Below are 144,179 nucleotides of genomic sequence, written 5' to 3'. Positions count from 1 at the left end.
AATATGGGAGACTAATAAAACAATTGATAACGACATAGTGTAAATATATGTGGATCAAACATCCGGGCTTCCAATTTCATTAAACAAATACTAATAAACAATAAAAGTCAAATAAGCCCAGGCACAGAGATAGTGGGTTATTCTAATATCCTGCTCCCATCAAGAGATAGGTTGTCCAAACTAAAAAATCATCAAGAAATACCAGAGTTAAGCTACAAAATAGATGCAGTGGACTTGATATAATAAAAATAATATCCAACGTGTTTAAGATACACATTCCTCTCAGCAGCCTCTGGAACATTCTCTCAAAGAGAACACTTCCTGAGCCATCAAATAAGTCTTATCAGATGCAAATGTAATGAAATATTCTCCTGTACTTTATTAGACCATGGAGGGGGGGGTTGTCAAAATCAGTTGCAAGGAAAACTACACAAATACACAGACTGAATGACCAGTGGGTGATTGAATAAATCATGGGGGAGATGTAAAATGTCCTAGAGTGAAAGGAAAATAAAAACACAACTTATCAGAACATTTGGGATACAGCAAGGACAATTCTAAAAAACCATGAATAGGGCTGGAGACATGGCTCCGTGGTTAAGAACACTGACTGCTCTTACAGAGGTCCAGCGTTCAATTCCCAGCAACCACATGGTGGCTCACAACCATCTGTAATGGGATCCGATGCCCTCTTCTGGTGTGTCTGAAGACAGCTACAGTGTACTTATATAAATAAAAATATAAAAAAATTTTAAAAACCATGAATATGTTTACATTACAAATCAAAGATCTCAAGCAAATAACTTAATGATACACCTCAGCCTCTTACAAAGTCAAGAATGCCACAAACCCCCAAGCAACAGGTGGCAAGACAAAACAAAGCAAAACAAAAATTAAGAAAATTTTAACCAAGTGGATTTTTTAAAATAAATACATAAAGTCAATTAAACGAAGACTTCCACAAGAAAATGTAAACAATATGTAGATAATTGCAATTTCCACTGCAACCGAGAATCGCAGTCTGCCCCCTTTCTACTATAGCTATCATGGCCTCTATGCCTTTGTGGCTGAATCCAGGACCCACGTCACACGGTTGACGTTCTTGTAGGGAACTTCTTCAGCTGCATTTCCAAGTCTTTCTGACCTCTCAACTGAATCACCATTTAGGAGCTGGAACCTTTGGTGGGTGGGGCCTTAATTCTAAGGCATCGTTCTGACTGTGCCAGGACAATGTTCGAGACTTTTCTTAGTTGCACTGGTCTCTTTAACAGCTCCAGGTCCTTAGTGTCTGCACCTGCACTGTCTGCAACGTTAAACTCATTCCTGCTCTTTTCTTCCTCCCGCTGGATACTTTTCATGCACTTGTCCTTTCGATTGTGGTTATATACCTCAGTAAGGACTCCAAGTGCTAACTGTGCCGCAACGTAAACTTTCCTCTGTTGGACAACGTTTTGTTACTTTTGAATTTACCCTCATTCAGACTATCGGGACATGGAAAGGAAACTGCCTGAATGTTTGCCAGACTGTAACACAAATGGCCTCTAATCCGATTGGCTATGGTACTCTCCACCGAAGCCTCCCTCATAGGCACTTCCTTTTGCCCTTATTTCTGTAACATTCTGGACTTCCGAATGGTCTTCCACCAGAATGACTCATTAGGGTTCCTGTAGCTTGTGGCTCCAAACGCTTCGACATTCTTCCTACCATCCAGTTCCGGAGACCCACAGATCACGTGGTCGAGTTAATTACTGCAACAGCCCCACTGACTCAGTATCTGTTTTCTGTCTTCGTTGCTTTTCTCATTGACAAAATACTGAACACAAGCAATGTAAAACGAGAGGCTTGTTTTCTCGGGATTTGCCCGTATACATAGCCCATAATAATTGGGAAAGTGTGGTGGTGAGAAAAGACCTGGTGTTGCCGGAGCGTTCGGCAGTTAGGAAGCAAACACGACCGCTCCCTTTGTTTTGTGCTTTGTATTCATTCTCGGACCCCAACCTGTGGAATGGCACTGCTCGCTTTTGGGGTGGATTTTCTTCAGTTAAACCTCTCTTAGAATGCCCTCCTAAACAGGCCTGGAATTGTGACTCCTACACATCTCTAAATTCCATTGACGAATAAGATTTACCATCACGGTGTGTGCGTGCATCAGTGTGTGCGTATGCATGTGTCTGTGTGTTGTGCGTTCATGCACACGTGTTTAGGAAGTGAATGCAGAAAAGGGACCATGGACAGAGAAGAAACAATCTTTAATAAATGGAAGAAGGAGAGAAAGATGAATAACACATATATGTGAATACATAAGAAATGAAAGGAATAGGCCATTCCTTTTAGAGGGAGGAAAAGACCCAGCAAGAGGGTAAAAGGGTAAAAAATAAAATAGCAACGAATAAAGGAGTGTGTGTGTGTGTGTGTGTGTGTGTGTGTGTGTGTGTGTGAGAGAGAGAGAGAGAGAGAGAGAGAGAGAGTATATGTTAATATATCTATATCCAGAGTCATATGAAATGTCATAATGAAACTCATTACTCTGTGTACTGACTTTAAATATTATTTTTTTTTTCTGAAAGAAAGCTGGTGGTGTAGCTTAGATGGAGAGAGTTCATTCATGAAGCCCTGGGTTAGGCCCCAGCACCATGTTCACTCGATGTAGTGTTGTCCACCAGTAACAGTGCAGGCGGGAGCAGAAGGAACAATAGTTCCAGCTCATTTTCGGCTTCACGGTGACTTTGAGATGACCTGGAGAAAGACCCTGTCTTGAAACCATATCAAAAAGAAGAGCAGGATGAGCCACTGTCCAGACAGCCCATCCGACAGAATCACTGAAAGAAATAGTTCAAAAGAGCCAGCCTTAGGCTGCAGAGGTGGCCTGCTGGTTAGGAGTACTTATTGCTCTCCCAGAAAACAAGGGTTCAGTTTCCAGGACCCACACAGAGCAGCCCACCAGGGCCTGATACCGCAGCTCCAGGGGCTCCAAGGTGCTCTTCTGCCCTTCTCTGCCAGCTGCACTCACATGTACATATTCCCGCCCAGACACAGACGCACACACAACTAAAAATAAACACAAAAATGAAGCTCCAGCCTGACCTCAGCACAAATCCCGGAGACTATCTACAAAAGCCACCTCTGCCCAGATTTAATTCCACCAGATAAATAAAATAAATATGATTATAAAAGCATTAAAGTACATTTAATTTGCTTTTTATTTTGTTAAAATGCAATTTGATGAAACACAATGTTACGATGTACTCTCAGGCCAGAACCAGTAAGAATGTAAGATACTAAAGGAAGCAGTGTAAAGAAGGAAGATAGGAACAAGGCTATATTGAGCTTAGAGAAACGATAGAGACGCTGACTTAATTCCATACCACATGTGTAGAGCTCCCCAAATTAATAAGTTTAACACAACAAACTGCAAATATGCAATTATTCTTTCTTCTCATTTTGTTTGGTAGACTTCAAACTAAAATATAATAGTTATAATGGCCTATTATTGTCTTAGTAACATATCTAGAAGCCAGATGTGTAAGTATACTATATAAAAACAATGTTTCTGTGTCTTACTATAATTAAGTTTATATAAGTTTGAAGGAGATTCTAGGAAGATATATGGGATATGTCACTAAGCAACCATTAAGAAAATAAATTTTTAAATAGCAAAAAGGCAGTGTACATGTCTGCATGTTGGTATGTGCAAGGGAGTGCAGGTCTCGGGGAGGCCAGTAACTGTAATTCCCCTGGAGGTGGCGTCACAAATGATTGTGAGCCAACCAGTGTGGGTGCAGGGAGCTGAACTCAGGTCCTCTGAAAGAACAGCAAGCGCTTTTAGCCACGGAGCCTTCCCTCCATCACCTGGTACATTTGCTGAGATTGACTATATTCTAACCGATGAAAGCAAGCCTCAATAAATTTAAAGAGACAAGATTTGTAGAAAATCTTTCTCTAATCACAGGGAATAGAAATTAATAACAAAAATAGAATATTCACAAATGTGTGGATTAAACAATAATTAAACACCCATGTGTGAAAATTAAACAATATCATAAAATCGGTGAGTCAGTGGAGAAATAAAAAAAGCACAGTGCTTTAGGACAAATCAAAAATGAAGGCACACTATATAAAAATTTATTGTTTTATCTAGCTAAGACAGTAGTTGGTGGGAAATGTCTTTTTAAAAAGGAAAAAAAAGAAAAACCTTCTCAGACAATGACATAACAGTACCTTTAAGACATCGCAAAAGAAGAACAAATTAAGCTAAAAGCGAATATAAAGAGGAAATAAATATTTTGGCAGAGAGTAGTGAAGTTAGAAAGAAAAGATGTTGCAGTCAGGATGACCAAGCAGTCTAGACTCCACGTTCACAGTGAAAGATGATAAGAATAAAAAGTCAACAAAATGGAAAGTTGGTTAAGCACAAATTACTAATATAAGGCACAAGAAAACAAGACATGGCCATCAGTCATATTGATACAGGGAGGCTAATAATGAATGCTACTGTGGATTGCTGTGTCCCAGAAAACGCACACCAGTTGGATGAGAAGTCAGGTCTCTGAAGACATGAGCTGCTTGAACTGACTCTGAAGTAGAGAATCTGAATAGATTTATAAGGGAGAGTGAGCTGTTAATATTTCAGAAACCTCCTGAGGAAGACAAGCCAACTGCCGATGATTTCACCAGCGAATTTCTCACTTACAGCATGATTAGTTCCAGATCCCAAACTTTTTCAAGAACCCGAGGAGGAAGAGAACATATTGTGACTCACTCACTGATGCCAGTGTTTCTTTAATAACAGAACCTGACGGCGCCAAGCTGCAAGAATAGGAAACCAGGGAGCAGGATCATGTATGATTGCAACTGTAACATCCTTCCTCCAAACTAAACCTAATCAAGCCCAGAGACAAGCAAGAGGGACTGTAACCCGTGACTATGCAGGATTCACATCTAGGAATACAAAGCTACTTAAATTGAAAAGAATCAACTGTTCCGATACAAATTACCAATGGAAATAAAACAAACATGGAAACAAAATATGGTCATGCCATCTGATGTGGAAGAGTATTTAATGATTAACCATCCACTCTCAGAAAATCAGCCTACCCAATATAAATGAAAGAAGTTCCCATCCTGATTAAGAGTACCAGAAACAAAACTAATATCCAAATGCCACACCTACCATGACATTTAATGCCAGAAGATATGATTTCCTTTTAAGGCATTACTTTGATGATGCATAGGGAAAAATATGCTTCAGCCTTAAATGCTCCTGAAATGAAAAGTTATATTTTGTATTTCTTCTGATTTCTTTTACAGAATAAAAAAATCATGTTATCAGAGGATAGAGCTGGAAGAATAGTTCTTCCTTCCTAGTCTGATTGCCTCGTTTTCTTTCCTAATTGTCTTAGGTGGCGTGCCCCATACAATCTTGAAAAGAGCTAGGTATTTACTATCATGTGAAACCACTCTGTCTTTAAGCATTAAATGTCATGTTACCTGTAGAGGTAACCACTGCTGCTATTTCTGTTTTTGTATCAGTCAATTTAATAGAATTTCATTGACACACCCTTCCCATTTTATATCCAGTTGGCTATTGATAATTTGTTGAGATCATTCAATAGGAAAAGAATAGTACTTTCATTTACAAGTGCTGTGGTGATTATATTGTGTGTGTGTGTATACACATATATAATATATAATATATAATATATAGACTGTATATAATATTATTTTTATATATGAATGTATGTGTATATGTATATATATATATATATATATATGAGACAGGACAGAAGGAGAGAATAGAAGATGAAAAGAAAGGAAAAAGGGAAAAGAAAGAGAAAGAAAAAAGAAAATTGGACACCCTTATTCCACGCATACAAAAATCCTGTTAACGCCAATAGATCCTACTACGCTGAAGTATAAGCTACGCTTGGGAAAAAACAGAGCTAAATCTTTATGATCCTGGGTTATGACAAACATTTGTCGACACAGTATTGAAAATATAAGCAACAATAAAATATGTCCATTGCATTTTATTGAAACTAAAACTTGTTTACACTTCACTGATTGCTAGAGCAATGATAAGATGATCATTTTAATGGGGAAAGGAAAAATCAGCATTTTTCAGAAAGGATGTATTCGTGGTTTATAACTAAAGGTAAAAATGCCACGCCATGAGCTATTAGACAGAAACCACATGAGATGACACCTTACCCCATCTAAGTGGGTCGTGATAAAAATATCAGGTGACAAGTACTGGTGAGGAGGGGGGGACATGACTTAATCTATCGCTGGCGGGAGCATTAAATGATGTTGCCACCTGGGAAAACAATTAGCCTCTAAAAATGTTAAATATAAGTTGAAAAAATGCATTGACAGGTAAGAAAATGGGGGGGAAAAGACATGCACACAAAAGTTGTAAGCCATTGTTGATAGTAGTGTTATCAATAGTAATCAAAAAGTACAAATAACATCCAAATGTCCATCAAGTCCAGATGAACAAGTACAGTCTGTGTATAATGCTATTGCACCCGTCAGCTCTTAGCCCCTGTAACCAGAAAGCAATAAGCAATACATAAAGAGAAAAAGTCTGCTTTGTCTCAGGATTGGACGTTTCAGCCCATGCCCACTGGCCTCACTGCCTCTGGCCTGTGTTGAGACAGCACATCATGGCGGCACACATATATAGTAAAACAAGACTGTTCACCTCCTAGTGAGCAGGAAGAAAATAGAGAGAGAAAGAACAGGGCTTTCTCCAGTGATTTAGAAGACCCCCAGCACATCTGTCTTCTCAAATTTCTACTGTCCCAATAGTATACTGAGCACTAAACCTTTAACACATGGGTCTTTGAGCAGCATCCAGGCTATCACACACATATTACGTGACAAAATAAAAAGATGGAAAAGTACTAATAAGCGTGATAACCTGAATGAATCTTGAAAAAAAAAAGCACATTACATGAAGTATGCCAATCAGAATGCCAAGTATTGCATGATTTTGCGTGTTAAGAATTCTCATAAAGAGGCAATTCTAGGACAATGCTCCGTCGTGGGTGCTTGCGAGGCACGCACAAACCTTGGACTTTATTACCAGTGCAAATTGGTGGTTCTCAGGCATCTAACTAGTATAGGGGACGTGAGGTGTGTCTGCTAAGGGTATAGATTAACTTGGGGGCTGATGAAATCTTTTAAATTGATCGACTCTGAAAAGTCTAAAGAGCCACTGAGGCTCACCCTTGAAATGAGTGGAGGATAGAGTATGTGACAACTTCAGTAAAACTATTACAATAATAACAAAATAACAAGGAATGAATTGGACAAGTGAGCTGTAAGAACTAATTGGAATATAGTTACGATCATGTATTCAGAACATCCCAGGCCTGCAGTCTGGAGCTACTAGACTTTATACCCATAGATTGAAAAGTTCATTGTGAGAAAATTCTGTTGTTACGTTTAGATGTCAACAGGGTACAGTGGGTGCCAGCTAGGAAGGAGATCTGTGGCAGTGTACGTAAGAGGGCTCCATGTTACTACACTGGCGGTGCTCACAGCCCATTCACAGAGATGAGGAAACAGTGGGAAAGTAGGAAATGTGGTTTTGTTTCCTTGTTTGCTTTTAGTCTTTGACACAGGGTCTCACCATGTGACCCAGGCTGGTTTCACACTCATAATCCCTCTGCCTCACCTCCCAAGTCCTGAGATTCCAGGTCTGGTCCACCATGCAGGGGTTACAGAACAGAAATGGTGAATGGCACCCTGTGATCTCAGCAAATGAAAATTGAAACATCCATCTTATATCTACTTTGATACAGCTTCAAAAGTGATATTGACTGCAACTGACAATGAAATTTGGCTTGCTTCCTCAGCAACTTGATGGTTGGAACAGTTCTGAAATTAAACAGAAATTTACCAAACTCCACAGAGAAGAAAAAAAAACGAAGACAGTAATTCAAAGTATGTGTTTACAATACATTTTAAATTTATCATCTACATGCCTTTGATCCAAGCACTTGGGAGGCAGAGGCAGGCAGAGGTCTGAGTTCAGAGACCAGCCTGGTCTGCAAAGCAAGTTTCAGGATAGCCAGGGTTACACATAGAAACCTTGTTTTGAGAACACCAAAAAAGAAAGAGAGTTATTATTATTGTGTGTGTGATGTGGGCTTAGCGGGGAGCACACTCACGCCATGGTGTGCCTGGGAGGACAGCTTTTTGGAGTCTGTTCTTTTCCTTCCACCTTCTCACATCTACTGAGCCTTCTCACTGAGCAGCCTTGCCAACCCTAGAAGTATATTGTAACATAACTGTCTAGTGTGTATTATGTGTATATGAAGTCATAGGTCAATGTGGCAAACACATTTGTTGAAACAGTTAATAGAAAAAATTGCCTTTGGTCAGAGTTAAAAATTCATTGCTTAGATTACAAATTGTACCCAATATGAAAAGCACATAGTACCTCAAATTTAAATGTGAAATAGAACTGATTATAACTTCCAATAAATTTGCTAATCTTGATTCTCTATCATCCTTTGCTATAAATTCTTCCATATATGATCTTATAAATTTATTTTCAGTTAAGAAACAAAAAGTACAAAACACTTTAATATAACAAAAGGCACATGGCTTAGATCCTAAGACCTTGGGGGGAGTATTCTGTTTTATTTCTTGAGGTCTTTTCAGAAGCTATAGTGCTTCTCACTCAAGCAAAAATCTGCCTGGAGACTTTATTATTTTAAAGTTGAAATTTGCTTAGCATTAAACTCCAGTGTAGTTGGATTCTAAATTGGTGAGGCTCAGAAAAGTTCCAAGATGCAGTTCATCGGTAGAGTGATTGCCTAATGCAAGGCTGTGGGTTTGATCCAGAGAGAGGGGTGTGATGAAGAGATTGATTTCATTGTATGGAACTTAGACTGCCCATGACAAGCTGGCAACAGCGCCCATTGTTTTTAATAACTACAGGCTACACATACCGATACTCTCTACCCCAGTGTTTAGTGCCATCTTCCTACATAAGGCTCCTAATTCAACCTGCCTCATTAGACTACATAGCGTATTGATAAGAAGCATTGAACCGACCAACTTTTGTAGCCAAGCAAGGTGCATTTAGTCCAGTTGTTGTCTTAGGAGGTCCCATGGAGATCCCTAAACAACCCAGGTTGATGCTAAGACAGAGAGGATCACTCTCTGAAAACTGACAGTGGGCCCCATTGCCGAGGACAACATCCACACAGCTCATTGAATATAAAGAGGTAGAGCTGATTCCTGCATGAACTTATGTCTTAGACCCTTTGATACAGGAAGGTGACTGCAGGCTACAGAAAGAGAAACCTGGACAGCAGTCTAACCACAAATCCTTGACCTACAGTCTCTCCTACTTGTCAGATGTGCTGGTTCAGTGGTGGTATAGAACTTTTATAAGAGTGATCTACCAATGTCTCATTTAGCTTGAGGCCTTATCTTAAGATGGAGCCCATGCCCTACACTGACTGAATAGTCACTGAATGGCCCAGAAACCTAGGGTAGAGCCAAACAGCTCTGTCCCCACAAAGTCAATGAAATGAGTCCTGATAATATTCTGTTATCCTCATAGATTGGTTGCCTTGTTCAGTCACCATCAGAGAGGCTTCTTCTGGTGGCAGATGGGGACAGATGCTGACAAACCCATAACCATACATTATGCAGAGACTCTAAATTGGAGGTCTCTATCAGAGCCCTTCCCTTGGAGAGCAGAAGAGGGGAAGGAAAGAAAACAGGAGTCAGAGAGAATAGAAGACATGAGGAGAATATGGTCCACTAAATCAACTAAGCAGGGCTCATACGGGCTCACAGATACTGCAGCAGCAAGCAGGGGCCTGCAAGGATCTACGCCAGGTCCTCTGAGTCAATGTTATGGCTGTCAGCTTGGCGTGTTTGTGGGATCCTAACAGTTGGACTCTTAGTGTTCTTGGGAGTCTTTTCCTCTGATTAGGTTGCCTTGTCCAGTCTCAAAATGAGGGCTTTTGTCTTGTCTTAGTGTCTCCTGTTTTGCCATGTTTGGTTGTTACCTCTTGGAGCCTGCTCTTCTGAAGGAAAATGGAGAGGGAGTGGGTCTGGGAGAGAAGGGTGGAAGAGGAGACTGGGAGGAGTGGAGGGAGGAGAAATTTATTATGAGGGAAGACTCTACTTTCAATAAGTAAACATACATACATACATACATACATACATACATACATACATACACCCTGAACAAATTTTTCACTCAATAAATATGTTGTCATGAGAAAGAAAATTGTTATAGGAAATTGAGGATAACGTGGTAGATTAGGAGAGATAAACATCTCTTGGGAAGATGGCTCAGTAAAATATAAGAATCTGAGCTCAATCCACTGCATCTACATAAAAGCCAGCTGTAGTGGCATATGCCTACAATCTGAATGCTGGGAGGATCTCTTTATCCAATCCTCCACAAGTCTCATGTCCCAGTGAAAGACTATGTCTCAAAAAACTGGGAATGTGCCCAATGAGGTGGCACACCCCTTTAATCTCAACATATACCTACTGGCTGGTTTTGTCTATCAACATGACACAAACCAGAGTTACCACAGAGAACAGAACCTCCCTTGAGGAAATGCCTCCATGAGACCCAGCTGTGAGGCATTTTCTCAATTAGTGATCAAAGGTGGGAGGGCCCATTGTGGGTGGTGCCATCACTGGACTTGTAATCCTGGGTTCTATAAGAAAGAAAACAGGCTGAGCAAGCCAGGGGAAGCAAGGCAGTAAGTAACATCCTTCTATGGCCTCTGCATCAGCTCCTGCTTCCTGACCTGCTTGAGTTCCAGTCCTGACTTCCTTGTGTACTGAATGTGGAAGTGTAAGCTGAATAAATCCTTTACTCCCCAACTTGCTTCTTGGTCATGATGTTTATGCAAGAATAGAAACCCCATCTAAAACAACATATAAGGCAGATGGAGATAAATCTCTGTGAGTTTGAGGCCAGCCTGGTGTACCTTTACGTTCCAGGCCAGACAAGACTACATAGTGATATCCTGTCTAAAAGGAAAACAGCGAACAAACAAAGCAAACAGACACACACAAGACCCCAGGCAGATGGCTGCTGAGAAGTCCTGAGGAGTGAGACCTGAGGTTGACCTCTGGCTTACACACACACACACACACACACACACACACAGCACTCTTTAAGGAATGGAAGGAAAGACATAAAGCTTTTGCTTTGTAGGAATCGACATTCAAAGAGAATTTTTCCTTCTTTCCTAATCCCCCAGAACATAGAAAGACTTCAATATGTTTTTAGGCAGAAGCAAAGGACTCAGTAATTGAATAAAAATAATACTATTATATGAAGTGGAAACTTCTTTATTTAGAGAAGATTTTCTCATAAAGGATAAATTTCACAGAGAGATAATATGACAAGTTCAATAAATCAATAACAGAAAGTAATATGTAGATTGAAACATCTCTAGGTGAATCTAATTTACAAAACCACGTACAATTTGTTGGAAAGTGAGTGTTTCCTCCACGGGCTACTTTCAATTCTCAGTTCTTTCCTCCTTCTGAAATGAATGAGAATTCTTGAAAGAACTGAGCAGGGGCTTGGGCAGGTTAAGGAGAGACAGACAGATTAAGAGACAGAGAGAAGCCCAGGGAAAGACAAGTCAGATAGTTCAGTCTCCAGTTGCTCTCAGGCAACAGTGAGGTACTGCAGAAAAGCCAGATTACCTTGTAAGTTAACATTAAAAAATCCTCTTCTAAAATGGGTGGAGCTAAGTGGCCACACAGACGTCAAAGAAACAGGGAAGCCAGGGAGTAGAAGATGTCTTCCTCTTCAGAGTTTACTCAGAGCCCAGCCACTCCCAGTCCTAACAGTGTTTAAATGAATAGTTAGAAAATTCTGATGTCAGATATGAACTTGGCCAGCCTTTCTTCTACTTCTAAGCTACCTTCTTGTGATTTCCACCACAGCTCGTTCGCAGGCAAGTGAAGAACGACTGTTTGGCTGGTTCTGTGGTGTCTCGTATGCTACAGCTTGCTTTCTCAGAGGAACTCTGGACCTCAGGTTTGAGAAAGTTAGAAGCAGCTGAGGGAAATGTGGCCAATGTGGAGGCTGAGAACAGTTATACCTCAGTGAAGACTTCTCTGTTGAATTCTCACATTCTTCTTGGTCAACTATACCAGGAAAGAATCCTATAGGTCAATCCCCACTGTTTGGCTAATGACTGGTAAAGGGCTCTGGAGATAGCCCTTCAGGCTATTTACATTTGAGGTAGAGAATTCACTCAAGCCTGGACTCTGACACTAAGGATTTTAAGTACCTTGGAATGTTCTAGAAGAAATGTGCAAAACCTCAGAATTCCTCTGAACACCTAACCAGTTACAGTATATAAGCAGCAGCCTACACTAGCGTTGACAATCCTTGGCAGGGTCCAAAGCTGAGGATACTACTAATAATAATCATGCGACCATAGTCCCAATCCTAAACTGTGCATCATGGGAAAGTCTTCATGACCCTGGGAAAGCAGATGATATTGGCTCCTTCTTTGGGTGGCCCCTGGCATGAATTACCTTTGCCAACTAAATGCATCATGTATGGGCTCCTTTGATACCCATTAGCTAAAGTTACCTACCCATCAAATGGGTTTGACATGAGGAAGCAAGAAAGATGACGAGATTGGGAATACATTGTACTCTAGGAAGGTAAGTCCTCAGGCTGCCTTCAGAAAATAAAGAATTTCATTGGTGAGAAATTTAAACAAATATGGGTATGTCGAGTGTTACTCTCACTATTCTCACTACTGTGAGATAAGACAAAAGAGAAATAACAATTACCAGTGAAATCACACAGGAGAAATACACACGTGATCCAGCATCATTGTGTGTGTCAGGAGTAAGATGTGGACAGAGGCCGTGACTGTCATACCTTGCTATAAGGCAAAAGCCCTTGCCCTTGTCTGTGGATAGCCCAATTGCCTGCACCGACATGGCAAGGTTTTTGTTGGTTTTCATTTGCTTCGTGCCTCATCGCATGGCATTAAGAATTTCAGAGTAGCAGGGCTTCAGAGAAGAGAGACTCAAAGGTTATGCAGCAGATGGACGCTTAGGATGAGGGAGGAGAAGAGCCAGGACACCATCCATGTTGGCAGCCCAATTGGCTTGAGAAAAATTCCATGACACCCTCTGTTTGTGGATACTCAGGTCATCCAAGTCACAGTAACTTCTTACTTTTCTTTGTGTGAAAAGCGTCTTCTACTTGAGTGCTCACCACCCCTATCTCACACGTGTGAAAATGACGCATTGGGTGTTATTAATTTCTGTGTTATTCTTAGTGACAAAAGATTGAAAAACAAATGTCCTCCAGAGAAGATGGAGTAAGCAGTCTGTGCCCCAGCTTTACAATAGAATGCCCTGCAGAGGATCGGGGGAGCTCCTGTCTGCTGATGTGGGCGGATCTGTGCATACATGTCCTAAGACTCCACAAACAAAGACTCACAAACTGTGTGCCTGAGAAGAACATGAATTCGCCATCAGTTTTAAAAGGCAAGCAGTCAAAAATCAAGATGTTGGCAGGGCTATGCTCTCACGGAAACCTGGAGCAGAGAATCCTTTCTCATCTCGTCCCTGCTTCCAGTAGTTTGTCAGCGAGCCTCAGAGTTTGTGTGCCTCTGTCATGTCATCGATCCCCAAGCGTCCTTCTCCCTGTGGGTCTCTGTATCCACTGCTTACAAGGACACCATTACCATCAGACAGGAAAAACCCATTTTTCAGTATAGATTAATACTAACTAATTATATTCACAGCTGACAGATTTCCACATGATGCCACTTTCTGAAATCCTAGAAGTTAGGACTGCCTTGCACCTTTAAGGAGATATAATTTAACCTATAAAGATCGCTAAGCTAAAGTAATTGAAGAAACAAACCCATAGGGCAGAAAATGTAAAACTTTTATGTACAAAAAGAAGAAATGCATACAGACAAATCAGACACATGTAGAAGCCCATTAACGCATTTCTTCTGAAGTATTATCGGAGTGTCAGTGGCTTCCAAGCAAGGAAACTGCACGGCGGTCAGAGAACACATAGAAGACTCAAGCTCGTCCAGTTACTGCTTTCCTGTGCTATTGGAATTCTGTGTGTAAATTTATTTTTCAAGACACCCCTTGTGCAGCTATTCTTTTGTTAAATCTATTACGTATGCAGTTCTATCAAATATTGGGAGAAGATTTTCAGATCCCTTTTTTTCTTCTGATCTGTTCTGACAAGATGAATGGGGGAGTTTACCCAGTTGAGTGGTGTACCAAAAGGCCAGGCGGAAAGAATGAGGATGAGGCTGGGCTCAGGTATTGCAGCTCAGCTCCTGAAACTAAGCACAGACAGGAGACAATTCGGAGTTAGGGTTTTCCTGCAAAACTAACATCAGGCCAAGTGGAGGTCAGGGTCAGGTGGGCAGCAAGCCTGCAGCTGTGGCTCAAACACGGCGTTTCCTTAAGCTGCCAGTCCTGAGAATGAACCATCTGTTCAGCAACAGGTATCTAGGCCCTGGGATTCAGGCTCAGTAAGCACTATCTCTTGTCTGCTTCTTTAATATGTTCAAAGAGATTTTGGTAAGCATCGGAGATTAGAAGAACCCCAGGAGAGGAGAGGACACTTAATGTTTGCCTTTGGAATTGTCACTTCTCTATGGGAATCTTCTTACAGCTGCCCTCATCCTAAGGTGTGGGCAGCTAAGAGTGTCCGGGTGGTCCCAAGGCCAAGCTGTCCCATGGGAATTCTGTCCACATTCCTGCTTCTCTCGAATAACTCTGAAACAAAAACTTGTCTGATACAGGATTTTACTTTTTTTGCCCTGCATCATTTAGATCATGTTGGAAGATGGTCAATTTGCTATTCTGAAGGGTTTTTAAAAATAATCCTCAAATACTAGGTCTAGAATGGAATTTTCAATGGAAAAAAATTCTGCAGAATTAGGAAACATGTTGCTGATAACAAAAATCCCAAGCTGTATTTTAATGTACTTTTTTATGACTCATTACAAATATGTTATCTAAATAGAATTGGTAATGAAAAATGAATGTATAAAATATTAATAATTATTTTCTTCTTAAGTGTTTGAAATTTGTCATAGTTAAGGCTCTAAGAACTTTTTCATTTTCAAATATAATTTTTTCAACATAATATTTTTATTAATACTTTTGGGAATTTTACATCACATATTTCTATTAAACTCATTTCTGAGCCCTTCTATGTCTGCCCCCAACCAAGAACTCTTGATATGAAGAGATTTACTTAGTTCATACATGCCACAGTTCATAAAATACATTTTACTTCATTTTATATTTCAATTATCAAAGTATTCTTACATAGCTGGGGTTCCAAGGAACTTTGGTATGTCTTTCTCACAAGAAAAAGCCATTTCTAGATTCATTTATTTATTTAACAAACATTTTTTGAGCACTCAGTGGCAGAACATATTTGACAATTTTTTTCCAAAAAGTGTAACATAAAGGAAATTCATTTAATCACAAAGTTTTTTGACACTAAACATAGTGTCAAAAGTTATAAAGCAAGAAATTATTAAGAAAATAGTATGGGCAGGTTTTTCAGCTGTGAAAATCCAAGTTTCTAAATTGAAATAAATACCCACTATAATGAGTAATCTGTAACATGTAATGATATTATTATGTATAATAATAGTAATTGTTAGTGTATTTACAGTAGCATAGTTCGTATTAATGGAGGGTTTGCTTTGTGTCGGGCACTGGCTGCCACACCCGATGACCTGTGTTTTATCGCTAGTACCCAAATAGCTGAAGAGAACTGACTTCCACTAATTTTCTTCTGATCTCCATATATGTGCCATAGCACATAAGTACCTATACACATACATACACATGCACATATATACATGTAAATAAATGTAATAAAATGTTTATCAGTTAATGACGTCACACGCATGCATATAAAGTGCTCAATAAATATTTGTTAGGTTGACTTGACCTAACAAATTCACAGTTGTGCTTGTGCATAGTAATTTAATTACTTATTTTCAAGAGAAGTTACCTTTCCCAGAATAAGACATAAAGTTCAATCAATCGTTCTCAACTGTGGTGACACATTAGAAATATGGGGGAATTTTTTTAAAATTCTGATGTCAGATACAACAAAGTATTTAAGAGCTCAGCCTGAATTTTAAAAAAAAATCCGTCTTGATTCCAACATGTACAACACAATAACAGCCAATACTTTAGAACATGATAGCTTTCCTTCCTAAAGCTCCTCGGAGACTGGAAGCAGCTTGGAGCTCCCTAACACTGTCTTCCTTCCAATCCCAAACTGAATGAAGATTCGGGAGTTTTAACAAGATGGAACCTATCACCTGAGGATTCGAACTGATTAGTACTCCTGAAATGCCCGAGGGAATGCTACCGTTGCCGAAGCTTGTGTTGTTCCCCAACCACAAATAGTTAATGCTAAAAGGGAGCTCGAACCAGTACTTTAAACACTGTTTTTACCACAAATCAGCATATCAGTTACTAAATAGAATTCTAAGCTCTTGGAAGCTTTGCTGGCAGTGTTTCAGATTGGGGTATAATTCCGATTTCACACATCAGCAAATAGAAGTTAAAACTTGTTCAGAGCAGTCAACAAAGGGCCTCTGTCACCTGATTTCTATACCTGTGCCTTTCAAACTCGAATGTGTCAAATTCTTTACGGAGACATTCTTTTTTTCACGTCAATAAAAATAAATCTTTTTTAAGAGATCATATTTATATAATAGTTATATATATAACTAATTATAACTTTTCCAGAATGTCTTAGGGTTTGCATTGCTGTGAAGAGACACCATGACCAAGGCAACTCGTAAAAGGACAATATTTAATTGGGGCTGGCTTACAGGTTTAGAGGTTCAGTCCATTATTATCATCAAGGTGGGAGCATGGGAGTATCTAGGCATGGGGCAGGGAGGAGCTGAAAGTTCTACATCTTCATCTGAAGGCTGCTAGGAGAAGACTGACTTCTAGGCAGCTAGGACTAGGGTATTAAAACTCACTCCCACAATGACAACAAGGCCACACCTACTCCAACAAGGCCACACCTCTTAATAGTGCCACTCCCTGGGCCAAGCATATTCAAACCACCACCCAGAACTTTTTGAAAGCAAAATTTAGACATGTGAAAGAAGTTGACATCTGTGTCTACAGCCTTTTATGTCATGCCTTTTGCAAAAGAAAAAAAAAGAAATATGTAATAAATAAATAAATACATCTCCTATTTTAATGGTTCTATTTCATTTTGAAGAAAATACCAGACTTCACATTCTAAATGTGCAATTTATTTTCCAATGAATATTTCTCTTGCAGAACAAGAACATCTGGAGTAGCGGTTATTCTAAGAAATCAGGCCAGTATAATTTATGTAATAATTCTATGTGTTACTCTTGTTTGTAATTTTTCCACATAGAAATAAACGGCCATGTTTAAAATCTATAAATTTCCCACAAAACTGCCAGCAGTTCAACTTTGAAACAGTTACTTCCTAGTCTTATAAAAGTGCAGAGGAGTTGTGCAGAGGAAGCAGCCAGAGCTCATACTCCATTATGGGCATTTACCATATGCATCTGAAGACCGTGAACATGGTGTTGCCATTCATGGTACACAACCCTTGCTCATCACGATGGCACGATAAGATCCAATAGAACCCTGCTGGACAGAAAGGAAAGGTTCTGTGCAGATTATCAAAAAGACCAGGGTGGTTCTATTAAGGTCTAATTGCAGGTATTTATAAGTGATTCTCAACCTGTGGGTCATGACCCCTGGAGGTAGGGGTTGGGGGAGATTTAGTGACCCTTTCACAGCAGCTACATATTGGATATTTATATTAAAACTCACAACAGTAGCAGAATTTCCATTATGCTTGTTCGTAGCAATGAAAATGATTTTTTGGTTGGCAATCACCACACACGAGGAGCTGTATTAAAGAGTCACAGCATTAGGAAGGTTGGGAACCAATGGTCTTACACTCTGCAAGAAAAAAAAAACTTACCTTTCTCCAGCACTGTGTTCTACATTTTCTTCTGTCCTTTGTTGCATTTAAATAGATGGGAGCAACATTTCGAGGAACAATTAGAAACTCCAGTGCTCTACAAAAGGAAAAAAAAAAAGCACATAAAAAGTTGTCTAATCAAGACTTAAGACCTTATTTCTAATCCTTTCTTCACCAGAACTTTATATAACCTTGGGGTCACTTCTCAGAGCCTATATTTCCTCATCTGTGAAATGAAGGCATTAGACTAGAATGATCTTTCCTTTCAGTCTGAACGCTCCGCAACATGTTTCTGTTTCTCAAATGTAATATACATTTAACATGGGCTATATCAGAAATCTAAATCTCTATGTAGGCCTTTGAAAAATTATTTTGCTGCCAGGATCAGAGGATATTTTTCAATTTGAAGTCATCAAAATGTTTTATAGCACAAATATATAGGATGTATACTTAAAAGGCTGAAGGTAGAACCTTGTTTGTAGTGGTTTGAACAGGTGTGGCCCCCATAGACTCATGTTTGAATGCTTAGCTCATAGAGTGTCACTTTTAGGAGGTGTGGCCTTGTTGGGAAAAGTGTGAAGTTTGAAGGAAGTGTGTCACTGTAGGGGCGGGCTTTGAGGTCACCTATGCTCAAGCTACTCCTGTGTGGCACCCAGTCTCCTGCTGCCTGCAAATCAAGATGTAAAACTCTCAGCTCCTTTTCCAGCTTCTCCAGAGACCATGTTTGCGTGGACACTGCCGTGCTTCCCACCATGATGATAAAGCACCAAATCTCTGAAACTCTAAGTCAGCACCAGTTAAATGTCTTCCTTTAAAAGAGTTGCCTTGGTTTTGGTGTCTCTTCATGGAGATAAACCCTAAGATAGAAGTTGGTCCTAGACACTGGGCTATTGCTGTGATAGCTCTGACCATGTTTTTGTTTGAAGGAACATAGGCCCATAAGTGGGACTTAATGGGCCGTTCTAGGAGGACGTGGAAGATAACCGTGCTGAGGGTGATTTGAATTACGGGGGCCTGGCTCAAGAGGTTTCAGAAGAAACCATGTTAGAATGTAGCCTAGAGACCATTCTTGTGATATTTTGGCAAGAAAAAAAAAAGTGGCTGCTTTTTGCCCTTTGTTGGAAAAGTTTGCCTGAGGCTAAAGTGAAGTTTTTGGATTAATTGCATTGGGTAAAGGAAATCTCAAAATAGCCGAGCATAGACTCTGCCATGTGGTGACTAATGCTAACTCTTATGAAGAGTGTTTTAATGAAATGGATCAAGCTGAGCAAGGAAAAAAAAAGTGTGTGGTTCAAGGATTAAAAGGGAACCAGGAAGTGGAATGGAGCTAAACAGATAAACAGTGAGATAAACAGATTAAAGATATTAATTTAATATCTTTAAATAAAGATAGAATTTAGGGAGTGGTGGCCTCAGGGCAAGATCCCACCTTGTGACAAGAAATTATTAGAGAAAATCTTAGGCTCAAATGTTACGGTACATTACATGCCTTTAATCCCAACACTCAGGAGACAGAGGTATGCAGATCTCTGAGTTCAAGGCCAGCCTGGTCTACAGAGCAAGTTTCAGAACAGTCAATCTTAGGCAGTGAAGGAAACCGTGGAAAATAGACAACTGGCAAAGAAGTAATTGCACAACAGGGCCATCTTCCAGCCCAAGCAAGCAGCAGAACTTGGCAGTTTTGGGCATATGGTTCTGGCTTTGATGACAAAGGAAAGTCACTGAAGCTAGGTGTGTGGCAGGAATATCCTTGCATGGACTCCTGGAAAGGTCACTGTGTACTATGAAGGTGAATCCTAATTTGCCTTGGAGACCCCAAAATGTTCAAGATGCCAAAACAGTGGGATACCTTCCAGGAAAAGCTGCCAACAGGGAGTGGAACCAGCCCAAGAGAAAGAGGTGTATTGTAGTCAACAAATTGACTGGAAGGATGTGGAGTCTAAAGAATATTTTGATATCAGATAGGGAGATGCAGGGTTTGGAATTTGCGCAGCTGGTTTTCAGTCTCGCTTTGGTCCAATATCTCTTCAGTATGCCCCTTTCCTACCTTTTGGAACAATAATGTATAGCCCTTGCCACTGTATGTTGGAACTATGTGATCTGGTTTTGATTTTGATATTATAGGGAATTAAAATTAGGAGGTTGCCTTTGAACTTTAAATGTTTAAACATTGTTGAGACTGTTATAGAATATGGGGAGCTTTGAAGCTGAACTAAATGCATTTTTGCATTATGTTATAGCTACAAGCCTATGGGAATCAGGGAGTGGAATGTTTTGATTTGAATAGGTGTGACCCCCATAGACTCATGTGTCTAATTACTTGGCCCATAAGGAGTGACACTCTTCGGAGGTGTGGCCTTGTTGGAGGAAGTGTGTCACTGTAGGGGTGGGTTTTGAGGTCTCCTGTGATCAAGCTATACCCAGTGTGATACCTGGTCTCCTTCTGCTATCTACAGATCATGATGTAGAGCTCTCAACTCCTTCTCCAGAACTGTGTCTTCCTGGACACTGCCATGCTTTCCACCATGATGATAATGGACTGAACCTCTGAACCTGTAAGCCAGCCCCAATTAAATGTTGTCCTTTATAAGAGTTGCATTGGTCATGGTGTCTCTTCATAGCAATAAAACCCTAATTAAGACACTCTCCAACCTGAGACTGTCATTCTTGATAAGAAGCAGGGTGACACAGTGGTTAAGACACTGCTCATCCTACTACATCAAAAGGTCGAATAAAGATTCTAGAATGTGTGTAGGCCAGGACATTTCTAGGAAAGCATATATGTGATCAAAGGATATCTGGAAGAATGCTCAGAGAGACATGGACAGTAAGACTGCAATGAAAAACCACCTCACACTTCTTAGATTGACTACTATCAAAGAAAAGAGACTGGAGAGGTGAGTAGGGTTTAAAACAGTTGCTATGTAAGCCTGAAGACCTGAGTTCAAATCCCAAGCACCTATATAAAACACCATGGCTGTACATGTTTGTCACCCAGCACCATGGAAAGCATAGACAAGAGTACTGTGGAAACTTGCTGGCTGCTGGCCTAGCTCCAAGTTCAGTGAGAAACTCTCTCTGAAGAGAATTAAACAGCAAGCAGCACAGCTGGATACCTGAAATCTGGCTGCCACATAAAAATGAATATATACGCTCATACCCGCACATGAACATATGCTACGTCTCTCTCACCGTCTCTCTGTCTCTGTCTCTGTCTCTCTCTCTCCACACACCCCACACACATACACAATGAAAGGTTAAGTGTTGGCAAGAAGTGGGAAACAGGAAAGTCTTATACACTGGTGATGCTATTGAAAATTAATTCAGCCACTTTAAAAAAACGGTATTGAGGTTCTCCCCCGACACCCACACACAAAATTTAAAATAGAACTACCATGTCCCCCAGCAATTCTACTTCTGGGTGTGTATTTAAAGGATCTGAAATCAGCATATCAAAGAGAAGACATCTCACATTGCACTGCAGCCCTGTTCACAATAGCCAGAATATGGAGACCTCCTGGAGGTGCATCAGCAAACGTGTTGACTTTTTAAAATGAGGTATGCACTGTGGATTACATTCATGCTTTGAAAGACAGGGAATTTTGCCATCTGTAGCAATGTGGATTAACTCAGAGAACACTGTGCTAACAGGGACGAGTCAGGTGTAGAGAAACAAACACTGACGAACTCACCTAAAGATGGAATCAAAAGCTTTCTACCAGAGTCTGGAGGGGAGAGGATGGATGGAGAAAAGAGAGATGTTGGTCAAAGGGCACAAAGCTTCCGTGAGAAATGAGGGGTAAGCTATGGTGTTTTATTACACAGCAGTGTGATTACAGTTACAATAGCTAAATGATAGATTCTGGTTCATCTCACACAGAGATGACAAGTGACGAATGACAGGTGTGGCTACATTAAATGACTTGGTTTGATCATTGCAGAGAGTGCGTATACATCAAGATATCACAACATACCCCATAATTACACATAATTTTACATTTTAATAAAGGATGTGAGGTGTGTGTCTGTGAGGTGTGTGTGTGTGTGTGTGTGTGTGTGTGTGTGTGTGTGTGTGTGTGGTGGGGGCGGGGCAGTGAATTTCCTAGTGATACCTACTTCCTCTGATGTTTGAAAACAACTGAGAATCTGAAGTCTTTGAAGAGGGAAGGAGATAGAGTGGGATAGTTGAATAATTCTGGTTTCTTCTCTGTTGATGTGGTAAAAATCCTCTGATCAAAAGCAACTAAGGGGAGGAAAGGACTTATTTCAGCTTGCCGGTCTCAGTCCATCACTGAAGGAAAGGCAGGGCAGGGCCTTACAAAGGGACCAGAAGGCTTGCCATTCCACACAACACGTCCTTCTACCAAGGAACTCATAGCCACAGAAGTACAACGGAACTATTGAGAAACACTGCTTACTGGCTCACTCACAGATCCATGCTTAAGTAGCTTTGACCACCTACCTGGAAGTGGGGCTGCCCACAGTAGGCTGGGCTGTCCCCCGTCTATCAGCAATCAAGATAAATCCATACAGATAAGCCCACCAAGTCTCCCTTCTCAGGGACTCTAAGCTGTGCTGTTGACTGGTAAAGCTAACCAGAGCCCCAGCCCCTCATATCAAATGAGAAAGCAGCAAGTGGCTGGAAACTTAGATCAGAAAGGGAAAAGCTCCTGGAGAATGTCCTTCAGCAGCAGCATCTGCCACCGGGGCTGCACGGTCCTTACAGACTCTACTCTCTATGGTCTCCATGGCAATGAGGACCACTTAAGCAAACATCCCTTGCAGTCACTGCATTGCCAGATAAGCTGTTTCTCTAGCTTGGGTTTTCTGTGATGTTCAGTACAGAAAAGAAGTTGATGTATGTCTCATGAATGAGAAAACAGAATTCCTAGAGAGGCAGAGAAGAAAACTGAAGAGCATGAGGTAAATTTAAGATTTCTGAAGATATTTGGAAGCATAGACATAAATGCACAGGTGAATTCAAATACGTTCCTGCTATGGTTGGTGTTTTGCTCAAATTTACTTTGTTTTGCTTTGCCTGCATCTACTCTCCTGGGATATTTAGGCCTGATCACTCTCTGAGAAAAACACATTCTTTGTCACCATAACAGTATGGGCAATTTGTGTCTTATGGTGATGATCTTGGAAACTTCATGCGGCATCATTGTCCTTTCTACTCAACCATACATACAAGATAGAGAAGAGTAAAATTCCTCATCATTTGCTATCTTAATGTGGCAGCTTTGTGATCAACCATCAGATCCAGTCTGCATTTATTTCAAAGGATTTTGGAAGCAACCGTTACAAAAAGTGTTGGCATTTACACAATCAAGTAATTCTGTATAAGTTTTTAGAATGGGACCAAGCATCAAATAATTATGTACACATGGTGCTTTACTGTCCAAACAGAAGTCTCCATTAATACCTCACTTCTCGGAATGGGGAGGTGGCTCAGTGAGCACACCCCTTTTATGGCCTGAGTTCGGATTCTCAGTATCCACGTAAGAAGTCAGCCATGGTGGCTGTGATTAACCCCAGCACTTGGGAGAGGGAGACAGGCAGAGCCCGAGGGCTCATACCCATGAGCCTGCCCTGCTGAGCTGGGTTCAGTGAGCCCTTCCCTCTCAAAAGGTGGAAATGGTAGTGGAGAATATTGGGTGTTGATTCTGTACCCCATTCACATAGGCGAGTGAACCCCCACATATACACAGACAAGTATACAACATGTATACATATATATAAACGCTACACACAAACAAATCCACACACACACATCCATGCACACTAACTTCTTAATAAAGTCATGCAGTTTTGGTAGGATGGATGGAAAGATAGATTTTCTTTCTGGATTGTTTGAGGTGGTCTCAGTGGTAGGTCATGGTGAAGCTTAAAACAAGGCTTTAATATAAACCCTTTTAGTTTTTAAAACCATACTACATTCTGGGTTGCAATAACACTATAAAAATGATTTGATAAAGGTTTTTGAAGGAAAAAGGAAAATCGCAAGTGAAAACAAAAACAGAACTCCTCTCTCCCAGGAGGAATCGCTTTTGTGTAGGGACAAGGCCCCTGACAGGTTGCTTATCCAGTCCCAAACATTCAGCTACAAATGGAGGCACACACAGGCAACACCATCATCTTTATTGCCTCGTGTCTCCCAGGCCTGTGGTCCTTATAATTAAATTTAGGCTATTGTAGACTCTTTCTTTTATCACATCTATCTATCCTAACAGTCAGATTTAGGATAAAATAAAGGAGTATTTTTTTATTTGTCCTATAAGACAGCTCAGTGGTGAAAGGCTTTCCAACAACGGTGATGACCTGAGTTCAGTCCTTAGGGTAGGAGAGAATTGACTCCAGGAAGTTGTCTGTTGTTCTCTCCACAAGCACCATGATGTGTGTCCACCTTCCTCAGAATAAATGATAAATCAATGTACCATATAACACACACACACACACAGGCATACACACACATACACACACACACACACACACACACACACACACACACACATATATATATGATTCTGTCCTTCATAAACATAGGTGAGTGAAGCCTCCAAAATACACATACATGTATACAAATATATACATATACACAGTACACAGGAATACACAAATACCACATACATATCCATGCATACACTAACTTCGTAATAGATAAAGTCATGCAATTTGGTAGGATTTATATATGGGTCGGATATGTTCGTATGTATGTATGTATGTATGTATGTATGTATGTATGTATGACATCCTTGAATATACCTGCTTTCCAAGTCTTCGCTTCACATTCTTGGTGTCCAGAAACACCTGTAGAAGAAATATTGAAAGGGTTTATGAACCATATTTATCTAGATCCTAAAAATCCATTAAGGACTGAGCTAAATGCCTTACCTGAATCATCTCAAAACTAATCTAATGATGTGAACCACAGTGACCCCACTTTACAGAGAAGATGTGTCTGGAGGACAGCATAGCTTAGAATGACACAGCCTGTACTTGGCAGAGTTACTGGTACCAGTCAGTCCTGTCTGACGCCAAAGCCTTTGCTCCTAACAACCACCTTTGCCTGAGAAAGTATGAGGGGGTGTCAGACTGAGGGCAGAGACAGGGTAGATCGTATGGATCCTGAAATGCGTTCCCATCATTAGGAACTCATATATCACAAGAGATTTAACTAGGCAGGAATGTTAAACAGTAGCAAAAACTCACCTTAAACTAGGTTAAGCCAGGCAATTTTTATTTAGTATAAAAATTGGTAGCTTCCAGAAGGGAACCAGTCTGGTTTGGTGTTTTATTATATAGGCTGACTGTGTCCATGATGAAGATGATAATTCCTGACGTCTTACAGTTAGGATTATGGTCTCTGTAGCTCATGACTTCAACTAAATAACCTTCTTCACACCAGTATGTTTTATTTTTGTGTGTTTGTTCTTTTCTTTTTTTTCTTTAAGAAAAATTACTTGTTTCTCTACAGCAGAAATAAGGAAGTAGAATACGTCTGTGCAAAGCACATGTCTGCAAAGTGGGTCTCAGATCACATCCTTTCTAAAGCAGGCTTCTTGTTGCAACCTTATGCCTGGCTTTTCCAAATCCAGCACAAATACATCTAGTCCGCTTTGGTCTTCATAGCTGCCTCCTCTCTCAGACGGGCTTTCCTTTCTAGGTTCAAGCTTGTTAAAGACTCATGTCTTTTCGCAGCCTTCTTGCCCTCAATAACCATATAGATGCATCCTGCCACTGTCAGGGCAATCATTAAATAGCTGACCTTCACCCGGATCTTGTTCTTTGCAGCGTCAAGCATCTCAAATGAGATTGTCTCTGGGATCTCTTCCTCCTTCTTGAAGCGGCCTGACTATAGCAGAATCTTCCTCTTGAAGTCTGTGGACTTGTGCAGCGGCATCCTGTGTCTCTAAGACTGGGTTGGAGCTTTGGGACTTTCCTGTGGCTTGGTGCAGAATCCATTGATCCTCTTCAAGTCAGTGTTTCTAACCTTAGAGACGAGGAAGCATTTCTTTCATATAACCTAAAACAATGTCCAGCCGCCAGCTGCAGGCCGCGGAGGCTCCACATGGCCGCCTGCTCTGCGCACAGCACCCCACGGCGGCCGCTGCGCTGGCGCTCCTCTTTTCTTTTTTTAAGGATCTCTCTGTGTAGTGTGTAGCATTGGCTGTTCTGGAACTCACTCTGTAGACCAGGCTGGCCTTGAACTCAGAAAGATCTACCTACCTCTGCCTCCCCAGCACTGAGATTAAAGCACACCACCGCCCAACATCACAACAATTCTTAAAAGAGAGCTTGGTTGATCTTGGATCACGTGCTCATTTTTTGATTAGTTACTATTGAGGGAAAGTGCAGTCCTCATGTTGGCTAGCCCAAGAAAAGCAATATGTTATTAACAATAACCCTTTCTAGAGGGTCACACTACTTGGACAAAGAAATATCTAGCTTATTCTTAAACCGTAGATCAACAATACTGGAATAATAACCTCTTCCCCTAAAGCTTATTTTTCTTCTTTTTAGCAAAGAAATCATGAAATGTACAGAACTGTTGCTTCACTCTGAAAATAAAAAAAAAAAAATTACCTAAGGTAAGAGCCATTCTTATAAGGAGAAAGTGGAGATGAACCATTTTTATCTGAAATAAGTCTGATGGATTGAAAGCAATCTTTAACTTGGAATCTCTCGTGACACATTATCCGCTAACTTGCCTACCTTTGTTCTCCTCACCCAGCGTCCTCTTCTCTCCAGCCTCCTCCCCATCACTAATGGTGAGCAGGTGACTTATATTGAGAACTTGATGGTAGGGCTATTGACAAACTAGCCCGGGGGTGGGGGTGGGAGGGTGTTCTTTTCTGTTCTCCTTCCCTTCTTCCTCTAATTGCCTAGAAAACCAAGCTTTTAATTCTCTCCAGAAGACTTCTTTACACTTTTTTTTTCTAGTGGAGAACTCTTCTCATATTGTATCAAAGGTATTGAGTGTGTTCCCTCATTTTCTCCCGTCCTTCTACCAGAAGCAATGTGCTTAAGCTCCCATTTACAATATTTGTGCCTTAATCAGAGCTATTATCTGTTTAACATATAGTGGTGATCAATAAATATTGACTAAGTGAATGAAAACATATTATTGTTGTTGTTGTTGCTGCTGCTGCTGCTGTTGTTGTTATTATTATTATTATTATTATTATTATATTTGTAAGATGCTGATTCTCTGATTTGGTAAGATTCAAGACAATGGAATCCAGAAAATCATTTGTAAAACTCAAATCACCACAGACATGTCTAAATTGATATCTCAATGTATAATCATATACCCAAATGATTCTCATACTAGACTTTTGATATGAAGTAACAGAATCGAATGCTTAAGGAGGCATAAAATGTGTACATTTCGGTGAGTTTTGGAGTCCAGCAGAACCAGGTTCTATTGCTAGCTCTTCCGGTTGTTTTTAACTATGCACGGAGTGCCTGTAACACTGGGTGTTGTGACACAGCAACCAGGTAGCACTCACAGAAGTCCTTCATGCACTTGTTGTGCACAGAGAAATCAAGCTGGAACTGGACTGGAAGTTTCCTCCGATGAGAGCTTTCAAAGTGCTTCGGAAACTGCTGAAGGAGAAAATTCACCCAGCATAGCAATGTAACAGGCCAGACTTGCCTGCTAGTGCAACAATGACAGCTTATGTGGAAGGAGCCAGCCACTTTCAGATTAGATTTGAGGCCCACTACACAGAATGGATGAATACCTGGTACTGTAAACCTAGTCAAAGACCCTGGCTTTGAATGCCAGAGACCCACAGGGCCAACCTACGACTATTATTTTGTTAACTGGAATGATGTCAGATTTGCCTCTAAGTGTTTATATTCATATACACAGATGAGTGCTATTCTCAGCCCTGATCAGAGAAATTTGTTTCCCACAGGCAATTGTTGGTGCATTGACCCAAAAACTGATCGATGTGCTAAGAGTAAGTGACCTTTAATTGCTCGTCCCTTAATAGGGCTCTGAAGCTCCTTCCCTCACAACAAGGCTCATGAAAGATCACAAAAGAGAGAACAGGAAGAGTGTAAGATATGGAGGATGGAAACATTCGATCTGAACAACGGTGGACACACGGACCAGCTGGCTGCACCAGGTCACCAGGAGCCCCGAAGGCCTGCTGCCCCTACTACCCTGGCAGCCCTAGCGAACAGCTGACTGAAAGAGGAGCTGCTTGGGCCTCAATTTTGCATCCTTGATTACCATAAAAGTCAGCCCCAACGCTGGCTGCACTTGTGAGCCAAATCTTCCCGGGTTCTGGCAGGGAGACCTTTCTTTGATGCCATATTCACTCAACTGCCTAATGTCCTGGTGACTCTGAGAGGGAGGAACCTGTAGTCACCGTGGCGGAGGTCAGGGGACCTGCCCACCACATGCTGCTGGGGAAACGGATGGCCCTTAACACCTTGGCCTGCCGCAGCGGAATTGCCAGCACACGGCAGTGACAGCTGTAAATGTGGCCAGGAGCACCGGCTGGACTGGACGCATGGCGGGCACAAGGAAGACCATACCGGGGTTCCGCCTGGTAGAGAAGTGTGGGCTCCTATTAAGCAGGGCTGCATGTCACCACTATAACCAGGAATGGTTGGTGACGGTGAAAGACAACCAGGTGGTGGCAGCCGGCAGCAGGAAAAAGACAGGGCAGCGCTGAAGGCCCCTCGGGCAGCCCATATCTCCCTGAAGGTAAGAGGCGGAATGTAGCAGCCTGAAGGAGGCCTTGCAGGCAGCAGAGGCTGGGGCTGACCTGGTAATGCTTGGCAACCTCAAGCCTGAGAAGCTGCATCCCACAGTAGCTGCACTTAAAGCCAAATTCCCCAGGGTGGCTGTGGAAGCCAGTACGGGCATCACACTGGGCAACCTCAACCAGTTCTGTGGAGGGCACACTGACATCATCTCATTCGGGATGCTGACCCAGGCTGTGCCTCATGCCCGCCAGTCCTAAACCCGAAGAAGATGCCACCAGAATAGATCACTGCGGCTTGTTGGGCCTCTCAGGATCACACATCTTTAGGTTCAGAGGCCAACAGGAATACCTGGCATTAACCTAGGCTTCCCGCTAGCTCTGCCATCTCCAGCTTCTGTGTCTTTCTGGGGCTGACTTTGGTTTTTCTCGCTTCAGTTTTTTCATCTGTTAAATGGGTCTAATAAATGTTCAGCCTTACTGGGCTGTAGATGACAACTAAATATAAAAAAAAAAAGATTTGCAGGATGTGAAAATGCCATAAAACTGCCATTCTTAACATGTAAGGCAGCAAAGTCTACTGGACAACACTGGTCCTATTGACATTTCATCATAGATAATAGGGGCGGGGCTTAAAAGGCCCCACCCTCCCTGAGGCGGCATAGGCACCTAATGATGGCTGATAGAGGGGAAGTTACATTCCTCAGTTGTGTATCCACTGGTACATTGCCCTTATTTATGTAAATAATCCCTGACTCAGGCTTAAATACTGTGAGCTATACATACACACACAAAACAGATGTGGAAGCAAGACGTGGATTGAGAAGGAAGAAGGGATAAAAAACAGTGTGTGTGTGTGTGTGTGTGTGTGTGTGTGTGTGTGTGTGTGTGTGTGTGTGTGTGTGTGATGATGAGAATAACTTTTTACAAAAGGATAAAATATCAAAAACGAAAGTCTCTCATGTCACTGTAATCAGACACGGGGCTACAGCCCCTGATGGCGCCATAGCGTTAGACGTAACCGCCTCACTCACGTAATGGATCACTGAAGCTGAACTCTTGACCAGTGTGCCTACATGCGGCTTCCCTTGAATAAAGGTCTAAAGTAGATACGATTTATCGTAAGTCCATTGGTTTCTACGAGGAAAAGCACCACAAAGAGCAAGGTAGAAACTGCATGACCTTTTCTGACCAGGTTTCAGGAGTCACTCCCAGTGGGTTCTGTTAGCCACAGGTGAGTCACTCAGGTCAGCTCAGTTCCAGGGGAAAGGGGAATGTTTTAAATTCACCACACGGGCTCTACCACCTAGCATTTTAGTAGGCAGAGGGAAATTATTCTTTTGAATTTTTCAATCTATAAAATGTGATCCTTTGAGGATTAAAAGAGATGCTGACTGCATTTATCTCAGCAAGCTTTCAAATATCCTTCTGCTATTGAGAAAAGATACATGGGAAAACCCTTACAGTCCCCCGCAAAAGCCGCCATGAATTCTATCACCCTGACTATTAGAGAAGAACATTACTCTCTTATATTTTCCTCCAATTATCCCTTGCTAACCTACTGTGTTCTGCAGTAATACATTTGTAAAAAACAAATTCTAAAATATTTTTTAGACATATTCGTTCCGAGTGCCAATCAGTTAGCCCAAATATGAGTTTGTTGAGCCCCATTTGTGTGTTTATCACTGTCAAGTTCTCTCCCATATCTTTGCATATAGTTCTGTTTACTTATTATTAGCCATAATTACTTGCAACATTGTAATTCTCTCGGGAATGAAAGAAAATATCTTACCAGAAAAAATATCTGTTACTTATTAAATGATAAGATGCTTTATGAGGCTAAAAGAGAACAGGAGAGAGTGAGAGCTGATCTTCATTTAATACAAAAGCAAAGACTTTAGAGATTATCAGGTCCTGGGCTAAAATGTCACACTGAATCTATAACCAGTCACACAATTCGTGAAGAACGGGAAAAAAGTCAGTAACACGAGTGGGATAATCATCCTTATTATCAATCTTTGATCAATTCTGTGCCGGCAATTAATTTCATCAGCAGTAGTCAGAGCTGCTCCCTTGTTCTTTTCCTCTCACAGACCAAGGCAGATTTGATCTCAGCACAGGAACCTTTCCCATAGAAATATATTAAAAGGCTTAATCAGTAGGAAACTCTGGATAGTGTATCTGTGCAATACAGAAATAATTATGCATGGGGAGCTCAGAACCCCTAGAAGCCTCTGCCCTGGGAAGCCCATTGCTGCATCTGTTCTCTGACATATGAGACTCCAAGACTCAGGGACAGACCCGGGTTTGCCATAAAGTTTATATTCAGCATCTGTGGTTTCCTAGAACTTTCCTTTATGTGTGGATCTTAAAATTGGCCAAGAAATTCCTCTTAGCTCTGATTTTGTTTTCTAATCTCTGGAAGCCTTTGCTCTGCTTCTCAGGGCTCTGACTTACCTTCCAGAAGGCTTCTGCACGAGAGAAATGGGTTTCTGTGGGATGCAAACATCAGAAGGACTGTCTGCGTCTCTGTCTGTCTGTCTGTCTGCCTGCCTGTCTGTGTCTCTCTGTCTCTCTGTCTCTCTGTCTCTGTCTCTGTCTCTCTCTCTCTGTGTGTGTGTGTGTGTGTGTGTGTGTGTGTGTTTCTCCTATTGTCACTAAGAAGGGAAGTTAGCCAATTCAGCAGTGATCCCCATTCTGTTGCTATGACAATATTCTTACCTTGGGAACAGTGGTGTCTCTTGACACTGGGTCTTCCAATGCCCTTTCTTCACTATTCATCTTCCCAGTGACTGGTGATCACTGTCCGTTGGGGAGAATGTCCTAATCCCTAAAGCCTCCTTTTTTTATCTACTCTCAGTCTCCCTCTGAAGGGAGATCAAGACCAATGTTCAGAAAAGTAGAAAAGAAGGTAAAAGCTCTCTGTGCTTTCACAAAATTGGTGTCCACCCTACGTTTACACCATGAGCCCCAAGCAGGCTGGCTGTAAGCATGGAACACGCTGTCCCTTTCTTGGTGATCTGTTGTAAAGTGACTGTGGTCAGGAGGAGACGGGAGAGGCTTCTGGGAAGGCAGAGCTGTTTGCTACAATTTAGTGACAAGTTGACAGGAAGCTCTCACAAAAACCTCCCTTGTTCTAAGAAAGGTGGTCTTTCTAGCCGGTTTTCTCTTGGAAAGTAAAATTTTAGAAATCAGTGTATTAATTATTCCAGCAGCAGAATAAATCAGCAACCTATAAAGGTGAATAGAAGGAAAGGTTTGAGTTAGCCTGCTCCATACAGTGTGGCTCAGTATCTCTGGAGAATTAATAATTTCTGTAGGATTTTGAGTTGCCTTACTTTTCCATATTAAATGGCTTCTGGAAAATCACAAGTGTATATGAGTTTTTTAATACTGATGAAAATTAAACATATAGGCCCAAAATATCAATACCCAGCTAATCTCATTCTTTAAAAAATCAGGGGCTGGAGAGATGGCTCAGAGGTTGAGAGCAGTGACTGCTCTTCCAGAGGTCCTGTGTTCAATTCCCAGGACCCACACGGTGGCTCACAACCATCTGTAATGAGGTCTGGTGACCTCTTCTGTATATATGCAGAACACTGTATATATAATAAATAAATAGATCTAAAAAAAATCAGTCACATTACAGTTTAATTATGTGGACAGCTGTCTTTAGTTCATAGTAATTCATTCCAGAACAGACAAAATATAACAGTAGATATTAAGCGTTGCTACAGTGATTAGCTACACATCACTACGCAATCATCAAATGTGCAAGGATAATTTTGTTTTACCCCTGAAGCGCTGGTTTCATTGCCAGAGAAACTTTTGTGGAAAGTGTTAAAGGCAAAGACTGTACATGTAATTGAGCCGTGTTTATTGAAACACATAAAACATTCAAAATTATTCTTAAGGTTACCAAAGTAAGATTTCTCTTTCATCTTTAAAGTTTTCCTACAAAAATAAAAACCATGCCATCTATGGCAGTGAATCAAAGTCTATAGACTAACTCTAAGCTCCCGTTCTTTCCCTGTTTAAAAAAAATCACAACTATGTAAATCACACGTTATTTCAAATAAAATTGTGTGTGTGCATATGTGCACATTACACATGTATGTTGATGTGTATGGTGTTATAACCCAATATTGGGGTTTTCCTGTCTTTCCTAAGTATAATTTTCAGGTAGACAATGAGCAAGAGATATATAACAACCACATGGAAAGGACCCTTTAAATATCTAAATAAGTGAATTATTTCGGGTTTCAGATGTAATCTGAGATGAGAAGTTTCTCTCCTGAGTCCCTATAGACCATATGATCATGTTTACACACACACACACACACACACACACACACACACACACACACACACACTGAATATAAATATAAAATTAAGAGTGTCTAGTAGGGCTGGAGAGATGGCTCAGCAGTTAAGAGCACTGACTGCTCCTCCAGAGGTCCTGAGTTCAATTCCCAGCAACAACCACATGGTGTCTCACAACCATCTGTAATGAGATCTGATGCGCCCTTCTGGTGTATCTGAAGACAGCTACAGTGTACTCATATATAATAAATAAAAATTAAAAAAAAAGAGTGTGTAGTAGTGTGTCCTTTCTATGCATCTCAAATCTAGTATGTCTGAGAAAGTGAGCATTTGGGCAAATCGTTCTGCTGACAGTTTAGTAATCATAATATAATCATAATCATAATCATAATAACAATAATACTACACGGTGCTTCTTGTTCACGGCCTTGCCTTGTCAATACAGGCTTATAGACAGGTCTCCCAGCCACTGTTTTACCCCCTTGAAGTAATAAAATTCAGGGATTTGGCTGCACCAAAGGAAAGAGGATGTGCAAAAGTACCAGTCTATATCACATGTGGGAAAAAGTGTGACCTTGGGCAATAGTTCATCTTTCTGACCCTTAAATTTCTGCTTCCTGAAATGGAGATGATCAAAACTTGAGGAAGTTTACTGGGAGGATTAAATAAAATAATGAAGGGAGAGTGGTGACTCAGTGCCTCAGAGTTGCTGTAATGAGGAACAGCTCCTTAGACCCCTCCAGGGTCTGCGTGTGACTTGCGGGATGAGTTCATTTCAGCAGGTTTCTTTATTCCCTTGGTAATCACCTGCAATAGACTAGACAAGAATAGTAGCTTGTAGTCATCCAAAATATGAATAAATAGCATTGAAACTGCCCTCAGAGCAACTGAGAAAGCAAAGGCTATGGGAGGCCAGTAGCCATTTACTCTGCCCAAATAAGAGTAAGTGAAAGAAGCCTTCTAAAAAAAGGAAAAGAAAGGAAGGAAGGAAAAAAGGGAAAGAAAGGACAGAAGGAAGGAAGGAAGAAAGAAAGAAAAAGAAAGAAAGAAAGAAAGAAAGAAAGAAAGAAAGAAAGAAAGAGAGAGAGATTTGTATGGTAGAAAATAATATTATACCAGTCACCAGGTACACAGAGAAACAAGACAGTATAGCAGCAGTTCTCAACCTTCCTAATGCTATACCCCTTTATTACAGTTTCTCATATTATTGTGACCCCCCAACCATAAAATTATTTCATTGCTACTTATAGTTGTAATTTTGCTACATGAATCATAATGTAAAGATCTGACATGCATGGCATCTGATATGTGATCCCCCCCCAAAGGGGTCGTGACCCACAGGTTGAGAACCACTGTTCCACTGAGCGAGATAAACAAGAAAATCGAAGAGCACACTATGCCTAGGAAAACTCTGACAGCAGTATATGCCCGGAGAGTGGGAGAGAAAGGTCGGATTGACCGGTGAACTTAGTTTACACGGTGTGCGCTCCTGAAATGCTCCTGAAAATCCTTCCTTGGAACTTGTCATTTCTATAAAATCAGGACAATTGATCGCCCTAGCTCTGGGACACGGAGTGCGCTAGCTAATGCAACCTGGGATAGCATAAACTGAAGGAGATCCTAGGTGAAGGAAGACATTGGCAACGCTTGTTAAGTGGGGGCTGAGTTTCACAGAAAGATTAGGAAGCTCCGTAGTGCGTGTAAAATGTAGGGCCGTATGGAGAAGTGCTGCAGATACATCTGGGCATTTACTACACGGAAAGAGAAGGCCGACAAGGTTGCTGCCTACAGGACCTTCTATTTCAATAAGAAATAGGCTGAATACGCACATCTTTGTAAAGTAAGCCATAGAACAACATGAGAGTGGCCAGGCAATGGGGAAGGAGGGAAGATTCAGAGGAGGATGTTATGGGGCTGGCCTGAAGGAAGGTGTTCTTGAGGACATTAGGATGATTTTATGGGGAAAATAACCTGGGAGAAAAGGTGAAGGGAAATCGCAGGAGGATGCAGAGAGATTAGAAAACCAGCCCTGCTCTGCGGGAGGCGAGCAGAAAATACACCTGGCACCTCACGCTCTGGCAGAACAGAACGGCTGATGCTATAATGCAGAGTGAGTCATTCCTCCAGCTTGACTCTTTCTCCCTTAAAATTTCACTTTCACCAAATATTGTCCTGGAATTCTATTAAAAAAAATTATCCTCAGCTGGAGTCAGTTCAACCATGGCTCTACGTCTCTTTTTTGTAATGAGAGTGACTTGCATTTTCTTTAGTTGCCCTGGGTCTTCACAGTGCTAGCACTAGCTGAGCCGGTCACAAGCTGTTAGTAACCATCTTCAGGGGTTCATTCTCCACAACACTGGCTTTTCAGGCATAAGTGTGAATGAGAATGGCCCGCTGTCTTAATTAGGGTTTTACTGCTGTGAATGGACTCTATGACCAAGACAACTCTTATAAGGACAACATTTGGGTTGGGGATTTAGCTCAGTGGTAGAGCTCTTGCCTACCAAGCGCAAGGCCCTGGGTTCGGTCCCCAGCTCGAAAAAAAAAAAAAAAAAAAAGAAAGAAAAAAAAAAAAAAAAAAGGACAACATTTAAAAAAAAGATTTATTTATGTATTTTATATATGTGAGTACACTGATGCTGTCTTCAGACACACCAGAAAAGGGAATCGTAACCATCCCATGATGGTTGTGAGCCATCATGTGGTTGCTGGGAATTGAACTCAGGACTTCTGGAAGAATAGTCAGTGCTCTCAACCACTGAGTCATCTCTCCAGCACCCCCTTAATATATTTATTTTTATCTTTGTTTTATTTATTTTATGCTTGAGCGTTCCGCTGCATGTACACTTATATGCCAAAAGAGGGCATCAGATCCCTTTATATATGGTCCTGAACCACTACATCAGTGCTGGGAATTGAGCTCAGAACCTCTGGAAGAGCAACCAGTGCTCTCGCCTGGCTGAGCCAAATGGGACTGGCTTACAGGTAGTCCAGTATCAAGGTGGGAGTACGGCAGCATCCAGGCAGGCACGGTGCAGGCAGAGCTGAGAGTTCTATGTCTTCATCTGAAGGTTGTTAGTGAAATATTTACTTCCAGGCAGCTAGCATAAGAATCTTAAAGCCCACACCCACAGTAACACACCTACTCCAACAAGGCCACATCTTCTCCAACACGGCCATACCTTCTAACAGTGCCACTCCCCAAGCTGAACATAAACAAAATATCATACCTCCATAAGCTCCTGTGTTTGAAAATTGGCCCCCAGTTGGTGGAACTGTTTGGGAAAGATTAGGAGAAGGATGTGTCGCTGGAGGAGGGCGTAGACATTTCCAAAGATTCTCACTGTTCCCAGTATTCCCCTCTCGGCCTCTGCTTGCTGTCCAATGTGAGCCCTGGCTGTTCCTGCAGCCATGCCTTTGCTTCACCATCATGGACTTTGACCCTCTGAAACCATAAGTCCAATCAAAATGCTTTCTTTTACAAGTCGCCCTGTCATGGTATTTTGTCACAGTAAAGAGAGGTGATAGATGAGAATCAGTAGCAGAGTTGAAATTGTATGTTTTTCTAGTGATCTGCCCCTTTTCGTCACTCAGATCTCCCATAAGTTGAGTCCCACTGCTCAGCCACGTTCTCTCCTCAGCCACTACGTTCTTTCTCTCCCCCACACCCAGCTCGCCCTACCATAAAATGCATCATTCACGTCTCATTTCTCGACAAAATTATGAGATGTGTTGAGTACATTCTCACATTAATAATATTTCGGCTAACAACACTTTCAAGAGTCTACAGACCATTTACCAAGGAAACTAAATTATTTTAAATACTCGTGTCAAAGTTAATGAGCCGAAGCCTTTCTAAAGTAGTAACCTAACGTTTTATTGTGGGTGAAAGCACAATTCCCCAATCTCTGAAATTCAGCATTCCTTATTAGATCCTTTCTTAATTAGTGAGAGAAAAAACAAACGTCATGCTCTGTATTTTTCCATAGTTTTAATGACAGCCATGTTTTCTCTAAATTCAAAGGACCACGAAGCCCTTTTCCAATGTAAATGTATCTTCGGAACAGCACAGGACTGCTACGAATGGAAAGTAAAATTTATGTTCTTGGCATCAAAAATCAAAGTGGAGGTTAATCTATCTTTTGTTTTGGTTTTCTTTCTGCATCTTTGTAGTGGGTGCTCTTGGTACCCAGGTATTTCCAGCTGCTGAGAGCCCACACTCTGAAGAGTGGGATGACCTTTTCAGAAAGGAAAAAAGTGTTTGTAGGCTAAACCACAAAGCAAGAGGAAAGAGTTTATTGGGTGACTGTGCAGGAGGAAAGCTCATTAAGGCAGCAGCCCTGAGTGTTCTTCCCATTTCTCCATTCCTCCCTGGCATTGCTAGATGGGTCATACTGGCTGCTGTGTGTGTGTGTGGTGTGGTGTGTATGCTCACTTTCTGGGGAAGTGGTGCAGAGAGGAAGCAGTAGGTGGCACACCAGCTATGTGAAATACAGCCCCACTGTTTCTGGGAAATGGAGTGCGCACAGTCAGCCTTCATCAGGAAGGCAGTTGGCCTGGGTTATCCCAATCCACCATCAAGTCTCAACTGTGCTATTCTGTGTGACTGTAGCCAGATGTTCTCAATTCCCCAGGCTCTGAATACACTTAACCTTTCTTCCCGAAACTATTCTAAACGCTTTACCTTTCCCTTAACTTAAAAAAGAAATGATGCAGGCTCCGGAGTTATCCACATGCTGACTTTTTCTCCCAGCTTTGCAGAGCCCCTTTCAAATAGCCTCTTCCTTTCTCTGTGCTTTTTAATCTTGTAATTTTGCTTTTTGATAGCAAGCCCCCAAAGATTTCTGTGTGCGACTTAAGAGAAATATTACAAGACAAACCATCTCTAGTCCGAGAGCGATGGGGTTATTTGCATATGTAATCCCTTCCTGAGTCTTCTGCCAGAATGGCTTTTCATCTCCAATCTTCCTAATGTAACAAAAGAATGAGTTATGGTATTACTGACAGAACACTAAGCCCATGATCTTCTGAGGCTCTGGCAGCTCTAATGGGAACCAAAGAAAATTCAAATTATACATTCTCTCATGCATTGATTCCTTTTTCCTGTCTCCCTCTCCTATATTATCAACTGCCTTACCTTTTTAAAATTCAGTTCCCTATCTGTCATGTAACAGTCCTAAAGCTGCCTTTGAGCCATTCTCAAAACCAGTCAGTATTCATTGATAGAGACTTAAAGTATTGATGTGTTGTTTTGTAAGATAGTTAGGTTTACTATTAAAGATTCATTTATATTAATAAACCTCCAATTTCAAAGCGATGAAATGGAGAGTCTTAACTAGTGATTTGTGTTTATACAGCGCCATCTAGTGACTGATATGTTTTTAGAACCCCATGTCATTGGGTCTGGTTTAGAATGGCGTTAATTCCAAGTCTTTGGAATTGCACGAATTGTTTATTTGGCTGGTTTGGTCTGGTCTGGTCTGGTCTAGTCTGGTCTGGTCTGGTTTGGTTTAGTTTGTTCATTTGTTCTGGTGGAGATTGGTTTTCACTTTTCTCCCCCATCCTGGGGTCTTTCGTTGTTGTCAGGAGTTTGAAAATCTAATTTGTTTTGTGGAACACAGGAAAGGCGGCTTTAATATTTAGTCTATTTTTATATTTAAAGCGATTATTGAGTTTAAACTTTGAACTTTTCTGTACTCTTTTACCCCTACCTGTCACAGAAAATAAAAGACATACTTAGCTGAGATTAGGTGTTGTGCCAGGAAGTATTCCTGAACCCCAAAAGACCATCAAGAAGCTGCTTCCAATGCAGTAGCATTAGGGTCTCTTTATTACAAGCCCTGGCTCTTTTCCAACCCAAACTTGACACAGCAGTATAGGACAAGGTTTTATAGGAAGTGGAAGTAAGGGAGGGGCACAGGAGAGGTCTCCCCTGGCAATCATCTAACTGAATGTCTGTTGTAAGTCAACTGGTGCGTGCTCTGAAGCAAGACCGTATACAATCACAAACGATCTGAAAGTACAAGTGAAACAATCCGACTAGTTTTTGATTAAATGTTACCAGGAAGTAGCTAGGGGGTAACTGTGGCCAAGGGCAAGACATGGGGTCCTTCCAGGTCCATGGGCTGGTTGGTCCCAAGATGGAGTAGGTTTGGCCTCTCATAGGGAAGTGCTCTTCTTTTAAAATCCTCTGACTTTGTTGTTGTAAAAATATAAAAATAAAAGAAGTATAGGTCGTCTTTTTCTCTGCTAGGTCCGCACCGCAGTGCCCCGAGATATCTGCTAGATATCTTGGCGGAAACACATCCCAACTTTGCGGCGGCCCAGTGTCTCCTGCCACCAAACACTTTCCTACACTCAAACCGTCACATAAAGAACACACAACACAAGAACCTTTGACCCAAATGGTAAGATATAATTGCCCACTTAAACATACAAAGCCGGGTGCCATCCATCCCTTAGGAACTTAATAACAACCTGTAAATACACAGAGCAGAATCAGCCTCCATTCTCCTACCACAGGCTTCTCTGCCCCTCTCTCCCTCCTGTCTCTCCTTTCTGTTCCAGTCTCCTCCTCCTCCTTCAAACTTCTCTCCCGCCCATCCTTCCTTCTCCTCCAATGACAGGCCTCCTTCTATCCTGTACCTGCCTTACCTGTGACATCATCCTACAGACTTAAATCTGTCCTTAATTTTTACATGCATGGAGTCTCTGAAAGTTGTCTTAATTATGCTCATTAAAGAGATACGTCTATGGGAATGATAACCAGGCTCTAGGAGCTGGCTCCCTTGTAGGAAGATTGAAAAATATTAACAACTTTCCCTCTGCCCACACAGAAAGAAAACTTCGAAGATCCTACACAGACCTAAAACTTCTGATTGGAATAATTTGTTCTTCTTAGAATCCATTTTCTCTTACAGAGACATCTCGCTAGTCCTTGGAGGTGGCTCTGCTCCCAGTATGATGTATTTCCCCATGGGATCTCTCTCTCTCTCTCTCTCTCTCTCTCTCTCTCTCTCTCTCTCTCTCTCTCTCTCTCTCTCGCTCTCTCGCTCTCTCTCTCGCTCTCTCTCTCTCGCTCGCTCTCGCTCTCTCGCTCTCTCGCTCTCTCGCTCTCTCGCTCTCCTGTTCCAACCTCCCAGCTGCGGGGTTTCCAAAGTCCTTTCACATTTCCCAGGGCCTCTCTTCACTGGGTTCTCACCAGCCCTCTAAATCCGAAGTCTCAATCCTCACCTCCCGCCCCTCTGCGCGTGGTGCCCCATTGCCTCTGGAGGGCCAGACTCTCTCAGGATCAGGATGGCTTTCATCCTATTGCGCCTTCTTACGCTGTGCAGCCATCTTGAGGATAAGTGGCTAGACATGAAAGCAAATTAAAGCATAGAACATGCTGAGAGAAGCCTCAAATGTTTTGACTAATTGGAGAAAATTAAAGATATAACTTTTAGGCTTCACATGGTATCTGTTGAACTCCCTAGTATATATAACCCATCAGCGGGATTCCTCCTCGGTCGGTCTTCCAGGGTTCCTTGACACTCAGGAAAAGGATCCTTCATCTTTTCATCACTAAGATACAAACACGAGTATTCTCTTTCGGAGTGGCAGATGTCTAAACCCATTCATTGTATCGAGTTAAATAAGAACCGGTGGATGAGGTCCAGAGATGTTTCTGTTTCAAAGGACTCCCATATCTTGTTCTTCATTTCAACTAAACCATTGCAGCGTTCTCCTTTCAGAAGTGGCATAGGGAGCTCTTGATCTCTTCCAACACCACCCCCAGACTCTTAACTCAAAGGCTCCTTTTCTGTCTATGGCATTAGCGGTGATTTCGTAATTAGTGGTTAGAACTGACAAGCAGCACAGTTTAAGTGGTTGTTGGGACCCTCGTTGATTAAAGATTTTTAAATTAAACACCAATTCAGTACTCAATGTTATTTGAAAGAACCAATCTTCCACAGCAGGAAGTTTGGTGGAAGAATGCCAGGCGGTGTTCACTTCCAACCTTCTCTGGAGGTGCCAAGTTTATTTTATGTTAGAAATGGAACAGGATTAAGCAGCAGATTTCTAGAATGTAATCATTTAATTTTCACATCAAGATCTGAAGGAGGTTTAATTATTTTTAATTGCATAACCAGATCCTTCCTGTTATGATGCAAGATCATGATGAATACACTATCTTACAACCTTAACTATGGCAAAAGCTCTTCTCTCTCTCTCTCTCTCTCTCTCTCTCTCTCTCTCTCTCTCTCTCTCTCTCTCCTCCCTTCCCTTCCCCCTCTCCCTCTCTCTCCCTCTTCTAGTCACGTGAGTACACATACACATGCACACGCATTTTAACTACATACAAAAATGTATTTATTTAAAGCAATACATAATTCATAATTCTTTGTTGGTATTCCTCCCATTTGAGAGACCATTCACTTTTTTTTTTTTTTTTTTTGTTTGTTTTTTCTCTGAGCTGGGGACCCGAACCCAGGGCCTTGCGCTTGCTAGGCAAGCGCTCTACCACTGAGCTAAATCCCCAACCCTACTTTTTTCTTTTTTTTAAGAGACAGGGCTTCTCGTGTGTTGTTTCAGGTTGTCTAGTTCTGGGCCTTTGCAGGAACCTATAAGACACTGATGAGTTTTCATCAATCCTATACAAGTTAGAATTATTTGGGACAATCAAATATTCACTCCCCATTTCCACCCCAACTCCTCTCAGACCACCCCCAAAATGCCCCCCCCTCAATTGTCTGTTTCCTGCCACGAAGATCATGGACTGATTAATCCTTCAGAACTGTAAGGAAGCCCCCAATTAAATGTTGTCTTTTATGAGAGTTGTCTTGGTCATGGTGTCTTTTAACACAACAGAACAATGACTAAGACAGAAACCTAACAATACAACAGTATCCGGAGCACTGAAAGGTAAAAACTCAAGGATGCAGGTTACTAGGCTTCTGCCATTATTGACAGATTTATGTCATTATGTCAGGATTGTGTTATCAGGAGACTAGATTGGTGGATTTGTTATAAAGGTGAATTTCTGTCTCACCCTCACCCTCCCCTCCCTCTCCTCTCCCTCTCCCTCCCTCCCCCTCCCCCTCTCCCTCTCCCTCTCCCTCTCCCTCCCTCTCCCTCTCCCTCTCCCTCCCTTCTCCTCCTCTTCTCTCCCTCTCCCTCCTCCTCTCTCTTTCCTTAACAGATGACATAACAGAACACAACAAAGAACCCCTTACCACATGAACACTCCCTCAATTCAGAGCTTATCAGCTTCTAGACTTATAAGAAATACATTTTTTAAATGTAGTCTTGATTGTGCAGGAACTAACTCTGTAGACCATAGAGGCCTCGAACTCACAGAGATCCTCCTGCCTCTGCCTCCCAAGTGCTGGGGTTAAAGTCATGAGCCACCTCTACCCACCTCCCCCCCCACCTCCCCCACCTCCACCACCTCCACCCACCTCCACCCACCTCCACCCCGCAAGAAATTCTTAACTTTCATAAGTTACTTAATATCAGGTACTTTGCTAGCAGAGAATCACAAAACCGACTATGATATTGGGTAAGAGATGACGGAGAAGCCAGTCATCCTTCCACCTGAAATGTGAAAACGTCCACATCTATCAGCTGGAGATGCTAACCATCAGAACTACTCAGTCATCGACAGCTTCTGCAATGTATAGAGCCGTAAAGTAGCTTCCAGGTAACGAAAGAAAGACCAGTGACCTCAAAGAATCAGGCAAACCACCTGGTTTCCCTTTGTAGCATCCATTTGACCCAGTTCAAGGTTAAATTGTTAAAACCGTAAGTCTCCTAAATCTTTTTCTGTGTTGAAGATATTGGAATTATAGATTGGTTTCAAATGCTCGAAAAATCCTTTCAAGCCCCAGTTCACAAATAGCTCCAATTAGAAACTTTTCCCAACCCCCCTCAGATGACTGTGATTGTCATTTGTGCCATGACAACTCCACTGTCGTTTACAGAGGATGCTCTAACTTTGCTACCTGTGATATATGCCTCAGTCTTATTCCAAATGATGCTTTACACTGGTTGTCAGCGTTCCTATGCCTGTGCTCAATAGATAAGTTTCATTCAATTTACTGCCAGCCATATTAATTCAGTTAGTTCGCATGGGCTTTGTTTGCAGGTAAATATACTAACTTCCCACCAAGGAGACCTTGGAATCCCTTCCTCCACATTCATACTACATTCCTCCTTCCCCACCTGCCCCCCGCACTGGAATAATTCTAACCTCAGATTTACAAGTGGATTTTGAGAAACAACGCATCATTCGAAAGGGGCCAGATGAGAGCATCACTTAACTATTAGCCACTGTTAATTTTGGCATTCAGAAATGGACCAGCTTGATAGGTCCAAAAGAGCAATAGTGAAACCAAGGAAGTAGATTCTTCTTTCAAAGAGGGAACAAAGGCGCAGAATATTCGCCTTTGAGTGTGTGCTGTGTCAGCAGCGAGTAAGACGAACAGGACTCCTTGTGGTCCTTAGTGAGATGTCTTTTAGCACAATTTGCTCCATGGAGTTAAGTTTAGAATAAGATAATCACTGATAGGGGTTGGGGATTTAGCTCAGCGGTAGAGCGCTTGCCTAGGAAGCGCAAGGCCCTGGGTTCGGTCCCCAGCTCCGAAAAAAAGAACCCAAAAAAAAAAAAAAAAAAGATAATCATTGATAACCACATATTCCATTTATTAAAGAGAGAAGATATGGTGTTTGTTTTTCTGTGCCCAGGGTTACCTCACCTAATATCTATCCATTTACCTGCAAGTTTCATGATTTCATTTCTCATTACAGCTGACTAGCATTCCATTATCACTTTGTACTCCATCTTCGTTATTCACTCGACTGCTGATAGACAGTGAGGTTGTTCCCACTTTCTGGCTGCTGTGACTAGAGTGCCAGTGGAACATGGCTGAGTGAATATCTGTGGAGTGGATGTTGAGTCTTTTGGGCACGTGCTAAGAAATGATATCGCTGGGACCTAATATGAGAGACTGATATTTTAGGTGTTTGAGAAGTCTCCATAGTGATTTCCAGAGAGGCTGTGCTCTTTCTGCTCTCTTTTATCTTCAGTTCCTAGCTCCAAATAGCCAGGTATGAGTATACAACATGGAGTAGCCACAGAAACCAGTAAATTATAAAGGACAAGGGGATGTGAGTAATAGGGCAATTGTAGGATACTGGTGACATGAAGCTAGAAATGGAAAACTGGGGAGGAGGGATCCAACTGTGGAATAGGGAGGGGCATCAATACAAAGGGAAAGAAGGAGGTGTTTGATGAAGCCTTGAGGAATCTTATTACTTTATATTTACCTAAAGAATCATCCAAATTCATGTAAGGATATGAACACATATGTACACATATGCACATACATGTAGTGTAAATGAGTTTGTGCCACTAGGGCTGACAGTGCTCCACACAAGAAGTATAAACTAACCAAGACCCCTCCAGTATGAGGTACAAGGCATCTCCTTTAGGAAGATTGGTTTGAATAGTTGAGGTGACTCACAATATCTGTGGACTACGGCTGTTGGCTTTGGTTTGCCTCTTAGTGGGTGAAGACACTGCCAGAGTACCAGGAAGAAGGCCGTGAAACATTTTCTCACAGAAATATCCACATCATCGTGTATGAACGATGACAATATCACTAGACATGCTGACTTGGCAGGAGTAACACTCTCACAGGGTCACACCCCAGGACAAGGAAACACAGGCAACTGCTGACTGCTGAGGGAGGGAAGGAGCCCCCTAGTTGGTTATCCAGTGCAATGTGGTGAGCCCTGAAACCATATACACACAAAGACAAATTCACAAGTTGTATCTATATATCTGTACATGCATGTACATAAACGTGTATGTATGTATGACATGACAACTGGGAAAGAAAAGGCTACCAAGTTGACAGGATGGAGGTCGTGGGAGAAGATGGAGGTAGGGTACTTGGGAGGAGGAGAAGGGGAAAAATGATGTAATAATGTTTTTATTAAATATATATAAAGATTTTAAAACAAGCAAAAAAAATAAATGTATCTTTGTTTTTTATTTTTATCTGTGTGTGTGTGTGTGTGTGTGTGTGTGTGTGTGTGTTTGCACAAATGCAGGCTGTGAGGCCAGAGGAGAATGCTGAGTGTCCTGTTCTATTACTTTCTGTCTTACTCCCTTGAGACAAGGTCTCCTACTGAAAGGTGAAGCTTGCTCTTTTGGCTTGGCCCAGCACTGACCAGCAAACCCAAGCAACTTTCTTCTCTTTACCTCCAAAAATAGGGGTTACAACCTAGGCACGTTAGTATGCTTGGCTTTTTACATAGGTGCTGGGGATCAAACTCAGGTCTTTAGGCTTGAAAAGGAAGTGCTATTACCCAGTGAGCCACCTCCCTACCCCTTGATATCATTAGCAATGCAAATAGACCGGAGGAATTTATTTTCTTCAAAACTAGAAATAAGTGCATTGGAACTCAGAATTAGGTGGCACCCCTGCCTAAAAGATGTGTGGTGTCAATTATTTGTACAGTAAATGGATAGAGAATCCCAGATTAAATTATTCACAGTTTGAACCAATTAGCTTTTGATTCAATGACTGTATCTTTAATGACAAAGTTATTCAGGAAAAGTTGAGCGCCAGAAAAGTTTTTCCTACCTGAGATTTCCCTGAAGGGTAGATCTTCGGTGAGTCACTCTGTACTTACATTAGCCAATAAAACCACGATGTGTATCTGCTTCCTGCAGATTTTAATTTGCAACTACAATAAGCTGCAAATAATGGGCCTTAGGTTAAATGGTGGGACATAAAGCTCAAGTCAGAACTGGGATAAAAGATGTCTTGATAAAAGGTGAGGTAAATGTCATGGGCCACGGAGACCTAAGAAGCCTTGTAGAAAGCCTTCTCCCATCGGGTAGCTTGATTAACAGCCCCCACCCCTGATGTCATCATGTATACCTGCACTGGGGTTCTTGCAACTAAGATTTGGTGCTCACAGCGTCTCTGGGAGAGGACAGAAATAGATATTTTGGTACTGGACAAACATGGATTTCCCACTGATTGCTCCCCACCCCTTTAAGCTACCCTTTGATTCTCCAAGTATAGTTGTACTGGCTGGTTCTGTGTCAACTTGATACAGAGAAAGGAGCCTCCCTTGAGGAAATGCTTCCATGAGATCCAGCTGTAAGGCATTTTCTCAATTAGTGATCAAGGGTGGGAGGGCTCATTGTGGGTGGTGCCATCCTTGGGCTGGTAGTCTTGTCTTTTATAAGAGAGCAAGCTGAGCAAGCCAGAGGAAGCAATCCAGTAACAGCACCCTTCCATGGCCTCTGCATCAGGTCCTGCCTCCAAGTTCTTGCCCTGTGTGAGTTCCTGTCCTGACTTCCTTTGGTGATGAACAGCCATGTGGAAGTGTAAGCTGAACAAACCCTTTCTTCCCCATCTTGGTCATGATGTTTGTGCAGAAATACAAACCCTGACTAAGACAACAGTGTTTGGACTAATTCCCCCCATTTATCTATTCACAATTTTTAATGTTTTTTCTTTATTATACTTACTAATTTTTAGAATTGTATTCATTCCTAAACAAGCAACTATTGAGAACACATTGGTTTTTCAATGAGTATGATGCTGGTATTTTATATAAGAGAATCCTTGGTATTAGACAGTATGCTACATTTCAAGATGATAGTTGATACAGGGAGAAGGTGAATAGAGGTGCTGTCTTGGGCTGTCTCCTTCCCTGGCCCCAGTTGAGCCCCGTGATCATCAACATGTCAGCTACTTCTGAAGCAAAGCCCAGGATCATTGGTTAATGATACGCTGTGGATAGTTTAAAAGGCAATCAGAGTTCAAATACTACAACGAACCACCTCTACGTTGCCTGTAACTCCTTTCCACACTCTGGCCTTCATCGATGAGAAGGAGAGCAGCTCTGGCTAAGTTTAGTGAGTGATAAAAATCTGCAAACTGCAAACAGGAAGTGGCAGCATGGAAGGTAAACAGGACCTTAAACTGACCCAAAGATAACATAACTAGAAGATATGTGGGCAACAATAAACATAGAACTGGTTAGGTATTATCCTTGAATTATAGGAAGCAACTTCTAGCTACCAAGCAGGCTTACAATACTGTGGTAAATCATGTCTCCCTTCATTGATCCAAAGGAATAGGGTGCTGTTCAAGACTCAAGTTCTAGAAGAGAACAACTGTGCTCTTTCAACATGGTCTACCAAGGACAGTGTCACTGAGTGTCCTTTTGTTTTTCTTTCCTCATCTTGTTTCTACTTTTATTTTGTGCTGTGTCAGTTTCCAGTCTCTTTCCACCTAGCACCTGCAGGTATCTCCAGCTTGCTTTGGGTTTCCTTCTGCAGCTCTTCTTATACTCATTTATCATGGGTAAAGACCAGAAAGGGGACTCTGTGCTCCATTACCATGACACAGACATGGATTTTTCTAGGGGCTCCTCCACAAAATAGTAATCAGTTCCCAAACAACCCAGCCCCCTTTGCCCTACTTTGTCCCCCAGAACTTGCAAAACTATTCACTCCACAATTTGCATTTCTCAGCATTGCAGAGGAGCACTAGGTAAGGTCCACTGCAGAGGGATGAGGAAAACAAGATTCTGAACCCAGGAACCTTGCAAGGAAAGCAAGTAAGTACTCTGCAGGGTGATGTAAGACAGTCAGCAGGAAAAACCACTGACTCACAAAGATTTCAAAATTGTTTCTCAGAAGAAGAAATACTCAGCAAGAAACTGAGTCAAGTCTTGGAGAATAAATAAAAGTTATCTAGTCAAAGATTTCCAGACTCAGAAAAGGCCAAAAGATAAACGGAGGTTCAGATAATGGGTTTGGAGGAGTCCCAGGCAAACTCCTCAAAGCTAATCAGTGAAACGGGAGTTAGGGAGTTGATGCCTCATGAACAGCTGGAGAACAAACCAGAAACTCTCACAGGCAAGAACATATTCTGAGGTAGTTAGGGCATGAGATGATGCAATCAGATCTGAGTCCCAGAAATATAGTTCTGGCAAGGACTCTAGGACATGGCTTGGAGGAAATAAATCTGGGTAAAAGGAAAACCTTTTTGTAAATATTTGAGTAATTCAGAAAAGGAGTGAAGAACACAGCTATGGATTTCAGAAAGAGCATACATACAATAAGGACCAAGGAAAAACTTCCGGGAAAACACATCAAGAATATACCTCTAGTTGAATAAGTTGCCTTCATTGCTCATGGTACAGGAATGTTTCTCATCATGAGGGACTAAGGAGTTTCAAGGAGATGGTAGTAAAAGGAACCTATTTGTTTTGAGTAATTTGGGACATAGTTTAAAGACAGGGACTTATTCAATGGAGCAATTTTATGTTTGGAAATCTCAATAAATCTTACATCTATTAGCAGGAGAGAGACTGGGTCCATTTTTATGGGTGTACAGCGACCTTTTTTGGACCCATTTTATCATGGTTTACATAGTATAAAGACATAGAATGTTTAACTATGAGTAAGTGAGATAACAATCAAAAGACAGTGATTCCGTGAGGATTTCTATTGCTTTTTATTACTATAATATTTGACCAAATTAATCAGCTGAGGAAAAACACCAGAGAGAGAGAGAGAGAGAGAGAGAGAGAGAGAGAGAGAGAGAGAGAGAGAGAGAGAGAGAGAGAGAGAGAGCCTAGGGAGAGGGGACTGAGCCTGTTGGAGATCGTGTCTTCACTGATGCACATCACATACTGTTTGATGCCTTCCTTTACTATGCACTGGCTAAGATACAAGAAAGCCAAGGGAATGTTCATCTTATCTCCAGCATCGTTTCTGTCTGTCCAGTGGCTATTAATCTCCATTTGATTCCCAGGAAATTGTTCCTTAACTCCTATGCTGAGGTAAGACCGAGGCTCTCTTTACTTTCATCACCAGAAGAAATGATTCAGTGGTGGGCACATGACCTACGACCTTGACTGTGACTATTAGAACACGCTTTCAGCATTTTCCTGTTGAGTGTGAATAACGAATGATTTCATAAGGGCATCTTGAGACCTTCAGGGTCTGGTATGAAAGCAAGCCAGCCCTAAGAGAGAAAGCTGAGTAGAAACTCCATCTTGTTCACATTATTTGATCTAGAAGATTAGGACTCCCTTGAAGCCAATTTTACCTTTGGGATTTTCACTATGATTACATTTTATTAATTGAGAAATCTAATCTCACTATTCCATGGTTTCTATCATTGCCTCTTAAGAAATCACTGTGTGGAGTGGGTGGAGGTGTCTGTTGTCAATCCTGCCAACCTGAGTTCAATCCCTGGGACCTACTTTATGGAAGAAGAGGACAGTGAAAGATGCATGCACTCTTGAAGATAAAAACGAAATAAAACATAATAAAAAGAATGATTAAGATGATGGTGTCAGACATAACAGACAGAAGAGTACCTGGCCTATGTCACTAAATGACAGCATCAACCAAGGTATCCATCAGCAGGGGACAAATGAGATGTTTTGAATTTTCTGAGGGCCAAAGTCTTACTTACCTTACTATCAAATAACTTACTTAATTTAAAATTAAAAACACCAATCCATTTCAAAATACATTGTACGAAATTTTGTGAGTGTATCTAGACTTTTACTTATGAGTCTCTCTCTCTCTCTCTCTCTCTCTCTCTCTCTCTCTCTCTCTCTCTCTGTGTGTGTGTGTGTGTGTGTGTGTGTTGGTCTATCAGTCTGTCTGTCTGTCTGCCTGTCTGTCTCTGTGTGTATGTTGGTCTGTCTGTCTCTCTGTGTCTCTGTCTCTGTCTCTGTCTCTCTCTGTCTCTCTCTCTGTCTCTCTCTCTCTCTCTCTCTCTCTCTCTCTCTCTCTCTCACACACACACACACACACACACACACACACACACACACACACACACACAAAGAAAAGGCAAAATATGAGGAAAGCCCAAGTGAACTTGTCAGATGGCAAATGCAATGGGGTTTGTGAGGTAGAAGGCAATTTGCCAGGCAGCTAATATGGAGCAATTACAGAAAACTCCCCAGGGTTCTTTCTCTTTCTCTGCTAATCTGTTAGCATTAGAGAAGGCAATGGGCTTACTCTGCTTCTGATAGGGGAGATGGGAGTATTTCTATCTCTGTGACCTTATGAGCAAGTCATTTTACCTCTTGAAACCTCATCTCTCTCACTTAAAATATTTTTATTCTAAGATTTAAGTGATAATACACAATAATATACTCTCACCATAATATAATAATTGTTACTCTAGTCACCTCACTGTGCTGTAGAACATCTGAACTTAATCTCTGTGTTTTTTGTGTCTTTTATACAACCTTCCTCTGTACCCTGCCCTTCTCCATTTCCTAGTGTCTAGAGATGTCTCTTCCATGAAACAGACCTTTCTAGATCGCAGAGGGGAGGGAGAAGATGCAGTATTTGTATTTGGACCCTAGTCTTTCACTTACCACCATGGTCAGTTCTTCAGTCCATGTTGCTGCAAATTATTGGATTTCAGTCTTTCATGGGTAAATAAGATATATCAGTACCTATCACCTTGGGTGGCTGTGCTAATGTGAATAGTACTTAATATTACCTTTATTCAGTGGTTTTCCTGCCTTCAGATGGATTGTATAGCATTTCTGGTTTCCGTTGGAGAATCTGCACATTTACATATTGCTTGGATGTATTCATATTCCTACCAATGACATGAGACTCTCCCTTTACCCACATTCTCACCAGCACCTATTCTTTTTGTGTCTTTTTTGCTAGGTTATTAAAGGGCTATCTCCTTAAGATTTTTTTTTTTTTTTTTTTTTTTTTTTTTTTTTCGGAGCTGGGGACCGAACCCAGGGCCTTTGGGTTGCTAGGCAAGCGCTCTACCACTGAGCTAAATCCCCAACCCCTCTCCTTAAGATTTTGATTTGCCTTTTCCTGGCAATTACTAATGGGAGAATTTTTTTGCATATACCTGTTGACTGCTTGTATTTTCTTTGGGGGAGATGTCTATTTCAGTCATTTAACCATTTTTAGTTAAGTTACATTTTACTGCTACTCAGTTTTTTATTTCCTTATATCTTCAGTATATTAACCATTGATGACATGAATAGTTGGCAAATGGTTTTTCCCATTCTATAGATTGTCTTTTCACTCTGTGTTATTTCATTAGTCATGCATGATCTTGTTTAATGTAATTCCATTTGTCTGTTTGCCCTCCCTGCCTCCCTTCCTTCTCCATTTTCTACTTTTTCCCCTCAAGAGAAAACATTGCACTATATGACCCAGGCAGGAACTCAGAATACTCCTGCCTTGACCTCTTGAGAACATGATGATGATGATGATGGTGGTAGTGGTGATGATGATGATAATTTTGCTTTTATTATCTTATAAAATAAGGTTTACTTATAGTTATAATTGAAGTGTTCACTGTACTTTATTGTAGTGGTTTCATAGTCTTGTGTCTTACCCATAGTACTTCAATCCACTTTGATTTGTATCTTTATATGGTAAGAAATAACAGTCTGGTTTTATATCAGTTTCTCCCAGTACTGTTTATTGACAACCACCATCCTCCAATACATGTTTTTGTTTTTTTTGTTTTTTTTTTTTTTTTTTTTTTTTTTTTTTTTTTTTTTGTTGTTGCTGCTGCTGCTGCTGCTGGTGCTGCTGCTATTTGTGTGTGAGAGAGGGACGGTCACAAGTCAGGGAACTATAGCTGTATGGGCTTATTTCCCATTTCTTTATTCTAGCCAGTTGATCCATATGCTGACTTTTATTCTAGATGTGTGCTGTTTTACTTACTATGGCTTCATAGTACATTTTGGAAATGTCCATTCTACACAAAATGCTTTATAGGTTCAATGCAATTTGTAGGACGCGATCAGCCCTACGTCCAGGAGATCCCACTCATGAAAACATGGAGGCAGAGAGCAATGCAATAAGCAGGAGGTTTAATGATCCAGTGCACTGGGGTGGCCCTGTAATCGGGACAGAGGCGACCCCAAATGACAAAAGCACACAATTTTTATACACTCGTGGAGGACAGCCTTGACCCTTACATTCATCAATGGTGAGATATTTTTGGCACATGGATGGGGGACTGCTAAGGACACTTCCCTTTTCGCAGTTAGCCCTTCCCTTTTCGAGGTTAGCTCATTCACATGGATGGGGGACCGCTAAGGGTGGCTAGCTCATTTCCTGGAACACGGTGTTATCCTACATTCTTTGGACAGTGTGTTAAAGTCCCAGCCACCTGGTATTTGCCTGAGGCAGCCTTTGTCCTTAAAGTTTGAATCTTACATTCCCCCCTTTCTCTTTGTACAAGCTCCAATCCTGGAGCTATGCTCTGGGGTCTTGGGTAGCTAACTCATATTCTTTAGGTCCTGTCCTCGGGGTCTCATATCGTTGGCGCAGGACATCAGCTGTACTGCACCTATTCTCTCTTCTATGAAGGCATAAGCTTGTTCAATATGCAGGGTCAATATGCAGGGTCTAAAGGTCAACAATAGCAGAACAAATAGGGTCTTAACAAGGTGGATATGAGGGTGGCTAGTCAAGGGGATGAGTTAAACCAAGCTTCAAACCAGCCCTGACCTCTTTCTCTCTTTCGTTTGGCTAGCCCTTCTCTCATCTTGGCCATCATATCACAATTTGTACAACCCGAGTCCACAACTTTTCTCTTTAGCCATCTCATTGGCTCTTTGCCTTTCTGAGTGAATCTGATTATTGGGTTATAGGTAGCATTTGCTCAGAAAATATCTCAATACTTTCGGTTCCCTTGGTAAGGCCTCTCAATAGTGTAATTTCTTTGTTTACCGTGACCAAGTCCCAAGAAGAGGAGGGGTTCCAGTAGGTGTCTCCTGTAGTCTTGCATCCTCAGGTGGCATAATAAAACTGGTGTGGACCCCCACACCAGTGAACTTCTGCCCAATTTCTTCCATTGAGGGTAAACATAAGTGGACACCTCTGTGCAAGGAATGCACATCTTAACACCCACAAGTGACACCTCTGTGCAGGGAATACACTTCTTATCACCCCCCTTCCCAGCCCAGAGTCCTCTTTCTCCCACATGGGCAGTTTGCTTCTGCCAGCACTCTTGCCATGGGTGGGGATGTCCCACGAGTCAAGTCCTGCTGCCAGCTGACACGGGTCAAAAGTGAGGTCAGGCCAACAGGTGTTAAGGGGTTTGGAGTCCAGGTTTGACAGACCCACCCATGGGGGCAGCAGGAGTACCTGGGGGAGAGGGGGTTGCAGGTTTCACATGAGAAGTATGTACCTGGCCTGCAGTACTGTCCACCGTAAGGATTGTCCAAGTGACTAACAGTACCAGGAAGGGTCCCTTCCACCAGGGTTCTAGCAATCTTGCCTGATATCTCTGGATGTAGACCCAGTCACTAGTCTGAAGATGGTGAGGGGTCTCTGGCATTCCTGGAGAATATAAGGCAGATGGTTTGGGCCAAATCTCATGTTATATTGACTGAATGGCTTGAAGCCTCAAGAAGAGGTTCCTATCAGTGAGTTGGGATACCTCTAGGGAAGGCCCAGTGGATACCAAGGGAGTTAGGGCACCAAACAGGATCTCAAAAGGGGTCAAGTTAAAGTGAAAAGGGGTGTTCCAGGCTTGGAATAGGGCCAGGGGAAAGAGAACCACCCAGTCAGCACCAGTCTCCAAGGTCAATTTAGTTAAGGTCTATTTTAGGTTCCTGTTCATTCTCTCTACCTGCCCTGAGCTCTGGGGACAGTACCCACAATGGAGCTTCCAATTTGTCCCCAATATCTTTGCAAATCCCTGACTTACCTTAGAAGCAAAAGCAGGACCATTGTCCCATCCAATTACCTTGGGCACCCCAAACCTCAGTAAGATTTCTTCTAATATCTTCTTGGCTACCACAATAATTATTTCCTGCTTGGTGGGGAAAGCCTCAACCCATCCAGAGAAAGTATCTACAAACACTAGAAGGTATTTGTAACCATATTTTCCTGGCTTAACTTCTATAAATTTGACTTCCCAGCAAACTCCCTAGGTCTCTTTGCCCTGGTTTACTTACTGACATTGACATACCTTACACTATTCTACTGTCACTCTGGCTAAAAACCTAAAGTTTATTACATATAACTTAACTACTTGGATAAGCTTCTTATCCCCTAAATGAGCCCATTTGTGCATTTGGCAAAATGAATCTTTTGTTTGTTCTCTAGGGAGTATAGATTTTCCCCTCGAGTGTGCCATTGTCTTTCCTCTTCTAAGCAATTTGGGCCTCTTCTTCTGTTGCACATTCTAAGTGAGGCCATGCCTTAGTCCAATCCCAGTTCCCAGTGGCTGTCTCTTGCAGGCCTGCAACCAGGATAGGCTCCTGCATAGCCATTTCTCGAGCCACTTGATCTGCCTGGTTATTGTCCTGTGCCACTGAGTCTCTCCCCTTCTGATGTCCTGGGCAATGAATAATACTCACAGTTGCTGGCTTCATCAGGGCATTCAAGAAATGGCAAAGGCATCTGCGCTGATGTACTGTGGGGGTAGAAGTTCAGCCATCCCAGATGACATTTGTGTTGTCCACCATGGCAGCATCCACTCATCTCTGGCCCACATGACAAAAACTGTTCCTGTCTGTAGACAAGGTTGCCTCGGCTTTCAGCAGGGGTGGATCAGTCAGTCAGAGGGGTCTTCCTTCCACCCATGGGCTTCTGCCAGTATTTGACACTCATGCTGGGGTAGCTCCAGGTTGGGATTGGGCAGCAATGTGACCAGATTGAGTCCAACCAGTGGAGAATCCAGTCCATGTCAGCTGATCAGTGGTCCCATCCTCTGGGTCTTTCCATTCAAAGGCAGAGTATTTTTGACTTTGGGGTACCCAGCTCAGGCAGAAGAAAGCACCTTTCAAGTCTAAAATGGTGTACCAAATTCTGGAAGGTAACAAAGAACTCAGAGTGTAGGGGTTACAAACAGTAGTGCGGAAGTCAGTCACTACCACAGTTTATTTTTCCAAAGTCCCGGACTGGGTGATAATCGTTAGTGCCTGGATGGCAGAAGCAGTGTGTTCCAGGCAGAACACGCCAAGCTGGAGGAGCTGGGGGATATGTGTCTTAATTCCTTTTCATGCCTCCCCCAACATCAAGTACTGGTGCACTGAGACAAGGTCAGCCTGGGTTTTAAGCTCCACATACACAGCCTGTAGATATGCACACGCATGGCCTTGCCCAGCCATTTCAGCCCAAGCAAGCCATTTTGGAGAATAAGTCTGCAAGGGATAGGGGCAGTCAGGGATGACCATGAATGAGTGGGATACCCAGTCCATGCTCAGGTCTACAATTCTTCAGGTAGTCCATGAATTTTTCCCCTCACTTTCAGAGTTACCCTGGGTTTGGGGAGGGGGTCTGAACTCCGTCTTCCCTAGTCGTTGTCTTCCTCCAGGGCTAACACCTTTGTGGTTTGGGAGCACTTTTCCCAAGACCTGAGATTTCCTGCTCCCAGTTTCTGTTTTTTAGGGGACTCTCGAGCCCCGTGGCCCTTCTCCTTGCAATAGGTACACTGGTCCTTTCAATGGGTTCTCTCTCTCTTCTCTGTTTTCCCTAACTACTGTAGTCGTGATTCTACAGTAAATTCCTTTCCTGTCACCTTTCTTTTTTGATCTCTCTTTCATCTTCTTCCTTTCTCTATCTCTGTTCCTTCTCCTCCTCTGTCTCCCTGTTATGGTAGACTTGCTCAGCAGCCTGCACTAAATCCCTCGACGACTTATCCTGTAGTCCCTCTAGCCTCTGAAGTTGTTTTTCCCTGATAGCTCTACTAGCCTAGTCTATAAAAACCAAAGTTACAGTAGTTTTGTGCTCCTTGCTGCTGGGGTCATAGTGTGTATATTGGTGGAATGCTTCCATGAGCCACTCTAGAAAGGCTGAGGGTGACTCGTCTGGTCCCTGCTTAACCTCACAAATTGGTGGGTCATCCTGCAACCCCCTTGAGACCTGCCAATGGAGTCTGGTGACAGACCTTCAGGTGTTCCTTACCTCCTGCTGTATTAGTGGTCCCAGTCAGGTCTAGTCAGGGAAGATCCACTGTCAATGACAGCCTGGTCAATCGATGGTGCCCCCGTATCTAAGGGGACATTCTTTCTGGGCTCCTGCATTATTCTTCTCGCTCTTTGGCCATGAAGAACATTCTCATGAGTGGTTGGCTAGCATCTCGGGTGGGCTGGTGAGTAAATAAAACAGTCTCAAAGAGATTAATCAGCCCCTTGGGGTTATCTGCAAAGGGGAATAAGGGGGTGGAAGATCCATCATCAGCAGAGCCACAGTGGAAGACTCCTGGAGGATGTTCTTTACAGAATCGTTGGTCTCTACAGGGTTCTTCTTCATGGTCAGGACCTGCTTTGATGTCGGAGACCGGACGTCCGAACTAAGCAAAGCTAGAGCCCTGCCCTGAGCAGATTCCCGAGAAGGGCTTGACCTTTTCAAAGAACTTGTCCCCGGAAGACTGTTGCCTCTTTGTCTAAGGAGGATATCTTGTGGTTTAGAGATTCACCTTATGTCCTTGGGCACTTCCCAATACTCCCCCCAGCCCTAAGTTTCAGTTCCTGCTTCAATTCCTGCCTCAGAGCTTTAAATGCTGTCCATTCCTCTCAATAAACGAGACCTTGACAACAGAACCTTGCTTGGTCTCCTTCTTTTCTCCCCTCCTTGACCCTCAGGTAGCACCTCTTCGGGACCCTGAATAACTGGACCTGCTGGATGGGTCACTTTGAGAGTCTTGGAGACAAAAAAAATCTCTTATTCAATGGGGGGTGGGGGTGGGGGTGGCGGTGGGGGTGGGGGTGGCGGTGGTGGTTCTCCACTAGATCCTTCCAGGTAACTATATAGGGCATTTGGTCTGAGTACCCGAGGGATCCTGGCCTAAAGATTCTTTCCTTTAGTGGTTAACTAAGATGTTTAACAGGGTAGATTCCATCTGTCCCATGTCCAAAAATAGCGTCAGTCACAGTCCAAGTCCAGGAACACAGAGAAAGACAATCCACACCCAGTTTCACCCCTGCCATGGGTGCAGAACAGGACTGAAGTCCAAAAACAAAGAGAAAGACAATCAACACAGAGACAGCTTGCTCCTCTCATGGGCACAGAAGCCAGGTTCAGGTGACTTGCCAGCTTATGCTGGAATCGAGTCCAACAGGTTCCAAAAGGAGCAGAGTCCTCCCGACTCCCTCCAGACCAGACCAAACCAGACCAAAGGCTCTCTAAGCCCTGCAGATGCTCACGAGCAAACCAAAAGCAAGCCAGACAGCACAGATATCTGTCCGAGTCCACACGAAAACAGACAAACAGAAACTAACAGGCTGAGACACCCCTACCACGAGCGCCACAGAAGACAGGTGACCCGCCAACTTAGGCTGGAATTGAGTCCACAACCAATAGGTTCCAAAAGGGGCAGAGTCCTCCGGACTCACTCCAGACCAGACCAAACTAGAACACTCGGCAGTGCCTGCCACTGTTCCCGAATGAGGTGAACTCCCCAAACGGAATCCAGAGCATCCTCCAGGACTCCTGTAGCACATGACATCCAGGCACGTTCCACTGCTTGTGGCTACCTCCGCTTGGCAACTCTTGTTCAATTGCAACCCAAAACCAAATTTCCCAGCGGCTTCACAGATTTAGAGAACCAAAGAGATGATGAGGCAGCCTCCATGAGGGGAGGAACCATGAGCACATGGCCAGGAGAAACAGTATCTGGGGTACACCATTGGGGAGGTAGCCAGGCCAGCGGTTAGAAGAGTAGATTAGGGGTGACCCCCAGGAATTGTGAAAGCCAAGTAAAGTAACCATATTCTGAGTCTCGTTTATTTGTAAACTAGTTGGGGGACAAGCTTAAATTCTTCTTACTACACAGCCCCTTTGAAGCAATTATGTATGGCTTTTGGGAGAGCAAAAGTAGACACATTTTTACAAACAAACACAAAACTAGGACCAAGAGAAAGGAAAATTAAGGCTTTTATATGGGTTAACATTAAGTTCTATTCAAGTTCTATATGTCTGTTTTTCTATATTTATAAAATTTATTAATTTCTTCGTAAGTGTACTCTAAGTACATGTATAAAGTACCAACATCAGCACAGATTCTATGCTGGATATTTTTAATTTTCAACTCGATACACTATGGAAATATTTGGAAAGAGATTCTTAGTGCAAAATTGTCTTGATCAGGTTGGCCTGTAAGCAAGTCTATAGGGAACTGTCCTGATTGTTAATTGATGAGGGAAGAGACACAGTCCATTGTGGGTGGCACCATTCTCCACACATGGTATCTTGAATATGAGAGGAGAAAACTAGCTGAGAGTCGGTAAGCAAGTGTGTGTTTGTTCTCATTCTGCTGTTGACTATGGATGTGATTTGACTCGATGCCTTTCTTTCTGTCTCAACCTCTCCAAAATGATAGACTTACTTAAAATTGTAAGCTGAATAAACACTTTTTCCCAATATTTCTTGTATTTTGTCACTATCACAAGGACAGATTCCTACTTCCATAAACATTTAGTACAACATAGCAATAAGAGAAATCAGTAAAATATGGATTGGGTGACTTCTAAGAGACTGCTCTGACTTTCCTTTTTAACTTACCCCAAAAGAATTTCTATACATCCTAGTCCCTTTCTGACCTACGTGTTTCACCTTTTCCTTTCGCTTTCTCTCCTAGTGCTTTGCCAGTTCTGAGGACCACTCCTCATCCTCATACTGCCAAGGGGCAAGTGCAATGCTGTGTTCAGCATTCCCCTGTCCTGTGAGAATTGTCCATAGAGTCTTCATGTATTATCAAGTGTGAGAATGAGGTTAGAGCGATACTGTTTATCATAACATTAGCTAGAACAAAAAGAAGAAAAATTATTGACCTGGGCACAGATATACACATAAACATTCCAGTTTCCAAAGGATTTCAGAATAACACAAAAGGCCGACAGAATAAAGACCATCAATAACTTGAAGATAATATCGGCTCCTGTCCATTTGGCTGCTAGTGTTAACAGTTCTTCTATAATTAGGCTCATAGAAAAGATGTTCCCGAGCCACATTAACTGTCCATTAATTAATTCCTTCCTTGTATCAACTTCATCAGTGGCTTCAGTGTATGAAGATAAATTAGTTTTACTTATCACTGTCCCAAATCTCTTAGGAGATAATGACAGCTAATTGAAACTATCAGAATAAAAATTAGCATTCAAATCAGCAGACAAGACACCACATTGTCTAGCTTAAGTGGAAAAGTAAGTAATTAAGATGTGAGATACTTATCACATTTCCTAGAAAGCTTCACAGAGGGTAGAAGGCCTCCAATGGATAGCTATAGGGCTTAGAGTGGAGCTCTCCAGCCCTGCTTCTAGAGAGGGGAAGGGAGGATTTCACCCTCACATTTGCAATACAACACTGGGTTCATGGGGCAGTTACATTCAGAGGCCTTTAAAAATCACATGCACTGATTTCCTGTGTACTTTGAAATGAGTGCAGATGCTCAGGAAGTTGCAAAATAGCTCAGAGACAGCCTTTCAACCTGCCCACAAATACGGTCCCGATATAAAAGAAGAAAAGTTGCGTTGGTGTGTAGGTATGTGTACAGTTCTGTGTAACTGCATAGGTCCCAAAAGCCACAATACAATCAGGATGCCACACTGCTCCACTGATGTCGTGTCTCCTACATCCTCCTCCTTTATAGACATGCCCTCTTCCCCTCCCTCCCCATCAGCAATCATTAATCCATCTTCATCCTACTCTGTGTTCAAGACCACATAAGTGAATCATGTGATCTTTGGACATTAGATTTTTGACTCAGCAGGTTAATCCATGAAACCCTTTCAATGACTCCATTGTATCAATAGAGTTCCTTCCTATGGCTGACTAGCATTGCATGGAACCGATGACATGCGTGTATTTATTTATCCACGTATCCATGTGTGTGTGGCCCTTTATCCATCAAGTGACAGAGTGTTGTTTCAAGTTTTGGACTATTACAAGTAAAATGTTGGGAATATATCTAGGCAGATTCTCTGCCCAGCTTTTAGTGTTGTTCCATTTCTGGAGATTTTCTTCTCTTAAAAGACAACAACTCTTTACCTAGCTCCGGCTAGCTTTGAACTCTCTATGTAGGCCAGATTGGCTTTGACCTCCTGATGCTCCCGCCCCAGCCTCCTGAGTGCTGGAATTATAGGCAGGTGGCAACACACAGCTTTGTGAAGTTTTTCAAGTCAGTATCTTCCTCGGCCGAGTTGCTCAGCAGAGCCCAAGCTGCAGTGGCTTATGCTAATGAGTCTTTTGTCATCCTTGGTGCCTAAGTCATCATCATATTGAGTAGTTCTTCTCACATATAATGAGTGGACAGAAGTATATAATGAGCCCCCGTGTCTGGCACTGAGCTTCAGTGAGGCTCACCGTCTGTGGCTGTTTTCTCGATACTTCCACCCACTCTTCCTAACAACTCTTGTATTTGGAGGTGAACAGCCAGACAGCACAGTTTTATTTGTAAACATTTCAGTGTATAACTCCAAACACTAAAGTCTTTTAAAAAAATAACTAAATGCCATTATCTCCATTCCACTCTTTGGCTTCCTTTAGACAAGAAAACGAGGAAGCAGCTCGAATGCCAACAGTCATTAGGAAAGAGTCAACATCCTTAGTCATCGGAGAAATGCAAAACAAAACGACCCTGAGATCCCACTTTACACCAATCCAAATGGCTAAAATCAAAAACTCAGGTGACAACAGATGCTGGTGAGGATGTGGAGAAAGAGGAACACTCCTCCATTGTTGGTGGGGCTGCAGACTGGTACAACCACTCTGGAAGTCAGTCTGGAGGTTCCTCAGAAAATTGGACATTGAACTACCTGAAGACCCAGCTATACCACTCCTGCGCATAGACCCAAAAGATGCTCCAACATATAACAAGGACACATGCTCCACTATGCTTATAGCAGCCTTATTTATAATAGCCAGAAGCTAGAAACAACCCAGATGTCCCTTAACGGAAGAATGGATACAGAAAATGTGGTTCATTGTCACAATGGACTACTATTCAGCTATTAAAAACAAGACTTCATGAAAATTCTCAGGCAAATGGATGGAACTAGAATATATCATCCTGAGGTAGGTAACTCAGTCACAAAAGAACACAGGTGGTAGGCACTCACTGATGAGTGGCTCTTAGGAAAAAAGCTCGGCATACCCAGGATATGAAGCTCAAGAAGGAGGAAGACCAAAGTGTGGGTGCTTCAGTCCTACTTAGAAGGGGGAACAAAATAATCATGGAAGGTAGAGGGAGGGAGAGACCTGGGAGGGAGAGAGGAGGGGGAGGGAAAAGGGGGCAGGATCAGGTGTGGGAGGAGACAGAGGAGAAATACAAAGGGTCTGGAAATTGAATGGAGGTGTGTAGCAGTAGGGTATGGGGAACTGGGGATATCCACTAGAATGTCCCAGATGCCAGGGAATCCAAGGGTTCCCAGGACCCAATGGATATGACAGTAGCTGAAATACCCAACAAAGGGGAGATAGAACCTGTAGAGATCAAATCCAGTGGATAGGCACAGCCCCCCACTGAGGGATGGGGCCACCCACCCATCTCAAAAAGTTTAACCCGGAATTATTGCTGTCTAAAGGAAATGCAGGGACAAAGAGTGGAGCAGGTGTTGGTATTCTGTCTAAGCTCCACCCCCACAGCTACCAGGCAATAGCCAGGAGTGCTCTACCACACAGTTGCCTGGTAACAGCCAGCTGTGCCTGACACTATCAAAGGGCTGCTTGCCCCCTCCTCTTCCTCTTACTTCTCTTGCTCTTCCTTTTCTCATTACCTCTTTATCTCTGCCCCCCTCCCTCCACATGCTCATGGCCAGCCTTTGCTTCCTTCCCTCTCCTACTCTTCATCTCTCATTAAACCTTTCCACGTGGAACCATGTTGACTTGGTTTGCTATGTCTGGGCTCAAGCCAAGATTTAAATTCCAACATTGGTCCTAACAGTAGGGACTGAAGGAAAGGCCATCCAGAGTCTGCTCAACCTAGGGATCCATCCCATCTGCAGACACCAAACCCAGACACTATTGCTGATGCCAAGAAGTGCTTGCTGACAGGAGCCTGGTATAGCTGTCCCCTGAGAGGCTCTCCCAGAGCCTGACCAATACAGATCCAGATGCTCACAGCCAACCATCAGACTGAGCACAGGGAGCTCAATGGAAGAGTTAGGGGAAGGACAGAAGGAGCTGAAGATGTTTGCATCTCCATAGGAAGAACCATAATATCAACTAACCAGACCCCCCCCCCCAGGTCCCCCAGGGATTAAACCAACCAAAAAGTACACATGGAGAGACCCATGGCTCCAGCTGCATATGTAGCATAGGGTGGCCTTATCTGGAATCAATGAAAGGGGAGGCCCTTGGTCCGGTGGAGGCTCGATGTCTCAGTGCAAGGGGTTGCTAGGGCAGGGAGTCAGGAGTGGGTAGGTGGGTGGAGAGCATCTTCATAGAGACAGGAGGAGGGGGATGGGAAAATGTAAATAAATAAAATGACCAGAAAAAAAGGAAGGAAGGAGGAAATAAATAGAAAGGAAGGAAGGAAGGAAGGAAGGAAGGAAGGAAGGAAGGAAGGAAGGAAGAAAGGGAATCAAAACAGTTATGGACAGTGGGGAAGTAAGGCTTGAATGGAAGGGTCTGGGTCAGGGGACCTCTGGGCCCAGAGAATGCCTTTCGGGAAGGACACGCAGCTGAGGGTGACTGAGCTCAGAGTAGCCCACTCTCAAGTGTACGGTGAAGGCAGTGGTGCCTGGGGATTGACAGCAGCTCCCACACAGACATGAAAGTAATGAGCCGGAGTCATGCTCACAGAATCCCATAGATTAAAAATAATTTACACTTGACGTGTCCAAATTCATGCAAAGGATATCCATACATTACAAATTACTTCCAATTTTATTCTTTCTATGTTAAAATCTTGAAACAAAAAGGAAATTTAGAATGCTACTATGTACAACTGGGTACCCATCGTGATTACACCATTAGCATTTAAACATACTTTCTCACTTATCCACCTACTTATTATCTTATCCTTCTTGGTTTTCTAGCTGCATTTCATAGAAAGTTGTAGGTATCCCCCTTGTCCTTTAGCATGTTTGCCTTAAACAGATGCCGTAAAGTTTTTTTTTTTTTTACTCAATTCAAAATGTTTACCATTTAAAAATGCACCCTTTAGTAGTTCGGTTTTAAGTTTTAAAGTTAGTAATGTACATGAATATGCAAGTTCCTCTGGAGTGTGTGGAATTGGAATCATTTTGGTACACACCCAGGAACCGCATAGCATAGATGAATTATATTATGGTTCAGTTCTAGTTTTTTGAGAAACTTCCCAAGAGCATGTGAGGTATCCATCTTCAACTGTGTTCACTTTATTTCTATAGAATTTTTTAAACAAAGACTTATTTTATGTGAGTGAACATTTTGCATATATACATATACGTATATACGTATATATATATATGAATGGTGGTTTGAATGAAAAATTACCCCATAGGCCCATAGGGAGTGGCACTATTAGTGGGTGTGGCCTTGGTGGAATAGGTGTGGCTTTGTTGGAGCAAGTGGGTTACTTGGGGTAGGTTTTGAAGTTTCAGATGCTCAAACTAGGCCCAGTGTGGCATTCTCTTTCCTGCTGCCTGCTGATCAAGACGTAGAACTCTCAGCCTTTTTCTCCGGAGTCATGTCTGTCTACACGCCACCATGCTTCCTGCCAGGACAATAATAGACAAACCTCTGAACTGTAAGCCAGCCCCAACTTTTTGCTTTCTTGTATAAGAGTTGCCATGGTCATGGTATCTCTTCACAGCACTAGAGACCCTAACTAAGACACATGGTATATAACAGTTGTTAGGGTGTAACTCCTAGTCTTATGTGGAAGACATTATCTTGTAGCATCTCCCTGGTTCTTACAGTCATTCCTTCCCCTTTCCCATGATGTTTCCTGAGCCTCTGTGTCTTAGATGTTTTAGCTGTGTATGAGCACCTGTAGTCAGTTGTTCTCTGCATTTTGACTGGTTGTGAATCTCTGTGATGGTCTCCATCTGCTTCAAAACAAAACGTCCTTGATGAGGCATAAGAGCTACACTTATCTGTGTATATGCAGATGGGTATTTAGACCTTGATGAGTTGTGCTCTTTATTAATATACAGTAACCTTTAAAAATATCTAATTCTCTTAAGTTATTTTATCATATATCAGCACTGCTACACCAGCTGACTTTTAACTTCCACTCATTTGATACCTTGATTTGCATCCTTTGACTCAGATTCTCTGGGGGTATGTACCAGTGACGTATGTTTCTTGGAGACAGGAGATAGTTAAACTATTTTTTTAAAATCCTGTCAGCTAGTCTGCATCTTTTTATTGATGAGTGGAAATCATTTATATTGGAATTTATTGGAGAGAGATATTTACTAAATCCTATAGCTTTCTTATGAGTTTGTCTGGTTAATTCCTTGATCATCTCTCTGCCGCTCCCCTGCCATCTCTCTACACTGTTTGTATCAGAAGTATGCTGGTTTAGTATGTTGGACATGCTAGTTTCCTTCTTCCTCTTCATTAAGTTATCTGTCCCCTGTTTTATCTTGTGCTTGAGTCCATCTTCTTCTCTATAGTACTTCCGTAAGTATCCTTTGCAGGTTGGTGATCAAGAACCATGCTCTTTTGTGTTTGTCTGATACATCCTCGCTTCTCCACCAATTTAAAGAGAACTTTCCAGAATATAACAGTTTTGCTCCATAGTTTTTCCTTTCAGGTTTGGATCTATGGTTCCTTATCCTGGATTTTAGGGCTGCTCATCAGATAGCAGATGCGATTCTCATGTGCTTGCCCTTGTAGGTGATTTAGAGTATATCTCCGAACTGCTGTTAATACTGTTTCTTTTCTTTATGTTTTCAACATGAATGACTATAACATGTCATAAAGAAGTTCTACTCTGGTCACATCTATTCATGGTTGTAACTAACTCTTGTGCTTGAGAGTCCATTACTTTCTCTAGAACGGGGAGAATCTTTGGTATAATTTCAGTGAATAGATTTTCTAGATCCTTAATTTTTCCATCAGCTCCTTCTGTCAATAACGTCTTAGAATTGGTTTCTTGATTATATTCCAGAGCTCTTGAATGCTGTGGTCATGCTTATTTATTTTTGTTTTATTGATGTTTGAATTTAGTATATCCTTTATGTTTGTCCTCCATCTCTGGTTTCTTTCTTCTGCTTGGTTAAGTCTACTGGTGACAATTATTCTTCAACATTTCTTTTTGTTTTTCAATCCAAGTTTCTTTCCTACCCATTTTCCTGACATTTTTCCTCTGTGCGCCTTAATTTAGTCTTTATGCCATAGATTGAATTCATCTGCTTGTTTTCATCCTCTTTAAGCTCACACATAGGTTTTACTAGTAGATGTTAAGAACCTTCAGCTGACATTGTACCTATTCAAATTTGTTTCAATTCAATAGTCAAGGAATTACAGTTTCACAAGACAGCTGTGCTTTTTTATGTTTCTTATGTTTTGTGTTAAAATTTTACATCTCTTCAGTGAACTATCTTTCAACGCATTTTAGCTGTATTTGAGTATTTTTGCATTGAGAATCCTTTCCCAGTATCCAGTACCACTCAGTGAGGAAAAGATGAACTATTGTCACAGCAACAACACCGAGCTGTATAATAAGAAGCACACCAAACCCAATTAAGTCTCAGTAGTGTATTACCAGTGTTGCAAACCAGAAAATGGCAAAGCCAATGTGGAGTCTGGTATGAGATAAATAGTCGCTTATGGTTAATATTGTAATAGGTAGAGGAGTCATGGTCTTAGAAAACTGGAGCAGAAGCAATGTTCAGTCAAGAAAGGAGAAAGAAGAGTGGAGAAGACTGTTATGGAAGGACAGAAAAATGAACAAGCCGTTAGCAAGAAAGGGAAAAGAATCCTTCAATAATGAGAATGCTCAAAAATAAAATTAGATAGACAGAACTAAAAACAGAAGACATAAACTTTTTACAAGGAAGATAAAATTCAAAATATTACTAAAGGTATACTAGGAAGGAACACAGAAACAAGGAAGAAAAGGAAAAGATTGCCCAGAGACGAAACAAGATGCACGAAAGTTTTAGACAATGGTGTGAAGAGGAAAAAAAAATACTTAAAAATTTAATAACTCACCAATATCACTAAACCTGTAGTAAAAGGGGAGAGCAGAAGCCATGGGAGAAGAAAAGAGAGGAGGAGGAGGGGGAGCAGGGTCTTTTTCTCATCCAAAGATAACTCAGACTATTTACCTTCTGGTATAAAATGCTTAATTTTTACTTTGGGGTAAAAGCTGGACAGTTTGCCTTCAGTCTCCAGTAAAATATTAAGTTTTTATTAGCTTGGAATTTAACTGATGTGACCACTCAAAACTACTGCATTTATGATATCAATTGGTGCCACCAACTAGATTCCTTTTAAGCCCAACAGTGTATACCAACATGAAACTCATGCCGTTTGTGCTGTGGACAGTGACGCTATATCAGAGTTTCTCTCAATTCTGGCAGCACCGTGACAACCTGGCAGAGAAGTTTTACTTTCTAAGTAGCTTTTTAATATTCTCTCCTCTGACACTTACTGAAGCAGGACCAGTTCTGTCCCCCATCTCCAACCTCAAAGACACTCATTCCTTGGCATAGATTCTGCTCTTTCTGCTTTACCTTCTACTTAGTTACCTAGTTTGTTACCTTCTACTTCTTACCTAGTTTGTCATTTTTTCGGGAAGTCAGATGAAACCTATATATTCTTTCACAAATTCATTAGAGTTGCAAATTAATTTTTGTGCATATGATTATGGCTATATGAACATTTTGTGTCCCCAATGTTTACAAGTGTGTGCTTGGCAGTCTGCTAAATGTTCCATGCGTCTATCAACGCATTTTCACTACAGCAAAATGCATTTCGTTCCCGTTTTGCAGATGAGGAAATTAAGGGTTCAGAAAACCTAAATGACTTACCCAGATACAAGGAAGAGACAGATAAAAGATGTGAACTCAGGTCAACACATTTATTTACATTATTAGCTTCCAGATCACTAAGATTCTTTGCTCAGGAGCATGTTATTATACACAGCTTCCTTCCATGTCATTGTTTATACTTTTCCGAATGGGTTTTGTTCCACGTCAGAGTAGGAAGTAAGAAAGCAAAGAAAGTCCCTGTTCTGGGAGGAGAGCTGGGGAGCTCGGTCTGTTTTCATTTCTCCTTCACTTTGATCTAGCAACTTACTTTCCTATAAAGTCTAAAAAACAGGCAATTGGGCTGAAGCAGCATAGGAAGGTATTGAGTTTAACTCCGTTTAATTGATTACAGTGTTAGTGGCTTATACAAACAGGGCAGAGTTTCAAACAACTCCCGGCTCCTAGTGCTGTTTTTCTCTGAGTCATGCTACTCCTCCCTGAACATGTTTACTAAAGCGCCTCCGTATCAGACTTTAAGCAGGAGTATGCTTCCCATTCTGGACTGATTATTGGCTTACTTTCCTCCCTAACAGTTTGCAACCTTTAAAATGGCCTTTAGATTTAGAGTTCAGAGAGAAAACCTCTTGCAAGCCTGCCGTCAGGCACTGAGTGATGTGACCCAAGTCAGCAGCTGTCCGCACAGTGGCCATCTGAAATGGCTATGGTGCCTTCTGACAAAGAGAGTGACACTCAGACAATCCGGGTACAACGGGCGGGGCACAGAGTAGCGGGGCTGAGTCTTGGGGAGAGGACACCTCTGGTTTTCCAGTTATCCCACTACTAGTGGTCCAGGAGGCAACTTTTCTAAGATGCCTACGTTTCTACCGAGTAGTGCTTGTGCATCCAGCTAGCTCCTTGTTTCCTCCATCCCGGCCTTAACCTCCCTTCCGAGTCTCGACCTGAGGGAGACAGATCTCTTAAGGTGACATCTGGCACCAAGAGGGACAGTACTGGTTCTTGAGTCTAGGGCAGCAGGGTCAAGCTCCTCTGGGACTTTGGGGAAAGGCCACAGCTGAGGTACTGCCACGCTAGGCCTTGTGGGCAGGCTTCGACCAATCACTGTAGGGCATACACGAACTCTGACCAATCAGCGCCCGTCTTATTCCCGAGTCCCGCCCGCTCTAGCCCAGGTTCCCCGAACCCCGTCCCGGCGCCGACAGTCGCGGCTGTCGCTTTCGCTGCAGCCGCCTCCGGAGCTGACTCGGGCATCCCGGCTCCTGGCTCCCTTCGTTGTCCCCGGTAGCTTTCACTAAGGATGAGTCCCTGCGCGGCCGCGCGCCTGCCCCGCGGAGACCGCCGGCGCACCTTCATCTAGCGACTGGTGAGGGCGGGGGTGACGGCGTCCTGCCAGCTCGGCCGGGGAGCGGGGCCCGGGGAGGGAACTCGCGGAGGGGGTGGCTGCGAGCTTCGCGCCGCGTGGCACGGGCGGGTGGCCTGGCAGCGCAGCCCCGCGGCCCCTGCCAGCTAATGAATGGCCTTGTCCCGCGAAGTGCTACGTCGCCGAGCTGCCGGACACGCCCTCCAGCGACGTTGCATTTCTAGTTCCGAGGGTTGACTGGTGTCACCTCCCTTGGATCCCTTCCTAGAGGCTCCCTTGTCCATTAAATCCTTGGTGGAGTTTACAAAGTTTGAGTTCGCGCGGGCCTTGCTGAGTTTGCAGAAGCAGATCTTGCTTGAACATTCGCTGCTGGGTGGAAATGGACAGGGGTCTGTTCTGCAGTGACGGGATGGAGGGGCCTTTTGTTCGTAGGTATCAGGTTGCAAAGGAATTTTGGTTCAGAGGGGAAATGGCCAACCCCGACTTAAGCCATCTTTAACTCTGTTATCTAACAGTCATAAAACTTGAGTTGTGTTAGTCAGAGGGGATGTTTTTTCAAGGAGAAGTTGAGTAGCACCTGTTTCCTTTTACCTCGAAGTAGGTAACACTTGAAATAGTTTTCCCCCTAATAGATACTGTGGCTACCTCTTTAATATGCAAAATTTCAGGCATTGTTTGTGGTCAGTTCCTCACTCTCTGTTGAGTTCCTTTCATTTGTTTTTGTTGTTTTAGTGACCTACCTCTCAGTACCTGAGGACAGAACTATTTTTTAAAACGTGTTTAGCAAAGCTCGAGTCACATCGCAGCTTTACGATTTAGTCTCATTTAGAATAGGTCAGGAGATACATTTTAATCTCATTTCATACAAATGAAAGTATTGAAGCTTTAAGAAAATTCAGAGGTGTGCTTTTCCTTAGGGAAGCTATGAACTTGGGTCAGGTACTGAGCAGTAGCTGAGAGCTCACACCTCATACGGAAAAGAGACAGAGGGAAACAGACTGAGACAGACCAGGCCTCTAACAAGGCCACAGCAACACACAGCCATACCCCCCAGTCTTTCCCAAACAGGACAACTAGCTGGAGACCAAGCATAGGGAACCTTTGGAGTTCATTATTATTCATACCACTACAAATATGCATACCCATCTGAAACTTTTTAAATAGTGTGATTTTTAAAAAGATAGATAAATTGATTGATTGATTGTGAGTACGCTGCCGCTGTCTTCAGACGTACCAGAAGGCATCGGATCCCATTACAGATGATTGTGAGCCACCATGTGGTTGCTGGAAATTGAACTCAGGACCTCTGGAAGAGCAATCAGTGCTCTTAACCGCCAAGCCATCTCTCCAACCCACCCATCTGAAATTCTACCTGGACTTTGAAAAAAAAAATATATATGTATATATATTGTTTGAGAATTACATGCCTACAGAGTGTTTGATTAAACCCACTCCACATTTCTTCCCTTCCAGTTTCTTTCCTAGCACTATTCCCTCCCACTTTAAATGTTTCTTTCTTTCTTTCTTTTTTTTAAAATCCACTTAGACCACTTAATGTGGCCAGTGTGTACTTGGATGTAGGGTTATCTGTTGGATTGTGGGTGGCCTCTCAGGAGCCACACCCCTGAGGAAAACTAACTTTCTCTTACCCATCAGCCATCAATTGTCCATAGCTTTTCAGCTAGGGAAGTGACTTCATGACCGCCTCCCTGTCCTATGCTAGAGTTTTGTCTGGCTTTATCTTTTTCAGATCTTGTTCATGCAGTCAGAGTGTCTGTGAGTTCATGTGTCCAACCACTTCATTGTGTTAAGAAAAACACTGTTTTGCTGCTGACTACCTCTGGCTGCTGAATTATGTTATCTCCTCTTCCTGGAGCTTTGGGATGATAGGGCATGATACAGATGTCCTGTTTAGGGGCGGGCACTCCACAGTCTCTTATTCTGCACGCTGACAAGTTGTCTCACTATCTACTGCTAAAAGAAACTTCTTTGCCAAGGACTGAGTGATGAAGTCCTTAGAAATCAGTTAGATGCTGTGCTCATTTAGCAGAATAACAGTAGATTCCCAGATAGGGCCGTGACCTACCCAACCATGGATTCTTGGTCCTCATAATGGTGCTAGATGTGAGTTCTGTCTTGGAGCAAGCCTTGAGTCCAGTCAGAAAATGTTTACTCTGTGACATTTGTGCAACTATTATTTGTGTAACCTTGCCAGAATGTTGCTGTAATTCACAAAGTTCACAGTTGGGTAAGACTGTTGATTACTGTTTTCTTTTGTTTTGTTTTGGATCGGGGTTCAGATATACTAGGGGCATAGGTGATTAGATTTGTTTTAAAAACGGAATTACATTCTTAATTATGGATGAATATAAGGCCTTGTTCAGGACTCAGTGTCGACTGGCCAGAACCTTTGTGGTGGAACAATAGTTGGGGTTGAACCATTCCAAGTTAGACCTGCTTGGTTTTTGTCAACATTTCACACCTGTCATGTGATGTCATGTCCCCTTTTTTCTTACCCCATCGCTGAAGCCAGAAGCCTTGCATTGTTATCTTACCCTGCCATTGTAAGATTCTGAAAATAAATGAATTGTCTACATCAAGCACAAAAGGCTGTTTAATAATATCTAACCCATCCTGATAGGAAAAAGCAAGAGTGGTGTGGGTTTTAGAGCTGGAAAGAGTAAAATGAAGGATTTGTTAAATGCCAAGACTTTTTTCTTTTCAGGTTCAGATTAATGATTTGAAGTGTGTGGGGTTTTTTGTTTTTGTTTGTTTTTGCTTATTTGCTTTTGTGGGACTTTTGTGTTCAGTTAAAGACTGTAGGTTTTCAGAAACAGGCCTAGAGTTAGAGTTAGAAACCATGTAGTTCCTTGCTCTAGTTTTTAAAAGGCAAATCATAATTGTCAGTATTAAAAAGCTAGTTAGATGTTAACCTCTACTTATTGTGATTTCAAGAGGAAAATAACATATTTGGACCCTTCCATATTATATTATTATTATATCTGTCTAATGTATATATGTACCAAACTTTCCCCTGTACACACAGTGGACTCATGCCTGTCTCCGAAGAGTCTTATAATTGCATTTTGTTGTTGTTGGTCCTAAAGATCAGATGGTATGGAAAGCTTTACACCTACATTAGGGAAGGTTTCCCTTCTCTTGTCTTCAAAAGTTTTATATAGCATTAAGAGTTATAGTGAATCTCATCATCATTTTATACTTTGATATTTCAGTTCATACTTTTTGTACACATTGATTATAAAACCCTCTTATTATCTTTGTCTCTGAGCTAGCTAGAATTTATATTAATATAGGTATAAAATATCAAAAATGATTTCTTTCCAGATAGCTGTCTAGTTGTTCTGATATCCTTAGTTGAATGATTTCCCATTACAGGGACCTTTCGGGTGAGAAGACTCATTGCTCACCATGCAGTAATAGCTGAAGCGCTGATTGTTTTGGTAATGGTTAAGGTGCAGTTTTAGTTGGTGGCCATTTGAAAGAGGGTTTTCTTGAAGATAATAAATCTGAATGTGTTTATAGCTTCTGGGGACATAGCTTATAGAATGTGAAAATACAGGAAATAATGACTGAAGACATGAAGATTCTGAAGAAAGAGGCCTGCATGGAAAGTTGATCTGTGTGTCTTTATTTTATTTTATTTTTTACGAATTAAGAGCATTTAGGTGTGGAGTTTCTTATACTGTGAAGTACAAGTTAGATTTGTAACTTACTTTACTTTGTCTCCCCGCAGGTCACCCTCGCAATTATGGCTGTTTAAAAGGCGCAGACGGTGTGGAGGGGGAGTTCCCCTCCTCACTCCCCCTTGGTGCTTGACTCCAGGAATAATTTATAAACTGGGATTTTTTTAAATGAAGAACTTGTATTTGATATGAACTTTATAGAATTATTTATAAATTTTTGATTTAAGTGCCAAAAGATTATACAGAGATATATAGTTTTATATAATTGTTGTGACTACTTAAATTATAACCCCAAAGGGCCATCTCTTCTTGATAAGTCTTCCTGAATAGTATCTTTGTGTCCTGGCTTTTTTAAAAAAATTTACTTTGGTGACTGTTCTGAAGGAGTAAGCAATATACAGCAATTAGGATGGATTCTGCCGCCCCCGACTGCACGGCCAAGTGCAGGTCCCTGAAGCACGCTCTAGATGTCCTTTCTGTGATAACGAAGGGCAGTGAGAGGCAGATCAAGACCTTTCTCTCCAGTTACTGCTACAACGCGGCAACTGTCAAGGACGCCTTCGGCAGGAACGCGCTCCACCTGGTTTCCTCCTGTGGGAAGAAAGCAGTGTTAGATTGGCTTATTGAGAAAGGAGTGGATTTGCTGGTAAAGGACAAGGAGTCAGGCTGGACAGCACTGCACAGAAGCATTTTTTATGGACACATCAATTGTGTTTGGTCTCTGTTGAAGGTAGGCATCACTAGCTTATTTAAAACTGTTATTTATTTAAACATGCGCTCTTCTTATTTTCTTTTTCCTTTTATTGAAAACAGATTTTTTTCCTCACATAACATCTTGATTATGGTTTCTCCTCTCTTTACTCCTCCCACCTCCTCCTTAATCCTCTCCCATCCATACCCTCCCCCTTTGTGTTTCTCATCAAAAGACAAATAAGCCACACCTTGAATCCCAGCACTTGAGAGGCAGAGGCGAGTGGATCTCTGTGAGTTTGAGGTCAGCATGGTCTACATTGTGAGTTCCAGGACAGCCAAGGCTATATAGTGAGATTCTGTCTGGGGAAAAAACAAAAAGGAAAAAAATAAGGAAAACAAACACACTTCTCTGAGATAATGATAAAATAAAATAAAATACAACGACGTTAAATAAAATCTAACGCACTGCAATAAAAACAAACAAACAGAAGGGAAAGAGCCCACGAGAGGGCATAAGAAATAGAAGCCTATTCATTCACACCCTCAGGAATCCCTGAACAAGCTAAACTGGAAGCCATAATACAGATAGAAGGAAATAGATAAATATAAATGAATAATTAAAACACTGAGTTTAAAAAAACCACAGACATGACACTGGAGGCAGGGGACCTCCAGTCACGCTGCTAAGTTCAGTATTTGTGGCCATCTACTGCTGAGTGTGTAGCCGGCCCTTGAGAGTAGTTTGTTTCCCCAGTGAGACTCCCTTGGAGAAAACTAGTGTCACGTGCAGGTGGTTATCAATTAGAGGTGGCTTCTGGGTCAGGGATGGGCCTGTATCCACCCTTTTTTCAGCGCTGACTCCACTTGTGCAGGCCGTGCGCGCTGCTACAGACTGAGTTCACATGGGCTTTGAAGGCCTTGTTTCACGTGTCCTCCACCCCTCTGGCTCTCACGATCTTTCTACCTCCTCTTCTGTGGTGTTCCCTGGGCATCTGATGGACATCCTGTTTAGAGCCAAGTGCACTAAGGTCTCAGTCTGCACATTGTCTGGCTGTGGCCTCAGCAGTTGCTCCTGTCCACTTCAGGAGAGTGTTTCCAATGATGGCCGAGCAGGGCACTGATCTGTTTCCCTGGCTGGAGGTTAGGCGTGTGTATTTCTTAATCTATTTTGTGTTTCATTTTCTAAGAGAGGTTTATTTGTTTGAAACTTTTACTGTTAGAACTCATCTTTAGATTTAAAATCCTATATATGTGTATTTACACATTTTATGTAAAATTTCAAATATATATCAAAGGTGACAATACATGATAAGCTATTGTGCAATTTTATATTATGGGCACTACTGTATGCTACTGGGAAAAAAACTTGAACAGAATTCATTTGAACAAAGAATGATTTATGACTTGGACAGCACTTTAAAACCATAGGGGTTTAGTGTGCGCAGGATGCGCACCTATTCTCAAGGCTCAGGTCTCACCTCCAGCACCCCACGCTCCCCACCTCACCCCAGGAAGGCTTAGAGAGCTGTTTTGGCAGCTCGGACAGAGCGGAGAACCTGAATACAGGTTAATCAGTGCCTGTGACTGTTCAGGTCTTCCGTCTGTGTTCCTATTTATATTAGTTAGGCTTCTGCTTGCTTACATGAAATAACTATTAAAATCATTCCAGTTTAATGTAATTCCATCTTTGAATATTTAAAAAACTTGTAAATTACCATTGCCTACTTTACAAGGATATTAGATGTTGAACATCATTTAGGGGTAGGAATAATATGTCTGCTTGTTTAACTGGAATAAAATGTTTTTAGTTTAAAAATTTAACAATTAAAATCAGCTTAATTTATATGAAAATTTCTCGCTCAGTAGATTTTATCAAGGTTTGTTACGTGAATACCCAAATCAGAGAGTGTTTTGAGAAATACTCAGTGTCATTGATCTAATGAAACTGAGTCATGCATTTTAAATATTTAACTTTGCTTTATATAGGCATTTTTTCAAGTTTGTTTGGCCCAGAAGACACAAGTCTTTTTATCCTCAAACAAAATGTAGCTAAATTAGGAATCTTATCATTAGTATTTTTATCTGTTTCATTTTTATTTTAAAGACTTATTTTACGTATGTGAGTACACTGTAGTGGTCAGTCTTCAGACACCTCAGAAGAAGGCATCAGATCCCATTATAGATGGTTGTGAGCCACCATATGGTTGCTGAGAATTTAACTCAGGACTTGTGGAAAAGCAGTCACTTCTCTTAACTGCTGAGCCATCTCTCCAGCCTCATCTATTTGATTTAAAAAAAAAAAACTTATTGTTGCATTTTTTGTACTATATACTCATCAAAATAACTTCTAATGTATGTTGGTTGTAAATATTGCTTTTATTTCCTCAGAGGAAAGGATGAGGTGAGACCTGTACCCAAGCTGTTCAAATACAGCCCAGAGTGTTTCCTTCTCTGTTTAACCATCTCAACCTAGGTCTAGGCCTGGAAGCTTCTAGTCTCTGAACAATCTAATCTTCTAACTAATTCAACATGGCTTCTCTTGGCCTCTGACTGAGTTGCTCTGCGTGGCCTCATCCTGACTTTGGCAGTCTGTTCTAATCTTGGGTTCCTTCTCATTCTCTGGTTCATTCTGTCTTCACCTGTGTCTAACTTCTCTCTGCTCCCTGGCTCTGAAACTATCCTGGTAAAACTGCCATACATACTCAACAGACCCCCTCAATTAGATGTCACTTACAAACATGGCTGCTTCCTTCGACAAACTAAGCTAACCTTCATTCCTAGGGACTAAAATTGTGCGCTAAGGATGTCTGTATTCCTGCCAGGTCGTACTGTAATCCAGAGCATGTCTGATTCCAGCCCGATCACACAGACCTAGGGTCTTTGGATGTGATCCCTTGCGAGAGCAGCCATGTTACTGGATTAAAATTCCTCTACAATTGATAGTGTAATATCTATTTTTTGTAGCTAAATTGTTTTAAGGGCCCTATTTAAGACATCTTGATAAATTTCCGAGCATAATTCCAGCAATTCCAGTTATGTCTACAAAAGGGATAGTATTAGTCCTTCCCCATATCTGCCCCCACTTCTGTAAGAGCCTCACTTACCCCTTTCTCTCCATGTAGGAAAAGCTAAAGAGTTAAAGCACCAGTTGGCCCCAGCCTTATCCTGTCTTACCGCTGTAACCTTGCCTGGCAGCATTGCTAATCTGTTGAGCGTTGGAGGGTTCTTTGATTTTCTTCTATCTGAGAGGTTACTAGTCATACGTCTTTATTTAGGACTTCATTTTAAAGAGTTGTCATGTGTCCTAGATTTTGGACTTTGCCTGCTTTAGATTTTCGTGGTGGTGTGGGTGTCCATTGGCTATGAGAAGCTGGCCATTTGCTCTTAGACTTATTATTAGAGACTTATTGACCATAACTAATAGTGAGTGAAGTTCACTGCTAAAACTTTTCTACCAAAAAGTTCTTCCCAAACTGTTTAGTATTCTCCTGTTGTAAGATACCTGCTCAAGCGTGTCCTTTTCTGTGGCCTTGCAATTCTCCTATCAGAGGAAATGGGTGCAGGACGAGGCCTCATTGAGGAGCTTCATGTCAGCTCCCTCGTGTACACCAGAGTACTTCAGGTGTCACATATTGGCAAAGGACACTCTAGTCCTGAATTCAGGCCCAGGGAGTTCGCATCTGCTAAAACTTGAGCATTTTGTATCAAGTGCCAAAGTAAATTGCTCAGTAAATGTACACCCACACCGCTACACTGTCAGTCCTTGACTGCCGAACATAGGATGCCTTGGCAGAGACTGCCTACATAAAGCTACAGTAGAGGCAGCAAGTTGAAGTATCATGGCTTTCACTGCTTTATTCCACCATGTGATAGAGTGCCAACGGCTTTATGCTTATAGGATTCTGCCACATCTGTTGCAGTGTACTTTAAATGGTTTCATTTGTAGTATTGGGGTGAGCCTAGGGCCTCACACATGATAGGCCAGAACTCCCTGGTGAGCTATACTTAGTGTTTTTTAATCTTGGGCACTGGATTTTGCTCAAGATGAATTCAAACTTGCAATCCTAGTGAGGAGGTAGGATTGCCATTGTTTTATTATATCGCTGTTTACTCGTGGGTTGGGAAGAACTTGCTTTGATTTTTCTTACTGTTATGGAGCCTAGTAGAATCCCAAAGTTGTATGGGTTGAGTGACACACTAACTTCAAAGTTTTTAGAGCAAATATCTTTTGAGTGTATAGTATATGCCAAAAATTCCATGCATTAGAGACTTTATAGACATTACAGACATTGTCGTGAACATGACTGGGCTCTTATTTTTAATTAAGTCCTTTTTTACTAATATGGGGAGATAGGCAAAAATAAAATAATTAAATATAAACAGGAAAGAGCTTTTAAAATATTGTAGTGTTAGGTTTTTGCACATAACAGAGACCAATGGTGGTAACATAAGCAAAAAGATCTTAATATGATGTCAGATACCCATAGAAGAGACATCTAGGACATCCAAGTGACCTCAGACCTATAAACAGAAACTACTTTTCAAACCAATATAGAATAGCTATAAACATGATAATTGATCTCAAATTTTATCTTCATCTAAATCCCAGTAATGGTAGTTTTTTACCTTACACTGGTTAGGACTATACAGTTAAAAGGAAAACAGATGTTAGTGTTTTCAGTAGCATTAGTGCTCTGTAATGAGATGATGTATAAAGTCCATCTGTTACCCGTAGAAGACTATCATAAAATTCTCAGGCTCTTAAGGCTGCTATAGACTTAAATACTATTTTGTAAATTACACATTTGGGGGTTATATATGGAAAGAGTGATCTTAAATAAGTGGTACAGACTCTGCTCAACATACGTACCTTTAGCATTCAAGACAAATATATTAGAAAGTAAGGAAGTCCCCAAGGGGGTCCTAGAGAAGAAGGTCTAGAGTCCTGTGTTGTGTTGAGAGGCCACTGCATCAGATCATGCAGACACATGTGGTCAGTAAGGTCTAGTAGAAATACATGACAAGCTAGAATCCGGGGATCTGAATTACCAAGCTCTCCTTTGTTTTGTATATAGTATGGAGTATTATGCGCCTCAGTCTGCCTTTCTTATTCTTGTAAGACCATGGCAGGTGAGACAGGGCACTGATCATCACATTACAGGAGACAAACACTGGCTACTGCTGCCTTTGCTGTGAAATCTTTGCAACCCTTACCTTTATAGACGTGAAATAGACTATAAAAAGTTAGTGTGTCTGTAAAGTGTTTTACTGCACGTATATAGGTGTAGATTGATTCTAGGCAATCAGATATACCTTCTGGTTTGTTTGAAGTTACAGTAACAAAATACTTGAGATAAATTACCTTGTGATGAGGAAATTGGATTTTTGGTTTGTGTTTTGGAGGTTTCCCAGCATTTGTCATCGGTCCCATTGCTTGGAGTCTGTGATGGCCAGGAGACTGGGGTGGAGCACTCTGCTCACCTTGTCATGTTTGCAGGGCAGCAAAGAGGAAGAAGCGTGCACTGTAGCTCCTTCAGTCATGCCGGACAGTGATGGGAGGGTATCTATTGGCCCTACCTGTCAGTTCTTCCACTGCCCAGCGGTGCCTGCCGCACACGGAGACTTGGACTGGTGGAGAGCTAATTTACCTTGAAAAGCTGTCGTGTCTACTTCTGATTTAAGTGTTACCTTGGGGCTGGAGAAGTGGCTCAGCAGTTAGAGTGCATGCTGCACTGTAGGGGACTGGAGTTCAACTCCCAGCACCCACATTGGGAGGCTCACAAGAACTGGTAATTCCAGCTCTAGGGGATCTGATGTCCACTTCTTGTGTCAGTGGGCACCTGTACACACACACACACACCCCCACCCAAACCAAAATTGTAGAATGCTATTTCTTTCTTTGTCTACCAATAATTGAGCATTTGATATTTTTTACTTCCTTTGTCTGTGGCTATGAGAGATAATAGTTATTTTCTGTTTTCAATGTGTTTATAGAGTTGATCATTTGATTTTGATATTTAAGAGTAGATGTTACTGATTTGGAGTAAATTGATAATAACGTACTTTTTTTCTTAGCATGGTGTTAGCTTGTATATGCAAGATAAAGAAGGATTGTCACCTTTGGATCTTCTCATGAAGGACAGGCCAACTCACGTTGTGTTTAAGAACACTGGTAAGAACATTCCTCAAACATAGTCTAGCAAGGTGCAGCTTTGAAACTCTTAATAGAATTCTAGTTTGATTAAAATATTGAGCATTTATTTGTTTGATTATGTACAAAGAACTTTTACTTTCATGTTTTGTTTTTTAAATTTGTTTATTCACAAAGTTTGTTTTGTCTTTTTAAAATTGTATGTCTGTAAAAGTTAAAATACAGCTCAAAGGGTTGGCATTTTATAATTTTTACTAGTTTAAAGTCAGAAAACAACATCAGCATCTGAAGTAAATGAAAACAAAGAATAATTGAAGTAACTATTTTAACCACACATTTAAAACTTAAAAAAAAAAATCAGTCTTTGAGTGTGTGTCTGAGTTTGTATGAATGTGGGCACGCTTAGGTAATACAGTACTTGTGTAAGGTCAGAGAATGGCCGTGGGTGTTGGCTCTGGCCTTTCACCTGTTTGAGATAGCACCTCTTTTTTCTTTTGCTACGTCTGCCAGATTAGCTTCTGCAGGTTTCTAGAATTCTCTTGCCTTTAATTCCTGTCGCTTTGTAGGAGTTCTGGGATTGCTGATGCTTACTCCATATCTGGCTTTTACATGGTCTCTGGGGATTTGAACTTAGGTCCTTACAGTTGCGTGGCAAGCACACCATCTTTTGCTCACCATCTCCCCAGTCGTACTTGCACGTATAGTGTCACTTCTTCCAGTTTCTTTGCCCTTTCCATTTGGAAATGTGAATTTACAGGAAAGGAGAGGAGAACTAAATGGGAGTAGTGTGTAGTTTGTATCTAAGCTAAGTGAGAACACAGTCATTCCCCCATTCACACTACATTGTACATGACGTTCAAAATTTCAGTCTTCCAGAATAAAAATCAAGACTTGTCACAGACTTTCCTCTGATTAAATTTTATATCAGTTTGTATTGGTCATTGTGATTTTGTATGTCAAGAGTGAACTGTGAAAGTTAGTGTTAGGCTTGTGTGTGTTAATTCAGACCTGTAATCCCAGTACTTATGAGGTGGTGTCGGAGGTTGAGACCGTGACCTGTTACGTAATGCATTTAGAGGCCATCCTGTACTCCGGAAATCCTGTCTCAATCCCTGAAATCCCCTAAAAAACGTCAGTGTTTGAATAGTAACATATAGTACCAGTGAGAGTATGCTCACTTTTATAATCATGGGCATAAGCAGGAGTTCTGGACTTAGAGTTTCTTGGAAACAAGGTAGACATGGCAGGTGGCGGTTCACTGAGGTTACATGTTAGCTCTCAGTGAGGACGAGAGGGAGGAGCAAATGCTGTGACTGCTCACATCAGATTCAGGCTTTAACTAGGATTTTGATGTTTTGGGAGAATTTTCTAGAATTATAGATTGTGTTAATAGTTTCATATTTATACAGTACTACAGTTGTTCTAAGTGTTTGGATGGAATCATGTTTCAGGTAAACTGATGATTATTATGTATCTGTAATTAGGCTAAGGTGTAATTCCTTTAAACCTTACCAGTATAAGAAATATCTTCATTTTTATTTCAGATCCCACAGAAGTCTATACTTGGGGAGATAACACAAACTTCACTCTGGGCCACGGAAGCCAGAATAGCAAACACCATCCGGAGCTGCTGGACCTGTTTTCCAGGAGCAGGGTTTACGTCAAGCAGGTATTTTCAGGGGCATCTGTGTACTTTGAGGGAGAAGGCAAGCTTTGTATTTCATACTTTGGATTTTGCACATTTTTATTCTTTTGAAGGTCTAGTGATGCGATCCATTAGGAACTCCTATTTCTGTGTTTTTTCTTACTGTAACAACCTTAGTCATATCAGGACTGTAAGGTACCTTGGACATATGAAATGTTTGAAAGAGTTGCTAGGGCATTTTTTCTCAAATGCATGTGTTTCATGTTGCTGTAATTTCTCCTGTATGGTCCTGAGTTCCTAAACATGAGTGGCTGTGCACTTTGAGCTGGTAACTTGTGAAGCTTTGCTGAGTGACCTGTTTTATTTTCACAGACTGTGTCACCATCAGGATGTGCCTGCTCTCTGGTGTTCTGTGTGTGTTACTGTTGCTCTCTGGTGTTCTGTGTGTGTGTCAGAGCTGCTCTCTGGTGTTCTGTGTGTGTTACTGTTTTTAATGTTACTCTGTTCTTCAGTTTCGTTTTCATTTTACTCTATGCAGTCTTGAAAAGTATTTAAATTTTACAAGTTGAAGCTTTATTTTTGCTACTTACTCTGTCCTCATTTTAATGCTAAGATATTTACAGTTCACATCATGTAAGTTCATCTTTGTCTTATGAGCTATGTTAATCTTTCTGTACTATTAAAAAAAGCCTGGGATTTATTGCAAGGAGGAAGGATTTATTTGGATCAGAGTTGTGGAGTCCATGTTTAGTCGGCTCTGTGGTTTGGCTCTGGTGAACTAGCATAGCCTGTCCGAGACAGTGGTAAAGGACACTGCTCACCTAACAGCAGCCAGCCAAGGGCGAGTATGAAGGAAAGACTGGGGAGGTCATTCCCCTAATGATCTTTTACTTCTTACTAGCCTCCCCTGTTAAGTTTCTACCACTGTCCTGTGACACCAACCTTAGGACCAAGTCTTTTATACAAGATCCTTTGGGGGACTGCCATACTCCTGCCAGGCCTCTTTCTAGCTCTCCTGTGGATAGTGACCTCAGTGTCTAACTTGATTCCTTAGTGCTGCTCTTTCCCGTGCTGGTATTCACTTTTTATCTTTGTTCTTACTAGTTTTTATATTGTATTAAACTAAATAGTTTAGCTGATTCATCCTTGGGAAAATCCACTCTCAGTAACTTAGAATGTGAGGTCTTTTCTATTCCATAATTTCATTCACTTTCTAGTGAGTGAGTCCGTGTGTGTGTGTGTGTGTGTGTGTGTGTGTGTGTGTGTGTGTGTGTGTTTGTTTGTTTGTTTCTGCTTGACCCAAAATAGGAGCCAAAGGTCATAACAGACCCTTAGCCCATATTTGAAGATGGAACTCTCAGTTTTTAAACTTACCGTGCAAGTTCGGCTTGCCTGTGACAGTTCTGGTTTTGATGTTTCTTCTGGTGTAATTGTTAATGCCATCCTATTTAACTAAAAAAAAAAAAAAAAAAAAAAAAGTAGATGGTAAATGATGTGAACACTATATTAAGCCTCAGTGTAATAGCACAGAGACTACACTCTTTAATTTGAAAGTCATGATATGATGGGTCATAACTAGCAAGTTTTTTCTTTTTTTTAATGAAAAAAGTTAATTATAGAGAATGTTTAATTTTGAAAGGCCAGGAATCGGAGCTTGTATAGGAGTGGGAAGAGACTAATGAATTTAAGAATGATATGTCGGTGTCCTAAAGAAAGCTCTCTTTAAACCTGAAGAAACTTACAATAGTGAAAGGGTGGAAATCCTGAGCCTGGTGTCAGAGTCGATAGTAAACATGAGGGAGATGAGCCGACAGAGCAGGAGTGGAAGGAAAGTGTACACTGCATAGTCCCCACGCAAGCAGTGCTGAGGACACATTAACTTGAGTTGTTCCTCCAGGGTTCCATATGGGGCCGGCCATCCCTCCTCAGTTTCCTGTTGCAGAGCACAAAATGGTAATCCATCCGCAGCTGTTGCTGACTGACCGTTTAGGACAATGCTTCTCAACCTTCCTAATGCTGTGACCCTTTAATATAGTTCCTCACGTTGTGCGGACCCCTAACCATAAAATTATTTTGTTGCTACTTTGTAACTGTAATTTTGCCACTGTTATGAATCATAGTTTAAATATGTGTTATTCAGGATATCTGACATGGGACCACGAAGTGGTTGAGACCCATGGGTTGAAAACTACTGATTTAGAGTATTGGAAAAATATTTTTCCTTTTCTGAGGTTTTTTGTGGTAGAGTTAGATTTTGTGGCTTGAGTAGGGAACTTTGGCAAGCAGTTAGGGAATAATGGGACCCTTAAGGGAGGGACCTAGAGTGTGAGTCTATCTAATGGTCCTGTTGTATGTGCAGTATAAAAAACTGATTCTACTCTACTTGATGCTATGAAGTTTAGAACAATACATTAAAAACCAAAAACTTCACTAATGAGGGGAAATAGTATCCGTGAAGCAATTGAGGATCAAAGAGGTTTTATGAGATAGACAAGCTCTGTGGACAGGAGCGTATTCTAAGCTTCAGTCTGGGAAGAAGAAACTGGATGGCTCCCTGCTGAGCACAGTTAAGCCACTGGAACAAGAGCTGACTGCAGTGTGATACCAAATGAACTGAATGTCATGGTCTGATTGATTAAAAATACAAAAATGAAAGGTTCTGCTATCATGGATTGTCTAGGAATGGAATAATAATATGTAATTGAACCACATATATTTGCTTTGACTCATAGAATAATTTTTTGTATATATATTTTAAGTTTAAAACCTTGGGATTAGATTTAGATTTGCCTTTACTTGTGGAATTTGTAGTACAGCTAAATGAGTATTTTATGTTACTCTTTTTGGACAGACATGTTGTGTTTATAGATGCCTGAGTGTTCATAGGTTTATGTAGCTCACCTTATAATTTTCTTATTTTCCAAAGGATTATGACTTCCTGGAGAAGGATTCTAGGCTTTCCTTCTTTCTTTTTCACGAGTCTGTAACTTAAGAAGGAAGGAGTTGGAGAGTAGTAAGGTAGAGCCATGTAGTGCTACAGTGAGGGCAGCAAATGTGGCCTGTGGGCTAGCCTGTAAGCACAGGATGCTTGAAACTCCTGTGAACTTACTCTTTCTACTTTCTAATGGTACAGTCTGCCCCCCACACGCTTGCTCCTAGAGGCTCTGAGTGCTAAGTGTGTCAGCAGCTGGTGGAGCCTTGGGACCTGAGAAAGGAAGTGGGAAAGAGAAAGACTTGAAAACACATAAAATTCTTTAAGGCTTTCTAATGATACTGAAGCTGTATTTGATAAAAACAGAGATCAAAAAAGACATAGTTCTCCCCAACTGTGCATTAGTCAAATGACTGCTGTCTAAAAACTCTTTCCATGTTTCTGTTTTATTAATAGCATAGATTCTATATGATAATCTTTGTTCTCCATTTTGCACTCTGCTCAGTTCTTGTTGTTTGATACATCATTAAATTGGACAACAAAGGACAATTACGTTTTGTCGTTGAGGCCTGCAAGCTTACACTTAATGTTTAATCTCGTACTTGGCTGCTTTTTATGTTCACCTCCCATTGGATGTTTATACACAGGTATTATATAAAGTGAGGCATTTATAGTTCTTATTTTTATTTTAGAACACTCATAAAGAGAATGGTATAGTGAGCACACTATAAATTATACAATTAACAATATTCTACTTTAAAGAATAAAATAAAAGGATTTTCTCCAGACTGTTTTAATAACGTAATTCTGCTTTTCCTTAGGTGGTGCTTTGCAAATTTCATTCAGTGTTTCTGTCCCAGCAAGGGCAGGTTTACACCTGTGGCCATGGTCGAGGAGGACGGTTAGGCCATGGAGATGAGCAGACATGTTTGGTAATTGAGTTGTTCCATAGTAGATGTTAGTAAAGCCATGATGAATTAGAAACATCACTTAGTTCCAACTGTGAGGCCAACATAATCTACAAAATTAACAATAGTTTTAAGAAATCTGTTTCCTATTATATAGCATACAAATTAAAGACTTAGATATACAGTGAAAGTATCTCAAATATCTGACCTACAGGAAATATTGAGTCAGGAAATATATGTACAGTATGTGCATGTGTGTATATGTGTATATATACATGCACATATATATATATATACATACATACACTTATCTATATGTGTATATATAAATTGTAGAGTTGAAATTAAAGGTCTGATTAAATATAAAACCTTTTTCTCTGAAATGGTAGCTTGTTTCCTTAAACTACTTTGTTAAAATATATGTGCTCTAAAAAATGAACTGTATCTTATATATAATTAGAACGTGAGTTTTTATGTTACTAAAACTTAGTGGTAATTGGAAGGAATCTAGTTTATTATATACCAGGCAAAGGCTGATTTGCTTTTTTTTAATGAGAAGACGTCTAGCGTGTTTGTCATCTATTAAGAGACAGCTAGCTCGTTAATAACCTTCCCTGCTTGAGGGTTTGGTGTGCTGCTGTCACTTTTAGTATGTCTCACAGTGGTCCTGCGAGTGCAGGGACCATTGATTGACTGCTTCGCTCTCAGATAAGGGAAATGAGGTAAAAAGTTAAACTTGATTGAAATCAAATAGCTAGTAGGTGACTAAGGGGAGCTTTGAGCCTAGGGCAGGTGGCTCCAGAGAACAGGATAATGGTTTGCTCCTTCCTTCAGGGGAGTCTGTATTCATGTCTCTCTTCCCTAAAATATCAAATAATGGGGGCTCCTTTTTCCCTGCTCTTGCCTTCTAAGTCTACATTTGGGATGCAACACAGGCTTAAATCACCTGAGTCTCACAGGACGCCTAAGCAGGCGCTGCTACGCCTGGCATGAGAGCGACCACTCAGAGTCACAGAAAGGCGGTCCACAGGCTTTTCTCTGACCTGCACACATGTGCCATGTGATTCACACACACACACACACACACACACACACACACACACACACACACACACACACAAAGAGAGAGAGAGAGAGAGAGAGAGAGAGAGAAGAGAATTTTTAAAAATGTTTTAAAACTCACTTGAATTACTTTATTGAAGTTCACTACTGTCTTTTATCTATTTTGCTCATAAGCCACAAATGTAATTTCATTAGCTTACCTGCTCTTAGATGAGATGGAGACTTAAACTCTTGAAGGTATAGTCATAGCATTTTGGATATAATGCCAGAGATTCTGTGTGCATTTTTATAAATGGTTCGTACAGACTATTGTATTCTAATAAAGTTGACTTTGTTCCCTAGGTCCCCAGGCTTGTGGAAGGACTGTCTGGTCACAGTTGTTCCCAGGTGGCAGCTGCCAAGGATCACACTGTTGTGTTAACTGAAGATGGATGTGTTTATACATTTGGTCTCAACACGTTCCACCAACTAGGAATTATTCCTCCACCTTCCAGTTGTAATGTACCCAGACAGGTAAGCTTCTGTTTGTAACCAGTTAAGTGTTTGTTTGCTATAAAACATGGATAAAAGTCATAACTTTTGGAGTAATTACTTAGTTAACTTCATCTTCAGTGACGCATACTTTTTTGATCTGACCCATGTGGCTTGCTTGGGCCCCAGACCGTGGCTGGCAGCAGTGAGAATGAAGAAAGGACATACAGTTGTGTGTAGGAAAGCTTGAATCAAGTGGTCACGTGCTTACTCGGATGAGGGTAACCTACTCCACCAGCATCCCAGAGCCTCTGCACGTTTGTTAGGTGCAGCAAAGGGAAAGGCTTAGCTGGTCTTGGTAGGAGGTTTTGTAGGCTACAGTCTCAGGCTGTAAGTCCGGGAGGGGGAGGAAGCTGCAGTTGCTAATCTGTGCACACACTGTCAGCGGTTCATGAACTCATACTCGGGCGTCTCGGTCAGGTAAGTCTGTGCCGCTCCTTGGGGCTGAGGAGTTAGTCTCCCTCTGCATGTCTGTGCCCACGTCAACAGTGCACTTAGCTAAGGGTCTCCCTCACTCAGGGCTTCCTGTGGTTCCCACTTTTTTCTTTTTCCATGAGAAAATTACAGCACAAATTTGCATTCATTCGAAGTTAAAAATAAAAGCACATTGGACGTTGGGCGTTTTGGGGATTACTTACTAACTTACCACAGAGATAAGTTTTTTGAAGATTTAAAAAAAATTATGTCTGCATGTGTGTGTCTCTGTGTGTGTGCACCAGAGGGCAGGTACTTTGGACGTCAGAAGAGTCGGCTAGACCTAGAGTCATAGGTGGCTGTGAATGGCCTGACATGGCCCCATGAACTGAACTCATAGCGACAGTCTCCACACGAACTAAATGAGCTCTTAGCCCGTGACCCATTTCACCTGCTGTAGATTTAGCCGTAGTATTAGAAGCAGAGATGAGCCTGGTTTGAGTTTTCATTTTGTTTTTCTTTTTTTGGTTCTAGGGTTGAAGTCAAAATTCTTACAAGCTAGACAATATTTTTAGTACCTAAGTTTACTACCCTCCACTCTGGAATTTTTTAGTTTGAAACTTAAATGATTATTTTTTTTAAATCAATCAGTATAACATATACCTATGCAAGCAAAGCACTACAAAAAAGCCTTTGCTTATTTAATGTGTCTACTCAGATGTCGTCACACCTGCTTGCTTACCTGAGGGTATATGGTTCAAGGTCCACCGTTCCAGCACATGACCACCATCAGAAGGTGCCCATTCCCCAAATACAGAAACCTTGTCCATGGAAATACTCTAATTAATGCAGAGTTCTCCAAATTAATGTGTAATTAGACTCATCACCTAAGACAGATATTCTCAGTGTACCACACTTTAAGTCTTATATGTTAAATTCCTTTTTAGCTTAGTCCTCTGATTCTAAAATTATTATTGAATTGACCTTTTTAGTTAAGTATGGAAGTCTAACTCTCTTCTGGACTGCTAATGGGTCAGTAGTATTACTCCAGGAGATTTGTGTGGAGTGTCTGGTTAGATAATTTCAAAAAGATCTTTGTTCTCTAACTTACTGTCAACTTGTGGATATTTAGTTTTGTGGAGTTCTGAGTTGATAAAAAGCTTTGATTTTCCAGGCAGGGGTCACGTGACAGTATTTGAAGACAGTTTAAGCAGGAGTGGGATGGTGAGGCTGATGGCTGCTCTGGTGGGTAGACATTCCCTCCTGGAAGAAAGGCCTCCGGGCTGGAATGTCAAGCTTGCTACTGTTGTGAGACCGTGGATATTTCAGATTTAAAAGTTACTATATATGTATGTAAGAATGGCTGTTTTGTATATTGCTTATTATTGCTAAAATTTTAACGATTTGGGTTTTATACAGAATTAGTTTGGTTAGTTAGTTTTTAATGCTGATGACCGAAAGTGGCTGCATCACTGTGTTCTGAGGATTTGAGTCTTGTCATGAGTGATGAATGTGTTAGCAGTTGCTAAGGCCGAAGCAATGAGGAGGGTGTACTTGTATCTTAGAGAAAATTGCACTAGATTTTTAGATACGTAGTCAACTGCAGTCTTACTTGTCATTTAAATAGATACAGGCAAAATATCTGAAAGGAAGGACGATCATTGGAGTGGCAGCAGGCAGGTTTCATACAGTGCTGTGGACTCGAGAAGCCGTTTACACACTGGGACTGAATGGTGGACAGTTGGGTAAGAAATCTTTCATGGTGATATCCAAACACTGCAGTATGATCTTAGCATAGGCATTTGATGGCATTTGTTTGTGTACATTTTTAGGTCACTTACTGGACCCCAATGGAGAAAAGTGTGTCACCACTCCTCGCCAAGTCTCTGCCCTGCACCATAAGGATATCGCCGTGTCTTTGGTAGCTGCAAGTGATGGCGCCACAGTCTGTGTCACCACACGAGGCGATATTTACTTACTTGCAGACTATCAGTGCAAGAAGATGGCAACTAAGTATGTACATTTCTGGGAAGGAGCCTGTCACTCTAAGACATAAGAAGTCAGCGCTCTAGCTGCTTACCAGCTGACAGCTGCATGCTGTGCTCTGTGAGAAGACGGAATGAAGGGAAACTAAGAACGCTTTCTCTTTGATGATGTTTGGTTTTGGACAAGGATCCAGTGGGCATATAAAAGTTTTGCTTGCAAATTATAATATTTTTGAATCATATTTAACTGAGATATGTCCCACAGAGTTTAGTTTCCTTTTTAATGTATCTGGTACACATAACTAGGCTAACCATCATTCTTGGTTTATAACATGATCACTATTTCATCTATAGGCTTTGATATCTTATATACTATGTACTAAAAAGGATCATTGCCATAAACGCTCTGTCCAGCCTTACTCCTTCCATCTCACTGTGCTGCTGCTCTTGTCCAGTGCAGGCTGTTGTTGAGCATGCTGGAGTAACGTGGAGTAGACTAGCTGGTACTTGGGATACCAGAGAATACAGAATCAAATTTAGGCATGGGTACACATGCCAATTGTAATTCTCTGCCTTGTACTTATACACAAACTCAGGACTTCACCTCTGGTTTTATTTAGAGTGATATAAAACATAGGTGTTTAAAAATAATTTGGAAGTAGTCTTGTGTTTCTGATAGTTGATTGATTTGCGTCTGATTGACAGCAGCAGTGTGTTGTCTCAGGTCTTTCCACAGTAATTGCCTCTGTAGGAAACTGTTTCCTTTTCAGACTGGTGTCTCAGAGCCTTGTGCAGTGTCCGTTTTACTATATCTCATTAGAGTAGGTCATCCAAGCATGGACATAACAGTGCACAACTACAGCTGATCCCTGGGGAAAGGTAACGTGGCCTGTGGAAATACTGCCTCATTTACAAGGCAGTTAGGGATGTAAATGTGGATGCCACAGACTTGTTCTTGCCCATGTGAAGGCGATGGCGAGATGGTGATGTCATCACATTGTTAACTCTAAGCTGAGTTCGCCAGACGTCACTTACCACATCCTATCTTCCCTAGTGACACTGGTTGTAGGTTGCATTTTAGTTTCAGAATCATGGAAATGTGGTCATACGTGTTTCTTAGAACCAATTAAATAGGTGTGAGCTGACTTTTGGAGAGTTAAGTTGTAGTTTTAATCAGCATTTATAAAACATTTTGAACATATTGTGTAAATATGCCTTCCTTTCAAATTTTCAGAAAGACATTGTTTAGATAGAGATGAAAGTACTAACGGTAACTTTGAAAACTTGTTTTTTCAAAGCAAGTAAACTTACTGAGAGGAAAGACAGTGGGAGAGTAGCAGTTGGCAGGCTCTCCAGTGTCGGCCAAGGGCTGAGGGATTAGCAGTGACCGTGACTTTCATGGCGTGTGTGCCTGCTTAGGTCTGGCCAGATTCAGTTCTCATTTCTATTTTATTTTAGTTTTTTCTGTTAAGATGCAGTTATATTTAGGAGCTGATAGTATTCCAGAGCACGAAACTCTAAATGGACGTGTATCTTACTTAGCAAGCAGGGTCTGGGTACTCATGGAGTGGAGCTTTGAGGGGACAGTCGTGCCATAGGAAGGAAGAGCTGCCTGGGAGGAGGGACTGTGTGAGTGCAGTGGCACCTTTCTGTCTTCCCTAGCATAGCAACCACTGCTTCAACGGTCGTTTCTATGAAATTCAGCGTGTGTGCTTTAGAGAATGTTAATTATGATTTTTCTTTTTCACTCAGACAACTAAATTTGAAAAAGGTTCTTGTCTCTGGAGGTTGTATGGAATACAAGGTTGATCCTGAACACTTGACAGAAAATGGGGGTCAGAAAATATGCATCCTTGCTATGGATGGAGCTGGGAGAGTGAGTAGCGTTTTCTGTTAAAGATCAGTATTGGCTTTGGATGGTTGCCACTGGTGCCCCTACCCTTCTGTGACATCCTATTGTAACTAGGGTTGCAGAGACACAGGACTGTCTCTAACCCAGTGGTGCACACCACTGCAGCCTAAAGGTTCATTTGTTCATCAGATGAAAACAAGAAGTTTGAATTATTTGGTATGTAAACTGAATATTGATCAACAGCATTGAAAGATAGAAGAAAATGTCAATTATTTCTCTTAACAGTAAATAGAGAATGTATTACAGATTTGGCCATAATTGCAAGGATTGTCCTAGTTTTGGTTTTCTGTAAGTGTATATACAGTATGTGTCTGTGTGCAGAGACTACGATGCCCTTTATTCTACTATACCTGTAAACAGCGGTGTTCTTCTAGATCTTAGCTCTTAAATATAATCTTTATTCTTGTGCAAATGTATCAATACCTTTCTCTAATAAAGCTAGGGTTAAATATCTTAATTTTCAAATTATGTTTGTGTGAGCAGATGCACGTACAAGCACACATACACAACACACAGATGCTGGGGTGCACTTATGTGGACGCCAAAGGAAGAGTTAGGGGAGCTCTTCTCTTCATACTACACAAGCCCTGAGTATTGAACTCAGGTCATCAAGCTAAGCAAGCAGCTTTACCTGGGAACCCATTTCACCAGTCCTAAAATATATTTTTACATAAAGATATGCTTAATACAGACTCAAAATTATGTTATAAATTATAGATATCTTTTAAATTTAAATGGTATTATAAAGCTTAAGTTTATTTAAGTTTAATACTGTGTATTATATATTACTAACACTGATAAAATTACACTCTGTGGCTAGGAAAACAGTTTTCTTATAAAACAATGACATCAACTATCTTGTGAGGTATAAGTAGTGGTCGGACCCTTCACATCTTAGGAACTGAGCAATCAGGCCTGGCATATTTGCCAGTGTTACAGAGTGTCCCTTCTCTCCTGTGCAGCACCACGACCTTTGCATAGCAGTGCGTTCCTGTGGTCCTAGCTGGAGGCTGAGGCTGTACTTGCTGCTACAGTCAGTGCCTCTTGGGCTGCTCAGAAGGCCCTGTTTCAGCCCCACCCCTCACAGATAGACAGACACATGAAGATGTAATTGCAGCTCCACCTGCTGTGTGTTCCTAAGCAGGAGCTGTAGCCATTATTTTCCTAGTGGGAGCCTGACGTTGGCAGGTACTATTTTGTGCTTTCCTTTAAAAAACAAAAAGAGTGGTTATGAGGAGCCATACTTTTGGAAATCATCAGTTTTAACTGGGTATGGTGGAGCAGCCCTTTAATCCCTTTTACAGGACAAGGAGGCTGGCACTCATTCCTCTCAGGCTAGCCTGGGCTGACTAGGAAGTGTGTCTTTAAACCAATCAGCACCTCCGAGCAGTTTTACGTTTAGAACATGGCAGGTGCGCAGGCAAAGGCATTGGTGCTGCAGGTGGAGCTGCAGCCTCCCCCTCCATCCTCTGCGAACTTAGCAGTACTCCCTTTCCAGTGCCCAGAACCTCTGAGAAGCTTGACACTGCGGTGACTTCTTTAGTTAAGCTTCTTTTAGTGATAATTAAGTATGTCTTCCTTTTCTCCTTGAGAGTGGGTTAGGTTGAGTTTGGTAATTATCTGACATTAAAGCATGACTCTAACATTCTCGTGTGCTGCATTATTCCAGCAGGACTGTTTGCCCCACGCAAGTCATGTGGGAAACAGCACCTCCTTCAGGAGTGTCACTGAAACACATTTTAACATGTGATGTGGCATAATCTACTTTCCTAAAAAGTGTAGTCTAACATCGTCTTGATTTTTGTAGTCTCTCTCTTTGCTGTGGAAGAGTAACCATGGAAACACACAAGCTAAGGCTTTTAGTCTGACAATGCTGTTTTTAGTTCAGATGTGCTTGTCACTGAACTGATGTGATGCTGTGTGCTTTATGTTGTGCTGTGCTCTGGTTTCCTCACAGGTATTTTGCTGGAGATCGCTCAGCAGTTCTCTGAAGCAGTGCCGATGGGCCTATCCTCGCCAGGTCTCAATCTCCGATATTGCTTTAAATAGAAATGAGATTCTGTTTGTCACACAGGATGGGGAAGGATTTAAAGGGAAATGGTTTGAAGACAAAAGAAAGAATTCTGAAAAGAAAGGTCAGTTAGTATGACTACACTAAAGTACCCTAGTCAACCTTTGATGTGTTGGGTACCCCTCTGCTGACCTCTAAGCTGTGTATTTGTCTGTGTGGTTAGTTCAGCACCTGTTTGCCACAGACTGTAAGGTCACGCATGGCACAGGGCATGAGTGTCCCTCTCTGTCATTAGCATTTAATATATTCTTTGGCATCGTGGTCTTTCATTATGTCCTCTCGAGTCACTGAGTCACTTGTTACATGCTTAGAGTGTCTTAAGAGCATTTATGACTGCTCATTGTTAGAAACGCTTCAAAATTATAAAGCATGAAATGGGGAGTTTTACATTATATTGATTTGTTGTGTTTTATCTTTTTATAGATGACTCAAGTCTGTAACCTGCAAGGTGTAAAAATATGGGATTGACAGCTTATAGAGCCAAGAGATAGCTTTTACGTAGCGTTCCCTGAGACAGATAACTAATATAAGTACTCATGAGTTTCTTAAGAGCAGGGGATGGGAATAGCTGAGACTTAGAGGAAACATGGTGACATCCAGGAACCTCGAATAGACTGCCTTTGAGAGTGTAGCTAGAGCGTGGGTCTGTCTTGTAAGAAGACTTGCGAATCTTCAGAGTTTTGCATCATTCTCTTAGTGGTCTGACACAGAGTCCATGATCTCATGCTCACAGAGCTGATCTTCAGTGTTTTCTGTCCTGGTGACTAGCTATCTGTGAGACCCCGTCCCCTTCCCTTACATTTAGCAGGTACCACGTCATGCTACTCCTCTCTTAATTTACTAACTTATTTATTAACTTAATTTATGTATATGAATACACTGTCACTATCTTCAAACATACCAGAACAGGGTATTTGATACCATTATAGATGGTTGTGAGCCACCATGTGGTTCCTGGGAATTGAACTCAGGATCTCTAGAAGAGCAACCAGTGCTCTTAACTGCTAAACACTGTCTTAATTTTTTTTTAATCATTCCTTTTCCCCTCTCCTGATTGATTGTATTAGTCCCAATCTATATCATCTTTTATTATTTCTGTTTACTTAAAGTAATAGTCTTTGTGTTTATTTTCTCATTTAAAATTCTACTGTCATCAGAATAATTGTTATAGGTGCCATGTCTACATGGAAACATTTCATACTTTGTTTTTATAGACTGGATCTGACTAGTTATTGGTCATACTTTTATTGCATGTTCTCATTACTCTTCTTACGGATGGGGACATTGTGTCCTGACTCACAGTGGTGGCACAGTGTGGTCTTTGGGTCTTTGCTCAGTGCTTGCAGGAGAATGGAGGGGGTGTGCAGTGACACCTAGGTTCATGCAGACTTAGGGTAGGCAGGCACGCCCGTCTGAGGGTTAACTGCGGCTGCAGTGCGGAAGGTGTGTGTGTTGGGAGAAGAAATTATGGCTAATTCTGAAAATTCTCTGTGTAATTACACAGATCGCAATGCTATGTTGAAGATGGAGAGGTTCTAAATTCTTTAGAAGAACTTCATGTGTATGAAAGATACTTTTATATTTTCACATCATTTTTCTATTCTAGTTACTCTAATTTCATTGCAGCCTTGATTAATGATAGTTCGTTTATTTTCTTTTTAGCAGACATTTTACCAAACCTACATCATTCCTCATCAGATGTGTCTTGTGTCTCTGATACAAATAGTGTGTATGAAAGAATTCGACTTGAGAAACTTCCTTTTGCCCATAGAGCTGTTAGTGTCAGCACAGATCCAAGTGGGTGCAACTTTGCAATCCTACAGTCAGACCCTAAAACAAGGTATAATTGTCTTTAATATATTATGTTTTTAGAAGGAATAATCATTAGACCATGTTTTTTGGTGTTGTTTTCAGTAGCTCCTGATGCATATTTAATTGAGGAGCTGTTACCAAGATCTGTAGAGACCGTCAGCAAATGGATATGGTACAAGAGCAATCAGTGGGGATAGTGTGTCTTCCCTTTAGTTTATACCTGATTTTGAAAACATTGAAGACAAATGTGTATGCCCACATAGGATCTGTCTTTAGTCCATGCTATACTTGAGGTCTTAGGTTTTACAGAATGTACTATAAATACTTTTGAGGTAGTGTGTAGAAGTTTCTGACTTTTGAATATGATAATTGACAAGAAAGAGGTGGTATGGTCATGTGTTCTAAGTATACTAGGAGAAAGAGAAGAGCAGCACCAGTGGCATCGTTGAAGAGGGAGGAAGACCTGGACGTTGGGTGACCATCCATCCATTGTGGTTTGCCCAGGTCCCCAGTTTAGCACTGAAAGTGTCATAAGCTGGGAAACCTCCCAGTCTGAGGCAGAGCAAGGGCATTAATCACTTCCCTTGATAGTGATAGGGAGGGCATACAGCACTCAGGGTTGTAGACTGATCATATATATGTATATATATATTTTCACTTGCATGAGTAACTATGACTTTTAGTTTTATTTGCTTAGTTTCTGTTTTTTTTTTCTCCACTTCCCAAATAAGTTATGTGAGAAAGGAAAAACCTGGGAACTTTTCTTGTTTTTATTGTTTTCAGTTGTTTAACCTTATGCAGACATGAGTAGAAAGACTGATAGAATATTTAACATTTTTGGGGTGATATTCTTGTATTATACCAAATGCCAGAATTGAGTGTTTTGTTCTAAGTTCAGTTTAAGTCAACCATTTCTTTTCAAGAGAATCAGTTTGGGATCCATTTCCTTGTTTTCATCATAGTAGTAATTATCTTTGCTTCATTTCTAGCCTTTATGAAATTCCAGTTGTGTCTTCATCCTCCTTTTTTGAAGAATTTGGCAAGCTCCTGAGGGAGACAGATGAAATGGACAGCTTCCATGACGTGACCTTTCAAGTTGGCAATAGACTCTTCCCTGCACATAAATACGTTCTGGCAGTGCGCTCTGACTTCTTCCAGAAGTTGTTCCTTTCAGGTGGCACTCTTTTAGAACTGACAGATGTTTACCGGAAAGACGAAGATGCTGCAGGGTGCCATCTCTTTGTGGTGGAGAAAGTTCATCCTGACTTATTCGAATACCTCTTACAGTTCATGTACACAGATACCTGTGACTTCTTAACGCATGGCTTCAAACCAAGAATGATCGTGAATAAAAAGTCAGAGGACTCTAAGGGCTCCCCAGAGTCTCATCTGCATGCTGTGAATTGCCATGTGGATGATAAGCAGAAGTCAGCATTTGAGGTGTACAGAAGCAACCAGGCTCACACACTCAGTGAAAGGCAGAAGAGCAAACCCAAGTCTTCTAAGAAGGGAAAAGGTGTTGGGGAAGATGATCCTGTAAAGATGTTGCAAAATGTTGCAAAGAAGTTTGGCCTCAGTAATTTGAGTAGCAGGTACAGTTCCTCATCCTGTGCTCCGGTGCTTCCTCTTTCAGACCTCCTTTGAAGCATGGTTGCTTGTGTTTCCTGTCACTCTCCTGTCTCCAGCTTCCCTCTGCCTCTGGGGTAGCAGTACATGGCTGCACACCTTTCCCTCACTGCTGTTTTCTGGCAGTCATCACTCAGAGACTCCTTATTTAAATGAAAGAACAGGAAGGTGGCTGCTGGGCTCCAGTGCTGTGCGGGGAGCGTGTAGTGGAAGAGTGGCAGGTCCTGTTGTGTGCTGGCCGGAAAGCTCTCTGGTCTCAGACCTGCGCACTGTCTGCCTTGTTGCTTTGCTCACCCTGGCCAGGGCAGGTTTCTGTGGACCTCAGGCTCTCAGTGTGGAAAGTGCCTGTGTTAATTGATAAAGGCTTGCATGGAGTTATATCACGTGTCTCACAGCCCGTCACCACAAATCAGTATTGATGGTCCCTTTCCCTTACACGATTGCCACGTGAAGCTGCTTGTGCTAGTCTAACCTGTCATGGCTTGGAGCAGCAGGAAGGGGTGTGCAGTGACTCCTGTTGGAAAGTAAAAAAGACTGTGTCACAGCTTTCATTTGTGGCTTCTCAGAAAGGGTATTAAGCATATTTTAAATTCTAATTAAAACTGATTTATTATGGCTTGGAATGAGGTTTCTTATTACTTTCTAGGAGATGACATAACTGTGTTTAACTGTAATAAATCTGTTAGATTTTGTTGTGTGTTGGTCTTAGGAGAGGACTGTATTCACCTTTTGTTAATTTGTATTTTTCCTTGATAGGTTAGATGGAGTCAGATATGAAAATGAAAAAATTAATGTTATTGCGAAGAAAACTGGTAATAAACTGAAGCTAAGTCAGAAAAAATGGTAAGTAGTAAATGAGGATCAGCTTTGCATAGCTAGAGTTCTGGTTCCCAGGATGGAAGTCGGACTCTTCTCGGCCCTCATGGGAAAGGAGAAGACACCTAACACTGAGAGGGGAGTCATTGAGCAAAGAGCCCTCACTGCTTAAGTGATTGAAGGAAGTCCTTCTTTCTGTTTTATTCACATAAAGAGAGGCATTTGAACTGTTCCTTTTCTTTACTTATGAATCTTATAAGTGGGAGTTTATGCGGACTTCCTCCCCTATCAGATTGGGTATTTTCACCTCCTCCCCTATCAGATTGTGTATTTTCATCTCAGGGATGAAGGGTTTGCTTACTATACTTTTCCAGGAATAAATACTCTACATACATTGTTAAAATATTGTCTTTGATACTTCAGAGGTGATAAGTTTTGGGGAAGGAGAAACTGACATTTTTTGTGGCTTACTTGGCATGTTCAAATAAGAGAATTGAAGAGTTTCGAGTATGCTTCTGATGTCACTAATACCTTGCCTGCAATAAAAAAAGAAAACCAAGCGGAAGGTTTTAAAGTTTCTATTCAGTGTCCTTTTCGATATAGACTTGAAAATGATTGGGCTATTGCTGTTTTCTTGGGCTAGGGAGAGACGAGGTCCATGCAGATCCATGTTCCTATTCTTGCCAGCATTTGATAGATTAAAGCTGAGCCAACCCTTGGGCTCTTCCTCCTCTTTGCAGATATACAAGAAATTGATCTTTGTTTGATTGGACTTCTTTTTCAGTTCGTTTCTCTATGATGTTACCATGAAGTCTGTGGATGGAAAGGAATTCCCCTGTCATAAGTGTGTGCTCTGTGCAAGACTTGGTAGGTGGCGTCTGTGAGCTGTGCGTGCTGTGTGGATTCTGCTTCCCTGTTCTCACTGCACTGTTTTTCTTGCAGAGTATTTCCACAGCATGCTTAGCAGATCGTGGATTGAGGTGAGCCGTGAGTAGGCACTGCAGAGAGCAGAGGCTGTAGACATTCAGAACTGAAACCTTTTATTTTGGATTAGCTCTTTAATTCATTTGTGTTCATGTGTGTTCAAGTTTGCTAGAAAACACCCAACATTTGGAAGTTAAAACTGTTGCTATAAAGCTGATTAAAATTCACAATTACCATTATCGAGACACACAATAATACTGTCCTGTGTGTCTTGTTTTCTGAAAAATTCTCTTTCCCTTTTTCATGTTATATTTTAAATTAAATGTCTCATTTCATATTTGTGATTTATAAATTTTTTTCAAGGGTCTTTGGTATGATTTCTTGTCTGAGGTTTTCCATAGTAGTAGCCCAACTTCTAATATGGTAGTGTTTTAATGCTTCAGATTAATGACTTACCCCTGCCTTGTGTGCCCATAGGCCTCCAGCTGTGCAGCTCTGGAAATGCCGATCCAGGCTGAGATCCTGAAAGTTATTTTGGACTACCTCTATACGGATGAAGCTGCGGTGATAAAAGGTACTGAAAGGAGGCTTACCTGGTTCCGTTATAATAGAATGGTCCAATCTCCATGAATCATCGTTTCCTCCCGAAATGAACTATCACTACATGCTTAATTTAAAATAAGTAACAGATTATTACGAGTCGAAATCAAGCAGAAAAGTTAATTTTCATCACGCTGAATTATTCCTTTTAGAATTGATTGTTACGGTTGAAATTAGTGTTAGAGGTTTCATCTCTTTAGCCACCTCGGACTAAGATCAGTGAGTACAGGATGTGTAGTTTCTGACAAATTCTCTGTGGAATTTCCCTTTTCCCATAATGTATGAGCCATAAAACCATTGTATTCAAGGGAAGTTCATGAAGGAATTGATTTATAAGTGTTTTCAATTGGAACTCTTTAAATGTCCTGGTTGATTGGCCGCTGTTCTGAGTGCCCTGTGGGGTTTTATGCTGTTAGTTTCAAGGCTCAGGTTACACTGAGGATATGGTAAAGTGAAAAGACCTTGTGTGTTTGCAAGAGATGACTGTCTAGTGGACAATCAAACTGTGTAAGGAGACAGGCGCAATTAAGCAGGGAAATTGTCTAAAGTGGATGCATTTTGTGAGGTACCAGTCTGCATGAGAAAACTGGGTGGCCTTTGTTAAGGAGGTGTTTGACTGAGAGCAAAACTGAAGATTTGCATACTTGAGTGTGTAATTTAAATTTTAAAATATATTTACTGTATACATTTTAAATAATACATATATTTTAAGAGAAATATATATGTATTTTTCAAGATTGAAATATTCATACCCCATATTTGCACCTTTCTAAAGAACATATCTGTTACTTGTTAAAATTTAAAATTGTGCCTCTGTCACCATTTTCAATTGCACAATATTTTCACCTGTAAATTAATATAAATAACTATAATATTAATAACTATAACAATGAGTATAAGGCATGGGATGTGCTTCCATAGGTTTAATATTTTCTGTGTACAGCTTTTACAATCACTTCATTTGTCCAAGCAACTTTCAGAATTCTTTTTACCACTATTTTAAATGGAAATTTTTTTTTAAATTTGTGTGTGTGTGTTACATCTGTGTAGGTTAGATAAAAATCAGGTATCTTCCTTTGTTGTTTTTCACTTAATTTTTTCTTTTGTATACATCTGTATCGTGTGTGTGTGTGTGTGTGTGTGTGTGTGTGTGTGTGTGTGTGTGTATGTGTGTGTGTGTGTGTGTCTGTCTGTGTGTGTCTGTCTGTGTGTATTGTGTGTATGTAGGTACCCATAGAGGCCACATGAGGGTGTCAGACCCTGGTACGAGAGGTCAGGGTAAATTAGTGGAGTCCGTTTTTCTTCTGTCTCGTGGATCTTTGGGGACTGAACTCAGGATATCTTTGCCATTTGAGCCACTTTGCCAGCCCTTGCTTGCTATGTTTTTAAAAAGTGATTTTTTTTATTATTGTATTTTGAGGGAGGATCTTACTGTCTTTAGACAGTCCTGTTTAATTAATTCTCAGTAGTATTGAAGACGGCTTTGAGAGCCCCTTGGCCTGCTGCTTTGTGCTGTTGTCTTTGTACTGCATTTCACATAATGCTACGTGCCCATCAGCACAGATACATTGTTACTGTACACAGGTTTGAAAAAGTGTGCCAATGGGGAATACGTTTCTACTGTCATTGTCAGGATGCAGTTATGTTTATGGTATTCTGTTTTCTGTTCTTAATTTAATTCAAGACGTTTGGTTCAGAGACTTTGTGCCTGTGCACAGTGAACTACGATCACATTGAGCTTCATTCAGCTCTGCTTCTCTCCTCCAGCTCCTCTTGGGATCTCCCAACTTTCCCCTCCCTTGTTTGTTTTTTCCCTTTTTTTGAAAGACCATTACGTATAGTTAATGCTTCCCATAGGTGGTGTTGTGCCACTCCGCTAGGGCATGGAGGACTTGAATGTTTTTAGTATTAGAACTATTTCTTAATGAAATGGGAAATTATAAGTAAGTCAGACATTCCAATGGCCTTCCACACTGAAGTATTCACTTCAGGTTGATCGTTTCATGGTCGCATTGTTTGAATGTCTGAGCCAGTGTGGTGAGTTGTCGACCTGACAGAAACTAGAATGAAGTGGGAGGGAGCTGGGCCTCTGGACACGCATGGCTGTGGGTATTATCCTAATTATGTTAAGGAGATAGGAAGCCCATGGAAGAACCATGTGCTGTGGCTGGAACTGTTCCCTGCCTGGGCTCCTGGACTGTATGCATAGAAAGAGTCCGTGGCTGTCACGTTACCAGTCGCTTGATGCTTCTGCCGTCCTGACCCCCTGCCGTGATGGCCTGTGTATCGAACTTTGAGCCGGAACCTACCCTCTCTTGTCCAATTGCTTTAGGTTTTATTATTTAGTTTTTCATAGCATTAGGAAAAGAAGTTTAAACACCAGTGGATTTGGTGGTGGGTTTTTTTCTAGTTGTCCAGCTAAGAGGAAGTTATTTTGATATGTTCACACTTTGTGTAGTTGTCATTCTGACAGAAAAGAATCATAAGGCTCTTTAATTTGATGTCTTAACTTGTTTTGTTTTTACTACTTATAATGGTTACAGAGTAGCAGTAATTTTCTTTTTCTTTTCTTTTGTTAGAGTCTCAGAACGTGGATTTTGTTTGTAGTGTTCTTGTAGTGGCTGATCAACTCCTCATAACCAGGTTAAAGGAGATGTGTGAGGTGGCACTGGCTGAAAACCGTGAGTACTTTAAGAGTAGAGAATTACTGTTTCCCCAAATATTGACCTAATGCTATTATAGCATTATAGCATTGACTTTGTTGTATTAGACTTATTATTCCAGTTTAAAGTAAAACACCATTGTTTTGTGTGTGCACCTTTAAAAAGAAGTCAAGACAGTTGGGTGGGGAAGCACATGCTTTCCATCCCGGCACATGGAAGGCAGAGGCAGGTGGATCTTGAGTTGGAGCCCAGCCTGGTGTGCATACTGAGTTCTAGGCCAGAGCTTCTGTCTACATAGCGTTCCATAGCTGCACAGTGATACTGTGTATCAAAAACAGAAGCCCAAACAAACAAAAACAAAAAGGGCAAGACATTTAGATTATTATATGCTATCATTTCTAAACACTTTGTCTCCTTAGAAATAATTGGAAATATATACAGCTTAGATTTAACAAGTATTTTATTAATAAGCCACAAAACCCTAAATAACAAAGGTGATTCTAGTCTGTCTATGGATGTCAGTATTGAATGGTCTTGGTTGCATTTTTTCTCTTGTGTTTTAACTAATCTATTTCCACTTGCTGGAAATTTTATGAAGTTCTTCCCTTAGCTTAATTCAACAAAATCCATGGACTCTCTTTTCTTTCAAATCTTTTACTGTTTTTTCTTTTTTTTAAGTCAATAATTGCTTAGTTGTTTTCCTAGACACTCATCTTAGAAATCAACTATTAATTTTTATTTGTGGTTTGCCTGTTGCACCCTGATTCTTCCAGCTGCGGAAATGGCCACGTACTTTTCATTTTTCCAGCATTTGGTTCTTGCTGTCGCTGTTTACATTGAGCTCTGGTAACTAATCCTTTCCGTGCCAAGTGATTTTTACTTTCTTCATTAGGATAACTTTTTATTCTAATATGAAAGTTGCAGCTTTCCTAACCAGATATGTAAGGACATGCAGGAGTTTCGTATTTTCATTTCATGATTGCTTTGGAAAATGAGGAAGAAGTTCTGTCTTTTTGTTTTCTGAGTGCTGTGAGCTGTCCGCTCCTTGGTTAGAGTAGGAAACCAGCCCTGATTTTCTTTCCACATGCAAAAATGCTGCAGCAGCAAAGGGCTTTCCATAGCCTGGGTATTCCCTTCCATTGGCTCAGTGACCTCTGCCCACCGCTCAGGTATCCCTTCCTTGCTGTACCTTCGCTTTACTGTGGGTCCATTGCTAGCAGAAGGGTCCCATGGGAGCCGGTTCACGTAGGCATTGTACACGTCATCATTCTCAACCAAGCAGTTCAAGGAGAGCTTCTGTGTGCTCTGCTTTTGTTCTGAGATGATTTCATCATCATTTGCAGGTTTAGCTTAGGGCGAGGCAGAGACATACTGACTGGGATTGTAACTTCTGACAGAGTTTAGGGGAGGAAGAATGGGAGAGAACAGCTTAGCTCTTCTGTTGGCTGGGACTCTGTAGGAGTCAGACGGGAGAGCTTTAGGTCGCTGTGGCTATGAGCAGGTAGAATATCCTTAGAGAGTCTCTGGCAAAAGAATACTTCATGTAGAACATTTACTTGACATGACTAGATCTAGGTTTTTGTATAATCTTATGCACTGGCACGAACAATACCACAGTTAGATATAGATGTATTTTTGTATATAGAGACTAGTCAGCATTCAGAATTAATCTATCGGTTTTTCCTAGACTTACTGCTGGTTTAGTTTGTTGTTGTTGGTTCCAAAACAAGATTTTTGCGTCATTCTAGACTGGAGGAGGCACTGCAGTCCTGGCTCCACTCTGGCAGGCTGGGTTTTCATCGCCCTGTCCAACCATGTTTACTTTTCAGTGTTAAGAGAAAGATTAACTACTCTACTATCTGAATGAAAAGGGAAGTCAGTGAAAATTATTCAAGGCTGTTGGGAAGAAGAACAATAGTTCTTACACATTAGCTTTCAGCTTACACTATTCTCCTATATTTTCTTTTTTAAAAATTTTTGTGTGCAAGCTTATTTTGTCCCCTCAAAATTACTTTGGCATACCTTAATGAAACTCATTTCTATATTTACCCCGGCATTCATTTTTTTGTTTTGTTTTCTTGTTTTAAATGTTGAAATCTTATAACTTTAGAGATGCAAGTATTTCACTTATTAAAGTAATTCACCTTCGTCTAATATTGCAAATCTCTCTTTTCCTGTAGTTACCCTTAAGAATGCTGCTATGCTGCTGGAGTTTGCGTCAATGTACAATGCCGAGCAGTTGAAACTCTCTTGTTTACAGTTCATAGGACTGAATATGGCAGCTTTACTTGAAGCGAGGTTGGTTGGGGTCCTATGCTGTACAGCTTGAACAAGCAGATGTTTATATTAAATAAAAGATGCACTTGGACTTTAAAGGGGAATCACGTGTTTACCTGGATGGAAGGGATTTGACCAGTGCTAAGGAGTTAGCCCTTTCAAAATTAGAGGGACCAGGGAAACGTCAGTGTTTCTAATAGTGATTTAAAAATTGTGTTTTGTTGAGACAGTTTTATACAAGTAGACAAACATAACTTCGTATGTAAAGCTAACTGTGGTACATCAGGTACATGTTTGCTAAGAGTGAAAGCAGCATGTACGTAAATAGTAAGAAAAAGAGACTGTCTCAAAACATGTAGCATTACAAGCTAATGAAATTAATTATGCTACAGGCGTTGACAACTGATGTGGTACAGATATGAGTGTGAAAGATCCGCTCTACAAATTATAGAAATAGCTTCAAAAACAACAATTTGAATGTGGATGTATACACACACTTTGTATGTATAAAACAACTATATAGATAAATATGTACATATACATAAAAATGGATGTAAACCTTCTCTTAAATTTCATTGATGCCTCAAGTACCTTTTGGAACCTGTGACATCTTGAAGATAGTTGATGTAATCCAAACATCATTTTATACTTGAAGATGTTGAGACTCAGGAACGGAGTGAGCTACTCAGGGTCAGGAGGTGATTGACAGCAGTGATAGTGCGAGGTTGAACCCAGACGCTCTGGTGCTGTCAGCACAGCACTCCTTGCACAGTTAAGCATTATGGTTTGTGGAAGACGAAGGCTGAGACATGAGTACTTGCTTCAGTTTTATCAAGATATTTGTGGAATATGTTTGCTGGTTACAGAACCTACAACTACACCTATTTCTAAAAGGAATGTTAATAGCTAGTTTATGTAAACTTGAGGAAGAACTTGGTTCCTTATTTAACAACGTGAAATAAACATGCTTAAAAATCGTGATGACTGGGGTTGGGGATTTAGCTCAGTGGTAGAGCGCTTGCCTAGCAAACGCAAGGCCCTGGGTTTGGTCCCCAACTGCGAAAAAAAAAAAAATCGTGATGACTGCTAAATCATTTGAGTCTTAAGCAAGATTGTTTTTTCCTGTTTTTCAGGTCTCTTGATGTTCTAAGTGAGGATGTTTTGAAGGATCTTTCCATATTTTACCGAAAAATGGTAGGATTTTTGTTTTCTCAGTTCAGATTCCTCTATACAGGTTATTAGACCAGACTGACAATGGAGTAATTTATAATGAATGCAAATACATCATCTTTTAGGTATTAGAACATAAAGCCCCACAGAAAAGTGCAAATATCAAAATTGAAGACATAGTAAAATTAATCCATCTCTTAAAATTGTTATATAATAAAAGTCTCTGTGTTCAGAGACTTAGTTGCAAAGGTTAGGACAGTGCAGAGCCCTGAGAGCTGGATCAGTCTGCCCTGAGGAAGGAAACGGAGCTGCTTTTAAACCCTCCATCCCCACAATTTTATGTAATAATGCTTTTTAATTAACATGTTTGCAATTTCTTTTCCCATTGTATTTTGTGAATCATTAGGCATCCTATATGCTTTCTAGTTAACGTTACCACCTGACATGATAAGAATATTATCAGTTTTTGAAAATCATTACCGACTTTGTATTATGAAGTGCCGCCTTTCACACTGTAGGTTCCAGCAATGGAGAGGAGAGTCATTACACCGTATCAGGACGGACCAGACATTAGCCGTGTGCAAGCAGAAGATGGGGAGGTCTTTCTTAAAGAGGAAATAGGCCTGGGGCCAAATCACTCGTAAGCCCTGTTGTCTGTTTTTCTTTCCCCTTACTCTTCTTCCTTACACTGTTGGACACCGGATATTTTTATATGAACATTGAGACTATAAATTGAGAAGTTCTAATATAGGAAATATGAATGTGCAGTTTTAGTTTTGATATAGTGCAAAGTAATTATACATAATTGATACTTTAAATCTAAATCCTTCAACATGTAAGTATAAGGGTACTGTAGCCTTCCCAGAGACATACAGCTTAGTTAAGTACATTTGTCTCAGTGATCTCCAAACCTCCTGAGGTTATGGTGAAGACATTTAAAGCAGCAAGCAGCTGCACTGTAGCCTGAAGAACGGGAGAGTGCCAGCGCTGGCAAGAGGTGAGGCTACTGTTGGGAGCTGGAACGTTGTGCCCTGTGCTAATGACAACGCAAAACTGAAACAGGTCGGAAAGTGCTGGCAGCTCCAGCAGCCAGGCTCCTGAAGATTAGGACAAGTGGATTCCATTCCTTTGTGAATTCTGCTCAGCCAAGTAATTGTCTCTCCTCCATCTTGGCTTGTACTTGGGAGATTGGTCTAGAGAGGGTCCAGAGAGTAATGCGGGAACCATAGATAGGACGGTATTTTCTTAGTGTCCTCTCTGTAGACCCTGACTGCTTCAGTAGATGGTGACTGCACTAGCTTTTTGGTATTGTACTAAAATCCTGGAGAAAACCAAGTTAAAGGTAAAGGTTTACCTTAATGTCCCCTTGCACAGTTTTGTCCATATCCAGCCATACTTTGCAGAGTATCACAGCAGTGCTGCCAGGGCCCGGCTGCTCACCTCGTTAGGCCCAGGAGAGAGAGAGCAAGGGGTGTACAAGTCTTTAATACAGATGCATGATATGGCGGCTGTATTCCTGTGTCCCAGCTGGTTCCCAATATGACACAGAAAACCAAGATTTATTTCAAAGTTTCACCTCAGTACCTGGGCAGTCTGTCTAATCTTCTAAACTAATCTGGCTTCCTCCCAGCCATGATCTCAGTTATGCTTGCAATTAGGCCTTCTGTGTTTCTGCTGAACTCTCAAGAACTCTTTCCTCCTCATGGCAGATCTGAATCTTTATTCTCTCTCTCCTTCCCCTCACTGGCGGAAGTCCTGCCCTATTCTCTCTTCTGCTCAGCCATTGGTTTATCAGCATTTATTGACAAAGCAGAGAATAAATGTTAAGAATTGTTTACACAAACTTGAGACAGGAGATTCTTGACGTAAGCATTAAAATGTCGTGTCTGCATTGATATAAGATGTCAGCAGAGAAATCAGCACTGGAACAACACAATGGAATCCTTTACACAGAGACATAAATATCACGCCTATAAAGGGGCCAGGACGTGAATGCTCTTCTAAGAATGCCCCAGTGATCCTATTTCTCCTGAGTATTCAACTCATTACAACGTGAACTCATCAATTTGTTGAATCAGTGGTGAAATTGAACTCCTTATTATCCAGGGTTTTCCTGTGACCCTACTTTTGAGCCTTACTCCATCTGGGATCACTTTGAATATGTGAGTCTGTGGGAGGGCAGATCCCCATTTCATATTTAGACCCCCAAATTGATATTTGAGAGTTCCTCAACAAAATGAGTTGTCTAACAATTTTGGCAACCTCTGCATAGAGTAAATACCTAATTAGTATTATAGACTCACATTAGTTACACAGTTAGTTATTTCTGGGACAGATAACTTGGTAGTGTCAAGTCTTTGGGCATGGAGGTCATTTGCTCTAGACAAACAATTATATACCTCACATTAAATGTGTAACATGATATTGAAATTATAAAATGTATAAACATTGAGTTAAATAACTCATATAGCTGCCACAGAATGGCATGTTCAAAGCTGGCCTGTATGATGGAGTATATAGTGAGATGTTAGACATTTTATTAAAATAAGAGAGTTGTTGCCACTCACAGATATCTACTTTCCTGACTCAAAGTACTTAATTCAAGCAATGAAACGCACACTCAGATGCTCTTAAAAACTGCCACAAGGGCTGTTTTTATGGAACGAAACACTACTGTAAAGCATGAGGAACTGAGTTGGGATCTCAGCTCATTGTTAAAACTCAAATCTGGCCATATGCTTGTAAGTCCCACAGCACTGGGAGGTGAGGAGCTCTGGGACTTGTGGCCAGCCAGGCTGCAAGCTCAAGGAAGGGGGCTGGGGCTGGGGTGTTGGGTGTGAAGTAATAAATCAGACTTTGAGAGGTCCAGATTTAGTGAGAGGTCTTATGTCCTGTGAATAAGGTGTAGAAGGTGATGGAGCAGGACCCCGATGTCCTCACAAGCATCTCCCTCCCTCCCTCCCTTCCTCCCTTCTTCCCTCCCCCCCATATCTCTCCCTCTCTCTCTCTCTCTCACACACACACACACACACACACACACACATTATGTTTCTATTTGAAGATTATAGTTCACGTAACTGTGCAGTGTTGTGCCATTTTGTTTCATAAAGACTTTATTGTGAATAGGGGAGGCTTGGCCCTTCCTGACAACAGTTTTCCTTGTCATAGCCAGGATGCTGTTCAGCTCTTCTCACTCCCTCTTGGTACAGATGTGTGTCCTCATTCTTGTCTTGATGAACTTGACAGTACCCCCCTGCCCCCCGCCTTGAATCCTTGAGCAGCTCTGTAGCTTGCTGCATATAAGTGACTAGGTCCACGTCTCAGATCAAGTGTACTTGGTGTTCTTGGGGAAGTGTCTGTGGAAGGGGAGTGTCTCACCCTGCCTGTGTTCTCCCTCACTTGGTAGCCCTTGTAGTAACTCTTGGTGACATGGTAGCCCAGACTCAGTGCTGCTCTTTGGTGGCTATTGTAGCCAATACCAGGTTCTTCAACTTCCACAGCAATGCTGGCACTAAAGCAAGGAATAGATGACACTGATCTAGTAAGGTTAGTGATTTGCCCTGGTCTACCTGGACGAATAACTGGTACCTACATATCCTTAAGTAGTTGATGCTTGACCAAACTCTTTTCATCTGTTGATTTTACCTTTGATTTCCTAGGGAAATTATGTTCAAGAAGGCAAAAACAAGAGCTAAAAAGAAGCCACGGAAGCGCTCAGACAGTTCAGGAGGCTACAACCTTTCAGATATTCTCCAGAGTCCACCGTCTGCAGGTTAGTGTGTCTTAGTATATTTCTGGTCTGTGTGTGGAGGTCAGAGGACAACTTTGAGGAGTGATTTTTTTCTTGCTTCACTACCATGTGGGTTCTAGGGATCAAGTTCAGGTCATCATGCTTGGTGGCAAGAGCCTTTACTCCCTGCTCCATCTACCTGCCTATTTTGAAAACCTTTACTTACCGAAACTGTAAAAGATGCATGCAGGCACACACACACAAGTTACGAGGGTAGATCTAGAAATGAGAACGACACATCTTGGGGTCATTACAAATATAAAAGTCTATGATTTTGTATTCTCTGTTCCCTACATTCCCTCTAGCCTAAGGACAAAGGATAGGTGTTGATAAAATCATGGCTAAATGGACAGTTGTGAAACTGGGGATCTTTTAGCTACCTGTGATTAAAGAAGTAGAGACTTGATTTGATTTAAGTAGTATGATTGACTTAAGTATGTGTGGATATGTATGTGCATGAGTGTATGTGTGTTTGTGTGTGTATGAATATGTGTGTATAAGAGTGTGAGAGTATGTGTGTGACTATGAGTAAATGCATGTGTGTGTGTGTGGTGAATAAAAGCGTTAGTAAGTAAGGACTTGAGTTTTAATTCTCTTAGAAGCTACATATGTTGGGTACATAGTGGGAACATAAGTAATCCCAGTGCTCCTACTGGGAGTTGGAAGACAGACAGGGAGAGATCCATTGAATCACACAGACCACCTAGCCTGGCCTGGTATACATAGCAGAAAAACAATGAAGGAATTCTGTTTCCAACAAGATACCCAGTGAGGACTGACCCCAACGAGGTATCATAACTGATCTGATCTTAACACCTCTGCTTTGTGTACACACACACACACACACACACACACACATGCACCCCATATCTTGACATTTCAAAGTTGGAGGGGATTTGTAAAGAAATACATTATGCCCCTTACTTTAAACTTTCCATTTAAACTTTGAAACTTTAGGAAATAAACCTGGGAAAGATATGACTTCTGAGATAATGACAAAAGAAATAGTATTTGCTCTCTTGAATCTGGTTCCATATATGTTCTGATATTGCATGCTTTTTGTGACCCAAGCAGGTAATGATGAAAGGATGAAACTTAATTGGAGACCAAAAGGAAAATTGAGTAAAAGGCAAATTTCATCAGAAATAGTTGTGTGGAGATCTAACTTGGATCCTAATCCTTAAAGTTTGACAAGTGGTCCTGATAAAGTTTTGAACAAAAATAATTGTTAGCTGTGCTAATTATTTACTTGATTCTCTTGATTTTAATGGGGTTTTGAAAGTATACAATTTTTTTAAAGATTTATTTATTTATTACATATAAGTACGCTGTAACTGTCTTCAGACACACCAGAAGGCATCAGATTTCATTACAGCATGTGAGCCAGCATGTGGTTGCTGGGATTTGAACTCAGGACCTCTGGAAGAGCCACTGAGCCATCTCTCCAGCCCTGAAAGTGTACAGTTTTAAGTATAATATCTGAGATGAAAATTTGCCTAAAATGCATGATAGTGAGGAATAGTTTGAATGTCATTGTCAAGTTTTTTTTTAAGATTTATTTATTTATTTTATGTATGTGAGTACACTGTCGATGTCTTCAGACACACCAGAAGAGGATATCGGATTCTATTGTAGATGATTGTGAGCCACCATGTGGTTGCTGGGAGTTGAACTCAGGACCTCTGGGAAAGCAGTCAGTGCTCTTAACCTCTGAGCCATCTCTCCAGCCCCGTCAGGTTTTTACTAGTGGCAATTTCCATAAAGGAGCAATACTTCTGAAGTGTGTAAGAGACAGCACCCTTGATGTATTTTTAATTAGTCATACAGCTCACATAAGGTCTACATCGTCCAGGTTCTTTTGACACTTTATTTAGGTTCTAATTAATTAAAAATGTGTGCATCATCACCTGACATCAAGTAGCAGCTTGCTGTGTATTATGTTTGTGATGGACCTGAATACTAGGGAGTCCAGAGGTAGGTATTTAGTTCATCTCGGGGTAAGGGACTGAGAGTTCACAAATGACCGAGTTTTTACAGAAAACAAACTGACAAACCCTCCAGTAGGGTGCCGCCAGGGTCAGTAGGAGCCTGTGCTCATGGGGCTGTCTGCTGCCACAGAGACCCTGAGGTGTTGCCTCTTCACAGTGGAGCCATTGCCTGCCTACAGAGCACAGTGACCTCTGTACAGGAGATTTCTGGAAAGAGACAGGCAAGCCTGTGTTGGTATGGAGCCAGCCATCTGCTCTCCCTCCTTATCTTCCTGGGGACGGAGGTTAACCTCTTCAAAGCAGTTTGTGGAGCTCCGGGCCGCTGAGTCTTACTGAGTAGTTATCAGATACTTAGGATGAATAACAGTTGTGTTACAGTCTCTTTCACAGTGGGCTTTCGCCTAGCCAGTGTCTTTGTCACCTTAGTTTAAACAGTGTGTGCTGGTGTGGAGTGTGTACTTTAAGTTTTATTACCATCTGGATCAATAAGCTTCTTGCTTTCCCTTTGGCTCACAGAGTGTAACCCATGCTTAATATGTCTGCGGCTCAAGCTTATTTTATTTTATATTTTAGGACTATTAAAGTCTGCAAAGACCAACTCTGTGGAGTCTCTTCCGGAATTGTTAACCTCAGACTCTGAAGGGAGCTATGCAGGAGTGGGTAGTCCCAGAGACCTACAGTCGCCTGACTTTACAGCAGGATTCCATTCGGATAAGGTTGAGGTCGGTCTCAAGCCTGTTCCCTCACCTCGTGGTTGGAGGTGCTGACATTTTACCTTCCTTTTAAGGTTCCCTGTGTTTTATAATTATTCTAATTGTAGAAATTTAATGTAGTTTTGAATCCTTTATGAACTTCATTTCTAATTTTTTGCAAGTAAAACATATTGATGCTAAGTATATTGATAGTATTATTGAATAGACATTGAAAAGTATATTTGCAGCCAAATTCCAGAAATATTTTAGAAAGTGCCTATTAAAATGAGATAAAATTTATCAGAAAAACATGATTTTGAAAGTAAGACTGCTTTCCACTTTTGGAGTCTTTCTTTCTTGGGGCTCACTGGAGCACAGCCAGCCGGAAAGCCACCTCCCTAGCTGGTCTGGCTGCCGTGCAGTGCCCCTCTGCTCAGCTCTGGAGGCTTCCTGAGACGCCCTCATTCCTGCTCCCTAGCTGTCCTCCACAGGAAGCAATAGAGGTACAGTTTCAGAAACCGAGTCATCCCTGCAACTTTGTCACATTTATAAAACATATTGGGGCTCTAGAAATTTTTTTGTTGTTGTTTTTGGTTTTCGAGAGAGGGCTTTTCTGTGTAGCCCAACCCTAGACCAGGTTGGCCTTGAACTCGGAGATTAAAGTGCTGCCTCTGCCTCCCGAGTGCTGGGGTTAAAGGCACGAACCACGACCAACCGGCTACACCTACAATTTCTGAGACTATACATTTATTCTTCTTACAGAAAGGTCAAGTTTAATAGAGAAGTTTGAGGGAAATTGTTGTTCTCATCAGGTTGATCTGAGGGACAGTTGAGGTGTCGGGAAGGTGAAGCTGTGTAGTGAATGTCCTGTGAGAGAAGAGACTCTGCCTTGACAGTGCCCGTGCCGTTTCAAATCGTTCTGAGCCTTGGCGTTAGGAACCCAGAGAAGTGTCAACGTTTTACTGCCACTTTATTTAACACACTATATCAAGGGAATTATAAGAAATTTGTACCAAATTTTCAAATCTAATGCGAATGTTCCTTCTGAAATACGGATTCTAAGATTGCTGCTTCATATCTTACATGTACTACTTTTATTTTTGTTTGCTGTTTGTTTCCTTTCCCATGTGCATAGTAAGTAGCTGGCAGTAAGTGGTGAGGGTGGAGACTGCTTTAGCAGTGGCTTGGAGGCCCAGGATTGAAAGTGCTAGCGGTTGAGCGTCACTCACAATCCTCTAAGCCATGAACCAGATACCTGCTGTTAACTGCTACTGAGGCCTCCTTTTTTCCACAGGGGAAAGCTAAGCCGTATGTGAATGGAACACCTCTTCCATGTACTAGGGAAGATTTAAAACCACGGGAAAAATCACCAACTGCCAAGTCTGCCCCCCAGTTCATCCCCAGTAACAGAGCGGACGCTTCAGGTTCTTCCAGTTGGGTGGCTGGCTCTTGCAGGTAGGATAGTTTCTGTTTTAAAAAATGTATTTTCGTTGAAATATCTTTTTTCATACACTATATTCTGGTCATGCTTTCCCTCCCTTATCTCCTCCCAGACCCTCCCCACCACTGCACTCATTCAACTCCAAGCCTGCCTTCGTTCTTTCTCTTTAGAAAACAAACAGGCAAAACCAACCAAGCAAAAACATCACCAGAATTAAACAAGGAACACACGCGCACACACACACACACACACCCCACCCATAAAAACACAAAAGCGCAAAGTCTGAGACAAAGCTATTGAGTTCATTTTGTGTTGGTCATCTACTCCTGGGCATGGGGTCTACCCTTAAGAGTGATTTGTTTCCCAATGAAACATCACTGGAGAAAAGTAAATTTTCTTTTGTGAGCAGTTATAAATTGGAGGCAGCATCTGGGCTAAGGATGGGAGGGAGCTCATGTCCACTTCCCTATCTCAGTGTGGGACCTCGTCTGGCGTAGACCTGTGCAGGCCCTGAGCACGCTGCAAAGGCTCTGTACTCATCTGTGCATCAGCCCTCTTGTATCAGAAGACGCTGTTCTCCTAATGTCCCCATCCCCTCAAGCTCTTAAAATATCTCTGCCTCCTATCCACACACTTCTCACAGCCTGAAGGGGACAGGAGCTCGATCAGAATACACCATTTCAGAGTGTCCTCCAGAGTCTCCTCTCCGCACACTGTCCAGTTGTCTATGCATTTGTTCCCCTCTACTGCAGGAGGAAGTGTCTGATGGCTGAGTGAGACGCTCGCTGATCTGTAGGTAGAGCAGAATGCCATTAGCAGTCACTGCTCTGTTCATTTAGCAGAAGAGCAGCAGTTGGTTTTCCCCTGGGCCTGTGGCCTCTCTTGTCTGTTGGTTTTGGCTTCTCGAGTAGTGTCAGACATGGGTTCCATCTCACGGAGTGGCCCTTAAGTCCACTCAGGTGTTTGTAATGGAGGACAGGAAAGAGAGTCCCAGCCTGGTGTGGCCACTTCAGCAGGTAGGATTTTCATTGTTTTCTCTGTGTCTCTGAAAGAGTACTAGTCAGTTTTAGCCAAATGAATATAATGAAAATATTAATTTACTCTAATACACAGAAATTATCTGCATGTGTAAAAATTGCTAAGCAGCTATAATAGGCCCTTTCCTCTAGACATAATTCATGGTAATATCATCAGTGATACATAATTTGTGTGAACACCTAGAACCATCTTGTAATTGTTTTGATAAACATTTAAAGAATAGCGGGTATAAAGCCACCAGTGAGGCTGGCTCTCTGCTTCAGTTCCCTGTACATTCACAAAGTGCTTAGCTGTCAGTATTCTCAGGTTTAGTGTATGCACCAGCATTTCTCCATACTGTGAAGCATTACCTAGTGAGAATAGTGCTTTAGTTTTTAAAGAGTTCTCAATCCTGATATCTTACAGTTATTTTTAGTTTATATTATTTTTTTGAGAATCACAGACACATTGTTCCCACTGCTCCCTGTCAACTCCTCCAGTCTCCCCTCAAACTCATGATCTCTTCATATTTACATGTATGTGCAGACACACACACACACACTAATGAGTTCACTAGTGTGCCTCATATGTTCAAGGGATTAGAGCTAAACATTTGGGATTGGATAGCCTATTGGGGAACTCGTTTCTAGAGTAAACTGATTCCCTTTTTCTCCGAGGCCACTGATTGTCTCTAGGTCCCAATCCGTGGGAGGGGCTTTCTGAAAGTCCTTCTATCTATGTTGGCGTGTCTCCTGGTAGTGTCATTATGGAGTCCTTGCTTTAAGACAGCCTCAGTGTTAGGATTTCATGAGTATAGCTTCCCTGACATGACTCATAATGTCTAGCAGCAGAATTTCTTAGTGGAAGTAAAGAAAAGAAATATTATTCTTTAATCTATAATAATACAAATTATTCTTAGGTATACCATAGATTTTAGTCATAACAGAAACTGTATTCAGAGAGTGTAGTTTTTTTATTATCCTTACAGTACAGCTCCCCACTCCCTGAGTCTCCAGTATTGTTGAGCACCCCCATATTCTGAAAAGTGTCCATTTTTGTTAATAAAGGATTCTAGTGAGGACTTTATTTGTCTTTAAGAATGAAATGGTTGTCAAGCTTCATGTATCTGGAAGGATAAGAAGTAAGAGTCTTAGTGAGTTCTTTTGCCTAAATTTACATGACCCAGGACTCCTGTTGTCTTTTTGTTTTGTTAGTAGAATAATTTCAGGTTATCACTCAAATTGAAAAGCTTTAAAGATTTAGTTGTTATATGCATTTATGGGAATAGCTGTCATTCAAAATGCCTCTTTTTGAGGATGGCCGAAGCTAACAAAATGAATCTAATTATTACTATTACTTAGACTATAAATTAGATCTCATCAGCTTCCTGTATAATCACAGGTTTGGTTAAGTTTGATGTTGGGCATTATAGGTTGCGAATGCTGTGTTACTTTTTTTTTATGTCTTTTAGTCCTGTGAGTCCTCCTGTTGTGGATCTCAGAACTATCATGGAAACAGAAGCAAACAGACAAAAATATGGTGCAGCACCGAAGTCGAACTTGGGGTTGGTTTATAAAACACTTCAGACAAAAGACCATGTTGTATTGTATTTCTGTCCTACAGAACTGGGATGACATATTGGATCTATTTTTTTGTGCATTTGATATAATTATTATAAGTCTTCTGATAGCTAACAGCCTTGGTACTGTTTGCTAGCTGTGTGCTAATGTTTGGTCAGGCGGATACACTAGTGCATTAGCATACAGTGTTACGTGCCGGAGTCACCACGGAAGTGGTTGTCGTGATCTCTTATTTCTGAGAAATGCACAGACCTGATACAAGTTCTATTCTGGGGGCTCATGTTTAACCATTGTTGATCATCAGTATAAATGACATTTTAACTGTTGAAACTTAATAGGAAACATGTTAGGATAACTTTAAGCAGAGATTAATACTGAGTGGTTTAATTTTGTTTCTAGTGTAATGATTTCTTAGGAAACTTAAGATTTCTCAGAAACAGTGAAGCCAGTAGAAGTAATTGGTTTACTCTAATTTAATTTTTAGAAAAATTATTTCTCATGGAATCAAACTTTCTCAGAAGCAACGGAAAATGATGGCATTGACTACCAAAGAAAACAATTCAGGAACAAATAGCATGGAGCCCATTCTGACAGCTCCTTCAAAGTCCCCCAAGCCAGTGAACGCATGGTATGCTCCAGTTGTTAAAACTACAGAGGCCTTGCCTTGGCTTCAAAGGTGGTTCTTGGCCTCTGAGTTTCCCCTGCATGTGTTTCTAAAGTCTTTTTAAATATTTCATTTCCCCTGTTGGCTTTAAACTTAAAAGGTTGGAACTTGTGTAGAACAGCCTTTAAAAAAAGTTTTATTATTAATTTTAGATTTACTGACAGACATCATGGTTCAAGTGTGTTGACTTTCTACTCTGATATCATTCTTGCCAGTCTGTAGTTTCTGTTGAAAAGAATTTAGTGTTTTGTTTTAACATGTGATCACAAAAATGAACTTGACGTTTAGTGTTTGCTCCCTTTGTCCTTTGTCTGCATGCATGCTTGTTGTCTTGCACACTCAGCTGTCTGGGCAGCACTGTCCACTGTTTTGTCCTGGGGGTCTGTGCCATCAGTCTTCTCATGGAGGCTATGGCAGTCTCCAAAGATGAATGGTGTAAAATGTTTTCCTGCTATCTTTCCAGTTTCCTGTTTAGAAACTCGTGCCATAATGCTAGGAACCCAGTTTAAGAGAACGGTACATGGGTCGTGGGAAGGGCGAGGGAGGGACAGGAGAATCGTGTCCCACAGAGGTCTGGGGGGTTCTGTCAGTGTTCGTGCCTATCGCTCTGTTCCTGAAAATGAAGGACTTGTGTTGTGTTGTTTTCCCCACCACTGAAAATGTAAAATATGTTGAAAAGAATAGCCAGCTGTTGATTTTTTGTTCTGAGCATCACCTTGTGGAACTGAGTCATTGCTCTCCGAGCACCAGTCGGTGGGAAGCACGCCACTGAGAAAGGACGCAAAGGGACCAGGCAGTGGGAGAAGCCAGCCACGAGCTGTTGGAGGTTGGAGGTGGGACTGTTAAAGCACGGAGGGCTCTTCTCTAAACACAGCATGGCTGACCATGCTAGATGCTGTAGTCGGAGCGAGTAAGTTAAATACTTGAGGATCCTTTGAGCTTAATAATGTGGATTTCACTGCGTCCTCAGCTTCTTTTAAAAAGCCAGCAGTAAACAAGGAAATGGAGTTTCAGGCTTTTTCCTGGCAATATCTTTCTTGGCCCCTGTGTTCTGTGGTCTGTCTCATTTTCTGTGGTGCCTTTTTATAGTGTTTAGGATTCAGATACTGTGATAGCTGCATGTACTCTGTAAATGTTCTCCCATTTGGTGTGTACGTGGCAGAGATCTATGTATGCATGCTATAAGAACGTCCACGTTGTCACTGTTTCCAATAACTAAATCTTGATACAGTCTTCTTATCTGTCATTAATGAATGGCTAAAAGTTTTTAAAGTATAATAAATAAATAAAAAGTTTTAAAAGTATAATACTGCAGAGTAATGAAATCATGCAGATGTATCTTATAATATATTGATAGAGGAAGTCCAAAAAATCATAATGTATGATTCATAGAACATTAAAAACTAGGGTTTGATTGACACTGCTGTTTGCTTCTGTAGGTTGTGTTATGGTTCATGTTTATGTCTTAGTCTGTTGGTTATTTTGCTTCTGTGCTCTGGTTGGAAATACCATGTGCCTGTGTATGTGCAACTGATGACGCATGCCTTGCAGTCTCCCACTGGGACCCCACATGTGTTGGTGATCCCTTTGATGTCTTTCTCCTCATCTCCAGAGGTCTTAGTTTTCTAATGAGCAACTTCTGCCTCCACTGACAAGGTCTGTGTTTAGGTGCTGGCATTCTGGAAGCTGATCAGGATAAGGAGGTTTCTGCTGGTACTTGGTTCACATTTGGTATAGATTTTCACGTTTTCCTATTTCAAATTTAGACTTAGTGCACAGCTTATTCCTGCTTTCCATTTGACTTATGATTTCAAGTTTTCCTTGAGCTAAGGTAGGTGACATCTGTCACCGCAGCCACACCAGTCTGGTCTCTAGCATGTCTTCAGCAGACGGGAGCTCTCGGGGTTCTTCCTGTCCCATCAGTGTAATTTCTGTCTTCCTGAGCTCACACCGGTTGTCCCTGTAGCTGTTTATGGCAAAGCCGTGCAGACCTCAGGCTGCCGTGTCTTAATAGCTGTGGACGAAACATCTTTATTCTGATTATTTTCTGTTTACTTTATATGGGATTTTAGGGAAAAATAGTAAGTATTTGAAACCTCAGATTTTGATGTTCAAATTTAGTGAACTCTTTTTCTTAGTAAGCAGCGTGAGCCCAGCTCCATGTGGACGGCGCTGTGTTCCTAAAATGCAAAGGGAATCGACTGCTGCTTGTTAAGGAGAATTCTAGGAGTATAGGGAGAAAATGTCATCAAGTTTGACAGAAACATGAGGGTATTTTCTTTGAAAAATAATTACGCCATGATCAAATATAAATATTTATTATGCATTCTTTTCTATAAAAACACAACTGAAAAACGTATGAGTAAACAAACGAGTGATTAATTTTATATCTTAAGATATCAAAAGACAATTTACATAACTGATCAAATACAGATTATTTTGACTTCTAAATGGAAGCAGCAACTGAATTAATTTATTAATGATTAAAAATAAATTAATGTTTATGTTAATGTTCTTTTATTACTTTAGACTCAGTATGTTTTTATCTTAAAAATGTTTTCCTTTGTGCTAGGGCTTGACCCCAGGGCCTTAGGTATGCACCCCACGTGCTCCACCCTGTGCTGTCGTCCAAAACCACCTGTGTGCGAGATCCTTCAGGATGCATGTTTGCTCTTCTTGTACTCATTAACCGCTAGACTGAAATGACTCTAAAGGGTATATATTCAGGTACCTAGGTAGAGTAATACACACAGTGTATGATTATAATGGCAGAGGTTATATGCATTTTATCTTATTGGCACAGGCCAGAAAGTATTTCTTAGAAACTTAAAGAATACATTATATAAAATAGTTAATTGTTTTTTAGGAGCTTTGAGGCACATTAAATACAAGTTAAAATAAATATTATTATTTGTTGAGTAGTTTTCCCTTATAAATTTAAAGTTCAAATTGAACTTCAGACAAAAAAACAGAGATAATATGCTGCTTTTTATATTGTAATCATTAGTTGTGTACAGAAAGCACAGTTTAAAAAGTACAACAACATTATTTAACATAATACATAGTTTTATTTTTGAGTCACGGCATGTGCAATGGAAGCATATATAATGTACGGTGACTACCCTAAGACACTATTCTGTATACACACTAATTGAAAAATAATTGGCAGAGTTTAAATTATATTCTAGTTTAGAAATGTAGAAAATTCAAAATTTGCATTTTAATTTGTAGGCTATCTCTGCAGAATGTATTATGATGGTAATTCTTTTTAAGATACTTACATTTTACTATCTGTAGAATCATGTAATGAAAATTTACATTTGCAGATGTTTTTTTATTTGTCTTTATATTAATATCAAATGTGCAGTTAATTAAGGCACAAATTAACTGTGGTTGTGGAAGCGTTTTTACTAGTCTATTCACATACACATGCGCTAACTCCATATTCATTCCCAAGGTATGGTTGGACCCTGGCTACTACAATTCGGTGTGGTGATGGAAAGTACTAAATGTCCTGGGACTTTGCGTTAGAGTGAAGTTCCAGCCAGTTGAATTATAAAAGTGATGTGAAACACTGAATGTATGTGGGATCTGAGCACGTTTCATTTTCAAATGTTTTACTTGGAGAAATATATTTTTCACTTCTTGTGGAAAATGTATGGTCTTTGTGGTTTGGCCTGATGTCTGAATGTAATTCTTTTGAGCTAGCTTATGTAAAATAATTGGAGTTATTTAACCTTTTTCACCTAGAAATTTTATTCATTAAATTTGCTGAGGCTAAGGAACAAAATCCTGACTAATTTTTGTGTGGATATAAATGTCTGCAGATATTTCTTCATAAAGTTTCTGTGGCTTTTAAGATAGAAAATAGCCAGAGTCCTACTTCGGAAAGTAAAATTGTGGGAAACGAGACACGGTTTTAAATCTGGGCATACCCACTGGAAAGGCACGGCTTGCTTAGACTGCCTGCCGCATTGGCTGCTTTACAGGTGGTTACCGTGCACAGCTAATGAGTGTGTGAGTTTAAGATATTCTGTAACTGTTACTATTTTTAAGGAGTTTTATCCTAAGCAAAGAACTGTTTTTTTCTGGAAAGGACTTTGCAGGGTGTGTGCTGTTTACTACGAATGGGAATTTCTAAGTTCACCCGTGAATCTGATGCCTGTACTTTCCTAGTCAGCCGTTCGGTGTTCCTGTATTTAGAGAAGCGAGCTGCTTGTCTGCCTGGAGTATCTACAGCAGTGTTAGGGTCTCCGTGGTGGTCTCTGTCCATCGTGCTATCCCTGTCTTCAGATAAGGGCCCCGAGGAACCCACGGTGGTTCTTCCAGACGGGTCTTCTACACAGATGCTTTCATAGTCAGTGGCTCTGATACAGATTTGTAAAGACTTTCGTTTTGTCTCCTACTGCTTGAGATTTTACTTAGAATAAGTGACCTTAAATGTGGAAATGGTCTTCTGATGGAGGGGACAGGCTGCTAGAAGTGAATGTGGGTCTGACTAGACTCGCTACTCTCTCAGGCCTGTGTGGCCTCTTGTCTGTGCTGAACCAACATGAGGGGTGCCAGTCAGTATTGAAGTAAATTACTGGATATTACTCTCCTCTTAGAATATTCTCACTGGATAGTCTCTTTAATTGTTGTCCCCTCTTGGCCCAGAGCCAGTGACTGGTAATTTCCTTTGTAGCTGGTAGATTAGTTTTAATTATTCTAGAATGCAATGCAGTTAGAATATATGTAATTAGAATATAATATGTAATTTCAATAGAATTGAAAATTAGGTACATTTTCTGGCTTTTTGCACTTAGCTTGTTCTCTAGGTTTATCTCTTTTCGGTATTTGAGCACTTTTTTTTTTGGTTACAAAATTGTTCTAAGTATATTTGCCCATACGATCATGTAAATCGTCACACTTTCTCCATTGGGTTCCTCATTACCTTTGTAATTCCTGGGGTGCACCGTATTATCTGTAGTTCCACGATGCATTTTTCCCTCCAAAGCAGCTTTAGTGTTTACTGTCTGATTCAGGGATCCTGGCTGGGTGCCTTTGGCTCCCATCGAACACAGCCAAGGCCTGTTAATGCCTTCAAAGCTTCACTCGGAGATGTAGGCTAGACTGACGTGTTTCTTTTTCTTGGTGTGTTAATGATTTCTTTTTACCACTTCCTAGTCTCCTTGTTTCTGGAAAAAAAAAAAAAAAACCAAAAAACAAACAAACAAAAAAAAAAAAAACTCACTATATTCTCATATTGTGATATATTCCTCTGTCTCCTTTCAAGCCCCCCCTCCCCACTCGTTTTCTGGTCTTGGCATCAAACTCAGGCCTCTTGCGTGTTAGGCGGGATATACCACTGAGCTAAGTGTACTGAGCCCAACTTTTTTCTTTTATCTTTAAAGCAAACTTTTTAGTTTGTCTAGGGGTGTTTTTCTTTGCATTTGTCTTTGGAGGTTGCTGACTTTTTTTTTTTTTTTTTAATTATTGTATGTATGTATGTACACTGTCGCTGTCTTCAGACACACCAGAAGAGGGCATTGGATCTCTTTACAGATGGTTGTGAGCCACCATGTGGTTGCTGGGAATTGAACTCAGGACCTCTGGAAGAGCAGTCAGTGCTCTTAACCACTGAGCCATCTCTCCAGCCCGGTTGCTGACATTTTTAAATCTTAAATTTATATCTCTTGTCAGTTGTGGAGAGATTCTGGCCATTGTTTGATTTTTTTTTTTTTTTTTTTTTCTTTTTTTCGGAGCTGGGGACCAAACCCAGGGCCTTGTGCTTGCTAGGCAAGCGCTCTACTGCTGAGCTAAATCCCCAACCCCGGCCATTGTCTGATTTACAGTCTTATCTTTATTGCTTTGCTGCTTCTGGTTCTCTAGTTGTGTATGTTGGTCATTCAGTGTCTCATACCTAACAGGCTGACTTACATCAGTGCCCATCATGTGTCTGTTCTCCATGTTCCAGTTCACTCATCTCCTTTACTGACTTTCAGTCTGGAAGGCCATCCAAGAAAACTACTCTAAAACACCGTGTTTCAACTCTGAAATGCCTTGTTATTCTTCCCATTTCTTTTACTCAATAATATTGAGTTATTTATATGTCATTTAATTCTTCATAAGTTAAGGTTTCTTTTTGTATTATTATTCTCTCATATCTTCATTCTTCTCGTATCTTGCATTATTCTCTCACATCCCCTTCCTCCCCCCCTCTCAGTCCACACCTACTCTACCCCCACCCACCCCTCCTGTGTTTCCCTTTACTGTTAGGGTTTCTGTTGCTGTGATAAAACACCATGACCGAAAGCTATTTGGAGAAGAAAAGGTTTATTTCTTCTTAAAATTCCACATCACAGTCTTTCATTGAGGGAAATCCTTAAGACAGGAACAGAAGCAGAAGCCATGGAGGAATCATGCATCATGGGGGCCAGGGTTGGCACCACCCACAGTGGGCTGCAGCCTCCCACATCAGTCATCAGTCAGTGAAGTGGTTGGAAGACTTTCATATAGGCTAGTCTTACAGAGGCATTTGCTCAGTTAAAAGTCTCTTTCCCAGGATCTCTAGCTTTTGTTGAGTTGACAGAACGTTAAGCAGCACACATCCCAAACATATATACTTTTATTTGTTGCATAACTATAATAGCTATTTTAGTATTGTTGCTAATTTTAACATCTAAAGATTATTTCTAGCCTTGCTATCTCTTAATTATTTTTTTTTATGGCATAATTTTCTTTGTTGATTCTAACTCAACAAGCTTCTACTATCACATTCAAAACTGTAATTAAGTCATTGTAAACATTTTTATGTATCCCCCTGTGATGGTTTGAATATGCTTGGCCCAGGGAGGGGCACTGTTAGAGGGTGTGGCCTTGTTGGAGTTAGGTGTGTCACTGTGGGTATGGGAGTTAAGACCCTTGTCCTAGCTGCCTGGAAGCCAGTCTTCTCCTAGCAGCCTTCAGATGAAGATGGAGAGAACTCCCAGCTCCTCCTATACCGTGTCTGCCTGGATGCTGTCCTGCTCCTGCCTATATGACAGTGGACCTGTAAGCCAGCTCCAACCAGCTCCAATTAAATGTTGCCCTTATAATGTTGCCTTGGGCATGGTATCTGTTCACCCCAGTAAACCCTAACTAAGACACTCGCTTCTTGGTTTTCTGCATACACTTTGAGTAGTTATTTAATGGGAGTGTTTCCCTGTGTCTTTATTTGTGTTGCTTTTCTTTTGCTGTGTTAAAGCAATGACCAGAGCCATCTTAGGGAGGAGAGGGTTTGTTTGGCCTACATGTCCCAGGCCTCAGTCTATCACTGAGTAAAGGAGGCAAGATTTGAAGTAAAGGCAACAGAGGAAAGTTGCCATAGCCCCTGAGTTACCTCAGCAGTGGGCTGGACCCTAGTGTATCAGTTATCAATCAAGAAAGCTCCTCACAGATTTTCCTTTGGGCCTGCCCAATGGGGACATTTTGTCAGTTGAGGCTCTCTCTTTGAAAATAACCTTAGCTCGTATCAAGTTGACAAAAAATTAGTATACCATGTCCTGTTCAACCATGCATACTGAAACTCTGTTGGAATAGACAATTACATGATAAAAACAGAAAAACGTGTGAAACCGGTTTTTTAAATGTTTTTGTTTAAAAATCTATGAGATCAATAAAGTTTTAAATTGTTTGATTTTCTGATAGTTTTGTACTGTATATTGTCCCTTAGTATGCCCCTTTACAATGTGTTATAACATGATCTCTGCTTTCTGCTACAGGGCACCTCTACACTCACCTTCATCCAGCTCATTCCGGAATTTTTTACTAGAAGAAAAAAAACCTGTTCCTGGCCGTGGTTCAGGAAATCATGTCAAAAAAGTTTGTTTTAAAGGAACTGAAAACTCTCCAGCCCTAAATGTTGCAAGGTAATAAATTTAAAACACCTACATCAGCTTCTACTTTAAAATACTCTGTGCTGGTTTCTTGTTCTAAAATGATGTTAAACGTGTACTAGCCAGATGCTATAGCATTTTGTACATTTTAGCAGACATTATCAAGTGCGTTTCCTCTTTCTCTCTCTTCATTCTTCCTTTGATAACAGTTTTGGGGATATTTGAGTATAATACATGGTGTGCTGAAGCCACAGTGCAGAGCTTTGGAATACGTCTGCACCCATGACACGGTCCCATCCTCAGAGGACTGAACATAATCACTGCTCCCAGAGCCTCTTCCCCGTACCCCTTTTCCCTACGTTACCCACTGATGTTTGACAACGTAGACCTGGTGTAGTATAGAGTTCCATGTCAGTGGAAGCACGGAGGATGCATACTGTTCTAAAGTCTGACCTTTCCTACTGTATCTGTTTTGGAACTCATCTATGTGGCTGTGTGTCAGCAGTTGACACCACTTAACTCCTTGAAGCTCTCTCTTGGTGTTGATCTACTGCAGCCCAGCTCCATGTACCTGTTATTGAACTTCGGGTGTTTCTGGTTTTAACTTACGTTCATTTCTTTAGTTAGTTCTTGTTTTTTGAGTAAGGATCTCATAACCCAGGCTAGCTTGGAACTTCTCTGGTGTTCTTAATCTTGGGCTCCTCTAGCCTATGTGCTAGATTACAAGTATGTACTGTTGTTGTAAAATTATAAAAAATAAATCAGTCTTTTATCCTGCTAGGTTCACCACTGCAGTGCCCCAAGATAATCTGATAGATACCTTAATCTCAGTCAGCAAAGCCTCTCACCCGCTTTGCTCCATCCCATATTGCTCGGCCGATGGCCTCTCTCTGAGCCTGGCAACAATCTCTCTACCCATCCAGTTCCCAAGGCAGGCTGCCACCATGGCAGAAATATCTATCCCAATTCCATGGTGGCCTTAAACTTAGTATGTGTGTAGGTGAAGATGACTTTGAACTCCTGATCTTCCTGCCTTTACCTCCCAAGTACAGGATTGTAGGCCTGTGCTATTACACCTGACTTTTCTATTGTACTTGCAAATGAACCTTCCTGATTAGTAAACGGCTAGTAATAAGAAGGTTGGTTGGATTCACATGTACACCCTCCCAGAATGTTGGGGGGGGGTGTCAGTTGTGACCACATTAATGTTTTATGGAATGACAAATGCTTTATTTCCATTTTTCCTTCCTATAAATTTTTTTTCTTTTCTTTTTATCGGAGCTGGGGACCGAACCCAGGGCCTTGCACTTGCTAGGCAAGCGCTCTACTACTGAGCTAAATCCCCAACCCCTATAAATTATTTTTTAAGAAGTCCCTGTAGATATAGTAACTCAGGTCTGCCATTCTATTGACTGAAGGCTGGGGGAGGATTGCTGTGAATGCCAGCCTGGGCTTGAGAGTGTGTGTGGGTGGAATAATGATCTCCCACTTCTCTTCCTTGTTTATTCTAACCATGGCCCCACCAGTCTCTCAGCACTGCAGGGTCAGACATCCTCCAGGAGCCATCAGCTCCCACTTGATTTCATCCTGGATTTTGCTCTATTACTAAACTAAAGCAGTCTGCCTAACATTAATGGTGCCGTGAGATGGGACTGCTCATACTAGAAGTGCAAGTGTGGGTGATTTTCTCACTTTACTTTCTATACTTTCTACACTGTCTGCATCATGAACATGTCCTGTTATCAGATAACATACCATAGACTACTTTCATTTATGTTATCAGATAACATACAACAGATTACCTTCATATGTGATCCTGAGCTTCAGACTACTGGTCCTCTTGGTAGGACCAGTTGTTTGCATAATTTACTCATAAACCCCAATTGTAGACACTCCATAAAGGACTCATTCATCCTGCTCGTCATTCCTTCGTAAGCAGTGCTTGCTACTCTGTTTTCTCAGTAACAGACTGGGATTGGGATGTGTTTAATACATACACTAACTTGTAACCATGGCTCTCACCCCTCCCATGTCCTCTGCACCTTTGCTCTGTCATGACAGTGGCCCGTGCCTAGTTGTCTTCTTTGCTTCACTGCATCAAGCTGTTGTATTCTCTTTAAAATACAGGACTTAATGCCTTTAGCATAAAAGCTACAATTCTTAATATGGCCTTCAAGATCTACATAGCCTGGCTTTTGACTTCTTCTCCTTTGTCTTAGGAAATAATCCATGTATTATATTGTCTTTGACTTTTTGTTCAGAATCTTCTTTCTTTCTATCGCCTTACCCTTTTATTCCAACTTCTCAGAGTTTATTCAGTTGTGTATTTTAGAGTCCTCATACTTCCTTTAATAAGTCGGTTCTGGTCACAACATGTTTCTGCCGTGCTTCTGTATCATGCTTCTAGTTGTTGCTAGTGATACTTTTGGGGTTTTTACTTGTTTGTTTTGTTTTTTGGAAACAGGATTTTACTGTTTAGTTCTGGGTGGTCCAGAATTTGCTATGTAAACCTGGCTGGTTTCAAATTCACAGAAATCCACCTGCTTCTGCCTCAGCTTCTGCCTCCCCTTCCCCCAGGGATGGGATTAAAGGTGTGAGGACCACACCTGGCACTCAGTCCTTGTGCTGCATCTGTTTTCATTTCACCTGAAAGAGTGCAGCATCTCTGCAGCAAGAACGGTGTTTCTCTTAGCCAGGCATGGCATACACTTCCTTAAAATGGGCGTATAATGAGTATTTAGTGATTGACTGAAGGAAGAAATAAATCACAACTGTAACTCCTTTTCGGGTAATATTTGCTTTGATTATAGTGAATTGTATTGGATGTCTCTGATGCACAAACTTGAAAATATAAAAATTAAGTTTATTTTTATAGTATTTTATATTTTTAAATTCTAGCAGTATACTTTGGGATTTTAATTTTTCATCAAGTTGCTGTTGGTCATGGCACTAAGAAAATCTTAAGGCTCTGTGGTTTGCTAGTTGGTCACTAGAGTGTGCTGTCACATTGGGACTAAACTGAGAAGTATATGCTGTCCTATGACTTTGGACGACTGAGTTGAAAGATCATGTCTCAGTAGCTTGATGTTTGCAATGGAGACTAATCTTTATATAGATGGCTCTCATTGATAAGGATACGGGAAAGGCATAGATTGTGTTTCATGCTTTATTTAATCACAGAAAACATGTAATTCACAAGTAAATGTGTTTTTAAAAAAGACATACAAAGCCCTGTAAGCAACAAAACATGCACCACATTAATGGAGTGCCTGGAGGAGCACAGCGTTGCATTGGCTTCCGTTGGGCATATGGAAGAATACAATATGCAGGCCCAGCCCGTAAGGGATGTGAAGTTTGCATTAATAAATGGAATATGTATACAGACATTAAATGGCCATGTCCAAGTGACAGGACAGTCGGCGCAGTGCGGAGGAAGTCCTGTGCTGCATGCATAGAAGAACAGGAGCTCCACTGCTGCCACCATGACTGTCCCGAGGAGCTCTAGGGTGCAGTCATGGAATAGCAGAGGGACAGGCCACATCACTATTGATCCTCCTTGTCACTGACTTAGGAATGTGGACTGAGGATTTTAAAAGAAGAAATGGAAAACTAGGAGAAAGGGAAGCAAGCCTAAACGGGAAGTAGTGGGCGAAAAGCAGGATGCTGGTGGTCATTGGGGTTAGAGTGTAAGGGTCAGGACTCAGCTGAGGAAGAGCTACACACCATGTGCTTTTGTCTCAATTGGCGAAAATGTGACTGAAAAAATGATTACTATTAATTTTTTGCCCCAGGGCAATGGCAACAAAGAAAGGCAGTATCATCAGGGGATGCTAAATGCAGAAGGGAAGGACTTGTGCTCGTTCTTGTGCTCCTTTAGCCTGTTTCTTCATTTCCTTTCACCTAAATAGCTCTGTAGCTCTGGACTGGGAAACAGGAGCTGTGTTTCTCGTCACCATGAAAAACTGTTTCTGGAAAAAATTACTCTTAGGGTTATATTAATTCTAATCTTATGTAAATTTTTAGAATAAAGCTAGTATAAAACCTTACAAATTAAAAGATATTGTCTAGGCAAAAGTAGCTTCGTTCTTTTAACATCTGCATTTGACAGTACTTTTCAATTTAAACAAAATTCTTTAAAATATTTTCTATAATGTTTTGGTATATTTTTCTTTTTTGGAAGATTGTTTGTATACAAGCTGTGTATTAGAATGTCTGGTTTTGTTTTTAGAATCTGAAGCTTAATAAGTTTATATTATTTGAAAGTTTAGAACTCTTAAAAATTTCTAGTTATTTTATTTAGTGGCTGTCCTATACTTTATGATGAAAATTTGATGACTTCCAGTTGTTTGGATAAAGAAAAGAAATGATTTATATAATTATCCATTCAAAATTATTAGTGGAAAGAGTTGTGGGATTATAATCTCATAAAACAGATTTTTGTGTTTTTTTGCCATTTAGAGAGTTTTTGGAGACAAGCTCTCCATTGTGTTAAATCTCCAACCCCAGAGTGATGTTTCATTGTAACATGGAAGCCGGTCTTCAGTGTCAGCATCCATGAAGTAGGGTCATACGAACCTACTGAGGCTGGTTTCTAATTCCATGTAGCACAGGCCTTCCGAAAACAGAATAGTCTTTTTTAAAAGCTTTAGTTGGCATTGATTCAGTAGACCCTGGGTTTGAGACCTCCTCAGACTGTCAGTTTAGTTTTGTTAGTCTGTAACATACCATTTTTCAATCCTTTATTAGCTACTAGTAATTGTGGAAAATAACAGGTTTCTTTATGATGTTTCTGTATATAGCTATGGTGTACTTTGATTACACCTACGCTTTATTCCTCTTTAATAATCAGTAACTACTGTCTTACTGGACACATCTAACAGCCAAGTGGTCGTCAGTTCTACAGGATTTGTGCGTTGTTGAAAGTACTGATCAGTTGGTTTCAGTTGGTTCCCAGAACTACCTGATAATTTTCAGCATCTGAAGTGTGATATTTGATGAGCTGTCCCCAATAGACTTGGCATTTGAATACTTGGTCCCCTCGTGGTGATACTGTTTGGGGAGGCTTTTGAAGTTTGTCTTTGCTGGAGGAAGTGTGTCACTGGAGGCAAACTTTGAGAGAGATGTTGGCCATTTCCAGTGCACTTTTTCAGCTTTCTGTTTGTGATAGAAGATGTCGTGAGCTCTTAGCTTGCTGTTGCAGCCACTGAGCATGCTGCCCCCACTCTGCCTTCGTGGAATCTTAACCTTTAAGACAAAGGTGTAACATAAATGAAAATACTCTGTATTCTGGTAGGATTAACTTGGATTAACTTTGGACGAGACCAAACATAACTTCCCTTGGTTAAGTCCTTTGAGAAGGTCTTACAAACCAGGGCTAGATACCAGAGGCTTGCTATGGTGTTAAAACACATTAAAAGGACAGACTTACTATGTATGTTACTTTTATATTTCTGTGACAAAATGCCACAACCATGACAGTTTACAGAAGGAAGGTTTTATTTGGACTTCTGGTTCTAGATCAGCAACTCTTAATGGATCCTATATTCTAGTCTATTCTGTCTGTCATCTGGATCATATTACAGTATGTTAGTTGCCCACAAAATGTGAGTGGTTATCACACAGGCCTTTGTACTTCTCATATATGCCTATTACCATACATAATGATACATGAACATCATTAGAAAAGGACTGCTTCTTATGCTTTCCCTGTGTCGTTCACATCTCTGTAGATTTCTCTGTTTGGTTGTACTTCTTAGGCTAGGCCAGGCCTGACTGCACACAGTAATCTGTCTCCTGAGTCAGGAGCTCACAGTTCTGCTGTATCTATTAGTAAGAAGTTTTACTTATATTGCTGAATCCTTAATCCTGATGTTTGGAATTTGTTTTACAGATGTTCACCTCATGGAACTCCAGGACTAGAAAGCAATCATGTCTCTGATTTTCCACTTGTAGACAGTCCCAAGTAAGCTTAATTGATTACCCGTGGGCCTCATCCTGAGCTGGTGCTTCACATAGACACAAATGTATATTAAGAAGTGGATGATTGTGTAGTTGAAATTACTCGAATGTATTTTTTGAATATTCTCTTTCCTAAATTAAGAGTTAATTATATCATCTGTTACACTTCACTTTAACTTTTTGGAATTTTCTAAAATTGTACCTGCAATACTTCCTAAGTGAAATGATAATTCTCCTTTCGGTGTTCTCACCTCACCATTTCCTCATTTCTGCAGCGCTTCCTTGGTGCATTATGAGGTAGTCCCTGGGCAGGGGAGCAGCATTGCGAAGTAATATTTCATAGGAAATTTTACATGCAAAACCTGTCAGACGTGAGTAAAAGTCGTCATTGTTACCCTTACAGTCCCTGGCTGTCTTCCTCACTGGCGGCATCTCCCGCAGTTGCTCCTGTCACGTTTGCATCCATCGTAGAAGAAGAGCGGCAACAGGAAGCTGCCCTCATCAGAAGCCGAGAGAAACCCTTGGCTCTCATTCAGGTAAATGACATACTTAGAGTGAGGCCTGAGCTACATTTCAACCCTCGGTCATTAGGAGTTTCTGTCATTTGGTTTTCTGAGGCAGTGTCTAATGCTGCAGGCCAGGCTGGCCTCTAACTCATGGCACTCTTCCTGCCTCTGCCTTCCAGATGTTTTATTGTCCCATGTAACTTTGTTACCCTGCCTGAGCTCTGGGAATGGATTGTGCTACCAGACCCCACCCAGAGAATGCTGGATCCAAGGATGAAAACAAATTCAGCTTGCCTTGTGGCCCAGTTGCTGGGCACTGCTTCCGTCCCGCCTGTAGGAGTGGCCTTATCAGTACTCTTAGCTCCACAGCTCCCACCTGCCCTCAGCCTTAGGTGCTTAGTTCTGCTCCCAGCTGAGCACCTTCCGTCTCCCGCCTGTAGGGGCGGCTGTAGGCCACCGCTGTGCCCATGATCCCACATGATTGGTCACCTTTTCTCCCTCAGAAGCATGGTGAACTCTGTCTCTTCTCTCCTTGGATCTGTCAGTTTGCCTTCAGGGACCCAGAAGTCCCACCTATTCCTTCTACCCAGCAAATGGCACATGGCTTCTTTACTGACAGATCAAGAACCAATTGGGGAACAGGATCTTAGCATCAGCACTGCCCCTACATATTATTGGTGTGATTACCACACCCAGCTCATTCATAGGTCTGTAGAAAACTGTTTTTATTTAATTTAATTGATTGACTTTGAGCAACTGATTAGGTCTGCTAGAGTAAAATTCAAATGCATGTAAAACTAGACTGAACCATCCATTAACTTAAGTAATTAATTGACACTCAGGATAATTAATTTGAACTAGCAAATTGTGATCAGGTTTCTATTTTCAGTATTGGCAATGCTATGTCCTCTTTGATGTTTGAAAAATAGCCAGTCAAACAGTTTGATGATGTTTCCTGCTCTTCTCAGCTTCTACTTCAGCTCCTAGATTGTAGACAACAGAGACCTTCTTTGTCTTAACTTATGGAAAGGTGAGCTTATTTGAGAGGTGGAAGATTTCACAGACATCTGAAAGATTGCAGACGCAGAAAAGACCAGCCTTCTAACACTGGAGAGGGCAAACTCAAGATGTAGAGGCTAGAGCAGTGGCAGGAAACACCTACCTCATGGATAAAACTGCCAGCAGGAATGGACCCAGCACTTCATGCAGTTTCTCTTCCCTGAAGCGTAAGACTCAAATCAAGGGCTGGCAGATGCCTCAGCAACTTAGAGCATGTATTTCCCTTCCACAGGACCTGAGTTTAGTTTTTAACACTAATATTAGTTGCCTCACAACCACCTCTATCTTGATTACTAGGAATTTGGAAATTTTCTTCTGGCCTCCAAGGACATTGGACACATGTGATGCACAGCCATGTACTCACACACACACATGCACATAAAAATTTTAGGAAGAGATTCAAATGTGTAAATGGGTCAGGAAAAGTGTTAGGCTAAGTGAGAACAGGTATCTGATTATTCTAGCTCAGGCTTGAGGTTTCTAACAAGGCCAAGGGTTTCTGATTCATGTCTGCAGTTTTGTGTGTGTCTGTGTGACATTTCAGTCGCTCCAGAAGAAGCCAGAAGACCTCTACTGTATCCTGTAATCTGTTCCACTTTAAAATGAGGCAAATCTTTTCTTCTTTTCTCCCAGGTTGAGGAACATGCAATACAGGATTTGCTGGTTTTCTATGAGGCATTTGGCAACCCCGATGAGTTTGTCATCGTTGAAAGGACACCACAGGGACCAGTGGCAGTGCCTATGTGGAACAAGCATGGGTGCTAGCTCACTGGAGAGGACACTGCTCCTAGTTGTGGTTACCCTGCCTACATGAAGAAAATGCATGTGCAAGCGTTCTTAAGATTTGTTAGCTCAGTGTTCCCGTCAGAGCAAGAGTGGATATGATTTCTTCCCGTAGTTTATAATGTTTGTATGACTAATGAGACATTTATCAGAATTGTGATTTTAGTGACTGTCATGTGTAAATGTGTCAGGAAAAATGTTAGGCTAAGGTTGCTTGGATTGTTTCTTCTAAATTACCTAAGGAAAATAGGGGTGAAATTAAAGCTTAGGAATAGTTCACTAAAAGTAATTTTTCACTTGAGAATATGGGTGATTTAGAAGAACTTGCCACACGTGTTTTTAAAGAAGACATTGATGAGCTTAAGGCGGAGCCTCAATCATTACTGCTGATTCACTGATGGCCAGAATGTTCCGTTTGCCTGAGTAGATGTCTCTCTTGCTGCTTTTTCACTGGACTGCTCTTAGGCCTCTCTACAGTTGCTGGACGTCTATGATCATAGCTTCTGTGGGAGATTTGGATTCATAGATTCTTTTTTTTTTTTGGTTGGGTGGGAAGGTAGTAAGAGAGGACAGACCTACTTGTGAAAGATTCAGTGTCTTAAGGTGTTAAGTTTCTCTAAAATAAGCATAAGATTGCTGAATAGTTTACCAGAGTGGTTGTTTATAATTACTTTTTAGTCTGTATAATCAGAATTTCTGTGAGCCTGGATTATATGTATACATGGAAATTTTGGTTATTTTCTTTATAGTATACTGTTTGGTTTTGAATGTTTAAAATTAAAAGAAAAACCATTTTAAAATGTGTGCTTCGGTGTGTAGACCATGAGAAAGCTAATGCTGAAGGCCTGGGAAGAATCCCGACCAGAGATAGGTCGACAGTTCCCGCCTGACTTCAACTAAGGGGAAATTGGTTGGAAGTAACTAACTCGGTGTTTTAGCTCAGTTCCACCCACAAGCAGCAGCCATGTGAGCAGACGTGCAATAAAAGTAATGTTGATCCACTTCACTTCTCATGTGTGTGTTTGACTCCATGTGTAGATTGACACTAGTGCTATCCACAATTTCCAGCTATCTGCAATTATTTCCCCTCAGAGCCACACTCATGATCAGTTGTGTATGTGTGTGTGCATATTATATATATATATATATATATATATATATATATATATATATATATATATTGTTTTAACTTGGCTAAAAATCCCATTTATAGGATATAAAATTTTATTTTATATATATGAGTAATTTAAGAAAAATGAATTTTATGATGCCTATGTGATGTCAGTAAAGAAGCTTTCCAAAGTCCTTGGCTTGTCGGGGTTGATACTCTGAAGACATTGTAAAGGGTGTTTTTCTTCTGATCCTCCATTCTGTCTGGGAAGAACCCTCAGGAATCCTGTGGCAGTGAAGGGCCTGAGGGTGTGCTGGGGCTGACAGAGAATGGGGCTTTTGTTCTTCCTTTATAAACCATGACCAGATCGCTTCTCCTGTATGGTCTCTTTTATGTAGTGAGTTACTGTGTGAAATTTCACATGGGAAAAACCTTCTGTGAGAAAAGTGAAAGATAAGCCTTGCTGTGAACTTTGGTTTTTCATGAATGAGTCCATGAAGGTGACAGCTGATATATCACCCTGAAAACCCCGGAGGATGATGGGAGTTTTTTTTCCTAACAGTATATTCCTGAAGTCACCCATCCATCTCTATCTGCATAGCTTCAAGCAAATCAATAGAACTGAAGAAAATCTGTGAGTCGCCAATTTGATCGTTTGGATAGGTCCTTCAAGCCTCACCTAGACAAGCCCAGAACTTGAGTCTAGAAAGGTGATGCCGTGTGACGGAGAACCAGCAGGAGAATGTATTAAGATATAAAAGCAAGAAAACTGCCAGTCAAGCCAAGTCAATTTGTTGACTAATTAAGTCTCTAAATTCTAAAAACATGCCTTTTTTGGAAAATCCTGCTTTCTGTGAACAACAACTTGGTCTGACGGCCAGCCGTGGGTGGGCAGCTTGTCTGTAGCTCTTCTGAAGGACATGGTGATATATATTGGCTTACCTTTCTTTACTTTATATACGGAAGGAAGTGAAACCCAGAAAGTGCCCAATAAGAATGGCGTCTTCTCCCTTTGTAGTATGGTTCCCCTTTAACTACAGCAGGCTGTGTCTTTGAAACTGCCATTTATCTATAACAGTTCACCAAGAAAAAATATAAACAACAACTTTTGCACATAGGAATATAAAGCTTGTTGTCCAAAGACTTCAGCTTTGTTAATACAGAGATGTCTTCAGGAAAAAGGAGAGCCCTCTCCTAAGGAGAAATGGAAGCAGTGAGCTGTCTGTACACGCTGAGGTAACCTCAAACTGTGACAGATACCAAAGCCCCTGTCTTGGTTCTACATGTGTTATCCACCTGTACACTTTCTGAGCTGTTTCTCTGGTTCTTGGGCAGCCATTGGCTTGTGTTGAAGCGAGACACTCCTATTCCCATTCTTTCTTGAACTGTAGTCCTCCACCCTCCACCCGAATCACTCTGGCCGAAGCTGTGGTTTGTGCCTAGCCTCTTCCTCATTGTTTATGTAACCCACACACTTGGTGGTCCTCCAACGTCTATCACGACGTCTCATCCATACCGTCTCATCCACACTGTCTACTTAATCTTCCCTATGTTTTTCCTATTGCTCCTACTGTGTTTTCTGTGTCCTTTAAAACAAATTCAAACATTTGGTCTCAGGATCCATTTACTATCTTTGTTACATTTACTTATTTGTAAATGTGTTTCGTCAGCATCTGTCTGTACACTGCGTTGCCCACAAAGGCCAGGAGAGGGCATCAGAGTGCTGGAATTGGAGTTACAGATATTTCTGAGCAGCCATTTGGGGGCTGGGACTCAAAGACAAGACACATAGCTGCTGTTTTCCTTGTTCTGTGGTGGATTTTTCAGGTAAAGTCTAAGGATATTTTTTCCCTGATGTTCTGAACTGGAATTCCTACTGCATGCTAAACAGTTCCTGCAAAGCACCTAATTGCAAAAAGACATCTTCAGTCCTTTGTCTTCTCAGTAGCCAACAGCCCCAGAAGATGCAACCCTTTTCTGGCACTAGACTTTTTGTTTGTTAGCTCCTCGTGTCTAGCAGGAACGTTCTTGAACTGTTAATAGGATAGCTCCATTTTAATACTTTCTATACGTGTGTAGTTTAGTGCAGTAGGTTTCTTAAGACTGTGGGAAAGACTGTCTTTCCTCCCAGTTTCCCTCTTCTACTCTGTCTTCTCATCCCCCACTCCAATTTATTCCTTCCTCCTTTGTAATTTCTCCTCTGACCTCTTATTCCAGTGTATCCTATCTCCCCTCCCCCAAAAGCCCCTGTCTACTACTTCTTAGTAATTCCCTGACCTCTGTGGGTATTCTGTTCCAAATGAAACAAATATATCTAAAGATTCAAAACTAAGTTCCACAAATGAGAGAAAAATATGTGATGATTATCGTTCTGGATATGGGTTGCCTCGTTCAGAATGATTATTTCTGGGTCCACCTATTTATGAATTTCATAATTATTTTTTTAATAGCTGTAAAACGTTCTGCTGCATAGATATACCATGTTTCATTACGCGTCCGTATGTCGATGGACGTTGGGTAGGGTTTTCTGACCATTTAGGAAGCTTCTAGATTTCTGCTGTCTAACTTTGTGTTCTCACCTGCAGAGGCTGGTTCTGTAAGAACAGCTTCTGAGGATTCAGTGCACAGGGCACCTGGACCTGTGACTGATTTGTGAGCCCCTCACATGTTGACTCCACCCAGATTTAGAAGATCCATCAATTCACTCATGAGAATATCCTGTAAGGACCCCAAGAGAGGAATGCCAACATTTTCAGTTTCTTAATAAAATCCACTTGACTGGCCAGTCGCTTTTAAGGCAATGGTTTTCAACCTTCCTGATGCTGAGAACTTTTAACACAGTTCCTCATGTTGTGGTGACCCCCAGCCATGAAATTATTTCCATTGCTACTTCAGAACTCATTTGCTACTGTTATGAGTCATAAGGTAACTTTGTGTTTTCTGATGGCCTTTGGCCCTTGTGAAAGGGTTGTTCAATCCCCACTCCAGGGGGTGAGACCACAGGTTGAGAGCAGTACCCCTGCTCATCTCTCAAGGTAGATCTGGAACTTTAGCTTGGTGGTCTCTTAACTCACAAGAAAGGACAGCCTAGGGGCACGGACCTGTAATTTGAAAAGGACTACTCAGAAAAGCAAACAACAGCAGCAAAAACAAAAACAAAGTAAAAGAAAAAGAATCGGGAGAAAGTGCAAGTATAATACAAACAAAATGAGAAAAAATATGATATACAAAAGCACCTTCATAAAACCACGTTTGTCTGATACTACTAAGTGCTTTAGCTCAGCCCTTTGGGTTCCTGTTCATTTTTAGCCATGGACTCTGTCCAGGTTGTATACTGTGTAGATTGACAAATCTGGAATTCTGCCTCCCGTGTGCTGGGATTACAGGCATTCACCAGTATGTCTGGCTCCTTTGAATGCACTTTGTTAGAAATAACAGCTGTTCTAAAAATATCTCAGGATGGTCTTAGTTAATAACTCAATTGAGCTTTTGTTAATTTTACATTTTAGACAAAAATCTGTCTCTAAGGTATGTCTCCCTGTCCTTGAACAAGTCCTGTATGGATTCTGAAAATAAGTTTAAAACAAATTACTAGTCACACTTACCAGAAAGAAACATTCAGCTTACAATTCTAATATTCTCATTTTCAGATTGGCAAAATGGAAATATCACTAACTTGGAAAGAAAGAGAACCATTGGCGACACACTTGGGGTTTCTCAGTCCTTTGTGCTGTTGCTGTAAAGTGGTCATGCCCTTGATTCATTGGCCAATCATAGTGGAAATGGGGAACTTTTAGGGAAAGAATGGCTTAGAGTGAGGTTGGGGATTTAGCTCAGTGGTAGAGCTCTTTGCCTAGCAAACACAAGGCCCTGGGTTCGGTCCTCAGCTCCGGAAAAAAAAAAAAAAAAAAAAAAAAAAGAATGGCTTAGAGTGTGGTTCCAGTGAGATGTCTACTCTTAGAGCTACTCTTCATTATTGCTGTCACTGACAAGTCTTTATTTAGATCCCACAGAGTGTAGGCTTCAAGGACAGGGAGGAGGCTGGGGGTCTGATGCTCTGTGGGACTTAGGAGAAAGTAACAGAGCATCCCATCAGGCTGTGCCGGAAACACTGGAGTTAAAGGAGGCCACTAGGACTTAGAGGATAGGTTGGATCTTTCACTTTTCAGGTTAGGAAGCCCTACAAAGTGAAAGTCAGGATTATTAAGATTTTTTTTTGTTCCCTTTGATTTTATTTGCTCTCAGATTCTGTGATCTTCAGAGTTCAAAAGCAACTATATACTTTATGCAATACATATAACACATGTAAATAATTACATATAAATGCATATATGTAACTGGATTGCATGCATAATTTGACAAAGTTTGATTAGGGTTTCTTTCACTAGTAACATGCTCTTGTGCCACGTAGTAAACTATTACTGAATTCTCATAAATTCTACTGTAATGCCCTTCAATTCAGAAATAGTTTACAAAAATAGCAAGCATTTTAAAGCAGCAGTTTTTGTGTAGTGAATGTAGGGCTCCTTTAAATGGACTGCTGATTATGACAGAGTACTGATTTTATTTAAAAAGCCCCATGGTGAAGTTAATTTGGGCATTGTTATGTTGGACAAAGATCTCTGTTTTCAGGGCTGCTAGGAACCTGTAAAATGCCACTGTAATTTCTCCCTTTTATTTGCATATTTCTTGGGGGAGCCCTCTGGGAGATTATTCTGGATCACTCTGACATTAAAGTTTGATATGGAAGCTATGGAACTAGTCAAACTAGTAATATTTAGGCTTAGATTTTTTTAAACCTACTTTTAATAAGGTTTTCAAATGTTTCACATACACACACACACACACACACACACACACACACACACACACACACGCACACCCTTTCTGGCCCACTGTCAGAAAGTAGGAGGGGAGAGGGGTAAGGAGATGTGGGCCTGTTTAGATGTAGTTCTTTGGAGGCAATTTCAATTTCCGTTGTCAGGATACCAGCAGTCCAGTATAATAGTGTCAGGATACCAAACAAATCAGCAGCAGTGGCACGATCCAGCAGAAACAGCCAGGCTTCCTCCACATCACAGGAACAAGTCAGTGAGAGCAACCATGAAACAAAATCAAAGATCAGCCAAGACTAGAGACCAAGGAAGCCATTGCAAAGCTAGCAATGCAAGCGTGCAGTCACTGGCCATTGAGTCCTATTTATACTCTTCAAACATCATGTGTCTGTCCAATGGTCTTTCCTCAGCAAAATACCATGTGAGTCTGCATCACATGATGCTACCAGAAACTTCCACTTGAGTAATACTTCTGCCTCTTAAAGGTCTAGGTTTTGTGTGACCAGCAGGTATATTTTGAGTATTTTTCCTAAAGAAGGACACGTTTATACTCACGCACACCTTGTACACAGATGTTCTTTATCTGTTGTAATAGAAAAATACCAGAGGTTACCTAGATCCCCCTCAGCCTAAATCCTTTGTGTTGTAGGTGATCATTTTTCAGTCTTTGCTACTATTTTTTTTTTCACAGCCAGAGGACGAGTATCACTTCTGAGATGGAGAAATAGTCCTTGTATTACTATACACTGCATACTTTGAGGTATAGTAATAGTTCCTACTTGAGCAGAGTATGAAATACTGCTGATTTATATAAAGAACATGGTAGTTGGTGAAACAGATCGGAAATGCAGCTACTGCAGTTCTTCAGCAGAGCAAGTCTGGAAGAACAGCAGTTAGAGCCCCAGAGCACAGCTGCTGTGTAAAACAGTCTGGTCTCTTTTGTATTAAAATACAAATTTGCCTTGGTTCGTGATTATCCTTTAGTTTTCATAGAAGTACTGCTGAGATCACATGTGTTTCATGTCTCGCTGTCTCCCAGTGGTTTCATAAAGCATGCTTCCAGTTCCCTTATCAAGCACTTGGAAATGCATCCTTAGTTTCTTCTAACGGGAGAAACTGGCCATCAAAGAGTTACCTAAAAACCAAAGGAAAGAAAACAATCACCAGAAAATGTGTGGCAATGAAAAGCTTCATTTTAAAGCTTCATTTTAAGTATGAACAACAGGTCCTAAACACACACACACACACACACACACACACACACACACACACACACACACACAGAGAGAGAGAGAGAGAGAGAAACATTACCACCACCACCACCACCAACAACAACAACAACAAAGACAAGACAAAAAACAATTCTATAAAAACAACCTGGTTTCAAAACAGGGGAATCAACTGCTATCTCATATGAGGGAGTAGATGTGGCAGATAAGCTCATGAAAACATGTTCATTAGCTAGTAGAAAAATAACAAGTAAAACCACAATGGCCTACCATTGCATACCTACTGCCATGGCTAAGTAAACCAAGAAATACTGAATAATGAAGACAGGAGGTTGCAATGGCAGAAGGCAGGTAAGGATGAGGAGATGAGTGGGTTTGGGATGCATGATGTGAAACTCACAAAGAAAACACAACACACTAGTGAAAACATCAAGCGTTGCTGTATACCTGGAAATGCTGGTTTCTTAGTTGCTGGTGGGAATGAAAACCAATACAGCCATTCTGGAGAACTGCCCCTGGAAGTTGCACCTGAGTATTTTTTCTAGAGGAAAAAAAAAAGTTTATACAGAACACAAAACTTGTACATGTTCTTAGATTAGCTGTGATAGGAAAATACTGGGAGCTGCCTAGCTCTCCCTCAACCTACATCCCTTGCATTGTGGGTGGGTTGTTTTCACCCTTCTTACTGTTTACTTATGTAGCCAGAGGAGGAGGAGAATGGGCACGGTCCCTGCTACAGTTTGCTACAGCTGCTCGGCAAACTTTGATTCATAGGCCATAAAAAGAGATGAGCTGTTGGGGCATGACTCCAACCTGGATAGACCATAAGTGCTGTAGGGCTGCTGAAAAGGAAAGCCAAAATATACAATAAAAATATTGTGCATGTGTATACATATATGTATATAAAAATACATTATTATCAAAATAAAGTTGTGGAGGATAACAGATTAGTAGTTGCCAGGGGATAGGTGTCAGTTACAGCAGGGTCAAAATACAAAGTAACCACCGAAAAGAGGTGAAATGGTTGTCTGTCTCTCCTGCGTAGGTGGTTACCTGGAGACATTACATAAAAGTGCTCTAAAATGAACATAGGCTTAAGGATGGAGACAGTAAAGCAAGTAATAGACTGATAGCACTTTCCTGCATATATAGGATTTCTGCATTCCTATATCTGTGATATGCTGTAGTTCTACTTAGGATGTTACTGGTGGGGGGAAGTTAGTTGGCAGTTGTCTGGAACTGTAGTATTTTTGCATCTTTCTATGAGACTATAATTACTTCAAAGTTAAAAGCCTGAGGGCTATGTAGTCCCTCAGGCTTTGAGGACACAGTAGTACAGAGACGAAGAACTTGGAATCCTAGAGGCAGTGAGTGCTATGTCCATTTATTTTCTTGACAGCACCAGGGACAGGAATCCGTTCTCGATATTGGTTGGTAAGAACCATCAAGGCCCCATCTCCACTAATGCCTGTCTTTGTAGGCAGAGAACTTACTACACCAGGGAACTAATGGAAGACATCAAAGGGCGACCTAAGCAGAGCTCCAGTGTTGAAGACGAGACCACTCTGAAGGATAAATGAGTGAACTTGGGGTTAAGCAGTGTCTTCAGCTTCTATTGTGGGTGTCAAAGCCATGACCAAAAGCAATTTGGGAAGGAGAGGGTTTATTTCCTCTTACACTTTTACTGAGGTAAGTTAAGGCAGGAACTGAAGGTAGGAACCTAGAGGCAGGAACTGAAGCAGAAGCCACGCGGAGTGCAGCTTACTGGCTTACTTCTCAGGCTTCTGGTCAGCCACCTTTCCTAGAACTCCCGGGGTCACTTACTCAGGCATGGCACCACTCACAGTGGCTGGGCTCTCTCAGACCATTAATCTCAAACATACGCTAGACTTTTGCCTACAGGCCAATCTCAGGAAGACCTTTTCTTAGCTGTGGTTCCCTCTTCCCAGGTAACTAGTTTCTGTCAAGTTGCTGTGGTATCTCTTCCACATGCTTTCAGTTAATATGTAACTGCAAAGTTCTGTTCTTCGTTGTATAGCAAAACTACTGATTTACTAAGAAATATAAAAGTATATTTATGTGGAATCAAACCACATCTGGTGAGCAAAGTCTCTCTCTCTCTCTCTCTCTCTCTCTCTCTCTCTCTCTCTCTCTCTCTAATTTGAATGTTCTTTATGGTCACTATGCATGCTTTTTCTTGTAAGAAGAAAGAGTTTTTGAAACAATTCCCAAGTAACCCTCCACCCGACATATTTAAATACGGGGGCTTAAATTCTTTCTGACCATGTATCTCTTTCATTCCTTTCTTAGACACTGAAAGCAGGGGGAATTTTTTTTCTTCATCCCTTTCTGTGTCCCAAGATTCAGGAGACTATTGGCAGAGTAAGTGTGTCTGGTGTGTCTAGTGAACCTTTACTCCCCGTTAAGTGTGAGCATGGGAACCAATGTCGATTGCTGTATTGAGAGTCCCTTCTTTTCTACCTTGGACTCACATAGAAAACAGCTCTGTGGCCCTGCAGTTACCCACACATAGCGGGTACTCAGACATCTATTCTGACTTCAGTATTAGAATAGCTAGTTACCCAGTCCCTCTTCCTTGCATGACACCAATATCAAGAAGTATTTCCACAGAAAGAAGTATGTCCAAGTTCTTCTGTCTTTACCCTGTGACTAGGAGGGAGGGAAAGGAGAGAATTCAGGAGCAGGACCTAGAGGGAGTATTTGTGCTCTGTCACAGTGACAAGAGCCGCTGAGTAGTCAGGACAGTTAGTTCTGTTCTGCACACCTGTCCGGAAGCAATCCCATACTTCACCAGCTGCCTCTTTCCCCCACGGTGGGACCACGTCTGTAAAGTCTACCTCAGAGGGAGGGAACGTGTACTCCCATTGCTCCTTACAGAAAGCACCCACTGGGGTGGCGTGTAAATAGATGCAGGTTGTGCAAATGCTGTGGGATATTTAACTTTCTTCCTGGAGCTAAGACTCTAACAGTCATCTTCCTCGCCATATTCATTAGCTTCTGCATAAACAGTTGAACCATGTTACATTGATGTGGGACACTGCCGTAGTTCACGCTCTTCATTAAACTGGACATATGAATAAAAAAAAAAAAAGCCAAACAGTGTGAACAGATTTAAGAAGAAATTCACTTGCTGGTGAACATAGGAGTCTTAAATTTGGCATTTATTTCATGAACATTTCTGTTAGAATATAATTCTGTGATCCTAGATATCACAATGGCTGTATCTATTTTAACAATGACACTAATGACGATAAAGGCCAGGATTGTAATTAGTATGAATGTCAGAGGAAGATTCTGATGACTCACATAGTGAATCAGGGCTGCTTTAGTCCATTTCTGTTCCCATAATAGAATCCCCAAGAGTGGACATAAGGAACAGAAGCTTTGCAACCTCGTGTTCCTAGAAACAGAGAAGCCCAGGATCCCGGGAATGTCCTCTGGTGAGGGTTTCCTGCTGGATCTTAAAATGATGGAGGGTATCACAAAGTAAGACAGAGCGGGTGGGCCAGAAAAGGACTCACTCGTCTAAGAAAGCCAGTCCAGCAGCAAGCCATTCATCTCTGTCTTGAAGACAGAGCCCACGGGTTCCGGGCATCTCCCACAGCACCCCACCCCCACTCCTGCCAGTGTCACTGCCCAAGGAAGCAAGTTTAATTTCTAACTAGTGATCCAGTACTGCAAGTTTCTGTCATATAAGCTGAAATTCCCACACTGATAGAAAAGATAATCGTTGTTTGTTTGTTTTTAACTTTGAAGAGAATGTATTTAAGAGTGGTGCCTAGTTTTCTGCTTGGCAGTGATAGGTGCATTTTATGACCTGCCTTCAAATCATCTAAAACAGCTCCGTGACTGAGTATGGATGGTCAGGCCTTGCTAACCACAGCGTGTTTTAACTAAAGAGAGCACATGAATTCTGTTTGCACTCTGGAAATCAACAAGAAATCCCAAATCAAGCCGATCTGAACACTGAGTAAAGGGTTTAAAGGTCTGGGGAAATTTGCTCATTGGTTAAGAGTGCTTGCTGCTTTTGAAGAAGCCTGAAATTTGATTTCCTGCACCCACATGAGGTGGCTCACAACTGGTACCTGCAGCCCCAGGAGATTTGTTACCCTCTTTTGGCTTCCAAAGACATCCACACACAAGCAGACCATATACATCTAGGTAAGAATAAAGACATCTTTTAAAAAATGTCTAACAATCAGACGGGTGATGAACTGCTTTGCGAACAAGTCTTCATTGAGGTAACCTTTCCTTGACTAAACCCAGCCAGCAGATTGCTCACAATCAGCAGTTCAGTTCTCCGGATGGAAAAGTGTGAGACCCTTTGGTTTGGTAATCTAACGCCATCTTCATTATTGTCATAGAGGTGATTGCATTCTCCAGAAGATTATGTGCAGTTGATCTTGTGCCCCAAATGCCTTTCATTGCAAGCTAATGCAATACACAATACCAAACAGTAGTTTGCCTTCACCAGAACGTACACACACCAGGTTTCAACAAATGCTTGACTTCTTAGGAAAGTGCCTTTAGATGGAAAGGCTTACATCAAAAAGGGTCTGAGGAAGTGATGTGTTTCAGCTTAACATGGAGGAAAACATGGTAGAATCCTGGGAGCACTGATGTTCTTTGTTTTGGTAGTGAGGACTGGGTGTGTGTTTTGCGGTGTTATTTATGCCATAGCATTGATGCTGTGGTTCCTGCCAAGGCTGGACCCCCAGTGTATGGAATTCTTGGGGGGGTGGTAATGGGGGGGTGGATATTCTGTGGGAATATCCTGTGTGAGAATATTTTTTCTTAAAAGAAATATCTTCTTTTTTTCTCTCTTTCTCTTTTTCCTTCCCCCGTCCCCCAGTAGGAGTTATAAAAATAGGTGATTCCATTCAGTAGGGGAATACATACTATTTCCAAGACTGAGACATCCTGCGAGAAACAGATTTCATGAAAGAGTTTGTAGAAGATTTAGCAGTTTGACAAAGACCGCTCAAACTGAAGAGCCCATGTGGTCTGGGTCATGATTAGAAGCTCCTCTGCTTTGAACATAAGAGAACCAAAGATTTCTCAGTTCTTCTGAGGTACCACTGATGGGGACTCCTGGGGACCTGAGCACCGATTGTCTTAAAGGAGGGCTGTGGGAACTTGAGCTTGGTCATCTGTGATTTTCGAGTTCCATTGTAAAGCAGGAGGGGGGTCACTCAGACCTGAAGAGGGAGTGCTAACCTCCCTTGCACTTGTAGACTCTTGTGAGCACAGAGTCCTAGACATCCTTCCTGGCATGCTAGAAATAGCATCCAATTCTCTGGCTATTTCTAGACGAAGTGAAAAACGGTGGTAAGCAGAAGGATTGTCACCATGCAAACCCAGGACATATGGGAGAAGTTAAAGATGTGGTTTGCCTGTGGGTTATAATGA

The 144,179-nt window shown here is 41.3% G+C and overlaps 1 protein-coding gene and 2 pseudogenes across 1 annotated transcript; 2 read left to right on the top strand and 1 right to left on the bottom strand.

Annotated features, from left to right (window-relative positions):
• Positions 1-25,582: 25,582 nt before the first annotated feature.
• Positions 25,583-26,098, bottom strand: LOC116907088 (annotated as a pseudogene).
• A 1,599-nt stretch (positions 26,099-27,697) lies between these two features.
• LOC116908227 lies at positions 27,698-29,007 on the top strand (annotated as a pseudogene).
• Positions 29,008-67,810: 38,803 nt separating this feature from the next.
• On the top strand, positions 67,811-132,580 carry Ibtk (inhibitor of Bruton tyrosine kinase). Its single transcript, XM_032909520.1, has 29 exons — positions 67,811-68,347; positions 72,099-72,778; positions 78,817-78,913; positions 80,437-80,561; positions 84,291-84,401; positions 85,782-85,952; positions 88,012-88,129; positions 88,217-88,397; positions 90,122-90,245; positions 92,239-92,416; positions 94,015-94,192; positions 95,154-95,756; positions 96,547-96,633; positions 97,391-97,473; positions 97,549-97,586; positions 98,008-98,104; positions 100,710-100,811; positions 102,974-103,091; positions 104,204-104,264; positions 104,759-104,880; positions 107,900-108,012; positions 110,592-110,740; positions 112,005-112,165; positions 114,640-114,732; positions 115,233-115,376; positions 123,155-123,301; positions 129,159-129,230; positions 129,630-129,762; positions 131,425-132,580. The coding sequence occupies exons 2-29, from the start codon at positions 72,458-72,460 to the stop codon at positions 131,554-131,556; spliced, it is 4,059 nt and encodes a 1,352-aa protein (XP_032765411.1). The 5' UTR covers positions 67,811-68,347; positions 72,099-72,457; the 3' UTR covers positions 131,557-132,580.
• The last annotated feature ends 11,599 nt before the right edge of the window (positions 132,581-144,179 follow it).

This window comes from Rattus rattus, chromosome 8 (genome assembly GCF_011064425.1).
Source record: "Rattus rattus isolate New Zealand chromosome 8, Rrattus_CSIRO_v1, whole genome shotgun sequence".
Classification (NCBI taxonomy): Eukaryota; Metazoa; Chordata; class Mammalia; order Rodentia; family Muridae; genus Rattus; species Rattus rattus.
This window is presented reverse-complemented; position numbering and strand designations above follow the sequence as displayed.

Coding starts and splice junctions, on each gene's coding strand:
- Ibtk (XM_032909520.1), top strand. CDS start 72,458: ATGGATTCTGCCGCCCCCGACTGCACGGCCAAGTGCAGGTCCCTGAAG. Junction 80,562..84,290: donor GCAGGGTTTACGTCAAGCAG/GTATTTTCAGGG, acceptor GCTTTTCCTTAG/GTGGTGCTTTGCAAATTTCA. Junction 88,398..90,121: donor TGCAAGAAGATGGCAACTAA/GTATGTACATTT, acceptor TTTTTCACTCAG/ACAACTAAATTTGAAAAAGG.